Source organism: Rosa rugosa, chromosome 6, assembly GCF_958449725.1.
Source record: "Rosa rugosa chromosome 6, drRosRugo1.1, whole genome shotgun sequence".
Lineage (NCBI taxonomy): Eukaryota > Viridiplantae > Streptophyta > Magnoliopsida > Rosales > Rosaceae > Rosa > Rosa rugosa.
In genome coordinates, this window is record NC_084825.1 from 14905071 (window position 1) to 15049249 (window position 144179).

General features: G+C 37.7%; 5 protein-coding genes, 5 long non-coding RNA genes and 1 pseudogene across 17 annotated transcripts; 2 read left to right on the forward strand and 9 right to left on the reverse strand.

The window, feature by feature from the left end:
- Nucleotides 1–19603: 19603 nt before the first annotated feature.
- Nucleotides 19604–27410, forward strand: LOC133717135 (protein argonaute 4A-like). The gene is made up of 23 exons (XM_062143791.1): nt 19604–19728; nt 21322–21568; nt 21663–21868; nt 21951–22181; nt 22268–22404; nt 22482–22579; nt 22659–22756; nt 22896–23055; nt 23131–23247; nt 23332–23439; nt 23542–23604; nt 23692–23805; nt 23909–24074; nt 24167–24279; nt 24364–24501; nt 24670–24800; nt 24924–24989; nt 25891–25954; nt 26050–26164; nt 26244–26317; nt 26541–26635; nt 26765–26796; nt 27046–27410. Exons 2-23 carry the CDS (start codon nt 21332–21334, stop codon nt 27228–27230), a joined length of 2748 nt encoding a protein of 915 aa, XP_061999775.1. The 5' UTR covers nt 19604–19728; nt 21322–21331; the 3' UTR covers nt 27231–27410.
- A 661-nt stretch (nt 27411–28071) lies between these two features.
- On the reverse strand, nt 28072–31585 carry LOC133715360 (glutamate--tRNA ligase, cytoplasmic-like). The gene is given in 4 exon segments (XM_062141838.1): nt 28072–28393; nt 28541–29005; nt 29280–29401; nt 29404–31585. Coding segments are annotated over 4 exon segments (1176 nt in total). The 5' UTR covers nt 29825–31585; the 3' UTR covers nt 28072–28225.
- Nucleotides 31586–31792: 207 nt separating this feature from the next.
- Nucleotides 31793–38216, reverse strand: LOC133715361 (ABSCISIC ACID-INSENSITIVE 5-like protein 2). 2 transcript variants are annotated; one of them, XM_062141840.1, is made up of 5 exons: nt 37962–38216; nt 37002–37060; nt 36126–36923; nt 35965–36036; nt 31793–32066 (listed from the first exon to the last, which is right to left on the reverse strand). In XM_062141840.1, the coding sequence occupies exons 3-5, from the start codon at nt 36918–36920 to the stop codon at nt 31986–31988; spliced, it is 948 nt and encodes a 315-aa protein (XP_061997824.1). In that variant the 5' UTR covers nt 36921–36923; nt 37002–37060; nt 37962–38216; the 3' UTR covers nt 31793–31985. The 2 variants fall into 2 exon arrangements, with proteins under 2 accessions (XP_061997824.1, XP_061997823.1); XM_062141839.1 differs by having other exon boundaries at nt 36126–37060.
- Nucleotides 38217–61810: 23594 nt separating this feature from the next.
- Nucleotides 61811–65363, forward strand: LOC133715709 (SUN domain-containing protein 1-like). Its single transcript, XM_062142326.1, has 2 exons — nt 61811–63012; nt 64802–65363. The coding sequence occupies exons 1-2, from the start codon at nt 61969–61971 to the stop codon at nt 65111–65113; spliced, it is 1356 nt and encodes a 451-aa protein (XP_061998310.1). The 5' UTR covers nt 61811–61968; the 3' UTR covers nt 65114–65363.
- Nucleotides 65364–72820: 7457 nt separating this feature from the next.
- On the reverse strand, nt 72821–85236 carry LOC133716279 (probable methyltransferase TCM_000168; annotated as a pseudogene).
- Nucleotides 85237–94620: 9384 nt separating this feature from the next.
- On the reverse strand, nt 94621–97498 carry LOC133713802 (uncharacterized). Its single transcript, XM_062139833.1, has 3 exons — nt 97364–97498; nt 96710–97281; nt 94621–96570 (listed from the first exon to the last, which is right to left on the reverse strand). Exons 2-3 carry the CDS (start codon nt 97275–97277, stop codon nt 95558–95560), a joined length of 1581 nt encoding a protein of 526 aa, XP_061995817.1. The 5' UTR covers nt 97278–97281; nt 97364–97498; the 3' UTR covers nt 94621–95557.
- Nucleotides 97499–100642: 3144 nt separating this feature from the next.
- On the reverse strand, nt 100643–101447 carry LOC133717968 (uncharacterized). The gene is made up of 2 exons (XR_009850047.1): nt 101326–101447; nt 100643–101039 (listed from the first exon to the last, which is right to left on the reverse strand). It is a non-coding gene; the product is annotated as an uncharacterized LOC133717968 (long non-coding RNA).
- A 4791-nt stretch (nt 101448–106238) lies between these two features.
- LOC133717861 (uncharacterized) lies at nt 106239–107462 on the reverse strand. Its single transcript, XR_009849982.1, has 2 exons — nt 107098–107462; nt 106239–106511 (listed from the first exon to the last, which is right to left on the reverse strand). It is a non-coding gene; the product is annotated as an uncharacterized LOC133717861 (long non-coding RNA).
- Nucleotides 107463–108794: 1332 nt separating this feature from the next.
- LOC133717255 (uncharacterized) lies at nt 108795–114833 on the reverse strand. Of its 7 annotated transcripts, none has more exons than XR_009849487.1 (8): nt 113097–114833; nt 112719–113018; nt 111954–112006; nt 111227–111398; nt 111024–111113; nt 110242–110361; nt 109815–109980; nt 108795–108992 (listed from the first exon to the last, which is right to left on the reverse strand). It is a non-coding gene; the product is annotated as an uncharacterized LOC133717255 (long non-coding RNA). The 7 variants fall into 7 exon arrangements; XR_009849486.1 differs by lacking the exon at nt 108795–108992 and adding an exon at nt 109374–109620; XR_009849485.1 differs by lacking the exon at nt 108795–108992 and having other exon boundaries at nt 109374–109980; nt 112719–112920.
- A 6998-nt stretch (nt 114834–121831) lies between these two features.
- Nucleotides 121832–131195, reverse strand: LOC133715455 (uncharacterized). Its single transcript, XR_009849076.1, has 3 exons — nt 130223–131195; nt 122686–129451; nt 121832–121914 (listed from the first exon to the last, which is right to left on the reverse strand). It is a non-coding gene; the product is annotated as an uncharacterized LOC133715455 (long non-coding RNA).
- Nucleotides 131196–136141: 4946 nt separating this feature from the next.
- On the reverse strand, nt 136142–139250 carry LOC133713917 (uncharacterized). The gene is made up of 4 exons (XR_009848327.1): nt 139213–139250; nt 138926–138998; nt 138697–138801; nt 136142–136512 (listed from the first exon to the last, which is right to left on the reverse strand). It is a non-coding gene; the product is annotated as an uncharacterized LOC133713917 (long non-coding RNA).
- Nucleotides 139251–144179: the final 4929 nt, after the last annotated feature.

Here is a 144179-nt window from a genome sequence, read left to right on the forward strand (position 1 = left end):
ATTCTTGTAGGGGTATTTTAGTAATCGAACTAGTAAACATCAACTATAATTAGTTATATTCCTATTCCAATTCCATATGTTAAGTAAACATCTTAATGGAAATAAAATATTCTCATACCGATTCCTTCCTTCTCAATTTCAGTTATGTCTGATTCATGATTTTTTCCATTCTAAGTAAGTAAACGTACCACAATTTTCTATCATAAGTAGTGTCACACCCCGTACCCAAATTTACCGATTTACTAGTCATTTGGGCAGTAAACAACAATTATGTTCACCTTTTACCTTCGTTTTGATCATTTAGAGGACCAAGAGTTGACTTTAAGAAACTTCTTTCTAGAAAGTTGTAGAGCATGTTAAACAGAGTTCGTGGACATGTGGCATGTGAAAATTAGAGTTCGTACGTATGAAGAAGTTACGGTCTGAAAAGTCAAAGTTACTATTTTAGGAAGTTTAGATAAATAGCAAGTTTGCATTTGGAAACCTTCGATTTCAGGAAGTTTTTGTTTTGGGCTGAAACCCTAATCGCAAACTCTCTCTCACAGACTTGGTTTATAACCCGACCCGAATTCAAAAACCCGGCGGGTTCTCCGTTGTTCCGGTGATCCAGACCACGGGACCACCGCCATTTGGAGCGGCGTCTCCTCCTCTTGCCATCCCTAGAATCAAATCAAGCTTTGGAACCTGGAAAGAAGAGAAATCGAGGTCTAAATCCTTCTCAGTGCCATATTGGACAGCTCGGTTCTAACTCGCCATTCTGGCGACTTCCGGCAGAGAAACTTGTTGGGTTTTGAAGCTTGTGTTGCACTGTTCATCTTGATAACTTCTTTGCTGCCCAATTTGATCGGAGGAAAGAGGATTGAAGATTGGAAAATTTAGGAATTTTTGAGAGCTTTAAAGGTGAATTCTTGATCCCTTGTTCATTTTCTAGCTTTGTTGTAGTTATGAATGATGTTGGGAGTGTTGATGTGAATCTTTTGGCACCGGTGTTGCAGCCTAATTTGGGGGTTGGTATGGTGACGCGAGGAACTCCACTGCTTGTGGTTCTGGCCATCTTTTTTGGCTTGTTAAGTTGAATTATGTATTAGGAACACGTTGATATAATTTTTGTAGCCATTGGAGTACCTTTGGTGAGCGATTAGAAATTTCTGAAACTTCGGGAAATTCAGGTTCCCATTCGGGAAGATTTGAACATTGGATCAATCCCATTTTTTTATAGGTAGTTTTAACTATTGAGTTAACGTAATCTATGGAATTTGAGATTGTTTCGATGAAAATGACAGGACCTGCCCCGGATTGCACCCTGAAATCCGAGGTGGGCGGGGCCCACTTCAGGAATAACTCTACCGAAAAAGCGACAGAGTCACCCCTAGAAATGGACTACCCAAAACTTGTAGAAAGCACATCTACACTTCTAAACAAACCCTCCTGGAGCCACCCTGCTCCCCAAATCACAACATCTCTCATTTTAAAAGTACAAGTCTCAACTTAATAACATTAATCACATAGGTTATCAGAGCAATTTTAATCCACAAGGTAAACAAGGAAAACAGAAATAAAATAAATATGTGGAAGCTGTGTTGTTGACTATGCCTCGACTCCAGGTACGCCAGACCTCAACTAATCTGGTCTGCAAACTAGGCATTTGAAACCTAAGGGCACAGGGGAAAGTATTGGAAAACACGTTAGCGTGAGTGGACAGAAATAAATAAACAAGATAATTTGAAATGAAATAAGCTTTAATACTTTCCCACAATTTGAATTATTTACAAAACCTTGATGCATGCAATGTTTATAAAACATATTTCTTTAAACTCAAAATCTCGTAAAAACATACCAGCCCTGCTGGTTAAGAGAAATCAGACTAGCCCCGCTAGTCAAGTAATAGTAGAGTATGGGGAAGAAGGAATCACCATACGACAAAGGAGCCTCCCAGGCTCTAGGCTCGACTACCACCCACAAACACAGATTAAGTGAGGAGCAGAACTAATAAACTCGACTACAACCCACGTGAGGAGGAGAACTAATAAAGCGACCCAAATATGGTGATGAAAAACTTTGAAAACAGTAAAATCCATAAGGCTTCCCCAAGATCTCGCAATAAAGTCATGAGTATGATTCCCAACCGTACTCGGAAAATCTCATGAGAAATCAAATAAAACAACGATGTGTCCCACACAGCAAAAATATTCTCGAATTGATAACAAATAGCGAGATCGAATTATAAATCGTAAATCCAAATAATAACTATTTATCAGAGATAAATCATCGAAAGCTCAATATCAAAATAAAATAGTAACACAAATCCATTTCGGAAATCATAACCGAGATAAATCATAATCGATCTCTGAAAATCATCATTGAAAGCAAATCCACGAGATAAATCGAAATCAAATTCCAAAATCAAATCATATGCTCGAAATATAATCCAAAACAAATAATATACGAAACTAATCAATACTCGATAAAAGAAACCATAATTAAATAAATCATAAATTCGGAAGTAATGGCATGCATCATTTAAAATCAAATTCCAATCACAGTACGACTAAGGCGATCATGCGTAAGGATTTCCTCGTCGAGCAGTGGCTCGATACGCTGTTCTGTAGACAACAATACATCTTAAATAACTAAACGAAAGGTCTGAAATAAATTACTATAATTACGCTGAAAACTTGATATCGCCAATCGTCCAAAACCTAACAGCTCCAGAACTCCTCGAAATCAAACCAAACTCCACCAACAACATTGTTTCATCAAGTCAAGCATTCTAAAACATAGACAAAGGAAATCCAACAGTCGGATCTCCGGAATTCAACACCTGAAACTTTGAAACTTCGTAAATTCCCAATAGATACCAAACTTCCTCCAATTTCCACCAAACTCATACCTACAAATTCTATATGCTACAAGAAATCCAACCAACCAAAATAGGGGGCCAGAATCTATCCCCACGCGCCTCTATGCGCCACCAAAAGTGGCAGCGCATGGGCCCCACGTGTCGACGGTTTCAATCCGGAATTGGGTCACCAAATTACATCAACATGATCCTCTCAAATCCCCAACATCTTTCATAACTACAACAAAGCTCAATTTCAAGTCTATAGATCGGAATTTACCTCGGAAACCCGAAAACCCTAGATTTTCCTCTCGCCGAAAAACCAACAATTGGCCAGAAAAACCGAAAATTAGCTCGCCGAAATTCAAGCTTGCTGCACCTTCCACCGCTGTAAAGGTCGAATGCCACCACCACAGGGAGGAAGACGAAGACAAGGCAGTCCAGATGGGACCGGTTTCACTGCCGGAGGTGGCCAGAATCGTCGCCGGGGAGGCTGGAAAGCTTGGCGCCGATTTGCTCTCTCTCTCTCTCTCTCTCTGATTTCCAGAAGTGGAAATCCCTAAACAGGCAAGTTTCCCCTTCGGGAACATCCACTTATGTCTACTTGAGCTGCAAAATTACAAAATTGCCACTATGTTTTAACCCTTATAACTTCTTCGTACGAACTCCGATTTTAACGTGTCACGTGTCCACGAATTCGGTTTAACATCCTCTACAATTTTCGTGAAGGAAGTTTCCTAAAAAACTGAGCCGAACAAAAAGTCAACTTTTAGGTCCACTAAAAGTATCGAAATGAAGATAAAAGTGAAAGTAATTGTCGTTTACCGTCCAAATGACCAGTAAACGAGTAAATTAAGGTACAGGACGTAACAAAAAATTTGGGCGTTTTGCGATTACTGTTGAGAGGTTTCGAGGTCCTTTTATTTTCAAGTTTAACCTTCATACTCAAATTAATGGTTATAAATTATCGGTTTGTTCGTGACGATATGTAGACTCGCTCAAAGAGAAATTCGTCGGACGGCCTTCATAGCCGCAATTCAGTGAGTGGACATTTGTTTTTAAATTAAATATGCATGCAGTACTATAATTCTAAATATTGATTTATTGTGTTATTTTATATCAGTATAATATTTGTGTATTGCTAATTTATCGGAATTACTTGAAGTTATATTTTCGATGACTTGGTTAAAATTTAAGTATATAATTATTAATGGTCAGTATGTAATATTAACTTTACGATTCAATTAACTTTATCGGCTTTGGGTTATGAGTATTCTTAGAGCTTTTGCCGATACTCGAATTATTGAGAATTTTGTTTTCAGAAAGTTGATAATTTAAATCTTATGAGAGTTAAGGAGTTTGATTTAAGGTTGAATTATCGAGATTTCAGAAATTATGCTTTCGACGATTTATTAATGATCTACTGAGTTAATATTGAGTTTCTTTTCCGAAAGCATTTATCAATGAGATTGAATTCAGTTTATTTGAAGAGGTAAATATGAATGATGATGATTATGTTAGCGCATGCATGCATTAGCTGGTCGGCAGCACCCTCCAAGTAATAGTCTGGTTGGTAGTACCCTCCAGATAATATTCTGATCGGTAGTACCTCTAGAATATATATTCTAGTTGGCAGTAACCTTCGATCCATCATCTGGTCGGCGGTACCTTTTAGATAGCAAGAGATACTTAGTAGGCAGTACCCTCTAACTATCTATTCCGGTCAGCAGTACCCTCCGATGCGTCATCTGGTCGGCGGTGTCCTCCAGATGACATGAGATGGTTAGTCGGCAGTACCCTCTAGCCATCACCTCCTCATATTTCGGATGCGTCCCTGGTCGGCAGTATCCTCCAGGTGGCATGAGATGACTAGTCGGTAGTTTCCTCTAGTCATTGCCTCTATCATGAGAGTATTTTGAATAAGATTTCTGAGATTTCTAAAATGATTTTGAGATGAGATTTACAGTATGATTTAAGATATTAGTATATTTCCGACATTTCTGAATGATTTTGAAATATTTTATCGTATGAGTATTTTAATGAGATTTTTTAGACGGTTTTAGAGATGATTTACAGCATGAGTTGAGATTTTAGTACCAGAGAATGATTAAAAGTACTTTCACAAATGTTGCACTATTTTTGAGATGCTCGTTTCAATTAGCATATAAAAGTATATATTTTCTTCATTCCTTACTGCATGCTTGGTTCTTAAGATAATAAAATTGGGGAAGCATTAAATCTTTTTTTTTTCTTTTGATATTATTTATTTTTCGTCCACTCACTCTAACGGATTTGTCTAAATGATTTTCCCTAGACTTTTCAGTTTTACGTGCCTAGTCTGCAGATAGATTGAGGTCGAGCGTACGTAGGAGTCAAGGCATAGTGGTCGCCATTCCTGTTATTGATGTAGGTTATATGTTTAACGTACTCGCATTCTATTCAGCTAATTGTCTAGTTGCTTTGATTACCAATGTTTGTATAACTTTATATTTTGAGTAGATTCAGCTTTATTGAAATTATTGGGGAGTTGGTTATGAATTGTGAGGAGCAGGTAGGCTCCAGGAGATGAAGATGGTTATGATTATTGAGGAATGTTAGAATGTTTCTGCCAAATTTTTTGTAGAATTTCTTTTAAGGTGGGCCGTAGGACCACTTTGGATTTCAGGGTGAAATACGGGGCAGGTCTTGTTAAGTAGTGTAACTCTTATGGAGTAAATAGGAGAACATACACCATAGGTCTTTTGGAGTTAATGTCTTGCAATGTATGTAGTCTACTTCTTGTATCTCGTATGAACGTTAGCTTACTAGACGATTACCCCATTGGTGTCCTACAACAATCTTTATGTTTTTTTATTTTTTATTTATTTTTTTCTATTAATACATGTCTTATATTGAAAAAAAATGAAGAACAGGGAAGTTTTCTGGCTTTTTCAAAATTTTATTATGAATATTTTTTATTTATTTAAAATGACATTTTAGAAGGACATTTAGGCACTTGTTTAAGGACACCTAGTTTGTGTGTTTGGCCCAAATTCTGATTACTTATCTGAGTTGTAAAGGGTTAGTTTTACCGATATCTACATAGATATTTCAATCATTGTATGATTTAGTTACCTTGTAAGACACAGATTCTTTGCTTGTAATCATCTATATAAAGTGCCCCCTATTATCAATAAAAGTACAACTCATTCTCTCCCAATTTCTGATTCCCTAAAACACATTATCAGCACGAAACCCTAACTCTGAAACCCTAACTACCGAAACTTGAAACCCTAGCTACCTCCTCTGCGTACCTTGAAGCCTTGATCCCAGGAGTCCAGAACTGGTGGCAGAACCACTAGAACTAGTTGGAAACCCCTTGAACTGGCCACCGGAAGTCCAGCAGATCCCTTAACCAGTCGGTTTACCTCACTGATAGCCTCACCTGCGCATGCCCTGCACTTGCTAACCTCGCATGCGCGCACCTTCTGCCTTCTAGCCTCTAGCCTTGCCCAAGCTTACATTAGCCTCGCTACCCCCTACTATTAGCCTTGCCTACTTCTGCACGTTAGCCTCGCCTCAGCACACGTTAGCCTCGCTCCCTCTGCGCAAGATTAGCCTCGCTAGCACAACTAGCACGCACGCCAGTAAATGCACAGCAGCCCCAGCTGTAGCCTCACTACCAACAACTCTGGCCAGCACCAGCAGCCTTCTGGCCGGCTTTCTGCCACCACCATTGACCGACGACTTTTTCGGCCATCTTGGGCAGATTTTTCCAGCCACTTTTCCGACGACCCCAAATTTAAGATATTTTTTACTAAAAATTCCCCTTTTTGAGTTTTTTCAATTCCTCTTCTTTTTCCTAGGGACTTCCAACATCCCTTCTTCTACCTCCCACTTCTTATTTTGTGGAAGACTTAAGCCAAACTGCGGGGGTTCATACTCTCTACAAACTTAGATTTTGTTGAGATCTGTAAACTTAGAGTTTGTAGAGAATTTACGATCGACCACATACATCATTGTTTCGATCTAATCCAAGATCTTTTGGAACCAAATTTCTTGGGAGCAATTACCTCTGGAATTTCTTTTGTTTTTGTGGTAGCCTTTTTGCTCCGAAACTAACCCATTTTCTTGTTCTTTTTCAGGATGCGTAACCTAAACAAATGAACTTTGCTTCATTGGGTACAACTAGCTCTGGATATCACAAATGGGTTCGTGATGTCCACCAGCATCACAAGGCCGAAAGAATCCTGGAAACGATTCTTGAGCCTAGTCAGGACGTGCTAACTATTGAGCAAACTCAAGCTTTGAAAGCAAATAGAGCAGTCTCGGAGGCAAATAAGGCAAAAGCCGTCATCCTAATGACTAGTCATATGAATGATTCGCTCTAGCACGAGTATCTGAATGAAGAAGATCCAAGAAGGCTGTGGGTCTCATTGGAAGAATCTTTGGCAACGTTCGTGACTCCTGACTTAGAAGTAAGATGGTACAATCTCTGCTTCTGTGATTTCAAGTCAGTTCTTGATTACCACTCAGAAGCACTTTGCATCAAATCCTTAATGAAATTCTATGGAAAAGATATCACAGATGCGATGATGATCGAGAAGACTCTCTCTACCTTCCCCATCTCTGCATTGATGGTTGCTAAGAACCAACGTATAGATGTAATTGCAGGACGTATCACAAGGTTTTATGAGCTAATTGGAGCCATGAACGTAGCTGAGAATCATGACAATATTCTTGTGAAAAACTATAATTGGAGACCCGTAAGAACCAAGTCTATTCCGAAGTCCAATTATAGTCGCGCCCAAAGGGAGGGCGCCATGAGCGAAACCCTAAGTCTAGGGACAATTCTGGATGTTCTGGTCCATATTCTAGCTCTAATGAGGAAGGTAACCGCCAAAACAAGCGGACACAGAACTACGGTGGTCAATGTGTAAAGAGAGAGGGAGGCAATGCATCTAGCCATGGTGGTGGAGCCACCAACCAAAAGAGCCATCCAAATCGCACCCCAAAAGCGCCTCGATCAAGGGAGCCTAACAATAGAGATGTTTGTCTTCGATGTGGAGCGTCCAGACATTGGGCAAAGGCATGTAACGCATCCCAGAATGTTGCAAATGCATATAGGATGTATCGTGAAGTAAGGGAAGCAAACTACATGGAACAAGAAGATCAAGAAGGTGATCTAGAGTTAAGGGATGAAGACTTCAAATCAGGCCAAGATCAAGAGACTGGCGATTTTGAATAAGTCTTTATTTTTCCAAGAGATGTAATAAGGTAATTGCCATAGTATTAGAAGTAGATACCATTGGTTTAGTTTTTCTTCAACTAGACTCATCCAACATGAGTATAATGTGTAGGAAAGTTTAGAGATAAGTGGTACTTAAGCGAGCTTTTCTCCACCGACATCTCTCTACTTCCCTGGTCATATTTATTTTAAAGTTACCGAAAGAAGTCAAACGAGTACCTTTGTATTGTACACCGTTGGCTAGTTTCGGATTAGATTTTCTTTATGGTTGAGAAACAATGATGTACACCGTTGGCTTATGAATAAAATTTTGAGTTCTTTTCATTATGACTCCATTTTAAATTCTGAGCATATTCCTTTGTGACTACGATGGCTGGGCCATCAGGTTTAGTTCAAGGACATGGAATCGCCCAATTCCTCTTGCTTAATGGCACCTTGATTACTGTCACATAAACTCTCTACGCTCCTAATAGCCAACGGATTCCATGCGGAAACGCATATTGAGAACGGAAAAGAGTTCCTTTGCATTGCCTCTAATGATTGCAAACAAAGACGCATCTTAGAGAAACTTATGTGTCTCTCTAGTGGACTTTATGTCACCATTATTCGAGCCATTAAATCCAATAAAGTTATAAAAGAAATTCTCTTGGATTTAGACACATGTTGGCGTTGCCACGACAGGATAGGTCATCCTAGTCATGATATGATGATCTGTATATTAAAGACTTCACGAACATACATTCTATTGAGCGAAACGAAGTAAGAATCAAAGGTTGATTCCTAGATAGAGTGTGACCGCTGCCGCTGCCTCTGGTGCCACCACCGTCCCTATCCATAACACCATGGATAGAGTCCATCATGGTGATGACGCCATTGGTGATGTTATAGTCACCAAATTTGCTTCTAATAGCATTTAAGACGCTCAGGCCCAACCAAAATCCTCATTGGTTGCTTCTAAGGCCCCTCGCTCGTTCTGCAAATCATGTTCCTTATGGAAATTAGGACCGAGAATGTCCTATGCAAAGGATACGAAAATACTCATTCTGTTCTTACCTAGATTCCAAGGGGATTCTGTGGACTGATTCAACCAACTTGCGGACCGTTTAAATATTTCATGATGTTGATTGACGCCCAAACGTGCTGGTCATGTGTTGTGCCATTGTCCACTTGTAATGCTGCTTATGCTATACTCCTAGCATAGATCATATGGCGATGGGCACATTCCCCATATCATCCCATTTAGTCAATTCGACTTGACAATGCTAGAGAGTTTACATCGAAGACTTTTGATGATTATTGCATATCACTGAGACTGATGTTGGACATCATATTCCCATGTACACACTCAAATGGTCTCGCAGAAACGACTACGATGGTAGTCCAGACATTGGTAATGTGCACCAATCTCCCTATTTCCGTTTAGGGTTATGCAATATTTTATGCAGCTATGCTAATTTGTCTACGACCCACTGCCACTCAATCTATCTCTGTGTTACAGCTAGTGACTGGGTACAAGTATTTTGTGCTTATGTGTATTTGAGTGCGTCATTTATGTGCCAATTGCGCCACCATAACTCACCAAGCTGGGTCTTCATAGACGAATGAGCATATATGTTGGGTATGAGACTCCAACAATCGTCTGCCACTTAATACCCTTGCTAGGCGATCTCTTTACCACTTGATTTGCAAAATTTTCACTTTGATGGGACAGTCTTCTCGTCGTTAAGGGGAGATAAGAACACTGATGTTTAATAGGAACGATAAGAATTGTTGTGGTCTGTCCCCACTATCTCTCATCTCGATCCATGCTAAAGTGACGGGATCACACATATCTGCTACAAACATGCCGGCAATGATGGAAGTCCCTACGAGAGGATGTAGAGCCACCCTACATGGAGGTAGGCATGGCACCAACACCATAGATAGTGGTACTTTGGCGTCACAGGTCATAGCCCCAGCTATGATGCATGGGAGGCCCGTGGGCTCGAAGGATACTTGGGCACAATCTGATCTTTTGATCATCGACACTCAAAATCCGTCTTATGAGAATGTTCCAGATTATGGTTATCGTTAGAGGATGCCTCAACGTCATAACCTATTCCTGAGAATATAGAGATATCTGAAAATTACACTAGTGTACATGAGACGTGAGATAGTAACTCCATCATGATGTATTCGCGCATTTCATTGCTCATGAGTTCATTGAGTCCGATGATATCGAACCACGCTCCATTGATGAATGATGAATGATGAATGCCAACGTAGAAAAATTTGGCCTAAATGAAAAGATGTGATCCAGGTTATGTTGGATTCTCTAACGAAGAGGAAAGTTTTTCGAGCCAGTGATGCTAACACCTTCTAACATAAAATCTATGGACTAATGGGTCTTCGTTAGAAAGCGTGATAAGAAAAAGAGATTGTAGACTCGCCTTATGGCACAAGGCTTCTCACAAAACGCCCTGGAATCGACTACAAGGGGACATATTTTCCCGTAATGGATGTCATTACACTCCACTACCTTGTCAGTTTGGTAGTTTCTGAATAACTGAATGTGCAGCTTATGGGGATCTAGATACGGAATATACATGAAGGTCCCTGATGGACTTCATTTACCCAAGTCAAGTGGCTCTAGACCACAGAGCGTGTTTGCAATAAGGTTGAAACGCTTACTAAGTGACTACTTGATTGGGAAGGGATATGTTAACAATGAACTATGCCCATGCATTTTCATAAAGAAAATCTGAGTTCGCCATTGTCGTGGTTTATGTTGATGACATGAACATAATTGGAACCCTTACAAAGTTAAGGGAAACCGCTGAACACTTGAAATCCGAGTTTGAGATGAAAGATCTTGGTAGAACACGGTTCTGTCTCAGTTTGGAACTTGAGCAGTGTGCAGATGGTATCCTGATTCATCAATCAGCTTATACCGAAAAGATGTTTAATTGTTTCAATACTGATAAAGTTAAGCCTTCAAGCACCCTAATGATCGTCCGTAGTCTTGATCCTGAAAATGGTTCATTTCGTCCTAAGGATGATGATGAAGATGTGCTAGAGGCCGAGGTGGCCTACTTGAGTGCAATAGGCACATTATTATACTTAGCTCAATGCACAAGATTGGACATCTCATTTGCAGTGAACTTGTTAGCAATATATAACTCTGCTCCAACGCGACGTCATTGGATTGGTGTAAAAGATATCTTTCGATACTTGAAATGTACGATTGATATGGGCTTGTTCTATCCCTACATAGCAAGAATGCCACCAACATTAGCCTGCGTCCCCTCTCCCTATCCCAAAACGATATTAGTGTTTTGAAAGATTTTGCTGATGTTGGTTACCCCTCTGACCCACACAAAGGTCATTCCCAAATTGGTTATATGTTCACCATTAGAAAGACTGCGATATCTTAGAGGTCTACGAAACAGACCCTAGTCGCTACTTCTTCGAACCATGCAGGGATTATTGCTCTTCACGAAACAATTCGTGAATGTATATGGCTTAGATCCATAATCACACATGTTCGAAGCAATTGTGGTTTGAAGTCTACCACCGATGAGCCTACGAGCATTTATGAGGATAATGCTACTTGCATTTAACAAATGAAGCAAGGCTACATCAAATACGACCACACCAAGCATAATCAACAACAACAAACTCTTCTCAAGATCAAAGTGAACCAGATTTGATATGAGGACAATGTGGCAGAATTGTTTACTAAGTCATTGCCTAAATCTACTTTCGAGAAACATGTTGGTAGCATCAGTTTACGGAAGTTATCCGAACTTCCATGATCGTAGTCATCAGGGGCAGATGTAAACATCAGGAGGAGATGTCTACATGTATGGTCTCCAAATGTGAAGGGTGTGTTGTACTTTTTTTCTCTTTCGACCAAGGTTATTTTTGTCCCACTGGGTTTTTGTTACTTGGCAAAAATTTTGACGAGGCAACGAGAGGAGCACCACGTTTAGGCGACACAAGGGGGAGTTTTTAGGACACGTAGTTTGTGTGTCTCGCCCAAACTCTGATTACTTGTCTAAGTTGTAATAGGGTTAGTCTTATCGATATCTACAGAGATATTTCAATCATTGTATGATTCAGTTACCTTGTAAGACACAAATTCTTTGCTTGTAATCCTCTATATAAAGAGGGCCCTATCATCAATGAGAGTACAACTCATTCTCTCCCAATTTCTTATTCCCTAAAACAGCACTTTATATTTTGGTGAAACTTTATTTCTATAGAAACATGTCAACTCTTGTATTGATTGATCAATGGAATTACACATAACGATCTACCCAAATAGGGCTGTTGGAAAAGTCATTATCTAAGCAATGAAGCTTATCCAAAAACTATTCTACACTACCTATGAAAAACTCAAAGGCATAAGCAGCATGCCTACTCTTGGCGACATTTTTCAAAGCTGAGACCTTACAAACTTCTATTCCAACAAAATAAAAATAAAAAACTAGATTTGAACCTCAAGCAGTTAACTGAACCCAAGTCCAAAACTGGAAAACTCTAACCCATGAACTTGGAAAGAACCCTAGTCCATATGGCCCATCTTGCAACCAAAGCCCATATCTAAGCACCCAGACCCAACCCACAAAAATTAGAACCCAAAAAAGAGGGCCCAAATCCATCAAACTAGAAAACACCCTAGATTTTGGCAAGCCATTGCCTTCTTGACACCAACACACCAGAACAATTTTGATTTCGGTAACAAGATCATCACTAGCAAAACTAGACCCCATCTGCATCCCAAGCCGCTTACCATCACCTAGGCATCATTGACCCCTCACTACAACAACCCCCAAAGCGCTCCTCCTCACCACCCTACCACCAATCAGAATTGGTAGCTCATCAGCAGCAAAAAAACCTTTATGGTTGCGCGAGCAAGAAAGCTGTATCCAGATCAACGGCAAGTACAGCATACACAACTAGATCCATTGCACTTCTGCAAAAATCACATGCACGACCTCCATGGATAGAATCCAATGTCAGAACCTTACACGTGCTCCCAATCTTCAATCCTTGTCTCCTCTCCATGAATACCATCGTCGTCCAATACCTCTGTCCTCCTCAGCAGGCCGACTGTGCTACCCATAAAAGCAACCAAGAACGCAAAAGCTAGGCTAAAACCTAATAGTCTCTATACCAGATGGAAAATATGCTAGAAGTGACGACCAAGAAGACACGGCACTCTCACCCAAGCAAAGAACTAGGTTTTTGCAATTTTTCTATATATTATATTTGGTGAAGCTGTTTGACACCGAAATATCACGTCCGTTTATAATACTAGAGATACAATAATATGTAAAAAGTAAAAAAAGATTATTATATTTAATACCATTAGAGGGGATGGTACTGTCTCTGCAGGTGTTCTGATACCTTTTGACCACGTATCGGCCAACAATTAATAGAGACGGAGCGAAAAATTCTTCTATGCACCGGCGGTGCAAGTGTACTAGCAGATCCAATAGATCTCAACCGTTTGATATTTATAGGCAATTTTTTTTTAATAATAAAGAAATGTACTTAATGTTATCCAATCGTCCATTCTTGTTGGTGCAAGTGCATGTCAGTGCACTGAATACTCTCTTTTGTTTAGGCTATATGTCTCCAATAGCTATTAGAAATGCAATTAATAGAGTCGGATCACTATTTCGCCACTCATACTAGTAGGGTGACTTTTCATCTCTAAAACTTTTGTAGTGACAATTTCTGGGTGTTCCTATTACCAAATATCGGTGCAATGAGTTAATGTCTTAAAGCCATCTTCAATACAGAAATAAAGTCCAAAGGTCTACTGCAAAAATTTACCCACACCAAAATTCGCAGCACAATCACATTTCCAATCACATGGCTATTGCGAAGAAAACCCCCCGCTGTTATATAACCATGAGTAGACAATCTAGAGCCTTCAATAGTAAGTTTAAATATTGTTCTAACTTGGAGGAGCACACCATCTTAAAAGAACTGAATATCAAAAATTGTGTTTCAATGCCATTTTCTATAGTTAGTAAAACAAGAAACACGTATAACACGCAAAAAATACATACATGTATTATTCGATTATTTCATCAAATAGTTTGTTGAAAAGTTCGACAAAATATTTTTAATTAATTAATTAACATATTCGTTTATATTCATTTTTTTTTTCAAAAATATGTGGAAAATATGGAAAAGAAAAAAATTTAAAAGTCATTTTGTAAGTATATTGGGCTATTTCCATTCAACACATACTTTCCCATGGCAGCTAGGAGATCAGAAGTTGCAAAGGATTGGGAGAATACTTCTCCTACTTTCCCAGTGATCCAAGGAGATTAAAGAAGGTTGAAGTATCGGATTACAAAGAGAGAAAATCAAGGAGAATCAAGCTCACTGATCTTAAGATAAAGGTAGATTTCATTTTCATACAAATCGGCATGCATTGTGGATCTAAATAGTTGAGTGATTACTTGAGTTGATCTGAGAATCTTATTTGCATTAAATTGTTTTCAAAACTCATATCAGATAAAGATTGAGATTGCATATAGTTAGAAAGGATCAATTGCATATCAAAATCAGTTTTAAAACCTTCCCTTGTTTATTTTATTCGTGATCAAAAGAGATTTAATTGAGGGGGAGTCTTGCATCTCTATAAAAGGTTTCCAAACTGCATTCAGAGAGTCAGAGTTTTTGAGGTAAAAAGTGTGCGTTAGGTGTTGCATGGTCTTCACAAACAGTTTTATGAAAAACTCTCTTTGATTGTCATTTGCTGTATTTGCTCACTACATTCATCTTATACATGATACTTGAGATCAATGAGACCTTGATTCAAAAAGAAGATCCGACATTCAAGTCTTGATTACAACAACAGACTAGTTTATTCTTGTGTAGAATAGGTTGTTCAAGTTGTAAACAAGTTAGCTATATTGCTTGTAAAGTGGTTGTGTTGAATACCACGACTTATGATTTGTAAAGACTTGATTTCATAGTGAATTGCTTCTTTGTGTGGGCTACATAAACAGCCTCATAGTGATGTTTCCTCAGTGGTGAGGTTTACACTGCGTTAGCAAATTGTTTGAGTACGTGAGTTTGCTCTCCTTTTCATTAAACAAGTTCCATTTAGTATTTTCACGTTTATAGTATGTGTATAATACTTTTGACTTCAATACAGGAAATTTAACGAGTTTCTTTTAAATGTACGAAATATGAAAGTAAAAAAAAGTCAATATGTGTTTTATTCGCATATTATACAGTGTTAGGTTCATAATTACCTAGTAATTATTCCCCTAATCTTGCACTTTTTCCTAACCTTTGTGTTTATTTATATAAACTTTTTTTTCCCTTATCATGCTAGGAAATGATGGAGAAGCTTGGAAATGCCCTAAAAAGTCAACCTTAGCACCTTTTACTACTCTTGCTAGGTAAAACCGAGCTAAGCAAGGAAAGAGGAACGGCGGCCTAACTAAATGAACTCCAAATGAGTTGAAATTTTACAAAGACATTTTAGACATCTTGAGGATCATTTCTTATGAAGAGTACAAAAGCTCGTTCGGAATAGAAAGCCTTCAAAAGATCAGTACAAGTTTCTGCACTAGAAGATGAAAACTGCAAAACCGGACCTATACGGATTCCGACAGAATTTTCGGCCAAAACACGATGAACTAAGCCTTGAAATTTTACCAGGATGATCTATGCTCATAGAAAAACATTAGATATGAAGAAAGTGAAGGCCAATTCTAAAGTCTTGGTGGAGATTTAATTGAAGGGGTAAATTCGACGAAAGTGCACAAAAGGACGAAAAGGGGTCAACGCTGGATTCCGGCCAAGTTGGAGGGCCAAGAGCATCTGTGGAGGGCAAGGAAGAGCTGTTAACTAGGCTTAGAGACTTTAGGTGGGAAGATATGGTGTAGGTTGTTTTGAAATTCAAAATTTGAAAGATTACACGTTTCTTACATTTTACACATTTGTCTCCCATTTATTGCCTTATTCCCTTGCACAATAACCCTCTTACCCTTACTTTATCTCATCCACCAAAATATCTATAGGTTTTTAAGTCATTTTTATGTGGAATTAAATACTAGATCCATATTTTATGCTTACACATTTGTCCATTACATCTAACCCTTCATTTTCTTTGATCTCCACCCTCCATTCATCACTTTTGGCCTATATATAGACCCTCCCCTCACTTTGGACGTTTTTTATATCTTACTTAATCCATTTTCATCTCCTTTCTCTCTCCATTTCCCCTTCATTCTTCTTAGTTCTTCATCTTTTAGTTAGTTCTTACAGTTTTTGTGTAGAGAAAAGTGTATAGCTTCTTGGGTTTGCTCTAAAACCGAAGAATCTATACATCTTTGATCAATCACACTCTAGCTTTCATAGATTCAAGCCTTGTTCTTCATAGTTAATTTCTAAGAGTTTTGTGGATTTGTATGGTGATTTGGGGTTGTAGAAACCGAAATTACCATACTTTGAAACATTTCTCACCTTGTGTTGCATCTAGGAGGCTAGGTTGAGATTTTGTGCTTTCAGTTTTATACCGAACACCAAAGCCGTGGGTAACATTCAACTTCTCCACTCTACCTCTTATTTATTTGGATGTTTCACATGTTTTTGGCTTAGATTTGTGTAATTATGAGTTGTGAGTAGAATAAATTTGGGGCTAGGGTTTAATCCTAGCCGAATTTGTATACAAACTATGTAGTTAAATTTAATGTGGATCATGCCATGAATTTCTAATTTGCTAGTTTAATTGTTCATCATTTATGCATCTTAGATTTGTCACTTAAGGTTGGTAAATGTTGATAATTTCATGGAAGTATGCTAGGCTTGACAAACTTAGTAAACTACAGCATGTTGCAAATGTAGAAATGGTAATCTTGTGATAATCAAATGAGGTTGCTTGGGTTCCTTACAATTGGGCTTATCATATGGGTGTGGGTTAGGCTTCCGATAATCAAGGAATCTTAGCTTGCATCTACATAGGTCTACTTGTCTGATAATCAAGGAATGGGTAGAAACTAAAAGGTTAATTTGTAGGAGAGTTATTTTCGAGACTCAAGGGGTAGCTTAAATACGTTTCTAGTATAATTGTTTCTTTGTTACTCGATAATTAAGAGAACCGAGGGGGATTTCATCATGGCATGAGCATGTTTGATTTGATTACTTAGACTTAGCACAAAGGAGGTTAGGTGTGATGCCTTACAACCCTTTTCATCTCATTTGATAAAATCTCTTACACTTTGTTAGTTTAGTTTGCTTTATTTGCACTTTTGCTTTAATTTAGTTAAAATCAATTCAAAAGTCGATTCGTTACTTTCCATTGTTAATATCACCATTTGGTAGTTAGGCTTCCAAATGGCTAAAATATTGAACTTGTAAAAAAGTAAACTTTGCATGTGTTTTTTAGGTTTATTTTCGCGATAATCTAGCTTAGGATAGAGTTACTCAATCCCTTGGGTACGATACTCTTACTTTAAAAACTCGACCTCATAATCTTGAGAGTAGGTTGTGACACAAATTAAATATATTTTCATACTCGTGAAGCAACCAACATGCAGGAAATTACTAATTATGCCATTTACACATAAACCAACCGGTGGTGCCAATGTTTTCCTTCTATTTAATTGAATTACATAACTTAGAATCTAATTTCAAATTGGCCAAGATTCGGTTTTCAAAACTGTACGAGAAGAGCCCAGTACCATTTGGTCTAGTGGCATAGTCTCCCCTTCATAAGTAGGAGGTTAAGAGTTCGACTCACTAAAGACTAGTTGTAGCATTTGAGTTATTTACCTGATCAAAAAAAAAAAAAAAAAAATTGAACGAGAAGAATTATCAACTAAACATTTTTAGAAACAACTATTGCGTCCACAAAATAACTTTTTATTTCCTTTACTACTTAAAATTAAATGCATAGGATCGACGAGAAATTTGTTCTCTAAAGTAGAAAATAAAATAAGGTTGTAACAATAGAATACCTTAATAAACTTGTTCGAAAACTTTTTTTTTTTTATGGAAATAGGTCAGCCCTTTCATTAAAATTCAGCAAGCAGTACAAAAACGAAACACCCCTTTGGGGTCGACAGAAAGAATCGTTCCTTAGAACCTCATGAAACCTTATTCTAGAATAATAAAATCCCAAAAAAATCCCGAGTACACCCACCTTTTAGGAAATCCACGCACCATTATTCTAACAAAAACCTAGAAACCTCGAAGCAGACATAAAATGGTTTCAACTAAGGCCCTGGTTTTTGTGACCCAAAAAAATTAAACAGTACTATAGACCATGGAGACCCAGCCCCATAGCACAAGGGTAATCCAGCCCACTTGAAACCCTAGACATGTGAGTCCAAAGCTAATGTCCACAGACCAGTTCAAGGCCCAAGAAGCCCATCCACTCCACATGAAGGCCCAAAGAGCAGGGTAAACCAAAGCCCTAACCCATTGAGCCCACATACATCTTTCCAGCCAAAAGCCACCCGTCGCACCACTGCCGACACTAGCCGTCCGGTCAGCCGGTCCATCATCTTCGACCTCCAAGCCACGACGACAAACGAACACAGCCATGTCTGCTGCAGTTCCCAAGCCTAAGACCGAACCCGATCCAGCCCAGCCACCAGCAGAATGCGCCACGCCATCAACGCCTGTTTGATCCCAGCAAACCATCACATCCCAAGTGCCCCTGATCGAGTCTGAACCCAGATCGACTTGAGCAACCCAGCCATCAACGAATTCCTCTCTGACATCACCCAACACTAAAGAGATTAAAGGCGAGAAATCTCGCATCTTCGCAACCAAGCGGACTGTCATCAGAGGATTCAGTCCATCAAGAGGACAAACCAGAGCCAATCTTAACATCTTGGAACACCGTCGGAGCCAAATGCCGTCGCCGCCAAGTAGGGGAGAAGAAAGAGAAGCGCCGCCACCCTTCCAAGTCCAAATCACCGAGCCACTGCGTAGCCGGGAAACCTCTCTGCCGAGAGTCAAGAAATTTGCCGCACCGCCGCCGCCAATCAAGGCCGGTGGCGGCCTTAGGGTTTCTCTCAAGAGAGAAAGAGAATGCATCCTTTAGTCAAGAAGATATTCGTTGAGAAAGAGAGACAATAATTGATTGAACTTGTTCGAAAACTTGTCTACATTCATGAGTTGTAATCCATGTTTATTTTTTTATTTTTTCCTTCAATATAGATGACTAAATTAATTTCTTGATGCAAAGCCCTCTGCATTTTCTGAAAATCATCCCAACTTGATGAAAAAGACTCAATCCCTCACATATGCACAAGAAACTGATAATATAACCTATAAATATAAAAGTTAAAAAATTAAAAGAAATTCTAAAAAAAAAAAATGTAAGCATAAAATCATGTAAAAGATGAAGCCTTACGCCGGAAACGAGAATTTAGGGAGAAAAATGAGACACGTGTCAGTATAGTATTGGACATGGGCTTTGAAAAGGAAAAATTGGAGCAGCCTTCCTTGTGTTTCTGGACTGTTGGGATTCCTATTACAAGTCTTTTTTTGGGAATACTTAATATACAAGTCTGAGGGAGAGAGTTAAGAAGAAAGAGAGAGTTGGGAACCCTAGGAATCTAGGAACTGAATAGGAAGCGGAGACGCTTCGTCTCCATTCGGTTTTGGGTTTTTCATACTTCTGTATAACGCACAGGTCTCTCCATCTCCCTTGTTTCAATCTATAATACTATTTACGTGAAAAGTACGTTGAACCATTTTTCTGTCTTGTTTTGTTTTGGACCTTTTCTTTGATATATATATTTTGTGGGTTTCTTCCTTATACCATATATTGCTTTAGAGACCGGCCTGAAGAAACTTGTTTCAGAGTGCTGGGTTGGTTTGCTTTCTTTACACTTTGTTTTCGTTTATGACTCTGATTTTCGGTCTCGGGAGAGCTCAGTGTACATGTAATAACAATTTTTCTTTTACCAGAATGGTATAATAATGACTTAGAATAGTGTTTTTGCTGTATTTATAATTTTTGCTTTGTTTTTTGTGATTTCCGAGTGCTTTCTGAGTGCTGTGCTTTGTTCCTAGTTAAAGCCTCTCACCTTTTTATTTCTTGGATTTAAGTTCTTTTCCTTGATAAAACATTCTGTTTCTGTGATATTGGTTTCTTCAGAAAATCTTTTTGGAAATTTTTTTTGCCACCTTTTGGACTGGTTTTGAAACAATAATTTTTCGTCCCTGAGATTTTCAGATGCCATTTTTAATGTTAATTTTGGTCGCAAATTGAATCCCACTCCTTTTGTGTCAAAAGCTTCGATTGAGGTTAACTGGTTAGTGATCTGTTGTAAAAGCTGAATACCTGAAGCTAAATTTGAAGAAATTGCTGTTTTTTTCATTAGTCTTTAATCTATATCTTGTCATATGTCCTTACACGCTGAGAAACTAAAATGGTATAGTACGACAAGAAATAACGATTTGACATTTTTTTGTAGCATGATTTTTCATAAATCTTTTTTTTGTCTATGGTACATTAATTTATTGATATATCAAGTAAACCATGCCCGTTTGATACAAAGCTAGACCGGCTCAATGAACTAGTAGACTAGCTTAGATTCACCTCGAGCTAGTCTATTACTGTAAACTACTTATCTAAATTTGATGTACAATGTATTGTAAAACTTTCTTAGTATATTTCAGCCTTTTCTCTAAACAAACATTTTTACTTCCTTCCTCTGTTTTCCCCATAAAAAAGCTGATTTTCCTAGTATTTCTAACAGCATCGTTTATTATTCTTTCTTTTTGTTTCTTACAAATGCTGATACGACTTTTAACTTTTGCTGGAATACAGAATTCTCCGGCCTTTTTAGTTTATATGTAACATGATCTTTTCAAAAATACTCTACATGAGTAGTAAGTTATTAGGCAGATAACTTACATTCACTATGGGTGGAGTCTCTTCAATGAATTGACATGTAATTTTGTTGTTATTAGTTGCTTAGGATCATCATTTTCATACTTGCTTTGCTTGAGTGGATTGTATCAATTCTGTCTTGAAATCTATTCTATTGTGTGGAATGTCTCTTATTATCTTTGTTCTGATCACATTAGTTCTTCCATCTCGGTGGTAACAGGTGCCTGTAATGGTCTCCTAACTACAGCATAAGTTGGCAATTGTCAAAATAAGTTTTTTTGATAGAGATAGAGATAAATAATTTCAAAGTTTGTCATTACTTTATACTTCTATCATTTTGCTTGCATTTTACGAAACTGTGTTATTATTATTCTTGTTGTTGTGCAGGTTCAAGGAAATGGGTTCTTCAAATCCCGAAGGAGCCGAACTCCCCCCTCCTCCGCCCATTCCGCCAAATGTTGTCCCAATTGTAGCAGGAGAAAAACCTCTTGAACTAATTAACAAACCATCTCCTCCAAAACGTGTTCCCATGAAAAGGCCTGGCATTGGATCTAAAGGTCAAAGCATTTCACTTCTTACCAACCATTTCAAAGTGGGATTGAACAAATCTAATGTTGAGTTTTACCATTATAGTGTAATCCCCTGGACTCTGTCTCTCTTGCCCAATATTTTGCAGTATAGATGATATTTTTATAATTTATCTTGTGTTTTGTAAAATGGTGTTACAGATTGCCATGCAATATGATGATGGAACCGAAGTTGACGGGAAAGGCATTGGACGTAAGGTTCTTGACAAAGTAAAAGACACATATAGTGTGGAGCTGGAAAACAAGGATTTTGCTTATGATGGAGAGAAGAGCTTGTTTACTGTTGGGCAGCTCCCTCATAAAAAACTTGATTTCACAGTAGTACTGGATGACATATCATCAAGCAGGTACTTATATGTGGATCATGGTGTATCTCTGTTGCTTCCTATTTACTTCTGGATATTAGCTCAGTGGTTATTTTGCACACAGGTCTAGGACGAATGGGGGATCTGGAGGCAGTTACTCCCTAGAAGAGAGTCAGGGCGATAGGAAGAGAGTCAAGCAGTCATTTCAATCCAAAACAATAAAGGTACAGGTCAACTTTGCTGCTAAAATCCCAATGCAAGCAATCGCGAATGCCTTGCGAGGTCAGGACTCTGACCATTTTCAGGAAGCAGTTAGAGTTCTTGACATCATTATACGGCAGAATGCAGCAAAGCAGTAAGTAACTAAGTACCCAAGTGGTATATAAATCCTCAGTCATTCTGCTCTTATTTTTGGTGTATCATAATTTTGTTTCTCTCCAGGGGTTGTCTCCTTGTTCGGCAGTCTTTCTTCCATAACAACCCGAGGAACTTCATAGAGTTGGGAGGAGGGGTGTTAGGCTGCAGGGGTTTCCATTCAAGCTTCCGGGCCACGCAAGGCGGCCTATCTCTGAATATGGGTTAGTTTCTAAAAGACGGAAGGCTTGGCTTTCTTTGTTATTCTACTTAGCTAATCACTATCCTTGTTGGAATATAGATGTGTCCACTACAATGATTGTAAAACCTGGTCCTGTTTTGAATTTCCTCATGGAGAACCAGAATGTCAAAACTCCTTACCAGATTGATTGGAATAAGGTAACGGTGGTCTCCTTAATTGTTGAGATTTCATTCATGTGACATTTTTCATGATTTGAGTTGCTTTCTTTCATAATAGGCTAAGAGGATGCTAAAAAATCTAAAGGTTGAGACCTATGCTTCCAAGATGGAGTACAAAATCACTGGATTGAGTGATAAACCCTGCAAACAGCAGACGTAAGCTCTTTCTACCTTCATCTGTGGCATGTTATTTTAAAATAGTAGTAGCATCTCACATTTGGTTTTCGATACAGTATATACTTGTATTCCCTGCAAATTCTGCAATATATGTTTCCCCTTTTTTATTTGTTTCTAGGTTCTTTTTGAAATCAAAAGGAGGACAGGATGGAGACGGAGAAGAGATCACTGTTTATGAGTACTTTGCCCAGCATAAGCACATGCAGTTACGCGATTCAGCAGATTTTCCCTGCATCAATGTTGGAAAACCAAAGAAACCTTCTTACTTTCCTCTTGAGGTGATATATTATCTTCAAACATACTGTTAAAATGAATACCCCTAGTTAACTAATAATTCCTCCATGCCTCTGTAGCTTTGTAATTTGGTTTCCTTGCAACGCTATACCAAGGCTTTATCCAATCTCCAAAGGGCTTCACTAGTGGAGAAGTCTCGGCAAAAACCCCAAGAGCGAATGTCAACTTTGCGTGATGTGAGTTCAGCCCTCCACATGATATATAGCGTAATCTTTATGCTTATACTTGCTGAGGTATGAACTTTATATATGTTCTCTCAGGCACTGAAGAGTAGTAAATATGAGGCTGACATGATGCTTCATTCTTCTGGAATATCGATTGGTACAGAATTTATGCAGGTTGAAGGCCGTGTTTTGTCAGCCCCAAGGGTAAAGCATTCTCGATCATAGTCATTTTTGTTTCCTTTATAATTGATCTGGCTGAGTGTGTTTTGGATGCTCATTTCCTATATTTATTGATACTTGGCACAGTTGAAAGTGGGAAATGGAGAGGATTTTTCTCCTCGGAATGGGAGATGGAATTTCAACAATAAGGTGCTGTATCTTTCATGATTCTTCTGCTTCACCAGTGCCAAATTTTGAAATGTTTCGGATAAATTTAACTCAGTTACCCATGTGTAGAAATTAGTAGAACCTGTAAAACTAGAGCACTGGGCTGTTGTAAATTTCTCTGCTCGCTGTGACGTTCGCTTCCTGGTCAACACTATGATAAAGTGTGGAGGCATGAAAGGAATTGTATGTGAGATCCATTTATCTTAATCGTACCCCAAGGCTTTTCTGCTGGTATTTGGTGTTCTAATATATATATATATATGTATATATTTTTTTTTTGTTGTAGTCCATCAACCCTCCGTTTGATGTGTTTGAAGAGAGCATTCAGAATAGACGTGAGTCAGCTCTGAGTAGAGTAGAAAAGATGTTTGAATATATTAAGTCCAAACTTCCGGGACCACCTCAGTTTTTGTTGTGCATTCTTCCAGAGAGGAAGAATTCTGACATATATGGTTAGATCACAATTCTTTTCTTCTATTATTGTTCTCAACACATAGGCTTTAAGAACTTGGGATGTGTGTATTAACGATTCCCTCAACTTAAGGTCCATGGAAAAGGAAAAACCTTTCAGACGTTGGGATTGTAACACAGTGTATTGCACCAACTAAAGTGAATGATCAATACATCACAAATGTGCTCCTGAAAATTAATACAAAGGTAAGTTACAATGACATCAATTGTTTGAGTTTAATCATTTATGCAGCAATCTTGATCTTCTTTGTTTTATCTGCCCATATGCAGCTTGATGGAACCAACTCCTTGCTAATGGTGGAGCATTCTCCTTCTCTTCCCTTGGTTTCCAAGTCCCCCACTCTGATTTTAGGGATGGATGTGTCACATGGGTCACCTGGACGTTCCGATGTGCCTTCTATTGCAGCGGTAACATTTTTTCTTCAAGACTGCACATTACACACTATAGTTTTTTCTCCACTGCACATTACATTAGTTTTTCCCATAAATTTTACTAGTATTGCATATTCCACATTCTCTTAGAGATTGTTGCTGTATTATGTTACGAATTACATATTAAAAGGGGGAATTTTGTAGGTGGTCAGTTCCAGGAAATGGCCTTTGATTTCTCGTTACCGAGCTGCAGTTCGTACTCAATCACCAAAAGTAGAAATGATTGCTAATCTGTTCAAGCCTGTGTCTGATAAAGAGGACCAAGGCATAATCAAGTTGGCTCCTATCTCCCCCCTATACTCTGCCACCTTGATTGATTTTTTTGTGAATGTATAATATATATACAAACCTTTACTATTGCGGTATGAAATTGTTTACATAGATTCTGCACTTTGCAGGGAACTTTTGTTAGACTTTTATACTACTTCAAACAACAGGAAGCCAGAACAGATAATTATTTTCAGGTATACTGTTGTTTAACAATTATAATGAATTCGATCATTTTTTACTCTTATGATTTTTTTTTTGTTTGATGTGTAAAGTATATATAGACTGTGTGCTTGTTTGATATTCTTTATCAAACCAAATAGCCATATTCTACAGATCAATACCTAAAAGTGGGAATGAAAAAGGCATCAATTTTTTCAGAAGTAAATAGGAATATAGATAACCTTCACTAGATCTTCTTACCTCCTTGTATTATTGTTCATTTTCATAGTCAGTGACTTCAGTAGTTGCCCACATTCAGTGTGGGACAAATAGTATCACTCATAAAAAGTGCATTTAATCCTCTCTAAATCACGATATGCAATTTGTGGAGCATTTACACATAAACTGTACTTGCTCTTGAATTAAAGGACAAAGACTTGTGCTGTTTAGAATGTACGTCCCTTGGAAAGGTTTCAGTAATGGATTAGGATTTAGGTCTTAAACCCTAATGTATGTGAACTGTACGTCCCGTTTAACACTTTTTTTGTAAGCTCACTATCTATCTATGATCATTTCAAGTTCAAGATTTGATATAATGGAATTAGCTTAACATCCTTGTTGCAGTCTTTCACCAAGCTTATCTTCTCTGATTACCTTTTTGGATTAGAACAGGCTCAAGATCTGGATTTTCTTACTACTTACGAGTTGTATTTTCATTAAGTTTGTAGGTTCAGATAAACTCTTGTTTAGGTTTGTTACATTAACGTTGTATCAGCTTATTAAAATCCTGAGTTCAAAAAATGCCTCTGGAGCCTGGAGGAGTAATAGATTTTCAGCATAAAATATTACTTGATTCAGTAATTAACATGTTGCATCACTCAATCATCTATACTTAAATGTTCTTGATCTCTTATCCCCCAGTTTTCTCTTGTTCAGGGATGGAGTGAGTGAGTCACAGTTCAACCAAGTCTTGAATGTAGAATTGGATCAGATTATTGAGGTTTTCACATAGCCAATCTACATTTTCTTTGTACATGCTTCAGATTAGTAAGAGAAAATGTCTAACTTTTCTCTGGGATTCTTTATGACTTGCAGGCCTGCAAGTTTCTTGACGAGAGCTGGTGTCCAAAGTTCATGGTTATTATTGCACAAAAGAATCATCATACAAAATTTTTTCAGGCTGGTGGTTCTCCTGACAATGTTCCACCTGGTTAGTCACCTTACCATTGGTACAAAAATATGTCAAAATGTTTTGGAATCACGCTTATCTTTCTATCACTTGATTGCAGGGACTATTATTGACAACAAAGTCTGTCATCCAAAGAACAATGATTTCTACTTATGTTCTCATGCTGGGATGATTGTGAGTATTCTTGACCAAAACCTGTTGTTTCTGAGTTGGATGTTCTCTAAAGATTTTTATCCACTAAATTCATTGAATCCAGAAAGTGCTTTAAATCTCTCTTTGGTGTTTGTGGAAATTATAGACATAGCATGAATTATTGCTAAATGAACAAAAGCTTGGTACCTGGATGTCCTGTCTACTTAATAAAGAAACTGAGTTGACTTTGAATTTTTTTATGTAGGGAACAACTCGTCCTACTCATTATCATGTTCTATATGATGAACTTGGCTTCTCAGCGGATGACTTGCAAGAACTTGTTCATTCTTTATCATATGTGTAAGTATACTTGTGTTCATTCTTATGTTCTTTTTTTTTTTTTGTTCTTTTTTTTTTTTTTGTTCTGCTTCTTCCATAATAAGTTGAGTAAGTTGTATACCTGACTGCCTATCTTTGAATTTTGTACAGTTACCAAAGGAGCACAACGGCCATATCTGTAGGTAATATATTATCTTCTCTTTTGGATTGTTTGATACGTAATTGAAATTGAACTCTTCACATATGCTTAAGAAAGTTCAAGGAATTAAGGAAAAGAATTATAGTTTAATGCTTGTTAGTAACTGGACTTAAAATGATTGCTTGCGTGGGTTCTCTTTCCGGTAAAGATTCAAGGGGAATGATAGCAACAATTAATATAAGAGACTAAAACTTGGATTTTGAACAAGTTTGGTGTTTTCTGTTTACTGCAGTTGCTCCGGTATGCTATGCCCATCTAGCAGCAGCACAGAGGAGTCAGTTTATTAAGTTCGATGAAATATCAGAGACTGCTTCAAGCCAAGGTGGTTCTGGTGGTGTTACTGTTGCTGGAGCTGTGCCAGTGCAGGAGTTACCAAGGCTACATGAAAGTGTCGTCAACTCCATGTTCTTCTGTTGAGATTTAGGACCGGTTTCATATCCCATGGTGATGGTGCTATGCTACACTGCTAGCTTGCTGGCAGTGGGAATTTTAGGAGGGATTTCAAGATTTCAAACATCCCCATTGACTTTTAATGGTTTTACATCACACTGAATATTGACTATTTTGAGGATATCCAAAAAAGACATGTTAAACTCACATTTTGGCATCTGTTATTCGACTTATTTCTACAACTATTCTGACCTTTGTTTCTACTCTGCTCGTTTCTGAATAGATCTGATCATTGGAAAAAAGTGAGTCATTGGTTAGTATTTAGTAATATGAGTGCAGTCAGTTTGGAAAACCTGATACATTGAGTGGGAAAATGATTGTTTTGAAATCTGAGCAGAGAAACAGAGTAAAGAGAAAAGAAAAGTATGAGAAAGAGTAATACTTTGATGTGGTAAATTGATTCTATCAATTGAACCCTAATAATGAATCTTAGTGTTAAATATGACAACAGATATATTGGAGAACTAATCAGCTGAAGTATCACATCGTTAAATATAACCACTGTCTAGTGTGTTTTGATGTTCATCAGCTCGTTCTTGGAGCTTTCAAGCAGAAGTGACGAATATAAAGCTTTCAATCCAAATTTGTGTTTCATCTAAGAACGATTCTGTTTTTATTTTATTTTTTTAAGGGAGAACAATTCTGTTTTGTATTTTGGAGTTTTGATGTGTTATTGGATGTGTGAATGTCTAGGAATCATGTGAAAAGTTTATTTTGTGTTGTGTCCCATTTGTTGCTAATTTGTTATTAGCAACAAAACAAATCATATTCTAAGTAGCGTTCATAATATAAACCGATGTTTCTTGGATTGCAAGTGTTCGTCTATTACATACAAAACTCGGGACAAAAACAAACCTGCAGCATCACACAGGCCGACTTGCTAGTATACAGCTAAAGATTCAGTACAAAATAAGTGACAGAAATCTCATTCCATCCTAACATTGCCAAATATTAGAAGACTACTAGAACTGAAAGATGCTTTTAGGAACATCACATCTGAAGTATCCTTTCCTCTCAAGTTGCACTACATCTCCACGCTTCAGATTTCTCATGTTGGGATCCCCAAGGGCTGCTGTCTCCTTTTCGGTACGTGGGTTAAGCACATCAACGAAATCCTCGCCTTCCTCAAGCTGCAATTACAAATTAAAACAACCAACTCAATTACATATAGTACCATCATGGACAAGCTAGCAATAAACCATCATGCGTCCAATTACTAAACCCATAATATGATAAGCTAGGTGTAGAAAACTTCACGCTTATTTAATGGCACATACCTTCTTCTTTGTTATCAGATAATCAAACTCCATCAACGAGATCTTAACCAGTTCATCTAATTCAGGCAGCCAGGTAAGCTTCAGTGTGGTGGTTTTCACAGATCCTTCAAGATGCAAAACCCCTGTGAGCGCAAGATTTCCGTCTTGGTCTTTGTCAATCTTCTTAACAATGGCATTCCCCCAATCCATCAATGTCACTTCCTCGTCTACTGATATCGACTCTGCATCAGCTCGATCTATCCATATGCTCCTTGTGAATGTTGTTGCCTTCTCTCCAGCACCTTCATACTTCTTATGCCTAGGTATTATGAGGACAAATGGCTTCTCAGGGCCATTAGAGAGAGTCAATAACACTCGTCCCTCTTCAATGACTGCAGTATGTCTTGGGCATACAGGATCAATAATCTTCTTGTTAATTGTCCACAGTTTGTCCCATTCCATAAGATTCAGATTCTTTGAAGCCCCCTAAATCATACAAACATTAAAATTCAGTTACCAAATTCAACTTTCAAAGTTCTCCATATTATAAAACTAAACTAGTACAACTATGAAACAGAGGACATAAGAAGCATTAGGCAGGTACTATATTTCAGGACCAAATGGTGCTTTCCTTTAGGTCATTCAGCCATGCTTTTACTCATACACTTCTCATCTAGCAGTTAAGGTTTTGTAAGATGCTAAGACAGATATAAATCAAAATACTGTTGTCAATCATGGTATGACAGACTAGTGGTCTTACCTGCTCAAGAATGAACTGTATCAATGCTTCCACTTTGAGACCTCTACGCACAATGCCTTGAACAGTTGGGAATCGAGGATCATCCCATCCATTGACCTTGTCTTTTTGAACAAACCACAAAACTTGCGTTTGCTGAGGAGTGTATAGACCATGTTCAACCTACTGAACTCATACACATGCACTTTTCTCAGTCCCATATCCACTTGAATCCGATAGTACTGGGCGTTGCGATCATGATATTCACTAGATCGAAGGGCATGAATTATACCTTGAATGGAATCAACAAATGGACAAGCAAAATCATAAGTTGGGTAGACCTTGTACTTGGACCCTATCTCTTTCCTATGATGTGGCATTGGATTGCAACGATAATAAACTGGATCTCTGAGTGATTTATTAGGGTCCTGCATGTCCAGCTTCCCTCTAACGCAACACTGCAGACCCCTCTCTGAACCTGCTTTCATCTCCTTCCACAGTTCCAAATTTTCCTCTTTGCTGTGGTTTCTACACTTTGACTCAATCCCATCCATCCGTTGCTTTTTCATCTCTTCTCTAGGTGTATCGTCGACATATGCTTAACCTTGGTTAATCAGCTTCTCGGTCATATCCATCAACTCATCGAAGTGAACTGGACTTATAGGTAACCTCCTCATACTTGATACCCAAAGTCTGAATATCTTTGAGAAGATTATCCACAAACTCATTGCTTTCTTTAGCAGGATTAGTATCATCAAACCGCACAATAAGCTGACCTTGATACCGCTGAGCAAAATACTGATTCAGTAAAGCTGCTTTCGAGTGCCCAATGTGAAGATAACCACTTGGTTCCGGCGCAAACCTCAACTTCACCGCCTCTGGTAGATCTACCTCGAATGTTCCTCGGGTGGTTCCTGCTTTAGTCTTCGACTGCTGACTGGATGGGTTTAGGGTTTAGGTGAGCATTTTTTCCCGGCACGCCACGAACACACTTCTGCATGGACCTTGTCCTTCATAGACACGAGCTTGGTTGTATTTTGTTGAAAATTCTATAGCCTCTTTTTTTGCGGGTTGTTGCAAGCTGCGGAACCTTGGCAATTGAGCTAGGGTTGGGTTTTATACTTTTATACAAGTGCTTTGGTTTAGGGCTTAGGAGTATAAAAGGATATGCATAATTCCATTAATGGACAAGGATTTGCTTTAGATTTCTTTCCCATGCAGGAATTGTCGTTTCCATCTTGGACAAGAATTTTTTTTTTTTTTATCTGGAGATGAAATTAGAATTCGATGCTAAAACTATTCAGCGCAGCTAGCCCAAAAATCATCCCCATCCATTCTTAAGACATTTAGAATTTTCATTTGCAATTTCATGTTTTCTTCCCCAGCAACAAAATAAAGGGTCAATGAGAATTAATCAAAAAGCAAACCCATTTTGATCTACCCTGAAGTCTGGAACAAAATGCTTTTTCTTCTCTTCACATACCAAAATAATCGAATCAAGTCCTGGGACTTTAGCTCAATTGTGGGTCAAATTCGTTGGCCGCAAGAACCGTGCCTTTATTTCCCCAAGTTGCTCTTACAGTTCCAGATCCGCCACCAAATCTTTTTTTCATCAAAGCTCTTAGATGATGTCCCCAAAGCTCTGAAACCATTAAAGAAGACGACTTTACCAAAACCCAAAAGAGCAAACATGGAGAAGAAGCTCTCAGATGTAGCCATGGAAGGAAGCATGAAGAAGCTCAATGCAGACTTTGATTAATCCGGAAGAAACCAATACTTCCAATTTCCAAGATCCACAAAACTTTCCAATTTCCAAGATCCACAAAACTTACTCGATTTAGACAAAAAATAAAGAAGTGGATCCAAACCGGTCCTCTAATGAATGCAGAATTCTCCTAGAGTTGGAAGAGAAGAAGAGGACGACATAGTTTATCAGTTGTTAGGTCAGGCACTCATAAAATAACAAATTTCTATAGAATGGACTTGTGTCAAATGACGATAGGTATACGTATGAAGTTGGTCAGCCAAGTTTTATCCTTTCTCATCAACCCTAGGAATCAACAATGGTAATGCTCTCAGAGGTTCATGGATATGACTGCGGTCAGACGAGGCAAAACATTCTTCTATGGGCTTATATAACCCCCATGTGACGGGGATTGGCATCGATGACATGAATGATGTCCTTGATTTCCTTGACAATCCTTCAACTGTCTTGTATTATCTCCTTTTCTGAATTCTGATCCATTTGGTATCAAAGCCCTTGATTCAGGGCAGGCTAAAAACTATCCAAAAACCATGGACTACACCCAAAAACTACTCTTTTCTTTTGTTGAGGAAACTAGAATTTTGTTTTGTGTAACATTATTATTACGTTCATGAAATGAAGCCTGAACATGGCATCACATACTACCATTTAACCCCAAGAGAAACACCATTTCTTTTTTACTTTTTTTCTTTTACTATGAACAGATCATACCTTGAGAACAGGGCAAGTATAATTTAACAGCCATGCGTTGCGGCAGGCAGAAACAGACCATAAACAACATTTTTGAAAACCGGACACTAAAACTTTCTAGACATGTCTTAGAGACAATAGTGAGAGTACAAAGGTCCCATGAAAATTTCTAATGCGACTTGTCACCAAAACAAAACAAAAAACAGAGAGAGAGAAAAACCTCATGACAGAGATATATAACCAAAGCACAAGCAACAGATGCACATAGATACAAGTCAGAATGGAGCTGATGTTGTTCTGCGAAGCTGATACTTTGGCTCAGGAGGTGGTGCACTAGGCAACACCTTCTCTAGCTCCTGCAAGAAAAAGAAAAAATTATATCAGCTAAGGAATCTGTTTAACGTGGAATTTCAAAAAGCAATGAACATGCTCAATTCTTTCTCTGTTTCTAATGTTGAGAACCATAATCTAAAATTCAGAAAACTAACGGATTTTTCTTGTTGTTTTATTTCAATGGGAGAAAGGGCAGAGACAGAGGAAAGATTAGAGAACCAGGTGCTTCTCAAAGAGCTATTACTAGACAAATTATTGTGCCAAAGACTCACATCCACTCCCCAAATGAAGGAAACTTGACAACATAACCATGTAGACCTAAGACATCGCCCTCCCCGAAACCATCCAACAAGATCATCTCCACACATTAGAACTACTCTCCCGACCACTTTCCTAATCTAATCCTGAAAACCCTGTATTAATTAGCAATCATAACTGCAAGTAATAGCTACTAGTTGGAACAAATCCATTCTAGAAGCAAGAAACATTTGTAACAATCTATTCCGATCTTCCAGGTGGCACTAATAGCAAGGCATCATAGACACTGCGAACTAAACTTACAAGACTAGTTACTAACTACTAATCAAAAGTCTTTAAAGCATTTAGAATAATATAAAAGTAACATCTCTAACACTAATCACTTCATTTATAAAAGCTACTTACAAATGGTATCACCTACTCTAACAAACAGTAGTTGAGAAAATCCTCTTCATCCATAAAACCATGTCACATTGAATGCTTATTAGTTACTAACCTTAAAACACCGAGTAAGTGTGTTTGATGGTTCATCTATCTTTAAAACCTTTTCTAAATAGGCGATGGTAGATGGTATTACTGGGCCAACTACATTTGAATCCAACCCCTGTTTAAGTAGTTTCTTTGAGTGAGTGAGGCTAACTAACAGACGCATGTAAAAAACTGGTGGGTCAAAAAATGATGGTAAGAAGCCACCATGCTTGTGAATACTGTATGTATCAACTACCCAACCTGTACATAGTGGTTCTTAAAAGGAAAAGGTATGCAATTATGCATTTATTATTATTCATATGGACACCATTCTTGTCCATACAGTTTGACATAAAACTTTTTGTGGTTTACTAATTTTTCTTTATAATACAGGAAACACAAATTCATCAGAAAATAGAGAAGAGTGCACAGAACAGTGAATAAGAAACCCATTACCAAAGGGCACACAACAGTGAATAAGATATGAACACAACAAACCAACCAGAAAAAATATATATATGTTTGTGTGTTATTACTTATATAGAAAAACAACAGCACCACAGGTTGATAGACTAGCAAAAAAGACCAAGCACTGAACTTTGAAGCAATGGAATCCCACAAGGAAGCCCAGAATCGAAACCTAACCCACAGATTGACAAGCTCCACCAACCTCACATCCTCAAAATTACTTTTGTTCCTTTCCATTTGAATAACTCAAAAAATTACCCCTAGTACCAAGAAAAACTTTCAACACAATTTTAAACCCTGTCAAGCGCACAACTGTAAACCCACTAATAGGATCAAATCTGCCTTGGCCTACACTTTCAAATCCTAAGCTTTCTTTTTTAAGTATGAACGTATGTCGAGTGTTCAACCTAAAACAATGTTTCATTCATGAGTTCAGTGAGCAACAATTGTTTGGGATAACGATCAATTCTATGTACCAGAATAGGCACAAAACTGTGAGTCCAATCTTTTCTAGGAACCAGGTAACAGTCCATTAGGTTATTTCTTTCGGCCTGAAAACAGGCCCTCAGCCCTATAAAAGTTATGCACGAACAAAACATAAGAACAGATGCACACACAATTCAGACTCTGTCCTAGAGCTTTTGCAGAGCTACTTTATCATTCTCAATTTATATCTAATTAAAGTTGGATCTGTAATAACTAATTCAAGCAAATACGAGAAACTCTTTTGTCCACCCTTTCAATGACTTGAGATTTCCTCCCAAAAAAAAAAAAAACAGAGTAAAAAAAAAAATTAAAAAAAAAACTTAAGACTATTGATCTTTTTCTTAAAGCACATACAAATCTACTTGATTTATATGTGTGGTTAGTGAGGTTTACCATCAATAGAATCTAGGTTTAAGCATAGTATGAATATTTTGTAGATGAAACTCCTCAGAGACCATATCCATCTTAAAACCTCAAACATAGGGAAATCAAGGGCCTGTTTTTGTGTGTCAGTGTGCATGAAAGTGAGGATATGGTTTCCAACCGTTCTGTTTGAATTAGTGAACCACCAAAAGAATTCACAAGCCCATAACTTTCAACAGTGGCTTATTAATATAGCACCACACGGATTTAGGCATGGTAAGATATTTACTAACAGGCAGCAGAAGAACAGTTTGGATGCTTCTCAGATAACATAAGTTTGGCAGACTGACTGCAATTGAATACCCCACCAGGGATCAAGGCTTCGCTACAGTAATTTACTGACATATATAAAGCAACTAGTTTGGGCATTTTAACAAATCAGCACCAAAATAGTAGCTTAGGCTGAAAATCTTACCTCGTCATTCCATAATGCTATCGCTTCTAGGATTACTCACCCACTGACTAAATTCAGTTTAGCAACAGAAAGTATTATTGATTCTTCTGCTTATCTTTTGACATTAAGTATCATGTCAAAATGGGTCCCTTGTACATGTTTTATCAATTACCACTTCAGCTCTTGAATGTCAGATCATGGAAATTGTGTGATGCTCACATTAGAGCGTTCAGTGGTCATTAAATAGTGTAAAACTCCCAGAATGGACATAGTGGCACACAAGGAAGTTCTGAATAACTAATCCAAGATACACATACGTTCCGCAACAAAGGATAATCACAAATAAGGTCTCATTATTCATTAATCAAAGCAAGATGAAAGCACATACAAGGTCTGATGACTAGATAAAAATCTTTTTGTGAATTTAACCACCTTTTTAAGTGCTAATTTCAACGAAATTCATGTTTGTAGGACATAATCATTCAGTAACAGGGTAGAAGCAACTCCCAAATTGGCTGCTGCAATGCGATAGCAACAGCTCAAAAAAAAAAATCCTGGTATTTACCAGGTTGAAAGAAAATTGTTGAGAATACTGAAGTCTATCGGACTGGAGCATATATGTCACCTCAAAAGACAAATTAGCAATAATCAGAAGAGTTACTTGAAATGGACAAAAAATTCTAGCCAAACTTCCATGTGATTAGAATCGCTCCAATATTACTTTAAATATAGCAGACAAATTTTGGCCAAAAAAATAATTGCAAATGAGAAGGTTGGTGTTTATGCATCATATTTGGGGCTATATTTGTCCCTTTCACAGTTAATTGGGTATCACAAGAGTGTGTTAGTGGTTTACTGCTGGATGAAATGGCAACTTTGCAACAGAAGTCAAATAAGAAATCCTGCTTTCTTTATTCCTTCTGTACTGTGTGATTGTTTGGATGATGCCCCTCAGCATCCATATTCCTTACTAAACAATTTTCTCATTAACAACAAACAAATCATGCTTTCCCACATTCCATCACCCAAAACCGTGACTTTATCAACTCTAGCTAGCCACATTAACAAGTAAAACAAATATGCATTATCCTATATCGCTATTGTTCCAGAATCAGTGACCCTAATTGTCATATTAATCAGTAAAATCAAGAAAATATTAACCCAAAAGCCAAACCACAATTTCTAATGGTCATGAGATCATGTGAATGGTGTTTGTGCGTATGTGTCCCAATATCACCTGCAAAGAGCTTGTGTCTGAACTAACAGAAAGCCAACTAAAGCTATCTCTTTCTTTGAAGAAAAAAAATGTATTGATTGTAGTAGTAGTGAAGGCAACTACAATTATCCATTTAATAATCAACGTGTATTGAAGAAGCCAAATGAATGAAATACCAAAAAGATATCATATAGAAAGAAACCCTAACCTTTTGCTTCCTTAGCCTTTCATTTTCCTCCTCCAGACGTGAAACTTTGTTCTCCAGTTCATTTGTATAGGCCTGTTGCAACTCTCTCTTTTCAGATAAAAGTAACAAAAGAAAAACACAGGTGGAATCTAAGATCAACAATAGAAGAATGAAAACTAGACCTGCTTCCTTGCACGTGAACGAGCAGCAGATTCCCGGTTCTTTATCATTCTCTTCTGCCTCCTCTCAACAGTCTTCTCAACTATGTCCTCTGGGTTGCCCCTTTTCCTCCCAGGTGTCTGTGTATCTGATAATGTACCCATTAATGGTGAAGGCATTGCAAGCTGGTTATCAGGGTAAGGCACATCCATTACAGCACCAGCCCCTATGTGCATTGGAGGTGGTATAGGCTGATTTGGCATATATACCCCCATCATATTTTGCTGTGGATGCTGATATTGTGGTTGTGGGTACTGCAGCCACTGACCTTGTGGAAACTGCGATGCGACATTTGGATCAACGCCAACAAGAGGACCACCAGCATTTTTTTTGTCTGATGCTTCAGCAACAATTCCTGCTTTGACCAAGAAATCCTCCAAAGTCATCTCTCCCAAAGTAGGTTGTCGTTCTCGTGATCTCTTTTCCTCATTATCTTTACTTTGTTGAATATCTCTCCAAACCTCATCGACTGTCTTCTTGCTCAATGCACTAGTTAATGACAGGCTAGCCTGACGCTGCAGGGAAGCTTGATTGACCATTGCAGTACCTTCAATGTCCATACCCATGGTCTGGTTCGCCTCAGCACTCCATACACTTTTGAGAAGTTCATCAAGGTTCATGCTGCAGAGTGGCTTCCCCATGTCACCTAACTGATTTTGTACCTCATCAAGCGTGAGACTGTAAATCGAGTTTTGTCTTGTCAAAGGCTGGAACTGTGACTGTTTGCAATTACCATCAGCCCCACCTTGAGAACCCATTGTCTGTATCCCCATTCACCAAACTTCAATAAGAAAAGGTCATTACACAAAGCCTAAATAACCAAATATATTAACCGATACCAAAGCTCAGCTTGAAAAGCACCAGAGGCAATCTTCAAAGTCCCCCAAAACTCAGAAACCTACAAAGAAAAAATTGAAATTACACTCATGATTCTCCAGAAGTTAACAACATATGCATCGCTACGTATACCAAAAGAAAAATAATCAACACGACTTTCAAAATAATACACACAGAGTGAGGATTAGAACGATCTCAACAATTCCATGCAACAGAAGATGTAGGCATATGAAAGCTAGAGCTATAATGTGAAGTTGTGAACTAAACAAAGACGCAAATTCTTATTTAAAGATACAGCAGCTCATAATCCCCTGAATTGATCATAAAATTTCAATTTTTGTGAAAACAAAAAGAAAAATCACTAGATTACCAAGTTCCAATTTCAACTCAGCAATCACTAACCTAAACATGAACCCAAAAAATAAAATAAAATATATATAAAAAAAAGTCAAGGCTTTTTAATCAGACCCTGTAAGCTTTTGAAGCCTAAATATATAACCTGACCATGGAAGGGAGTAAAAACAACAGAAATTGTGAGAGAATAAGAGCTGGCGAAAGCTAATCGCTTGCATGCAAGTGAGTCAAGGTCATCTACACCCAATGCTTTCAAACCCTAAACCCAAAATCAAACTCTGCAACCCAAGTACTGAAAAGGCACATTTCCCTAGAACAACAAATTCCATACCAACCCACCCAAAAAAAAAAAAAAAAAAATTAAATTACATTTGGCTTCTCCAAAAATCCCAGCACTAACCCAAATCCACAGACTAAGATTTGCATGCAACAACTACCAAAAAAAAAAATCGATACTTTATCAGAAGCGAAAACCCGGAAAAAAGATCACTCCGGCAACTCCATTCTCAAATGCGACAAAAAGGGTCAATGAAATAAAGCTCCGAGATTATATTATCGAAACCAACACCAGAAAGAATGAGTGAGAGGAAATGGAAAAAAAAACTCACTTTTGGAAGCAGCCCGATCTGAATCCAAGCAACAGTTTTGGGCTATGAAATTTGAAATCATGAGTAGCACACATATACAAACACATACATAACACCACTTCAGGTGTTCATATATCCATCTATCTATTCTGTTCAATGTAACCCCAAATTTGCAGAGAGACAAAAACTTGAAAAAAAACCGCAGTTTTGAGAGAAAGAAAGAGAAAACAGAGAGAGAGAGGCTTCTGGCTTCCAAAAATTCCCCCAATTTTCCATTTTTCTATTATTATTGTTCTACCTATAGTTTTATTATTTTTTTTATTTTTCTTCTTCTTGGGAATTACTCCTCTGCGAGCGCCCTCATGTCCTCATTATGGGTTTTCCAATTTGCTTGCTCCACTTGTACTCTCTCTCCTACGTGTCAGCTTCTTTTCTTCTGTTTTTGACTTCGGATTGTAGGAGATGAGTTCAGGGTTGCTTGAACACAAATTCTTATCATGTATGGAATTCCATACCATAAAGTGAGTGCTCTCTGAAACTATTAAATGATCTTCGATCTTTTTAGCTAAAGAAAAGTGTAGGTGGTTGCTCAAAATTTAATTTTTGTTAAATGCTCTAACATATAGTTTTGTTGATTCTGAGGTGTGCGCCTTACGTGTCTTTTAAACGATGAGAACTGTGTGCACTGTAAAAGTGGTAAAAGCTACTTTACGTTTCTTTTGAGGCGAGAAAAATTATGACTTGCATTTAAATATTTAGATACACAGTTTAGTGAGATAAAGTATATTTTTGGATGCGAAAAGCTACTTACTTTGTGTTCCTCAGAGAAACAAAAATCATGACTTTACGCTACTTTTGAGTGATGAAAGATATTAGTATTAATTCAAACTAAGTATCCAATCAAATAACATGCAAAATTGTGTGCTTTATTACTCTCGTTGGAATGAAAAAGACGACTACATAAATAGAGTGGTAACTAATCTGTCCAATATCAATATTTTTCATGTAGAACAAAAAAAAAAGATAATTTCTTTTGATTTTTTTTTTTTTAAATGATTGGTGAGTTGTATATTATTGTAAGGCGATTCCTACAGAATAAGCGTGGGACGGCAGGGAGGGGAGCAGGAGTGAATGGAGTAAACCCAGATAACGAGAGTTTTGTCCAATAGTGAAAGTGGGATATATGCTATGTAGGCACAAATATTAATTTAATATTGAAATGCAACCACAAATTGGCGCGTGGCACTCCGTCCCTCCCTTAATATTGCACATTGTTAAATGCCACTTTTGTTGTTGGAGTCTTGGAGAGTACCAGAACAGCCTACTGCCTACCTCCCTCTACACAATTTTTATACATCAAAAACTTAATTTAATTTCTTTTTTTTTTGATTTTGGGGATTTAAGAAAAGCAAATAACAATAAGAAATTCAGCAATTAATATAATAAATTTCTCTGTCTGGATGCACATTGGCTCTATATCTATGTATGCAGCTGCAACACTGCTGCAGACATCATGTAATCGAAAGGCCATCAGTACTTCACAGTATGACATGTTAAACTAGACAATATGTCGATGTCTAAATACGATAATAAATTTGTCGCGGCCAAGATACGAAGGATCTCAAAGTTAGTCTATTGTTTACTAGTTTATGAGTTTAACAAGAAAAATTATTAATAATACTACTAAATCATATAATACTAGGCAACAAAAATCTATTGTTGGATAACTTTTTATAGTTATACGAATAGACAACAACTTGTTAATTTACTTGAAAAATATTTTATCAATTAAGTGAAGCAATATATTAAAAGTCACTATGCAGTGAGCGGACGGTAGAGAATTTCTAGCGCCTACTCGTTTAGGTGGGTGATTAAGTGGTTTAAGCTATCTGTTAAGTGAGAACATCCATTGGTATATAACCCCTGCAAGCAATAGTGCGATATATACAAGTTAGGATCTCCATTTTAGATCCATTGTCAAATGGTTTCGAGTTGACTTCAACTAATTTGGATAAACAATTGATCGTTGTTCATACTTTACTTTGTTCTTATAGCTTTCTACTAGTCTAATACGTATATATTAAAATGTAGAAGATTTGGTTTCTGCTTGCTGATAGAGGTTTTTTGTTTTATTTTTCTGCTTAATTGGAAATTGCTCCTAAAACTGGCTTGCAACTGGAAGTAACGTACGTTCGAATTCATATCTTACTAACTTCAAAGAAATATTTACCTTCACATCAGACCAGTTAAAAACAGTGTGTCGGAGTTGCATCATTTCGATTTTGTTTTTTTTTTCCCTCCAATATTGAATTGCAGTACAAGAATTCCTTTTATTTTTAGCAATGTAGTGTTATAGTATTAAGGAGATAATAGTATAAAACTGCCAGTATTTATAATAGAATAGGTGGGGAAAGGCAAAAATAAAAATAAGAAGAGAAATGACAAACTCAAAAGTGGCTTATGGAAAACAGAACGCTCATCTACAATACATATTCTCAAAGTGCATGTATTGCATAATTAGTAGTTATTCAATACAAAAGCTCCCCTTCAAAAAAAAAAAAAAAACTACAAGAGCTAACATATGTAATGACATGTCGAAGAGAACTTTTATATACACATCCCTGTTATAAAGTATTGACTTACTTCGTAGAGAATAAGAAATGTAAAGAGAAATGAGGGGAAAATGAAGAAGTGTATTATTCAGTTTCAGAGGCCTCCCTTATATAGAGGTAGGGTTCACATGATAAGTATTCAGACTATTGAGATATTACATGTAGGTCCCACCTAATAACGTGGACAGCCACATAAGAATTAAAATTTACAACACTCCCCCTTGGATGTCCACCAATTAATGATAGTGTTGGACGCGCTTATTGTTACCTCATTAAAAACCTTGCCAGGTAACAAAAACTCAGTGAGACAAAAATAACTCTGGTCGAATGACAAAAAGAGCGCAACGTGCATATGTCATAAGTAGCATGTTTCTTGATGCTCCCCCTGATTGAAATCCCCCCTGATCCTTGCATGCGTCTTGATAGCTTCGAGAGTCATCTCAATCTAATCCCTTCCACTAACTTCTGGAAAGTACACTTAAGTAGAGATTTGGTGAATAAATCAGCCAAGTTTTCATCAGATCGAATTTGCTTAATTGCAATTTCTTGAGTCTTTTGAAGCTCATGAGTGTGGAAGAACTTTGGTGCGATATGCTTAGTCTTGTCACTTTTGATGAATCCTTCTTTAATCTGAGCAATACAAGCAGCGTTGTCTTCATACATGACTGTTGGATTGTCTGTTACTGAAGGTAAATCACAAGTGCTTTGAATATGGCGAATCATGGATCTTGACCAAAAACATTCTCGGCCAGCTTCATATAATGCAATTATTTCTGAATGATTAAAGGAAGTTGCCACGAGTGTTTGCTTAGATGCAAAGGCGGAGGGACGAAGGGGCACAGTGGGTCCAGTGCCCCAGTTTTGATTTTTTATTTTTTAAATAATATATATGTAATCTAGTATATCTTAAAGTATATACCTGTTATATATAACCACAGAAAACGTCTGTGTTAGCCATACGCATACCTGGTGCTGACACCTATTTGTTTTGTAGTGATTTTCTTATTATTTAATTATCATTCAGCCAAACTTTTATTTTTCTATTTTACCCTCTAGTAACAAAGATGTTTAGTTCTCTTACATCATCTCCCTCTCGTCTTCTACCCATATCAAACACCGAGGACTTGCATTTGGTCCTCTCCTCTCAATACTACCGCATTTAGATTCTTTGAGCTCCATCATCACCAATTGTCACTTGATCTTTCATGTTTGACATCAATGATATAATAATATGTTTGAGCTCCATGATATAATAATTAATTATAGTTAATGATTCATATTATCTTCTTACTTATAAATATTCAAGTAACGATGACATCAACAATATGTGCGTGTGTGTATATATTAATATATACTAGTCAAGCAATGATTCTCAATCAATGATATATGGGGGTAGGAGTGAAATCCTTTGATCCCCTTTGAAATAAAATAAAAAATTCTCAATCAATTCTTTTATCAATTATAAATCTTACTTCCTTTTACAGAGATATTAAAATATTTGAAAAAAAAAAAACCAAATCCTATTACGGAGGAATCATCGTGTATATTTACCTCACTGGAGTTATTTTTTTAAAAAAATTATGTTTTGATATTATTATTTTCTTTTGTGACCCAGTAAACTTAATTTTCTGGCTCTACCACTGCTAAGACGATCGCCATGAAATTGCCGTGTCTCCACAAATAAAAACATATCTAAATTATGTCACAATTATTGCTTTGTCTTGGATGAAATGGATCTTCCATAGTGTCAAGACTTCGAACAACCATTAGGGTACTTAGTGGGTGAGCTTTGTCCATACCAAATCTCTTCAGAATTTTTTTTCAGTATAAGCATATTGAGGGACAAGAATCCCACTATCCAATGCTCAATCTACAGCCCAAGGCAATACCATGTTTTGGTCTTTCATTTCAAATTATTTCTTTAAATATTCAGCAGTTTTTCCAAGTTCTTCAGAACTTCCAATCAGATTCATGTCATCAACATAAACTACGACTATTGCAAAACCAGAATTTGATTTCTTAATGAACACGCAAGAACATATAGGATCATTGACATATTCTTCCTTAAATGGATACTCACTGAGGCGGTTGTACCACATTTGTCTAGATTGCTTCAATCCATATAAGGATCGTCTTAGTTTGATTGAGTACATATTGCGTTGTTTTGTAGTTGCTTCAGGCAATCTATGTCCTTCTAGGACTTTCATGTAAGTATCAGTATCTAACTCACCGTATAGGTATGCAGTAACAACATTCATAAGCCGCATATTAAGTTCTTCCGAAACTACTAAACTTATTAGATAGATGAATGTTATAGTATCCATTATGGGAGAATATGTTTCCTCATAATCTATCCGAGGCCTTTGTGAAAAACCTTGTGCAACAAGTCACGCTTTATATCTTGTAATCTCATTTTTCTCATTACGCTTTCCAAATACCCATTTATATCCAACCGGTTTGACATTGGGTGGTGTTTGGACAACACGTCCGAAAACATTGCTTTTTTCTAGAGAATTTAATTTAGTTTGGATTGCATCTTTCCCTTTAAGCCAATCATATCTCTATCTACATTCATTAACAGATCGAGGTTCAGTGTTATCACCTTTTATTACCTCAGTAGCTATTGCGAATGAAAATATATTGTCTATGAACATATCTCTACGATCCCACAACTCATTGGTGTACACATAGTTTACGGAAATTTCCTTATTTTTAGATACCTGAGCCTCTTCATAGGCTTGTGTCTCACCGATATCATTTTCCTCTTCTATAGTTACAGAATCATGAATTGTGGGTCGGACATTAATGTCTTGCCCAATATTCTCTTTAGGGGCGATTTCATCAATATTTCAGATATGCCTTTGATTTTCTCTTTCTAGGAACTGAATCTTTTGAACCTACAGGTCTGCCACGCTTCAGGCGTGCAGCAAATGGCTCATTAGCCTCCACATTATTTTGTCCAATTTGGACATTAATTCTTGCAGGTGCATTTATTGTTGGGATATATATGTGATCTTGTCACTTTTGCTGTGTTAGTAAATGCATCAGGCATTGTGTCAGCAATATTTTGAAGGTGCAGAATCCTTCGTACTTCAATTTCACTTTGTTTGGTATGAGGATCAAGATGAGATATAGTGTTACGTCTCGAATCTCAAGTTACCGGTTTACTAGTCTTTCGAACGGTAAACGACATATATTTTTACTTTTGACTCCGTTTCGATCTTTTAGGGGTCCTAAAAGTTGACTTTTTGTATCGTTCGTCATATGAGAAATTTTTTTTCATGAAAGTCGTAGAGGATATTAAACTGAGTCTGTACATATGTCGTACGCTTAAATCGGAGTTTGTATACGAAAGTTATGGACGAAGTAGCAAAGTTACTATTCATGGTAACTTTCTATATAAAGGGAAAGTTACTGTGGTAGGTTTCTATTTTCAGAAACCTACCCACCCCGTCATTTTCTCTCTCCTCTCTCTCTCTCTCTCCTTGACCCCATCAGCTTTGGCCGGCGGTTTCTCCTCCGTCCGGCGACGGATTTGGACGCCACCGGTGGTAGTCGAACCCTCTCTTCTCCCTCTTCACATCTCGTGTACTTTGATGCTCAATTTGGGCCGGAGGAGTCGCAGCAAGGCGGTGAACACGGTGGTGCCTATTTTGGGTTTCCGGCGATTTCCCATTTTTCGGTCATTTTCGGCCGCACCACCACCCATTTCTTAGAGTCCTCTTCATCGTGGTTCAACCCATGCCAATGGGTAGCTGCAATTTTGCCGGATTGCGACAAATCGACGATGAGAAGCATCTCACAGTTTTGAGGTAATTTCAAGTACTTAGACTTGAAATTGAGCTTTATCACAGTTATGAAAGGATGTTTAGAATGTTGAGATGATGATGTTGGTGAAATTTGGTGATCGGAACAGGAATTGGCCGGAGGCACGTGGGGCCCACGCGCCGCCAATGTTGGTGGCGCGTGGAGGCGTGTAGGGTCGGTTTTTAATTCCTGTTTTTAGCTAGACGATTCAGTTGTGAGTTGTAGAACATGTAGATGTGTTTTCGGTGGAAATCGGAGGAGTTATTGTATCGATTGTGGAATTTTTCGGAATTTGGGATTTCGGTTAACAATTTACGAGAATCTGACCATCAAATTTCTCTCGAATCTATCCTAGAATCTGTAAATGAATGGAATGATGTTAGTGGTAAAGTTTGGGTTGAATCTGAGAAGATATGGAGAAGTTGGTTTACAAGTATTTGATTTTAGAATAGTATTTAATTGAAAATAATTGTGTACAGAGCGACCTACCTAGCTACTGCTCGACGAAGAAACATGTATGCGTGGTCGCCAAAATAGTACTGTGAGTGGGCTTTTGTTTTAAATATTGATGCATGCATTTATTTCTTGAATTTATGCTTTAATAAATTATCATATTATTTTATCGAGCATTGAATTGGTTTTGGATTATAGCTTGATTTATTGATTGATTTTTCCGTTAGGAATTTCGAATTTGAATTTATGATTTATGTTGATTTTCAACAAATTATTTTTCCGAGGTGATTTCCGGAATTTATTATTATATTTATTCGTCGATATTGAGATTTCTGGAAGATTTTCGAAAATGGGATTTTCGATGGAATTATATTGATCTATTATTTCTCACCGATTTGTTTATGAATTCGATAATATCTTGGCGTATGGGACACGTCGACGAATAATTTGGTTTTCTCATGAGTTTTTTTTCGAGTACGGTTGGGAATCGTACTTGTGATTTCATTTGCGAGATTTCAGGGAAGCTTGATTTGTTTTCGGTATTCTATTGATTTTACTCCCCCATACCTGAGTCGATTTATTTAGTTCTCCTCCTCACGTGGATGTAGTCAAGCGTATTAGTACTCCTCCCTACTTACTATGTGTTTATGGGTGAATTGAGCAAAAAGCCTGGGAGGCTCCGACCCGAGCCTGAGAGGCTCCTTTGCTCGTATGGTGATTTCTTCTTCTCCATACTCTACTGTTACTTGACTAGCGAGGCTAGTCCAATTTCTCTTAACCAGCGGGGCTGGTATGTTTTCACGAGATTTCGAGTTTAAAGAAATATATTTAATAAACATTACATGCATCGAGGTTTTTGGACTACATCAAATTGTGGGAAAGTATTAAAGCTCATTTTATTTAAATGATCTTGTTTATTTATTTTTGTCCACTCACGCTAATGTGTTCTTCAATACTTTCCCCTGGGCCCTTCGATTTCATATGCCCAGTTTGCAGACTAGATTAGTTAAGGTTAGGCGTACATGGAGTCGAGGCATAGTTAACAGCACACAGCTTCTGCATATTCATCTTATTTCTGTTTTCTGGTTTACCTTTCGTATTAATATTTCTCTGATAACCTATGGGATTAGTATTGTTTAAGTTGAGACTTGTATATTATGAAATGGAAGATGTTGTGATTTTGGGGAACAGGGTGGCTCCAAAAGTTGAGGATGGCGTTTGATATTAGAAGTGTAAATGTCTTTTTACAGGTCATTTGGGTAGTCCACTTTTAGGAGAAGTTCTGCCAAATTTTTGGTAGAATTTTTCTAAGGTGGGTCCCGCATGGCCACTTCAGATTTCAGGGTGAAATCTGGGGCGGGTCCTGTCAACTTGGTATCAGAGCATTAGGTTGTTAGATTCTGTAGACTATTTTCTATCTTGTTACCTAATATGCTTGATGTTACACAATACCTCTCGAGTGATGACCCGACTGCAGCGGTTCCCCATCATTTACTCTTCGGTGCTGATGTATTCATCAAGTGTGTGAGGTACATGTCTAGTTGGTTTTCCTTCAGGTGCTATGCCTCTTGTACATGAAACTCCTAGGGATTTCACTGCTTATTAGATTGTTTACATGTCTTGCACCTTTCCCTAGTGATGGTAGAGTAAGACTACTCTACAGGTTCGAGTTGTGCTACGAAATGCGATTTGAGGGAATGTCGTGGTTATCTTTTCCTCGATGCCAATACGTTTTTTGGGGTAGGGTTTAAGGTGCAAAACCAGAGTTTGATTTCATGCTTGCGTATCTAGACGAGAGACCATAGCTTTAGCCTGTCTCTGGATGCTATAATTGTTTCGAAATCAGGATTGTTTGTGAAAATTGAACTAGTGGTAATGGTGGTTTTGATTTTGAACCGAGTTTCGGGAATTGTGTTACATGACATGATCGGTTATGTAAGCGACACTTAGGGCATTATTGACAGTCGTTGGAGATTACTTGGAAATCGATGGACTGATCATTTTTGGCCGTTGACCTGACCAAGGCTTTTGGGCGTAGTTTGTTCAGAATAAAAGGAAATGATTCTGGGTACATTGACTTATAAATTGTCTTATTAAGTTTTGGATTGTAATGTGTAGGAAGACCGACAAAGAGTGGGCTTTTAAAGTTGATATGTGGTTGAAGTTCGAGGAATCGGATGGATGCTTAAAGTTTTACAAAGAAGTTGCGACCTTGGTTGGTAAATAATTGGGAGAATTGAAATTGACTCTTCGTACGTGATATTGTGCAAGTTTGTGTCTTTGGTTTTTCGTTTTCGGTGAAGTGATTGAATTTCAGGGGTTGTCGGTTGTGACATCGTTGGGTATACATAGTGGTTTAAGTGGAATTACTTTGTGATATGGAATATGATTCGAGTTCTGAATCGTGGAGTCTTGAAGATGGAACTGTGATAGGTTATTGGAGGAGTCTTTTGGGTTATGAAAGAATTTCTTCTGTGCTTGTAGAATCCCCGTCAATATCTCTTTTTCTTGATTCGCGAGTCGATTTCCTTTTTCTGCGGTATTTAGAGTGCTTTATGCTTACAGAACCGATTTTCGGTTGATAAGGATTTTCAGTCATGATTGGAGGTAAATCTTTCTCTTGGAACGGTTGAGTTCAGCGGGGTAGTTGGGGAATCAATCAACTTAGTGACTGGCCAGGTTTTAGCTTGAGGATTATTCATTCCAAGTGTTGAATGTCTTTTCTAGTTGGCTAACTCTTGGGCCAGTTTTAGAGCTAGTTCCACGTTTTTGAGTTGACTTGCACGTCGTTTCCGTGCACCAACATTCTCACTTTTGTATGATTGGCGTGCTACCTTCTTTGAGAATGTTGTATTTCGGATTAGTGTGTGTGTTCCACCTCTACGTTGGCAGTATGAAATTTCGAGGGCGAAATTTTTATAAGGAGGGGAGAATTGTTACGTCCTAAATCTCAAGTTACCGGTTTACTAGTCTTTTGGATGGTAAACGACATATATTTTTACTTTTGACTCCGTTTCGATCTTTTAGGAGCAATTTGAGAAATTTGAGAAATTTCTAGTCTTTTGTATCGATTGTCATTTGAGAAATTTTTTTTCATGAAAGTCTTAAAGGATGTTAAACCAGGTCTGTGCATATGTGGTATGCTTAAATCGTAGTTCGTATGCGAAAGCTATGGACGAAGTAGCAAAGTTACTGTTCATGGTAACTTTCTATATAAAGGGAAAGTTAATGTGGTAGGTTTCTATATTCAGAAACCTACCCCCCCCCCCCCCCCCCCGGGTCATTTTCTCTCTCCCCTACCCCGTTGGCTTTGGCTGGTGGTCTCTCCTCCGTCCAGCGACGGATTTGGACGCCATCACTGGTAGTCGAACCCTCTCTTCTTTCTCTTCACGTCTCGTGTACTTTGGTGTCTCAATTTGGGCCCGAGGAGTCGCAGCAAGGCGGTGAACGCGGTGCTTTTTTTGGGTTTCCTGCTATTTCCCATTTTTCGGTCATTTCCGGCCGCACCACCATCGATTTATTGCAGTCCTCTTCATCGTGGTTCGACCCATGCCAGTGGGTAGCTGCAATTTTCTAGATTGCGGCAAATCAACGATGAGAAGCATTTAACGGTTTTGAGGTAATTTCGGGTACCTAGACTTGAAATTGAGCTTTGTCACAGTTATGAAAGATATTTAGAATGTTGAGATGATGATGTTGGTGAAATTGGATGACCGGAACAGGAGTTGGCCGACGTTGGTGGCACGTGGAGGCGTGTAGGGCTGGTTTTTAATTCTTGTTTTTGGCTAGATGATTCAATTGTGAGTTGTAGAACATGTAGATGTGTTTTCGGTGGAAATCAAAGGAGTTTTGTATCAATTGTGGAATTTTCCGGAATTTAGAATTTTGGTTAACAATTTACGAGAATCCGACCGTCGGATTTCTCTCGAATCTATCCAAGAATCTGTAAATTAATGGAATGATGTTAGTGGTAAAGTTTGTGTTGAATCCGAGAAGAAATGGAGAAATTGGTTTACGAGGATTTGATTTTAGAATCATATTTAATTGTGAATAATTGTGTACAGGGCGACGTACCGAGCTACTGCTCGACGAAGAAACACATGCGTGGTCGCCAAAATAGTTGTAATGACTTGGATTTTCGTATTAATTTCTCTTATTTTTCTTGAAATTAATAAATGTCCCAGTTAGTGCAAATTATGGGTTCGATGCTTTGTTCTTATGTTTAATCGAGAAATAGAAATTGGTTCGGACAATTTAAAATGGTCGATTTAGAAATTGACTTTTTATACGTAAGGATTTTGTAAAAACTTCCTTCAGGAAAGTCGTAGAGCGCGTTGATATGAGTTTGTGCATAGGCGGAACGCGAAAATCAGAGTTCGTATGAAGAAGTTATAGCGTTCGGGAAAAATTTTCATTTTTGGTCTAAGGACGAAATTTTACAAAAATTGCAGAAAAGCCCAGATTTTCAAATTTGGAAACCCGAGCTCTCTTCTCTCTCCTCCCACTGGAAATCGTATTTTTTCTCCTTCCGGCCATATCTTCCTCCTCCGACCATCTCAGGATGTGAAAACACATCCATTAGCTTCGTCTCATCCTTGCGCAGCTGTCTGTGGCAGCAACTAGGCCTATCTCCGCCGCTACACGGTGCAGAAAGCAAAGCTCGATCTTAGGGCAGGTTTAGGCCAACGCCGGCTTCTCCCTCCTTCGGCCACCATAGCTCGAGCCACCTAGCTTTCTAGAATCCCTTGAAGACGGTGATCGTGCTCCTCAAAGGTCTTGAGTTGAAGTGAAGCGTGGACGGAGAAACGAGACTCGCCGGAAAACTGGGCAAAATCCGATCTTAGTGGCTTGCGAGGTAGTTTTCGACCCTTTACGCTTTGATTTAGGCTTGATGCTAGTTGTGAAAGTTGTTGGGCATATTGTGAGGAAGAGTTTCATGTAGGTTTCACCACCTAACTAGGTGGTTGACGACGGTTGCTGTGCCGCCTGTGGCGGTGGTTTTCAACAACTTTTGGCCACCCCAGGGCCAATTTATGTCCCTCTTTTTAATCTACACATAGATACGAACTTGTTGATGTACCATACGAATTTGTTAGGAATTTTACGGTTTTGATTGTTTCGGTTTTCGATCCGTGAGGATCCGGCCGTCCGATCGACTTGTAGTTTTGATATTTGATCATATAAGTAATCTAGAGACCTCTGGTGGTCTCAGATGAAGTTTCGCCTCGATTGGCATTACTTTCAGGATTTTAGTGCAAGGGTTCGAAACTTAATCGTTTTTTATTCGTGTACTAAGTTGTGTCGTACATTCCTTAGTTGATTAACGGAGAGTAGTCGATATCTTATCTCTGCGGTAAGAGATGATGCAACGGGATTTTGAGGTGAGTAAATCTTACGTAGTTTATTTACGAACGAATTTACTAATTGTTCAGAATTAATTAATAATTGTAAATCGTTTTCGAAAATGAATATTTGTTTTAAATGATATGAACTCGATTGACTACGGGTCATAGGGTTGCGGTTCACGGGTATAGAAAATGGATTTTTAAGTATAAAAATGAGTTTCTCGAGGTTTTGGGATTATGAAATATAGATGGTATTAGTGGCATTCCTGTGTGGATGACCATATATATATATATATATATATTTATATTTATATTTACGTGAAATATATATGTTGATGGCGTGGCATTGTGATATAAGTAACTGTTACTTATTGTGTTGAATGAGTAGTCGAGTTCGGTAATGTTTTGAGTCACGTGGGACTTTAAATGTTTTTGGATCTACAGATCCGGGTCACAAGTAGTGACAGAGGCAATTATTATCGTAGGTTTGAACCTCGGCCGAGGTGACAGACTACGATTCAGTTAGAGCTCTAGTCTAACACGGGGGTTACATGAGGCATTTGAATACGCGTTTTAAAGAGAGTTCGTGTGGGTTATTTCTTTTATCGTCCATTGAGGGAATTGAGTTTCTTATTTAATATGGAGTTATTTTTGAATTGTTTTAATTACTCTTGAGTTGTGATTTGTTAAGCATGCGGAGTTGGGTTAATTTAAATTGAGCTTACTCATACAAGCTTAAAAAGCTTACCGTGTTTGTTGGTTGCAACCCAGTGCACTATTTCATGGTGTAGCGGTTATTTCTGCAGGTCAGGACCACCAGGGCTGAGTTCAAGGTGTAGTTGCAGCAGTTTTAGGTTCATAACCTATTTTGTTATCATACTGCTGGATGTAGTATGCTCCTAGCGAGTGTTTACTTTGTATTTCATTCTTTCGAGCTTTGTAAACACTTATTGATGTTATATTCGACTTTAGTAATTGAGTCTTTATTGACATTATGTTTTCAGTTATTCCGTTGTTTAGTTTAAGTGAAAAAAAATTGGTTGAGTGTTCGCGTTTCAGATTTGAGTTTCTTTATTAAAAATTCAGGGCTTGACAATAGTACTGTGAGTGGACTTTTGTTTTAAATATTGCTGAATGCATTTATTTCTTGAATTTATGCTTTAATAAATTATCATATTATTTTATCAAGCATTGAATTGGTTTTGGATTATAGCTTGATTTATTAATTGATTTTTCCGTTATGAATTTCATATTTGAATTTATGATATATGTTGATTTTCAACAAATTATTTTTCCGAGTTCCAGAATTTCTTCTTATATTTATTCGTCGATTTTGAGATTTCTAGAAGATTTTTGAAAATGGGATTTTCGAATGAATTATATTGACCTATTATTTCTCGTCACTTTTAGGAGAAGGTCCGCCAAATTTTTCATAGAATTTCTTCTAAGGTGGGCCCTGCAGGGCCACTTCGGATTTCAGGGTTGAAATCCGAGGTGGGTCCTGTCATATAGTGGATACAATCCACATTAATTCACGACGTTCATTTAAAATAGTCATATCTCCTCCTAATGTCGGGCATATTGTCTCTTCAAAATGACAATCTGCAAACCGTGCAGTGAAGGTATCACCTATCATGGGTTCTAAATACCGAATAATGGATGGTGAATCAAAACCAATATAGATTCTCAATTGACGTTGAAGGCCCATTTTTGTATGTTGTGGTGGTGCGATAGGCGCATAAACAGCACAACCAAATGTTCAAAGATGGGAGCTATTGGGCTGGCTCCCAGAAATATTGATGGTTGGCTATGGCCCTCAACCGAAATAAAGTTGCTGCATGCAAAGCAGAAACTGACATCTTTGTTTTTCATTAGCAAAGTGTGCGCTATTATTTGAAGTCGCTTAATAAAAGCTTCTGCTAAACCATTTTGTGCATGAACATGAAGAACCAAATGTTCAATTTCAACTCCCACACACATGCAGTAATCATCAAAGGTTTGAGATGTAAATTCACCAGCATTGTCTAGATGAATAGACTTGATAGTGTAGTCTGGGAATTGAGCTCGTAATTTAATTATATGAGCAAGTAGCTTGACAAATGCTACATTACAGGTAGACAAGAGGCAAACATGTGACCATCTTGTAGAGGCATCAACTAGGACCATAAAATATCGAAATGGTCTACAAGATGGGTCAATCGAACCATAAATGTCCCCTTGAATTCTTTGTAGAAAATATGGGGATTCGATATCTATCTTTGCATAAGATGGTTTAACCACCAATTTCCCTTGTGAGCAAGCTTTGCAAGGGTTGCTTGGCAAAACAATATGTTTAGTCATCAATGGATGTCCATTGGAATTTATAATGATCCTACGCATCATGGTGGATCCAGGATGACCCAAACGATCATGCCAAAGCATAAATGTATGTTGATTTTTGAACTGATGGTTCACAACATGGTATGCCTCAATTGGTTTAATGGTTGTGTAATACAACCCAGATGATAGGATAACCAATTTTTCCAATATCTGCTTTTGGCCGTTTTTATTGGACGTAATGCAAAGATATTTCACATTATTATCATTTGTGGTCTCAATGTGGTATCCATTTAAACGGATATCTCTAAAATTGAGGAGATTTCTTCTAGATCTTGAAGAGTATAAAGCCTCTTGAATGGACAATTGAGTTCCATTTAGTAGCCTAATGTAGGCTCTTCCGGAGCCTTCAATCAGGTCTGCAGGACCTGATATAGTAGTCACATTGGTTTTAGAAGGTACTAAAGTGGAGAAATAAATCTGATCGCGAAGGATTGTATGTGTAGTGGCACTGTCAGCAAGACATATATCTTCTCCATCCTTCATAACTTGGGAGCATCCGAAATCCATTTTCATGCCTTCATAAAAAAAAAAAAAAAAAATTAATCAATCTAACTAAGGCATAATATTATATTTAAATATATCATTTATAGACAAAACAATTTAGTCATTGAGTTGGGTACGAAAAGAAATATAAATTTCAAATGGAAGTTAAATAAACAAAAATAATCAAGGAAAACTAGTTATAAGTAGTTTTGGATACAACTTCTTACTAATAGATAACTATAGTCTCAAGACATTCAAAGTCAAACCATTGACATAAAGTCATTTAAATATGGGATAAAATATGTTTAGTCCCTATAGTTTGCCTTTCTTATCGTTTCAATCTCTGACATTCTAATTTAATCTAAAAACTCCCTGACCTCACAATTTCCCTCCAATAGGTCCCTTCCGGGTCAAATTAGGAGTTGGCCTTGGGTGAAATGTCCAATATACCCCTCTGTTATTTCTTTTTCCTTTTTTTCCTTTTTAATTTCTTTTTTTTTTTGCTTTTTAATTTCTTTTTTCCTTTTTTTTTCTTTTCGTTCTGCCTACTTTCTCTTTCCTCAACCCACCAATCCCATTCCGATCAAACTCCACAACCCATCTATTTCTCTCCCCAAATTGAAACCAAACCCAGCAAAGACCTAGCTTGGCAGTGTATAGATGGACATCGAGCAAAAGCAAGAGGCTAGGAGCTGATCGATCACTTCTTCACCTTCTCTGAAGCCATCTCCCTCCGTTGTCTCTTAGCGGATCCGCCCTCATTTCCATCGTCGCCAACGCCATCTCTCAAACATGAGTAGATCCCAATCAGCTCGAAAATTCGCCGCTCAACCACTCCCCTCTTGTTTTCACAGCCTACTTCTCTCTCTCCCACTCAAATTCCACTTTCTCTCTCCACATCAGGCCTCAATTTGGAAACTTTTCACTAAAAACTACCATTTTTTCAGACTCTGAGGTTTTTGGGTCTTGCTCAAAATGGTGATTTGGATTTTGGGTCCGGTTGAAATGGTGGTTTTTGATAGCCAAGTTGACCAAAACCAGAAGTGAAGAAGAAGAATAGTGATGGAAAAGAAAAATGGCCGCCGGCGTGGAGAACAATAATTGGGGTTTCGGGTCGATCTGGATTGGTTCGCCGACGTGGCGCTACTGATGCAGCAGGATATGATGGTCATTAAAAAGGAAAAAGAAAAAAGAAAAAAGGAAAAAAAGAAAAAAAGAAATTAAAAAGGAAAAAAGAAAAATAAAAAAAGGAAAAAAGAAATTAAAAGGGAAAAAAGAAATTAAAAAGGAAAAAGAAAAAAGAAAAAAAAAAGAAATTAAATAGGAAAAAAAGAAATTAAAAAGGAAAAAGGAAAAAGGAAAAAAAGGAAAAAGAAATAACAGAGGGGTATATTGGACATTTCACCCAAGACCAACTCTTAATTTGACGCGGAAGGGACCTATTAGAGGGAAATTGTGAGATCAGGGAGTTTTTAGATTAAATTAGAATGTCAGGGATTGAAACGATGAGAGAGGCAAAGTATAGGGACTAAACAGCATTTAGCCCTTTAAATATCTACTTGTGATAAACTGATAACTATGGGTGATATTCCATGCACAAAGATAAGTGCATAATTATTCCATGCACATGTTAGTTCCATTAATATTTATCTACTTGCTGCATTACTACCTCATATATTCTATTTTGAAAACATTAAAAAAAATTCAATTGTAGCTATGATGAATGCATGTGTGCATGCCCCCTGAACAAGAACTTTTGAGTTAGACCAAAATCTAGGAAATTTATAATCAAACCATAATTATATACAAGTAGGAGTAATGGTCATAAAAAAAATAGCAAATTACCAGTAGGTTCAATTTCAGCCCATATTTTTACCATTAGCAGACCTGTTTTTTTTCATATCCCCTTGCGGTACTGTAGCTTACCCATGTGCAAAGGCCAAGCCCATGCGGCAATTTTCTTTCATCTTTGAATTGATTTCTGTTAACGAGTAAATTACCAAACTGACATTTGCAGAGGTTTAAATAAATTCAAAGAGCTTTGGACAGTTAGCGTGATTTAACGCTACTGACCTTCAATATCATTTTGAATGATACTTCATTCATATCTTTGTTCTTTTCTTTGATTATATTGTTTCTCTCTAGAGTTCAATTTGTTGGCTAATAAGTAATTTTGCATCTACATATATTCAATTTGTTGAATGTGTCAATAAGCCCAGTTTTCTCTATCCCATAAATCGATCTCTTCCCACCCTTTATGAATGAAATAGAGATTGATCATCAGTAACTAAGTGTTTCCACCTTGAGCTGAGAAAAAAAATAGTAGAATTAAATTGAAAAATGGGATATACAAGCTCAAAATTTAATCATGATCAACAATTGTCAACCTATACAAGCTCAATATTCCCAAAACGGCATTTTCTTTAGCTTTCCCTATATCTTCTTTATTCCAATCGGTACATCCTCTTGGTTTATTACGGCAGCCATCCTCTTTGCCATTGCGATTAATATGTGTATTATGAGAAATGCAAATATATGAGTACTGATCCTTAGTAATTTACTGACCCTCAATTTGATTAAGAAAATATCCACATATATAGCAATACTAACAGCAATAATAAGATCAAATATCCACAGAGCCTATAGGTAGACATAACTGCAATGACCTTCCCATAAAGTAAAGCTAAGAAATCTTTCTAAAAATGCAAGCTCTACTGAACCGATAATAGATTTGAGTTGAATACCTCATGCAATTAAGCGAATGCACTCATGAAGCTAAACATATTGATCCTCGTAAATAAACATCAAATGAGGTTGCAATACATATAGGGTTACTGACCCTCAATAGCGATACACATGATTCTCTAACTTCAGTTGCACCATTCACAATCTCAAACCTCTTTGTTGATGCCCAAAAATCCAGCTACAAGGCCCAATTTATATCTCGAGCCTAATAAGCAAGTTACACCGAAAATCATCATGCCACGCATGTGGACCCCAGCCACATTCACACTTGGGGCTTGCAAGAGCGGGTGTGGTGTGGAAGGTAACGGAAATGCATGAGGCCCATTATTAGTTTTAGGCTTGTTGGTAATTTCGGACTTGGGGACCGAAATTCAAGCCCAACAACCCAATTCTGATTATGGGTAAGTGAAGAAGAAATAATCCAAAAAAACGACAACACTTCTTTTACCCAACACCAAACCATTTTACTTAAAAACCATGCATCTCAAATACTATACCACATCCTTTTACACAAATACCAATTCTCTACCTTTGACTTCCCTTTTTTCAGCAGCAAATCTTGGAACCACGATTCTTGGGATCACAGCAGCGGGAATCCTGGAGTCACAGCAGCAACAGGATTCCTGAGATTACAGCAGCAAGATTCCTGGGAACAGCAGCAGACCTAAGCCACCACCACTCTATAAATCGATGGTTATAGCTGCTGTGAAAGGGGGAGGCACAAGCTAACTACTAAACAGCCCAAGCAACTCTCCCACTAGAAGGACAGAAACCATTCCCAAACCTAGAAACTCCTTGACCTCCATGTAGATTCAAACTTATCATGCTTGATTGTATAAAGATCTTCTCGGCCATGCTTCTTCTCTCCCAAAATCCATCCTTAGTCCTCTACCATTCCAAACCCATATCCTTTATACCGAATACTTTAACCAATCTACCAATCAACGCCAGAATCTCTTCTTCAGAAACTCATGCTTTTCTAGCTCCCACGCCACGCACATCTTGCCAAGTCTTTACTAGAGTTGCACACTAATTCACTGTCGTGAACATGGAGAAGAGCTGTCGGGAGTAAGACAACAGCAAGCTTCCTAGGATTTTCTGGTCCTTCGAAGTTTACTGGGCCTAGTCTTCGCTAACTCAGATAAAGGGGACAAGATTTTGGGCTCGGCCATGGTAATTTCACTGCCGTACAACCCTGATCAAAAGTGCCTCTACACTCTTAAATCAACCATCACATACAGAAAGGCACATATGTCATCATGGCATATCAGAAACTTAAAGATGTCACTCAAAGAATGATCTTGACATGTTAATAAAGTAATCATTATGGAACATAAACTCGATACAATTCGGCACCATTATGTATCCAAACATTTTAAGACCTATCTAAGCAACACCATACTGACTTACAACAACATTCTCCAACAGAGCATGTCAATTATGAAGATCACAAAAAAATAGAATGAATCAGCCTCTCTATTCTACAAAGCTCTAGCATGTCATCATACCAATTAGAAACACTCAATTACAAAAACCAGGACCAATAGCTATTATTAGTGAAATCATGAAGCTAAGGCTATTGACCCTCGTAAACTAAAGCTCATACAATTCATTTTGTACTTTTGAGTCACAAAACTCATCATTTTCCATCAGAACAAGCAAATCTCAGAAACTAAAGCTACTGACCCTCAGAAACTAAAGTTAATGATCTTTAGAGGGTCCATATAATTATAGATTGAACATATTGCAGCATTTTAATGCTACTGACTCTCAGTAATCATAGATTGCACATATTGCAAGCATTTTTAATGGTACTGAGTCTCAATAAGCTCATATAATTCATCATCATTACATAGCATCAAGTTTCGCTGCTTAGCAACTCGTCCTAATTGATACTAACCTCGCTCTTCGGTGGATTTGCAGGTTGAGAACAAACCCAAGCTTTTTGCCATGTTCTTTGTCGGTAGATTTGCAGGCCAAGACCAAAAAATAGCTTCTCCGTCTAGCTTTGCTGCCTAGCTTCGCTGCGCTCCTTACAAGTAGATTTGCAGGCCAAGACCAAAAATAGCTTCTCTATCTAGCTTCGCCGCCTATCTTCACCGTCTTGCTTCGCCGCCTTGCTTCTAAGCCTAGCTTCACAACTTTGCTTCTTCGATCGCTTCGCCGCCTAGCTTCACTGTCTCGCTTCTCTGATTGCTTCGCCACCTTGCTTCTCCGATCGCTTCGCTGCCTATCTTCGTTGTGTCGCTTCTCTGGTTGCTTCATTGCCTAGCTTCGTCGGAGCCCTAGATTTATCGATCTAGAGAGGATTTTGATTTTGGGACGATTTTGATTTTGGGAGAAATGGCTAATACTGGTATTAATGGCATGCTGCGTAATTTATTTAAACTTCGAGTACTCTTTCTCTCATCAGGTTTACGATGGGCTAACAGCCCGGTAGTACTTTTGGCCGCACGGGCTTCCAAAATATGGAACTTGCTCTTGGTAAATATATGTGATTATTTGTAGTTATTGGTAGAAAGCTCAAATAAAATGATAATTCAAACTGTTTCGGAGTATTGAAATTCCAAACTACAAAGAAAAATACAACTAATAAAAACTTCCAATTCAAAGACCAAAAATAAAGGGACATACGACTAATGCAAGAAAAACATAATGGGAAAAGTGTCTAAGCATAGGCTGACAACTAGTTGTCGTCAAGGACTCCACCATTGGTCATATCATTAAAATTGCTTCCATTGTTCGCAAAAAAATCTGAGACATCCAATGGAGTAATGTCTAAAGGCTCAGATGAATCCCATGGGTCAGAGTGATCAATGTAATTTGGTGATAAAAATTTCTGAAAAAGATTTTGACTCACTAATGAATGCGGACTGGAGCGGGAGTTGACCAGGAAGGATCGAGAAGCTCCCTTTGAGCGTTGACTTAGAGTTGACCGTTGGCTATAAGAGGAAGGGGTACCTGCTGTAGACCCCCATACTTTTTCTTGTTTATTTTATTTTGTCGTATAACGTATGAGACTACGTATTCGTAAGGTACAAAAGTATTCGCGCTTAGGTTAAGACTTTAAGGCTATTTTAAAGGATTAAAAATTTAGAGAAAATCCAATTTGGGTCTAGGAAACTTTTCTTGAAGTACCGAGGCTTAGGACAAGCCCAGAAAATTTTCCCGGAGGGATTCGGTGAAGTGTCAGAGAAATAAGGATGTTTGAAGTTGTATTTTCGGAGTGAGCTTGAGGGAAATTAAGAGAAAAAGGAAATAGGAGCAGCCTAAGCCCACTTGGCCCAAAAGGAAGGGTAAATTAGACTTTTCACAATTAAATTTAGGGGGAGGTATTTAAAGGCTCATAACATCAAACCCTAGCCACCAAGCCTCATTTTCTCACTTCAGCTCTCTCTCTGTCTCTCTCTCTTCAGCTCTCCCTCTGTCTCATCCGACTCCCTCTCTCTTCGGACGCCGCTGTGCCACCGCCTGCCGCCGCCGCTGGAACTCCAATCCAAGCCAACATTTCCAGATTTTCTCCTCTTCATTCCCTCTACCCATTTCTCCAATCAAAATCATGAGATTTGGCCATTCAATCCTCCAAAAACCCTAGAACCCGAAACCAATTTGGGGGTTTTTGTGATTTCTTTATTCTAAGTTCAAATCAAGGTAATCTTTCTCCTAATCTAACCTCTATTCATCCGATCTATACTTATTTCATCCCAAATTTGAGTTTTTGATTTTGATTTTTGATTTTGGTGCATGAACCCGATTTTCCCTTAAAGCAAGAGGCTAGACTACGGGTTTGGCAAGGATTTGTGGTAAGAATCTATCCCATGCAACCTTGTTTCGAGTTTTTGGTTGTGATGTTGATTTTGGACGGATTTGTAGGTGAAGAAGGCTAAGGAGGAGGAAAGGCCGTGAGTTTTGGAGAAGAAAGGGTAAGGAATGGATTTTGGACAAACCCTAGAATTTTTGGAATTTGTTTTGTTGATTTTGATTTTGTTGAGCTATTTTTGTTGGTGGAAAATTGTGACTATATTCTAGTAGCTATGTTTTACTTATTAGTTTTCAAACCTAATTAAGGTTGGGTCAACCTCTATTGGGCTAGCGAGGACGAAATGCTGACCCCTACATTTCAGGTTACAACGAGGTCACTCCAGAAGATCTGGACTAGAAGTGGGTCGTTGGCCAAGTCCGTGTGTTGCTGTCCTTGTTGCTTGAAGTTCTTCCCTTTTGGTACTCTATCAATTTACTCGCTTTTCTTTCAATATTGAGCTTAGTTGAACTCGGTGAGGTCCGCCTACCTGGGAGCGCGCCTCACCCTTTGTTTCATTGTTGTTGTTGAACTCTTTTCATTTTGGTTATGATGTAAGCCCTAAGGGGTCACAGTGCACTTGCCCACTTTATTTTGAAGCATTTCCAGACTTGTTAATTTGAATATTGGGTTGTTGATTGAAAGTCCTTTCTTAAAAGTTTTCTTTGTCTCCTATTTTCTAAAAATTCGTATTTCAAAAGGCCTTGTAGTATTAAGTTGGTAGGTCTACGACGTATCGATCTCCTATTGGCTTAATATTACTGCGCTGTGGTATACCCACTCGGGTCGCCACACCTGCAGTAAACCCTCTGATAGTTAAGTCAATATGTTTCTTAGTCGAGTGAAATAGAATAAGTCGGAATCTGATGTCTTACCTAACCGACGAGTCCCCTATAAATAGATGGAGGATTACTTAGTCGGCAAGTCATCATGATTTCCGCACTTATGGTCGTCATGATTACCGCACTTATGGCTGTCATGATTAGATCACTTATGATTGTAATCATTGTACACTTATTACTGCTACTGTCTCCGCATTTAGAGCTACAATGATTGCCGCACTTATAACTGCAATGATTGTCGTATTCATAGGCATAATCAAGACCGCATTTATAGTCGCATAGATAGCTGGTTATTTGTCATAATTACATGTCGAAAATAGTTGACTACTCCCACAGTGGGTAATCACGACTACTAAATTTCTTAAACATAAAATTCGATTATTTCATATTCATCATAACCCAAAAGCATTAATCTATACCCAAAAAATGATGAAGAACGGTCATCGGCCCACAAATTAAACTCATGTTTTTCTATTTTGTTTTTATACATATATTTTAAATATCAATTTTATCCTTACATTTAACTGGAAAATTTACAGAAGTACCAAAAGGTCAAACAGAGCCTAAGTTGAGGTATCAAGTTTGTCCTCTTTTAAAGACTAGTATCAAAGTGTCTAATTGGTCATACCTCAGGTACCATAGAAAGAGCAATAGCACAACAATTGCACTTACATAAGCATTTGCCTAAGTATTATTAGCTATAATGAGCCATGCTCATACTGCCGCCAGTGACACCAGCACCATCAAGGGTGTTACTTATGGAAACACCGCCAGATGGTCTCTCGCCTGAGCTCCGGCTCAGCCTAAGATCACTGCTAACGTGCCGCCACGCGCTGGGCCAAGATCATCTCGTTGAATTATCAGAAGCTGTGAATTGATGCGCATCAATCCCACATCGAAAGCAAGGAAGAGATCAGTCTCTCCCTCACATGTAAAAGGTCCGCTCCTCTCTCCTCATTTACTACGCATTTATTACTTACCTAACGTTATTCTGTCAACTTAAATACATTGACTGATTTAGGCATCAGAGTAAAGAAGACCGCCAACTGTGGTATCCCTTCTGACGCCCTATGTATTTTACTTGACAGGTGACGTTACCGCTGCAACCCTTTCACTAGCGGTTCGAGTTAGGATCATCGTTAGTGGGATTTGGTCACCGCCAAGTCACCAGCATTAACAACAATTGCGTGCCTACGTGGTTGGGATCTCTCTAATTAGGATTAGGTTTCATCATGTGTCATCCTTGTTAACTCATTCTTCTGAATAAACAAGCTGTTTGGAATGAAAGAACTTAATTCTGACTAATTGGGTGAAAAAAAAAAAAAAATTGGGCCGTAAATTTTTATTTTTTTTTACCAATAGAATTGGGCCGTCCCTGAAAGTAATATCGACGACCCATTAAACTTGGCAAAGGTCACAGAACCGAAGCGCCCAAACAAAACCATCGCGTCGGTTTGGGCAAAATTCATCCCCTCTTTCAAAATCTCCGATTTCTTCAATCAAAATCTCATTTCGGTTGTTCGCAGTTTCCCTCGTTTTTCAAATTCCTCCCGTCAAATTAAAATGTCGGCATCGACTGTATCTATCACGGCGAACCCGACGACCCGGCGGCGACCCGTCGTGGCCGTCGAGAAGAGGTCCACCCACATCGAACTCGTCTCCGCCGAACCCCAATCGCAGAGGGCCGACGACGGCCCCCGACCCGAAACCGCCAGAGATCTGAGTCACCAGTCCATCAGAAGCGAAACCGCCGTCGACCGCTCCGCTCAGACCCGAAGAACCGGAGCCACTTCCACCGTCTCACCCCCCTCCGCTCACCGCCGCTCCCGCAAAGCCCTACCCGGAACCAAGCGACCTCGCTGGCTCAGGTTCCTTCGTATTTTCGGCAAGTGGTTCGGTCTTCTTGTTTTCGTCGGCGGTTTGGCCCAGATACTCATGCGCCTCGCTTACGGCTCCACCGCCGCCGCGCCCATGGCGTTTACCGACTTGGAGGGTCGGATTGCGGAGGTCGAAGCGTCGATGAAGGAGACCTCCAGGATGCTTCAGGTTGGGGTGGACGTGGCGAGCCGGAAGATCGATAAGGAGGTCGGAGAGTTGAGGAAGGAGGTGGAGGACAGAGGGGTGGCTTTGGCCGGTGAATTGAGGAAATTGGAGGCGAAAAGCGAAGGGCTGGAGAGGTCTGTGGAGGAATTGAAGAGCGTGGAGTGGCTGTCCAAGCAAGAGTTTGAGGGGATTTACCAGGAGTTGAAGAAGGAAGGGAAGAGTGGTGAGTTGGGTGCGAGTTTTGATGATATAATGGCGTATGCCAGGAATGTGGTGGAGAAGGAGATAGAGAAGCATGCTGCGGATGGGCTTGCGAGGGTGGATTATGCATTGGGGAGTGGAGGTGCTGCGGTTGTGAAGCATTCGGAGCCGTATGTGGTGGGGAAAGGGAATTGGTGGACGAGTATGAGGAATGGGGTTCATAGTGATGCTGATAAGATGTTGAGACCGAGTTTTGGAGAGCCCGGGCAGTGTTTTCCATTGAAAGGGAGTAGTGGGTTTGTTCAGATTAAGCTCAGGACAGCAATTATTCCCGAGGCTATCACTCTGGAGCATGTTTCAAAGGTATTGTTTTTGCTCACTATTTTGTATCTTTGTATGCATTGTTTTTATTGTGTTTAGTTTTTCATTTTGGTTGGGATGGATATGATTCATTAGGTTAAAGGTTTAGTTGGAGGTTTATAGGCTTTAAATCTATAGAATCTTAGCATGTAATAGTATCTTCGAGTCAGCTCTGTACAAGTTTAACAAGTAGTGTAAGTTCTGTTTATATAGAGATGTAGATGTAGATAGCTTTTCTGAGGGTCTGTTGGATACTGACTCACAGTAATAAGTGGACTAGGAATGTAGTGAATGCGTAGTCAGGAGCATTCATGGAAGGAGTAGGTCTACTGCAACATACTCAGGGGATAGTCACTCAGGTTGACGTGGTTAAAATTTGTGTCAGACTTGTAGATGCGCTCACATTTTTAGCAAGTATAAATGTATAATATGCTTCATTGTTATATGGCTTTATGTTGTGGCATATTTTCTTTTGGCCCAGACTGGATTCTGTTGACATGTCTATTATTTTGTTTGATGGATGAGTCATATTGGTATGTAGCAGAGCAGTTCATTTTGTTGAATGTGTTTTGTAGCTAAACTTTATTTGTCTATTTCTTATAATGAGCTTGTTTAGTGTAAATTTGGTGCTTTCTTGTTTCTCTATTTTTCAATATTCTGATCTAAATAATAAGCAAGAACCATGTTTCAACTCTGAGGTGTTTAATAGGTAAAAGTAGGATGGATATCTTATGTTGGTTTCAGTAGGTGCACAGACACTGTTTATAGGAAAGTCTTAGGAGCCAGCCTACATTTGTAATATGTAGGCAAACAGAAGGCTTACATTGTAGAGGCTGGTTGCAGGAGTTGATATGTTCTTGGGTAATGAATGAGTGGGTCTACAAAGAGATAAATTTGAACAGCATCTAACAACCATGTGAATGGTGACAGTGCTGAGAATAAAGTAGGGTAAAAGAGAAAGAAAGAATTGGGCAAACTTGCCTTTGATAATGTGAAGCAACTCAATTATCCATTTGAATTGCATACTAGCTTGAAACTTGTAGAAATCCGCTAATAATATAAAGTCCTTTTGGATGTATAAAACAATACCAATATTTTTAAGTACAAATGTATATCTTTGGAGTGATTTTTTCTTAGAGTAAAGATTTTAGCCTTGGGCTTTGCTTTTCAGTCAATTATCTGTACTGAACAGTGGTTCAAGGGCCAGTCAGATGGAATCTAAACTTGAAATAATGTTATGACTGAAACAAGGATAATTAATAGAAATTTCTAAATGAATTTATCAGAAGGTGGAGTGAAGAGAAGACTTCATTTCTCAGGGAGTTTTGAAATTTTTGCTCAGTTGTAACTTGCAAGCATATCATATGTGTATGTACTGTAATGTAGGTTGAAATTATATTTGTAAGCTAGATACTGGAGGGCATGGTATTTGGGTGGAATTATAACAGTAATGTGAAACTTCAAAGGAGCAGGAACATGTATTACATGTCAAGAGATCAAAATGGGAAAAAGGATTCTCACCAACCAGTACAGTTCACTTGGGGTCTGTGTATATTTGGTTGAGTTTTTGGTGCAAAGTAGTTGCTTTATTGATTCTGTAATTTGTTCTGCACTTAGAATTTGTATAAAAAAGAGTGTAGTATGTCGTGTTGTTTTATCAAGGCCTTCTATCCTTTTTAACATTTCTTCCTCATATTCATTTCAACACTATCATCTCTCACTCTCTAGCATTTTTTATTGTTTTTCTTAACAGTGTTTCACTAACAACTTTTTTCTTTTTTTCTTTGAACAGAGTGTTGCTTTCGACAGAACGAGTGCTCCCAAGGACTGTCGTATATCTGCATGGCTGCGAGGAGTGCATGATCAGGATTTAGAAGTCCATACAGAGAAGAGGTTTCTTTTGGCTGAGTTCACATATGACCTCGAGAAGAGCAATGCCCAGACAGTCACTGTGTTGGACTCAGCTGTGTCTAACATTGTTGACACAGTGAGGTTGGACTTCACATCCAATCATGGTAGCCCTTCACATACTTGCATATATCGTCTGCGAGTTCATGGACATGAACCCGAAGCTGTTTCTGTAATGGCCATGCACGAGTCTTAATTGTCTTTAGATGTTAGCCCTCAAAGAAGATCAGCCATTTGTTTTTGCTGTGTTGTAGTTAAACTTGGTACTTGATAGGTACAGATTTATGGTTGTGTGCTTAGAGTTGTTCGCTATGTCCACTATGATTTCTTATTCTAGTGTAATGTAGTAGTTGTGTATTTTTCTTTATGCAGCTTGTGCAGGTCCCATTTTATTGCTTTCCAAGTATATTTTAGAAACGGACTATAATTTTAGTCCTTAACTTTCAGTCGATTCCAGCTTCTGTCATTCAATTTATCATTGAATTTTGTAGTCCTGCAACTCTGATCGGTGTCCTATTCTAGTCATTTTTCTCTATTTTGTTTATAATTTTAATGGTCGGATACTGGCATCTGGGTATTAAAGTGGTGGAAGTGTCTGATTGTGATGCATTGTTTTGATTCTGATCCCCATATAAGGGCATGTCACATAGTTAAAAGCCAAAATGGGACTTGGTCTAAAAAAATGAAATCTCTAATACATCTCAAACCGGTCTTAAAATGATACTGAATTCAAGTTGGAAAGCCAAATTGATACCGTGCGGGATCCAGTCTTGTGGCTAGAAAGAAAATAACTATAAAATACCAAAATTCATTTGATTCAAAATGAATGGTCGACTTATTTAGAAAAAAAAGATTAAATACTGTTTAGTTTTTAAACTTTTACTGGAAAAACACTTCAGTCTTGTTGACACCCAAAATTCCACAAATCAATTTTATGAGCGACACATGAAGGGACGAGTCATTAAACCCGCAATCTCGTTGGGCCTTCAAACAAGCATATTGCAGTCCAAAAGAAATGCTCTAGTTAACTATAAATAATGCAAGCCCAAATGATCAAGCAATTAACATGCATCTTCAAGAATTCGTCACGCCAAATTACCATGCAATACACGTAGACCCAAGCTACATTTATATACTTGGGGCTTATACAAAGGAATGTGGTGTGGAAGGTAACGGATCCTGTGAGGCCTATCATTAAGATAAAGTTCGTCAATAATTTTGGACTTGGGAACCAAAATTCATGCTCGACGGACTACAATCTTAATATGGGCTAGTGTGAGAGGGATGAAAAGCAAGCCCAGCAAAGCCCAAAGCCCATTAAAGCCATTCTCTTATTCAAAGTCCATATGACCTCTTACCCAAAGCCCATTAAAGTCATCTTCTCATCCAAACGAGATAAACCGTCTGTCAGAATTGCTGCTGGAATTGGTGTTCCACCTTTCTCGGCAAGAGTCCAGAATTCAGGGAAAAGCCTCCTAACCCATATCCTTAGCAATCTCATCATCTCAACATTCAATAACCCTAAAAGTCTGTAATCACAAGTTTCAATACCAGAAATTGGGGGATTAGAATCTCCTAAAGATCACAGCAGCATGAAATCTGGATCCCCATCGCCGTCCCATACCCGCGCCACCAGTCTTTACCCACCTGGCCAAAGCAAGCCTTCATTCTTTTGATTTCATGGGGAAAACAAAAGCTGAAGGTTTTAGATTGATCCCATCAAAACTAAGGATGCCCTTTCTAAGCCTCTGGTTCTTGGCACAAATCCTCCCCGTCTATAAAGGGCGAGTTCGTTGCCGTAGGAAAGGAGGCCACAACAGCCCAGAAATACAAGCAAGAGATCAAGCTTTATCTCTGAACCCCGACTCTTCCCAACCAACCTTAACCCGAAATCCAGAAATCATGTCACTGATAGAATTCTCCCTCTCTGCTAAACTCTCATGCATCTAGCTCCCACACCATGCCCGCCTATAAGTCCTGTTCTTATGAAATCTAGCCTAATCGCTGCTGTTATCATCAAGCCAAATCGCTGCTGTTATCATCAAGCCAAATAGCTGCCGTTATTATCTAACCCCAATCGCTATTGTTATCTTCTAGCTCAATAGCTACTGTTACCATCCAGCTAGTCACAACAAAATTGTTCCTGGGTCACACCTTCGATCGATTTTGGGCCTGGTCTTCGCTCTATCAAGAGGGCTATCGCTGCTAGAAATCCAAAGCACAAACTTGCCCTCACAAGTCTCTTGCCTTTTAATTTCACATGTTTAATCCTTCATCTCTCAATTTTTGAACCAATAGGTCCGTTCCGTTTCTCTCCATCAAAAAGCTCCGTTAAGTTGCCGATGTGGCGTTCCTTCGGCATCAAAATATCTATTATACCGTTACTTACTTTGTTTTTTTTGTTTTTTTTTTTGTTTTTCAAGCGGAGCCCTTTTTGGCTTCGTACCTTGATGATGACGTAGCCACTGCAGCATCTTCTGTGATAGGACTCGAAGCAACTATCGCACTCTTACGTCCTTCTTTCTGTCCTGCATCATTGTATGTATGGAAAATCTGTATGTTCCTAGCAGTAGTAGAATAAAATGCAGAGGAAGAGAAGCCAATGCTTCTGCAGTAGTGGGATGAACTTGTCTGGGAAATGAGTGCCATTGCTTGTACACGGCAACAACTTTGATATTTCTCGTCAAGAAAAAATGTTGATCATCGAGGACTATATACACGCACACTGTTCCACAGTTCAACTTGTTATGCAACAACTCTCACTCTAGCCAGTGATGCTGCAAAGATGATTGGAATATAAATAAAATATATTCCCACGAGTGACATGCGAGGATTAAACCGAATAATATTAAAGCCGAAGACGAGTGTTCAAGTCAGAATTCGAAAAACTACTACACGGTTCCTCCTCTTGTCATTATTAGATGAGTAACTAGTTTTTGAGCCATTCTTTTAGAACATCGGGAAAAGTTGGTAGAGGCACTAAATAGTTTTCTGACAATATGTCAATATCTGTAGAGTTTTCCGATTTAGCTGAATTTATTTATTTATTTTTGGTCAAGAATTGAAGGTTGAAACTTTGTAATTTGATTCAACAGGGCAGTCCTTTTCTATTCATACCATCAGAACTCAGAAGAGAAGAAAGGCCGTGTAGTAACTACCATAGAAAATATTAAATCCAAAAAAAAAAAAAACTACCATAGAAAATATGATTTAGTTCAATTATCTCCCCGCTATTAAAACGTGTATCATGTAATTCAGAAACTAGCCATATCAAAACCATAGATTAATCTGTGGGGCAAACTTACGGGGTACAATACTCGTAAGCATTGATTAAAGTGGATATCAGTATGAAACTTTCTGGACAAAAGCAAGCCTTTAATTACCAGATTTTCACATGATTTTAATTTATCCCCAAACATCCTTCATACATTTTATATTATCCCATCCTTCTCTTGCATGATTTAAGTTCTTCTACTTGAGGCCTAACAGATATATATATACCTGTTTGGCTACAAAACCAGTTGGCGTGCAAACTGTCTTTTTTGAGCGTGCGCGCAGGCGTGCCAGCACCGTAGGGTGCAGTCGTCGGGGGAGTCCCTTGACCCGACTTCTTCTTCAAGCGTTGTGGACGAGGAGAGCACCAACCTCGCCACAAGGTTCTTCTCTAGCCTTCCGAGAAAGGACTTCTTGCTTTTCGGATAAGGACTTTGGATGTGATCTTTTCGCGTCACCGAATCGATGCTCAACGTTGTAGGCTGAGCAGAGCAATCACTGGGAAGTTTGGAGAAAGCACGGGTTTTGCTAAAGCGTGACTTTAGCTTCGCTGGGTTGCGAGGGCGTTACCCTTGCTTCGCTGGTCGAGAGAGTCTCGGTGGCAGTAGTACTGGCAGTCGGCTCGCGGAGAGACTGGGACTAGAAGTACGGTCGCCGGGTTGATCTGGTGATGCTGACAGTCGGCACTTGGAGAGACTAGGACTGGCGCGCGGTCACCGGGTTTCAACGAGGTTGAAGGTTTGCTCCGGGGAGGCTTTGTAATCGCTGGGATTGATTGTAACGTCCCGAACCTAAAGTTACCAGTTTACGAGTCTTTCGATGGGTAAACGACAATTACATTTAATTTTTGGCTCCGTTTTAACATTTTAGGGGGCCCTAAAAGTTGACTTTTTGTTCGGATCAAAATTTGAGAAAATGTTCTTCATGAAAGATGAAAGTTGTAGAGTACGTTAAACCGAGCGTGTGCATATGTGGTACGTAAAAATCGGAGTTCGTAACTTCGTATGCGAAAGTTATAAGCGAAATATGAAAATTACTGTTTATGGTAGATTGGTATAAATTTGAAAAGTTACTGTGGCCGGGTAACTTTTCTTTCTTTTCTCTCTCCTTCCCCGTGCTCTCTCAGTCTCTCTTCTGCAACCTCCTCTTTCACCACCTCTAGGCCACCAAATGGCGAGCTGCGAGCATCGATAGACTCGTCTCCTCCTCCTTATCACGCATGTGGGAGTTGTTTACGACGATTTGGCCGGAAATGTGGAGATCGAAGCCAACATTTTTACTGTAGCAATTTGGTCAACGCCGATTTCCGGCCACCTCCGGTCATAAACCCAGGTCCATTAGAAGTGCCTTGAGCCTCTCTTCATGCTTGCCAAGTTTCATAACCCAGATCGAAGCATGGAGGAAGAAAGCATAATTGGAAAATTTCACTGTACTTCGGAGTGCTTAATTGTTCGACTACTTCAAGGTATTTTCTGACTTTGTCACAGTTGAGAAAGTTATTGGAAATGTTGAGATGATGCTGTGGATGAAATTTGGTGGCCGGAGGAGGAATTGGCCGCCGCATGAATAGTGCGACGGGTGAATAGTGCGGTGTATGAACAGTGATTTATATTCTGTTTTTTTTTAGCTAGTGAAATTCTATAATTTTTGTAGAGGTTGAATATGTGAATTTGGTTGGAATTGGAGAAGTTTTTAATTGATTATGAATTTCTGGGAATTTAGGATTTCGATTATCGATTTACGAGAATCCGACCGTCGGATATCTCTTGGTTCTGACTTGGAACCTTTAAGATAACGAATTGGTATTAGATGTAAAATTTGGGTTGAATCAGAGAAGAAGTGGCGACATGATTTATGAGGATTTGATTTTGAGAATCGTATTTAATTGTTGAATAACAATTATAATTGTGTACAGGGCGATATACCGAACTATTGCTCGATGAAGGAACTCGTATGCGTGATCGCCTAAATAGTACTGTGAGTGGACATTTGTTTTTAAATTAATTATGCATGCAGTATTATTATTTCCTTCCAATTGAGATTTAAATTATGTTTTGAATTATTGAGTTTTATGGTTTATTGAGCGTTGATTTATCGAGATTTATTTATGAATTACGAGATTAGTATTGAAATTCCTTCCCGAGGGCTTTTAGTAGATTTTTGAGATAGTTATTCAGGAGTTATTGAGTTGGGAAATGATTTTCGGGAAGTGACTGATTAAGAAAATATTATGAGAATTATTGATTTCGAATATCAGTTGATACGATGATATACGAGTACGAAGGATTTAGCAAATATTTGAGCATAGTTGAATTATCGAGATTTATTGAGTTTTGAGCTTTTCAGCCTTGAAGTTAGATTGAGATTTCTTTCCGAAAGCATTTGTTGATATACAGAGTATTTGATTTATGTTTTCGAGGATTTATTGAGATATTGAGGTTTGAGTTAGTGGGATAATCCTGAGTTATGCTTCGGTGAATTTTTTAATGTTTTATTGAAGTAACAGCGAGTTTCTTTCCGAAAGCAAGTAATTGAAAGAGGTTGTTTCCAGTTTATTGAGGAGGCTATCAGTCAGCGCATGCATGCATTACCTAGTTGGCAGTGCCTTCTAGGTAATAGTCTGGTTGGCAGTCCCTTCCAGACTACAGTCCGGTTGGCAGTCCCTTCCGATGCGTCACCGGGTTGGCAGTCCCTCCCAGGTGACATGAGGTAGTAGTTGGCAGTCCCTTCTCACTACCTGTGGTTAGTTGGCAGTCCCTTCTCACTACCTGTGGTTAGTTGGCAGTCCCTTCTCACTACCTGTGGTTAGTTGGCAGTCCCTTCTATCCACCGCCTCCTGTTCCGGTTGGCAGTCCATTCCGATGCGTCTTCTGGGTGGCAGTCCCTCCCAGATGGCATGAGATGACTAGACAGCAGTCCTTTCTAGTCATCAAACGAACCTCTTGAAAATGATGTTTTAGAAAGGATTGAGGATGAGATTTTAAGAGATTGCAGTAAAGATGATGATTAAAAGTATTTTCCAAGATTGTTACTGCATGCGAGATTTTAGAGAATAACTTGTGAAAGCATTAAGTTTTACTTATACATTCGAAAGTACTTATTTTTCTTCCACTCACTCTAACGGTTTTTAAATGTTTTCCCCTGGGCCCTTCGGTTTTAAATGCCCAGTTTGCAGGCCAGTTTAGCTTAAGGTCGAGCGTACTTGGGGTTGAGGCATAGCTGTCATAGCTTCCGCATTATAAAAGTATTGGTCGTTTATCTTGTATTCTACCTTCTTGTACGCCTAAGAAATAGATTGCTCTGATAACTCTTGAGATTAATATTCTTAAGTTCAGAATTGATTGTGAAATGGGAGATGTTGTGATTTAGGGAGCAGGGTGGCTCCAGGAGAATAAGGATGGATGATTTAGAAGTGTAAATGTTTTTCTACAGGTTTTGGGTTGTCCATTTTTAGGAGAAGTTCTGTTAAATTTTTGGTAGAATTTCTTCTAAGGTGGGCCCCGCAGGGCCTCTTCGGATTTCAGGGTGAAATCCAGGGCGGGTCCTGTCATTGATTGATTTGAGAGAGGTCCTTCTTCTGTCCTTGAAACCTAGTATTTATAACTAGGGTTTCGACTGTTCCTTGCTATAGAAGGATTATTGATTGCAGTTTCCTATTCAATCTCTGCTACTTGACTCCAATAAGGTTTCGTTTTCCTCATGGATTATGGAATGGGTGAAGCTGTAACCCAAACCCAAGTAGGCTTATTTTTGGGCCGCAGATACCGGCCTGCTGTGCTAAATCCACTAAAGGATCTTGCCAAAATTACTTTTGGGCTCAAACAATACCATCAACCATGTGATATAACAGATAATAATTAGCTACAGAAGCAAAAACAAACATGGAAGAAAAAGAGCTATAATTAAGATTAGAAAACAACTCGAAGAATCAACTGGACTGCAGCAAACTGAACTTTTGTTCAAGTACTCGGCAGCGTATTATTTACCATAACACATACCATTTGGTTGTACAAATGACTCCCAACTCAAAAAGGTTTCAATTATCCTTAACCTTCCATGACATAACCTGGAACAATCATCTGATTATATCCAGTGTTAATTAGATGAGAAGTCTCATGATTTACATGACATAAATTATTCTTGTGGGAAGGTCTACCTCTAATCCCAAACTGAAAGCAACTAAAAATAGAAACAACTATGATTACACCTGAAAATTTGAAAGGTTTTACACACCAGGATCGAACCGGATGAAGATTTGATCAAGTTTAAGTAATATACCACATCAGAGGCATATTTACTCTTTGCTTACTTAGAACTCCATTGGTAAAAAAATCATTCTGGAATTTTCACACAGATCAAGGGAGAATCAGAAAAATTATATAAAGAAGGGGTTCCCACAACATACCATTAGGCTGTACAAATCAATTCAAGCAAGAAGCTTGAACTTATTTTAACCTTTTATTACATAACCTGGGTACTGGAAAACTGAAAGATCCTTTGCCTAAAATCCAATGCCTGAATATATCACAAAGACACAAATTGACAGTAGCTACATATAGATTACACCAGAAATTTTTCTGATGTTCACAGACGAAACAAAAGTGACCCTGCTGAAGTGCCCAACTTCAGTTCAGCATAGTAGCTCTTCAAAAACTGGGTCTATCTGTTGTTTCCACTTCCCATTATACAACTCCAATAGCTTCTGATCAGCTGGTGTTACACCTGCCATGCATATATGGACTACTCAATATGAACACCATATTTTTCCCAAAAAAGAAAAAATTAGAGAGGCATGTCATTACCTGTTCTCACAACCTCAACCGCTTCATTTAAGAACCCCGATTCCTTAATGCCTCTTCTTTCCCGGCCATCCTGTACAAGAGCAGATGAGCCGTGAGCTCCCATCGCATGCACACGCATGCATACTATTTCAGTAGTAAGAGAAATTTACCTTTGCAAACTTTACTACAGCTTCGGCAACATACTTGAGTAATCCATCACGGAATGGTGTCTTTAGACCCGTTTTAGGAACCTGCAAAAAATAAAATAAAAAATAAAAAAAATCACACTTTGATGTGCATAACTATTAAATTAATCCATCCCAAGTATTTGCAGGATATATATATGACACATTTTTGTAAACAGGTGATTATCGTGTAAAGGTATGGTATGTTAACATTTCTCATACATCAACTATTTTTATTCTTCTAAGGACTCATGTTATCATTTTGAGGACTAATATTACTATTTTCAGGACTCATATGGTAAACTAAGAAAATTTACCACTTTAAGTACTCATGTTATCACTTTGAGGACTAATATTATTATTTTGAGAACTCATGTGGTAATTAAGAAAATTTACCACTTTAAGGACTCATGTTACTACTTTGAGGACTAATATTACCATTTTGAGGACTCATTTTATCACTTTTAAGGCAATTGTATGCATGTCATAAGTTAACATATTATTGAATTTTCCCTTAATTTGATTATTAACTTAACATGCTTTCTTAATAAAATATATTGGGGAAAGGATATATAAGCAATGCCTATCACTGATTAACTATTAGATAAGGGAAATCTTTATATATGTCTTGCATCAGGGAAATATATAAAGACTATCCTAATTTTGGGGAAGTCTTTATATATGTCTTGCAATGCCTATCCTAATTTTGGAGTCCTGTTCCTAGAACGAATTGAGGCCATCACCTATCCTCATATATTACGAAAAGACAGAACTATAGTAGTAGCTTCAATGATTTCTTGGTTATCTGAACATCAGTCTTTGATTCCTAATTGAATGACTGATTGGTTAAGCCTCTAGACCTTCTAGATTTGGCACTCTAGCCTATATTTTGTACAGGTACAATGGTACATCCTGAGAGTCCAAAACTAATAAACATGTGATCATCCATGTGGTACTGTCCTTTGACATCATTAATAATGATCTAATGCATCAAGTAGGTCTTCTTGGAAAGTCAAAAGATTGGCATGAACGCATCCTGTTTTGCTTGTTTCACTTACGGTTAATAGTAACTATTGTTTTAATTTGTACGATCAGTTTATGTTCTACTATTTTCCTTTTTACATTTAACTTTCCATAAATAAGTTCCTTTGAACTGTAGTTTTCAATGCTCTATGATCTGAAATTTCATCTGATGATTATTGTTTTCTTCTCTTTACACTATTATAGTAAACATTGAACATTATTAATTATTTGCCTTAAAGATGGCAGCCAACTCTATGGTGTAGTACTTTGTAATGAAAAGGGTTTACATCATTTGTTTAATTTGCTTTTGGGTTATGGAGTATATTTGTCATGTTTGGTGTAGCCTGCATTAAAAGAATTATGATGGGCCATAGTAAAGTTTCATTTTCAACTGTCAATCTTTTGCTTGTATGTGCATGCGCTCTTCAGGTTTGAGTGCAGATATGGCAGATATATATGCGGATTTGCTGTATCTAGTAAATTTATGTTCTAACAAGAGTTTCACAAGTCATCCACATATAGAAGTTACTTTAGATATTATAATTAGTATTTTCACAAATATGTTGGAAATTACATATCATAATTAATATCTTCACAAATATCTTCGCAATCGTTGCTACTATTATATATAAGATTTGAGCACCTGTTGTGTGTATGAAATGAGTAAAAAGAACTTTGCTTTGTTATGAGATTTAGATCAATTACGTAATTGTTTACAATATATTTGAAATCATTTTTCATATAGTATTATATAGGATTAAATATTGTTTACTCCCTATACTTATAGGATTTCATCGTTTCAGTCCCTGACCTTCGAATTTCACGTAAAAAGTCCCTGAACTCTCAATTTCCTCCCAATTGGTCCCTGCCGTCAAAATTTTCTGTTAAAGTTGCCGAAAATGTCTATTATGCCCTCACTTACTTTTTTTTTATTTTTTCTCTGTTTTATTTCTTTTTTTCATTTCACCTCTTGAAGGTCTGTGGATTGGAACCATCTTGATGAGAAGATGAACAGAAGTAGGCGAAAGAGCCGGAAGAAGAAGAGGTAAAAAGAAAAAAAATAAAAAAAATAAAAAAAAGAGAGGAAGAGAAATATATATTTTTTTAAGTAAATGAGGGTATAATAGACTTTTTAAGGGAAGATAACGGAGTTTTTGACGGATGCTTGACGGCAGGGACCAATTGGGAGGAAATTAGGAGTTCAAGGACTTTTTAGGTGAAATTCAAAGGTCAGGGACTGAAACGATGAAACCCTATAAGTATAGGGAGTAAGCAGTATTTAACACTCTATTATATATGTGCAGCCTATCAGCGGTTTTGCCGTGGCTAAAGTTTTGGAATCTGGGAATGCAAAGTTTAAGCAAGGCGACTTGGTAATTGGGAATGACTGGCTGGGAAAGTATAGTTTCATCACTTCCATTCAGTATTTGTTTAAGATTCCCACCACCGAATCGGTGGCACCGATGTGCCTTTCTCTTATTATACTGGAATTGTCGGTGTGGGTCTACATATACATATACAGAGATAAGCTATGATATTTGTGAGTATCTCATACACTCATTTACAACTATTTGAACAAAAAATTACAATTATTTGAACCAAAATTACAACATTGAGAACAAAAGTTACCATATTCATTTACACTATTTACATATAGTTAAGCAAAAATTACAACATTGACAACAAATTTGTTCAAAAGCTTGTAACAATGTCGTAAGAGGTGTAATTACTATTATTAGAACTAAGATTACACAAAATAGGACTCAACATTATCACTCTGACAACAAATTTGTTATCACTTTTGTAAATGTGGGTATGAGATACCTACAAGTACACTATAATTTCCCATATATATATATATATATATATGTATGTGTGTGTGTGCGCGCGCGCGCCCTCCCCCCTCCCTGCTGACCACAAAAAACCTGCTGAAATCTACGCTCCAGTGCAGGATCCTTCAACGTGGTTGCTCCTATACATCGTAGTTCACCCCACCCCAAGCATTAGTTTCAACAAGTTCCCAGCATCCATTGCACCATCTGTAGCCCCTAACAAAAACAATCATGTTACAAGAATATAAAAAGACAATCTCACAGATTGTTAATAACTAGCTTTGCCAGAAGAAGAACACACACTGCTCCTACAACAGTATGAATATCATCAATGAACATTTGGGATTGAAAATTATTTTTCAAATGAGTGCAATTGGGTAACATCTTCAATGGCTTCTAAAGAAATCAACTGTGGAATACAAGGCAAAATGCAAATTTAGATCCAAAATAGAACATCAAGGAACTTTCTCATTTAATAGAATAAATTTTGAACAGTTCAGAATGAATTGAATCCATGGTAAAATATTTAGAACGTTAAATGTTGCCAACTTTGAACAATTAATGCAAAATTTATTTCTCACCCATACCCTTCGCTTGACATCCTGATTGACGCTCAAGATGAGTCTACATTTTTGTTAGTCGAGGTAGCTGGTGTTCCATTTGTGCCAATGTAACCTAGAAACATACCACAATTATCACTGTGAAAATTCTGGAAATATATTGGTCTTAGTAATGAACAACTTAACCCAGAGTGCGTTGCAGTCTGGTTGGTTCTCTGATAACCTGATTGTTCATTTTGATTCTTTATGGTTTATTCAAGGGTGTGCAAAACTTGGTGGTGGTGGACAGAATCAGTGCATTGCCAGATGAGCTTATAGTTAGTATAGTATCTCTGTTGCCCCTAAAGGAAGCAGCAGCTACTAGCACCCTATCTCCTTGATGGCGCCAGTTCTGGACCTTCATTACCACCCTCGATTTTCACCATGATATTTTTCTCAACTGCGTTCAATGTTCATACACGAGTAAGAAGAGAGTCGGAGATCGATAGATACTTGAATTGGGTGAACAGTGTAGTGAACCAACATGAGAGGCACATCTATCCAACTGCATAGGGTTTATGCATGCCGATATAAATGATCCCAAGGGTGCAAGTTCCATTTACACATGGGTCCAATTCGCCTTGGAAAACAGAGTCCAAAACTCTGATTTGCTCATCTCGAAAAACCGAGTTTTCCCCAGAAGAGGAAACGAGATTAAGGCGGTCTTTAGTACTTATTTCAAAGTTCAAGAGTAGCTGCACCCGTCCTTATTTCAAAAAAAAAAAAAAAAAAAAAAAAAAAAAAAAGGTGGTTCTAGATTGAATGACAGTTTGAAAAGATCGAGTATAAGAAAAGGAGAGCAAATTAAAGATGAATCTGAAGAACAAACTTAAGACAAACTTTGTTTATTTATGTAATATACTAATATTCGAAACACTGTAATGTGACGCAGTTTAAGACTACGTAGTACGTACGAGGCCATGGCTACTAACCAAAGGTAGACACATTTATCCTTAACCACAACAGTGCATGTTCTTTGATTATTCAAGTAACTCGATACTCCTTTGTCAACGATACAACCATATCTATAGACTGGCACTTCTCCTTTTCCATTCTTTTTCATACCTGCGAAACAAATCTTCCATGACTCATCCCTCTCCAAAGTGACTGACCAAAAGAGGCTCCACCGCAGACCTAATGTGAGTGGAGAGTATACCCGCCCTTGATTTCTTATCGACACCACTATCAGCTTCCTTTATAAAATAGTCCCAATCATGTTTAAAAACTTGAAGGTCCTACAACCTAAAGGATCCTTCGGTCTCGATCAGCTCCATCAGTTCCTCCATTGTAGGTTCATAATATGGAATATTGAAGTAGTCTAAGTTTTTCTTTTCAATCAAACCCTGAGATTCATGAAAGTAGCAAATAAGAGAATAATAACTAAAACCAAAAACTAAAAGGTCAAATAAAAGATAAAAATGTCGTTACAGACTTACATAGAAGTGTTTATGTATTCCTATGGACTTTTTGTATGGAACGGTGAAAATAATAAAAGGGTGTTTCTTCGATCAGATCAGAGTTGGAGGAGGGGTGTTAACGTACATGATTACTTGTAGATGGTTAATTAGGGTTAATTAGTGTTAATTCTGTTAAGTGCATGATTAATTAGTTAGTGACCTACAGCTGTATTACACGTGTTGCTTTTCTGTGCTAGCTCATTCATCTACATATATAGCTGCTACTGTACTCGTTTTAGTGGTTGTAACAGAAACACAAGAATATATAGAATTCTCTCATTTCTTCTCTCTCATTATTCTTCTTTCTTCAAGCTCTAAACCCTAGCTTTCATGGTATCAGTTGCGCAGGTCACGACCTCGGGTTTGCTCATGCTTGCTTCTGCTTCTCAAGTCTACTAATCTTGCTTACGTCTGTGCTCGGTTTCGTCTCCTAGCCTGCACATTTCAGATAAGTCTTCGAGTTCTTGAAGAAGGAAAATCTAGGTCTACAATTTTTCAGAGTGATTTCTTGACTGTGAAGCTTCGATTTTTGTATATTCAGAGTTTGATTGTGAATCTATGCCAGTTCCTAGCTACTTGATTGAATAGTTGTGAGAAATTTCATACTTCCTGAGGTTCGATACCCTAGTCCTTGAAATATTGTTAGTTTGAACTCATCTGCAAGCCATAATTGTGAAATTGAAGTCATAATTGTGCAAGTTGCTAAAGTTGTTATAATTTGATATAATCCTATGCAGTTTCAAAACCCTAGACTTTCCTAAAAGAATTGTGAAGATTGTTGATTCTTTGATACTTTGTGAGGTTTCAAAGTCTGAGATATACTAGTATTGCACAGATATACACTCGATTTTAGTCTCTACTTCTTCTCTTACCAAGATGACTGCTTCTACAACTCAAGCCTCTACTGTTACTACTCAGACTACTGTGTATCTTCCAAATATCTTACTTGATGAGTCCAACTACCCTACATGGCTGTTTCGTATAGAATCCTTCCTTAAAGGTCAAAATCTATATGGATATGTTGATGGCTCCAATCCATGCCCCACTCAGTTTGTGTCTGCATCTGATGGCTCTGGAAATGTGGTATCAGCTGAGTATACTAACTGGAAAATACAAGATCAAAGCATTGTTAATATGATTGGTCAAACTCTTAGTCCTGTGGCCATGTCATGTGTTGTTGGAAGCAAGTCTGCACAAGACATGTGGAATAGGCTGAAACTCAAGTTTGCAGCACCTAATAGACAAAATATTCTGCAGCTCAAGTCTAATCTGCAGAATCTAAAGAAAGGAAGTGATGATATTGAAACTTACATGGACAAGATTAAGGCTGCTAGAGATGCACTTGAAACTGTTGGAGTGTTTGTTGATGATGAAGATATTGTTGTTACAGTGTTGAGAGGACTACCCTCTGAGTATGCTGCCATTAAGACTGTAATCAGGGCTCAGTTTGTTGCTTGTTCTGTTGGTGAGCTCAAGACTTTACTTAAAGCTGCAGAGATTGATATTGAGAGTGAGACTCAAGCCTCATCAACCTCAATCCTTACTGCCATGATGGCCAAAAATACCATTTCTTCTGGTTCTGTCTCTAGCAACACACTTGGTGCTTCTACCTCAAGTGCACAATCTCAAGTTCCTCCTGGATTTCCTCCTGGCTTTGGTCCATTACTCACTACACCAGCCAACAATAACATCCACCTGTCTTCACAAGCTCCTTATGCCTCCATTCCTGCAATGCCATATGGAAATGTTACTCAACTGAATCCATTCACTATAACTGATCCAAGTCCATCCATGACTGGTTTCTATGTTGCAAGACCAAATGGACAGTTTGGAAACCACAGTGCTAGACTCAACAATAACACTGGAGGCTAAAGAGGAAACAACAACTTTAACAATGGCATGAGTAGAGGAAATGGTATACCCTTCAATAATCAGTTCAATGGAGGAAATGCAGGATTCAACAACTTCAGACAAAATGGAGGAGGCTCTAACTTCACATGTCAGCTTTGTGGAAAAACAGGTCATGGAGCCAAAACATGTAGGACATTGCCTAGCTTTCAGAATTTACAAGGCAACTTAAGCACTACTGGTTGTCAATATTGTGGCAAACCGAATCATACTGCAGATAGATGCTATTACATCTTTGGTTTTCCTAGCCAGGACCAACAGTCAACACCACAACTTCAAGCTACTCCAAACATGCAGTCCCAGCCAGCTCAGCTTTTTCAGAATAATCAGGCATCTCAGCAATTTCAAAATACTCCGCAGAACACTCAACAGCAGGGACTGGCAATGTTTGCTTCCTCCAGCAACACACCTCAATATTGGTTGGCTGATTCTGGTGCCACCAATCACATGACTAGTGAAGTGCAGCTGCTCAACAGTCTTACTCCATATACTGCCACAGATTCAGTGCAAGTTGGTGATGGTAAATTCTTAAATATCACTCACATTGGTAACACAAAACTAGGAAGACTGAAACTCAAGAATGTTTTTCTTATACCTGAACTTGCTGCTCATTTACTTTCTATCTATCAATTGTGCAAACAGAACAATTGTTCTGTTTGGTTTGATGAGTTTATGTGTGTAATACAGGACAAGGTGCTGGGAAAGGTGCTATACAAGGGATTGAGTAATCAAGGGCTCTATCCAATACCATTTGATCTGCCACTGCATCTTCAGAAATCTCATGGTTCAAGTAGTAAATCAACTAGTCCTCAGAATAATTCAGCTTATGTTGGAAGAGTGACTAAGCATTTCTTGTGGCATAAAAGGCTAGGACATCCATCAAGTGAAATAGTTACTCATATGTTGAATAAATGTAACATCTCAAGTGTGTCAAAGGAGAATTATGCAGTTTGTGAAGCTTGCTTACTTGGAAAGTTTCATAAGCTGCCTTTTCCAACCTCTCAATCCAGGAGTCAAGTTCCATTTGAGATTGTTCATTCAGATGTGTGGGGTCCTTCTCCTCATCTCTCTTTAGATGGTTTCAAATTCTTTGTATTGTTCATAGATGATTGTACTAGATATACTTGGATTTTTCCAATGAAGAATAAATCTGAAGTACTTAGCTATTTTCAAGCTTTGTGTGCATTTGTTGCGACTCAATTCTCTACTCATGTTAAGTGTCTTCGTAGTGATGGAGGAGGAGAATATACAGGAAATAAATTTAAAGAATTCCTATGTAAACAAGGCATCTCACATCAGGTTTCATGTCCCTACACACCACAACAGAATGACATTTCAGAAAGGAAGAATAGGCACATTAGAGAGACAGCTGTTACTCTCTTACAAGATTCTCATCTTCCAGCAATCTTCTGGTACCATGCTTGTGCTATTTCTGTATATTTGATTAACAGAATGCCTACAACTACACTGGATATGAAGTCACCATTTGAGAAACTTTACTGTAAAGTTCCATCACTAGAGCTAGTCAGAGTATTTGGTTGTGCTTGTTTTCCACTTATGACTCCATACAACAGCAATAAATTGCAACCAAAAACTGCAAAGTGTGTATTCGTTGGGTTTGCAGCAGGATACAAAGGTTACATATGCTATAATTTGACAAGTAAAAGGTGCATTATCTCCAGACATGTGTTTTTTGAGGAAGATCAGTTTCCCTTTGCCAATTTGAACAATACGTACTTCTACTGCATCCTCAACACACAGTCCCTATTCAACAATTACTCAGTCTCAGTCCTCATAGCACCTTGCAGCACCTGTTCTTGTCAATACCAATATTCATCAGGTACCAATCTCTCCCACAATACATAATCAATTTCATAGTACTTCACTGTTTCAGGATACTGATATTCAGGTTCCTAGTCCTTTATTTGCCTCTAATCACACTGAAATTGTTGTTCCTCCTGTGTTTTCTGATGAGCACAATTCTTCATCTATTCCCTCTGATCATCATATGCTTCCTGCATTTCATTCTGATTCCAACACTACCATCAATTTTGGAGAGGATACTGGTACAGTTACTATTGATACTCAGCCAGGGAATGGCTCTATTTCAGTTGTTTTAGATCGTGCTCCTCCTAGTTCTCTTTCACAACTCTCTAGTTCCAATATTTTACATCCAGTTCAAGGTCTTTCTGAGCCCACAGTGAATAATCATACTATGCTTACCAGAAGTAAGAGAGGGATATTGAAAAAGAAATGCTTCTTGTCCATACTGAATAACACATCTTGTGATGATACTTCTGCGTCTGAACCTCAGAATTACAAACTTGCTATGCAATGTCCAGTTTGGAAAAATGCAATGCAGGAAGAGTATGGTGCCCTTGTTAAGCAGCAGACTTGGTCTCTTGTTCCATTACCTCCAGATAAGAATCTTGTTTCATGCAAATGGATCTTCAAAATAAAGAAAAATGTTGATGGTTCAATAGCAAGACACAAAGCTCGATTGTTTGCCAGAGGTTTTAGTCAGGAGTATGGAGTGGACTATGATGAAACTTTCTCTCCTGTAGTGAGGCATACTACTGTTAGGTTGCTTTTGAGCTTAGCAGCACAATCTGGTTGGACTCTGCATCAAATGGATGTCAAAAATGCCTTTCTTCATGGCATTCTTAATGAGGAGGTTTATATGACTCAACCTGGAGGTTTTGAAGACGCTTCTCAACCTCATCTTGTGTGCAAACTACATAAATCCTTATATGGATTAAAGCAGGCACCTAGGGCCTGGAATGAAAGGTTCACCAATTTCCTCCCAAGTTTAGGCTTTAAGTGTTCTTATGCTGATCCATCTTTATTTGTTAAAACATCTGGCAGTTCCACAGCTTATCTGCTTCTCTATGTGGATGATATTATTCTTACTGGTAATAGTGAAGCTCTTATTTCAGAACTCAAGTTAGCATTGCAGACTGAGTTTGACATGAAAGACTTGGGGAAGCTACATTTTTTCCTTGGTCTTGAAATCTCATATACTCCTGATGGTCTCTTTTTATCCCAACATAAGTATGCTACTGAGTTAATTCATAAGGCCGGTTTGGATGATTGTCATACACATCTGACTCCTTGTCAGTCTGGGATCAAGTTGTATAAGGATGGTAGTTCTCCTTTGTCCTCTCATGATATTCCCTATTTCAGAAGCAGTTGGCTGTTTGCAATATCTTACTTTCACTAGACCTGATATTGCCTACAGTGTGAATTCTGTTTGTCAATTCCTTCATTCCCCAACAGAAGCTCATCTCTTGGCTACTAAAAGGATTCTTCGTTATGTTAAGGGAACTCTTCATCATGGCATCTATTTCAGGAGGGGTTCTTTGCATTCACCGCAGTACACACTTCAAGCTTATTGTGATGCAGACTGGGCGGGTGATCCCAATGATAGGAAATCCACCACAGGGTTTGTTATTCTACTCAATGGCTCACCAATCTCTTGGTGTAGTAAGAAGCAAACAGCTGTGTCTCGTTCTTCTACTGAAGCTAAGTACCGAAGTATGGCTGATACAACCTCTGAGCTTCAATGGCTGCAGCACTTGCTGCATGATTTACACATTCCTCTTGCTAGCATTCCAACTCTTCACTGTGACAATATCTCAGCTCTTGCCCTTGCTACTAATCCTGTATATCATTCCAAGCTCAAGCATATTGAGGTTGATGTTCATTTCACCAGGGACAAAGTCAAGGCTGGCTCTATCCGCTTACAATTTGTGTCCTCTCATGAACAACTAGCTGATATGTTTACAAAAGGCCTTTGTTCACCTCAACATCTCTACCTATGCTCCAGCTTGATGTCTGCCCCCCATCATCAAGCTGAGGAGGGGTGTTAACGTACATGATTACTTGTAGATGGTTAATTAGGGTTAATTAGTGTTAATTCTGTTAAGTGCATGATTAATTAGTTAGTGACCTACAGCTGTATTACACGTGTTGCTTTTCTGTGCTAGCTCATTCATCTACATATATAGCTGCTACTGTACTCGTTTTAGTGGTTGTAACAGAAACACAAGAATATATAGAATTCTCTCATTTCTTCTCTCATTCTTCTTCTTTCTTCAAGCTCTAAACCCTAGCTTTCAAGAATGTGTGTGTGTGTGTGTGTTGTGTAGACTATTCCAAATCAAAAGGTATATTGTAAAAGTTGGAGGAGAATATGCAGTACGTACACATGATGTGTGTGTATGTGTGTGTGTGTGTGTATATATATATTAATATGCATGCCAAAGATGGTTTAAGAGTAATCATCTGCAAAATACACGTACTAACATACCTCTAAAACCATATCATTGATTTTCAATCCAAGAAATTCTAATATAGAGAGGGGTTCATGACTGTTTATGCTCCCCCTGATTGTGAGGACCATTCTTCCCTGAGGGACCAACTCTTCTGCACGAGACCATAGAAACACTGTGAAGTCGTTTTTAAATTGCTCAAATTACTCATTAAACACAGATGGTGGGCTTGTCTTGGCTGTGCATATGTTTCCCTCGTTGAATCCTCCTTTTGTTACCAAACCTTTTGGAAGCTGCAGGCATTCCACCAATATGATCAAAGCTGGGATTTTCATCGATCTGATGGTTGTGATCAGCAAAACATATGGATAAGATCATAAGAGACAAGTTAATAAAAGAAAATAAACATTATATATAAACCTTAGAGATCCAGTGCAGAGAGTAAGAAGAGCGAAAAAAGTTGATAGACTTCTTAGGAAAGAGCTTGCCATAGGAAGAACCGGGCATTCCTGCAATGAAGCATGGCTCCGGCCACTTCCTTTCTTCAAGTTTTTTTGTAGAAGCTTGGCAATGATTTGAAAACTGTGTTAAAGTCGTTTTGGGGAAGATCGTTCAAAAATACTTGGAGCGATGGAGGTTGACAGTTCAATTTTTGACATGTATTCTGGATCATGTCTGTGACATTTGATACGACTAAAAGGGTGCATGTTTGGTCCTGAAGAACATTCCAAGTCCGCTATCCTCAAACACTCTGCTGGGAGGTTGGCGCAACACAGCATCTCTATGCTTGCATCTAAAATGGGCTTCACCCATGAAATCATTGCTCTCGGAAAGGAACACGTATTTACCATATTAATTATTTCTCCTAAGAAATTTTAAGAAACAAGTGGGGGTGGGTGGAGAGAGAGTAACTTGAAGAAGCGAGTTGTTTGAATAGCTTGTTCTCCCATATCATCCGCCATTCATTTGAAGGACTTGCTCCACCTCCATTGGGTGTTTGCTTTCAAATGCTCTTCCTCTTTAAACACGAATTCAGCTGCTAATTAAGAAGACTCCGACCCATATATATACTAGTTAATGTGGCATGGGAAATAACAAATAATAGAAATAAGAAAATGAAAGAAAAGTAAGAAAATATTATAATATATATACACATATATTTTTATAGAGCAAAACTTATTGAGTCGAGGTGTACAAGCGCACTGTCTTAAGATAGAGAAGATTTGTCCCCTACTGCATATGATTGAATAACGAACTTCCCCCAAAATACAACAACTCTTTGAGCTCCATCGTGCAGCTAAGAAGCTCCATTAATTGAACCTTAATCACCCGTGCACTCAAAACGGTGTTTACTTAAAATAGATACATGCATAATATATAAGAGGACTTTAGGTGGATAGAGTGATGTGCTAGAGTGCACGTTGCACTATGGTGGATTATCACTTATAACTTATCTCACACATGTTCGTCTGACTACATCGATATGTATCCAACCTCACCTCACCTTCTAACCATATATCTTCCAACTACATGTGCCTTCTAACTTATAATTACCCAATGATCATAATTAGTCTCATAAACCATATAACGGTCAAATACATATTAATATAGAAAACTATTAAAGTCATAAATAAGATAATAAACATAGTATTTTAGTTTTATATAAACATTGGGCATGAAAAACATGTGCAATGAATGTCCGAATGCAATTATGCATGCTATATATTACAACCAATAATTGGAGTGACATCAATGTAGCTGATCGAATTAATATTTTCTATGTTTTTAGTACATTTTTCTCTACATTTTACTTAGTTATTCTCTTAACAATATCATTTCTAACTTAGTTTTGTGTTTTTAGGTAGAAATGAGCTTCAAACGCAGGAAATGAGCTAAGAAGAGCTGGAAATGATGAAAATGAAGGCAATGAGGAAATGAGGCGCAAAAATGACAAAGAAATGGAGAAATGAAGCTTTCTTAATTCTATCAGGAGAAGGAATCCCAGTTAAAGTAGGAATCCTAATGCAACTAGGAGTGAGCTCGGAAAAATATGCGTGGAAATGAGAAATGACAGAGTCCTAGTTGGAGTGGGAAACCTGATACTACTAAGAGTCCTGGTGGTGCTAGGAGATGCTGTGTCTTGAAGATGACTCAAAATAGTTCAAGAATGTTCTAGAATAAAGAAGGAATTTCGGCAATATGAAGAATACTTTCGAATTGGCCCATTTTGGGAGAGTTTGCCTGAAGTTTGAAGCATGTGACTTGCACATGATGCTCTAGATCCTTCTTGACGTTTTGGAGGAGTCATAGGCCCATTCTACATGCCTTTGCCGTGATATTTACAAAGAATTACTAGAAGATTTCGGCAATATCTTTTATGGGATATTATTGGATTTTCTTGAGATTTTATGAGAGAAAATAGAGGAATAAGAATTGATTTATGACTCTACATACAAGGAGGCCGAAAATATGGACTAGATACATGGTGAATTTGGCAAGAAACTAAGGTGACTTGTTCTCTACTTCTCAAGGAATTTTCTCATTGGTTGAATGATGTCACAAGGAGATTTCGACCTAGATTCTCTAGCCTATGCCGTTCACTATATAAAGGGAGTTAGTGAAGACATTCAAAACACCACAAAATTCAGAATCAAAATACACAAACACTCCCCTTTCTCTTCCAAGGTTTCGGCAATTTCAAGAAGTTCAAAGTTCAAGGCCGTGAACATCCAACCTCTCCATTCAACCATCCTTGCCGTAGCTCTCATCCATTCTACCACCTTTTGAAGCTTCTTACATTCTTGAAGATCAAAAAGTGTAACTATGGAACCCTATTTTTTGTTTTCGGTTTTGAACTAAGTAAAACGATTTCGGTTTCTTATGAATTTCGATTTCGATTTTCTATTTTGGTTTCTTGTTATGCGATTTCTATGGTGGATGAAAGATTGATTTTAGTTATGTGATTTTCGAATACTATGAAGCATGTTTTAGGTTTTAGGTTTTCAAAAAGATAAATTGCGATTTTGAAAGTGTTCTTGCATGATTGTTAATTTCGAACTTCAATCCCATCTTTTGTGTATTAATTGATCTTTGGATGCATACTTAGGTTGATGAACGTATAATTGAATCCATATTAAGGTGCTAGCGTTCTAGGCTTTAATAATTTTGGTGGAAAACCTATAATTACTTAGGTAAATTAACAATGAGTCTTGCATGCTTGATTAGCGTTCTAACTTGTGTTCTTGACTTCAGTTGATCAAACTTCTATGATTCTTAATATGTTATGAGTGTTTTTGTTAGTGATTAGCTACCACTAGTGATTGCATGATTAATAGGATTAACTATGGTGCGTTCATCTAGTTAATTTAATTAAGGGAAGTAAAAAGAACTTTGTATGCGTTCATCTTTGTTCTTGATTGATTCTATGCTTGGATATATTTTGATTCGTGATTTGATGTTTGAAACCTTGCCAACGTGTTAGTAGTAGTTAATTTCATATTATTTTCGTTCCATTCATAATTCTACTTGATTCTTTGTTTTGATGTGTCATATGTGCATATTACTTAGTTGTTAGATAAAATAAATCCTAAATCCCCTTATTTATAATTTTCATAAATAATGTGTATATATATATATATTTTAGTTTGTTTTACTAACGTTTCATTTTTCAGGAATTAATTAGGCCCTAATCCCCGGTTGAGAACGATCCCTACTTATTCTTACTACACTGATAGGGTTTTAAATTGATACACTAATTTGTGTACGTCAGTAGCGCCGATAACAGCTGATGAAAGATAGTCTGATACATAATATAGAGGGGAAAAGATAAGAAACCAGTATAACATACAAGAAAGTTCTTTCAACTTGTAAGATGGTTAACCTTAAGCAGTCGAGGTTCCATGCCATTCTTTGACTTTTGGGTCACTTTCTCAATATAATCACACAAATTCAAATCGATGTTCTCGAGGACAATGTAGATACCATTAGCATTATAGACAGTGTCCAACAACCTGTCAAAAATAAATCCAATTTTAATTGATCGCCATCATGTGCATTATCACGAAGTACAACACAATTTCATTACCTAATGATATTTGGGTGCCTCAACTGTTTGAGCACGTTCAGTTCAGACTCACGTTGTCCAACAAATTTGATAGCCACTATTGTCCCATTTTCTGGATTACGGCAACAATAAACAGCACCGTGTAAGCCCGTAGCAATATGTCTTTGAATGACATATTTCCCTATTCTAGGGACTTCTATTTCTGCAATCAGTGGGAGTAAATGTCAATATTTCAAAATAGAATTTCACTCTTGGACTCATTTAAATTTGCTTACGAACCAGCAAAGTTCATCTGCAACTGATTTAGGGATGATGACATTGCCGGCAGTGTAGAGCAGTAGATGGTCACAGGCTGCACAGGTGTTAAACATGGAATTAAATTTAAAAACATGTTAAGGAGTTGCCAGTAATGTTAGATTATGATTAGCATGTTTCCAAGTTTTGGCAACACAAAAGAAATCCAAACTTCAAGGCTGTGAAGCATCCATTCATCCATTCAAGCATCCTTGCCGTAGCTCTCATCCATTCCACCACCTTTTGAAGCTTCTTGCATCCTTGAAGATCAAAAAGTGTAACCATGGAACCCTATTTTCTGTTTTCGGTTTTGAACTATGTAAACCTATTTCGGGTTTTTATAAATTTTGATTTTGGTTTTCTATCTTGGATTGATGTTTTGCGATTTCTATGGTGGATGAAAGATTGATTTTAGTTATGTGATTTTCGAATACTATGAAGCATATTTTAGGTTTTAGGTTTTTAAATTGAAAATTGTGATTTCTATATGTTCTTGCATGATTGTTAATTTTGAGCTTCAATCCCAATGTTTCTTTGTTAATTGATCTTTGGATGCATACTTAGGTTGATGAACATGTAATTGAATCCATATTAAGGTGCAAGCATTCTAGGCTTTAATAATTTCGGTGGAAAACCTATAAATACTTAGGTAAATTAACAATGAGTCTTGCATGCTTGATTAGCGTTCTAGCTTGTGTTCTTGACTTAAATTGATCAAACTTCCATGATTCTTAATGCGTTAAAAGTGTTTTTGTTAGTGATTAGCTACCACTAGTAATTGCATGATTAATAGGGTTAACTATGGTGCGTTCATCTAGTTAATTTAATTAAGGAAAGTAAAAAGAACTTTGTATGTGGTCATCTTTGTTCTTGATTAATTCTATGCTTGGATATATTTTGATTCGTGATTTGATGTTTGAAACATTGCCAACGAGTTAGTAGTAGTTAATTACATCTAAATTCGTTCTATTCATTTAATTCTAATTGATTCTTTGTTTTGATGTGTCACACATGTATATATTTACTTAGTTGTTAAATTAGATTAAATCCTAAATCCCCTTTTGGTATTTTCGTAAATAATATGTAAATATATTCTTTCATTTGTTTTACTAACCTTTTTATTTTTCAGGAATTAATGAGCACTAATTTGGCCTCATTAAATCTCCGGTTGAGAACGATCCCTACTTATTCTTACTACATTGATAAGGTTTTAAATTGAGCACTAATTTTTTGTAGGTCAATTGTTGAAGCAGAGAAGAAGATTGTTAGGATTATCTTCCAATTCTGTAATAGATTCTCAATCAAATATGGTTGATCCCTCTTACTAGGTATTTATTAAATTTCTTTGTAATGAAATACTTGGTTTTGAATCACATTACAGCAGACACCTCCATACATCTCAAAACAACTAATTGGGTATAGTTCAGTCATCCTTCAGTAGAAAGTAAAAAGACGAGGTTACCGAGGTTTCTAAGGCCACTGTTATGGAAATCCGGCACATTCATATTTCCCGTCTTCTACAGTATTGCTACCATTTCTAAGAAAAGAGCAGCATTAAAGAATGCGGTCTTGTATTGGAGATCAAATTTTAAGACAAGAGGGTATTCATCTTTGTCACTCTGACTATTGCACTTCCCAGTATGCACAAGAGTAGTTAAACATGTGATTAACTCGAAATGAGTTCTCAAAATTAACCTTGTTGACAACTGTTAGTATATAGCAAGTAGAGATCGTTCTATCCGGGGATTGAGGGTGCTCATGTCATTTAAACGTCAAAGAAAAGAATATTAATCACAAGTATACAATATTTAAGAAAATCACAAAGAATTAAGGGGGGTTTCGAAATTTGTTTTATTTACTAACCTAATTAACTAATTACATTGACCAATCAAATAAGAATCAAAGATATAGTGGACGGATGAGATGCATTGATGAAGTTAACAACCTTTAACACAAATTCAAGACTACAAATCATAATTTGTGAATCAAAATATCAACTTGAACGAAATCAATCAAGAACAAATCATGAACGCATGCATAAGTTCTTATTACTCTCCTTAGTTAAATTAACTAGATGAACGCACCATAGTTAACCCTATTAATCATGCAAAGCTAGTGAGTGATCAATCCAATAACAATACATAATTAACGCAAGAAGTACTTTGAAAGTTTGATTGATTTAAGAAAAACACACAAGTTAGAGCGCTAATCAAGCATGCAATTCTCTTTGTTGATTTACCTAAGTAATTTTAGGTTTTCCACTTTAATTAACAAGACCTTGAATGCTAGCTTCTTATTATGGATTCAATCATGCAATTTGAAACCTAAAGTGGCCACTAAAGAAATCGAAAACATGATAGGTGGGATTGAAGAACAAAACCAACAAACATTCAAGAACATATAAGGATTTCGAAAACTATAAATCTGAAAATCTAAAACGAATTCATGCTTCAAGGCTATTAGAAACTAAACATCAAAACATATACTTTAGTCTCACATGAAATCGCAACATCCAAGAAAACCAAAAACAAAGAACGCTAAAGAATTTGATTTTTAAGTTACAAAATAAAGAAAACTGAAAACAAAGATTAAGGTTCATGGTTACACTTTTGAAAGAGACTTCAAGAATGCAAGAAGATCTTCAAAGGTGGTGGAGGATGATGAGGCTCACGGCAAGGATGGATGAATGGAGGATGAACTTGCTTCACAGCTTCAAAATCTTGAACACTGGGAGAGGCCGAAACTTTGAGAGTAAAGGGGGAGGAATTTGCGATTTTGATTCAGGGTTCATGATGATTTTACACGGCAAACATCCCTCATTTATATAGTGCATGTCCTAGGGTAGAGTTTCCTAGGAATTCTCCCTTTGTGACATTATTCAACCAATAAGAAAATACCGTTTGAATTAGAGAACAAGTCACCTTAGTCTTGGCTGAATTCTCCATGTATTTAGACCGTATTTCTTCAATGCTTATTCCTCTATTTTCTCTCCAAAAATTTCAAAGAAATCCGAAAATAATCCCATAATATATTTGCTGAAATCTTCTTGATATTCCTTGTATTTCTCACGGCAAAAAGCAATTAGCATGAGCCATGGAATCCTCAAAACGTCATGGAAAGATCTAGAGACTCATGTGCAAGTCACATGCTTCAATCTTTGGGCCAGGCTTCTCAATTGGACAATTTCAAAGCCCATTCCTTTGTTGCCGAAATTTCTTGTGCATTCTAGAACATTCTTGAACAATCTTGAGTCATCTTGAAGCCACAGCATCTCCTAGCACCACCATGACTCCTAGTGTCATCAAGTTTCCTAGTCCAACTGGGACTCTGTCATTTCTCATTTTCGAACACCATTTTTCCAAGCTCACTCCTAGTTGCATTAGGATTCCTACTTCAATTGGGATTCCTTCTCTTTGTAGGATTAGGAAAGCTTCATTTCTCCATTTCTTGATCATTTCTGTGCCACATTTCCTCCTTGCCTTCATTTCTTTCATTTCCAGCACTTTTGAGCTCATTTCCTGCATTTGGAGCTCAAATGTACCTAATTACAACAAAGTAAGTTAGAAATGATATTGTTAAGAGAATAACTAAGTAAAATGTAGGAGAAATGACACTAAAAACATAGGAAATATTGGTTTGATCAACATGGAATCAAATTTTTTTTTTTTTTTTTAAATGATAAGCAGTTGCCAACTAAAATCATGCCTATACGTCCACCATGCAATTCCACATAACACAATTACATCAAGACTCAATCCAGGAACATATATAAAGGCCTTAACAACAAGGCTACTGATATTATGAATAAGAAACAACCTAGTACCTGTTTTTGGAACACAAGTCGGTGATCCACCACATGGAAGACAACTTCAGTTTTTAACACCTTGGCACCAGTTGTTGACAGTTATCCATAAAATTCTTGCAAGTATCTGAGAGCATGTATTCTGAAAAATATCTAAATGAAACTCAACCAGGTACCTGTAGACCCATACTTCTCTAACTCAGTAATAGCATTATAAAATTCCTCCGAAGACTAGCCAATGCTCTTTGGATACTTAGAGTGCAAGAATATTGAGTCCATCTCAACACGAATCACTGGCAGCGTTGACGAGTGAACAGCTACATCATCTGAATAGACATATGAACAATTGAATCATAAAAAATGCAGTAATAGAGAAACTGATCAAAAAACCTAAAATTCAATTTTGTATAAAATGCAGTAACAGAGACATTGATCAATAAACCTAAAATTCAATTTCGTAAAAAATGCAGTAACAGAGAAACTGATCGAGAAACCTAAAATTCAATTTTGAATTTCCATAGAAAATGCAGTAATAGAGAAACTGATCAATTTCATTTTGAATTTCCTCACCGGTTTGATGCTTTTTCATGACACACGGTTTCATTTGCTCCGGCTCATTGCGAATCACATCGTCCGGGAGCTTCGTGTCAGTAGAAGCCACTTGAGCTTTAGCCGTCAATGCTTTCTTAAAAACGACATCTTCCGGAAGATCTAGCTTTAACTCAAACCAGTCCGCCATTGTCGAAAGGTCAAGCTTGGGCAAATTGTTGGAGGGAAAATGGAGGGGGAGAGTTTCTATTTTTCATTTCTTTGTATTTATACTGTTGCCATTTATCTTTGAGTTCCCCAAATAGCCCCAGAAGTTTTGCTATTTACACTTTTGGCCCAAAAAGTAAACAACAAAATGGAAGTAAAGATTACTTAATTTAGGGCTGGGTGTGGCCGTGCAGGTTGGTCCGGGCCCAATTTTTTCTAAACCTGATTTATCGGCCTATGTTAGGGCTAGCATTTTTCATATCACAAACTTGAGTGTAACCCGAATTAACTGCATTCAATTCGGGTATTTGGATTTTCGGCTTTTTGATCCTAAAACTCAATTACAGACCTCAATTTTAGTTTTTAGCTTATGCCTTTTTGAAATTCAACTTTCCAGTTTTCTGACAGCTATTTCTCATAAAGTGACTTTGTAACACATTTGAATACAAAAAATTACAAATATTGAAACAAGCAACTAAATCAAGCAAATTACCTAATGTTACATTGTTACAAACTTGCAACATTACAATTGAACTCAGTTCAAGACTATGTAACTGAACTAAGAATGTGAATTGCAACATTCTAAAATCACAAGTCACAAGCCACAATCTTAACTCACAAAGTCGCAATGCAAATTATCTTATCACTACCTGTACATGGACCGGATTTGAAGAGGATTGACCTAAATCCAAATCCGTTTAGTAACCAAAAAAAAAAAAATCAACCCAAATCCGTATCCTGCGGATTAGCGGATACCCAGTCCATTAGTCCGATCCGATTTTTTAGAGGTATTTAACAAATATATTAACAGCATAAAATGTAAGTCCTTCACTAAGGAATAAGATTGGTTCAGTTGGCACACTACATTTCTTTTTCTTACATTACTCCTAGCCTAGCTAGGTTCGAATCTTTTTAATTGTTATGATTTTTTTTTTTGGGCAAAGGTGTAGGTCCATTTTAATTTTTTCACCTCAGGTCCGGCATTCAGCCTCTTCCGTGTAGTCAATATCATGTACTAGAATTCTAAACCTCACTGTAAATCCGACGCCCTACACTATCATTCCATATAAGATAACAATTTGACGAGAAAAATTTAGGTGGGTCGGACCTCAAATTATAAAAGTGAAATTTTGAGAAAATAGTGAATTCGACGTGGCATGGCACAAGTAAGGATTAAAATATCATTTTATACATATCTATCGAAATTTTGAAAAAATAAAAAAACAAAGATATCGGATGAATTGGAAATATCCGAAATATATATATATATATATATATATATATATATATATATTTTTTTTTTTTTTAAAATAATCAATTTATTGGAACTACATATAAATACATCTGAATGTCAACTTCATCTACATCTAAAACGAGACTCTAGGTGGTTGAAAAGTCGCATACTGGTCTACAAACAGACTACGTAGACCACAGAGTCAATTAGATACTACAAACTACATAGTACCAAATTATTCATATAATTGCATCACATTTTTTCACTCTTGTGCAGATGATAACACAATAGTCTATTCACTTTGTCTAAAAGTTTAACACAATTAAGGATAATCCCATATAATTGAGAAAGATGAAGTGGATGAGTTACTTTATGAATCATAATTTGTGTTTGGAATCCCCCAAAATAAAATCTATCAGCAAGTCCACATTTTTCCTGAAAACAAGCGTAAAAGATTATATACCAACAAGCAAGAAACCGGAAAAGGTACATGTGTCCAAGAATGAAGCTTACTTGATTCTTGAAGACCACACACCCACATCAAATCTGTCAAAGCAGAACTGTATAAAATCATCGCAAAATGGCCTCTTAAAAACTGTGAAAAGAAGAGAGAGGAGGCTCCATACCACTTTAAGAGAATACATCTCTATAGATATTTAAATACATTATCACCTGCTTTCCATGATATAACTTTGTCTGGTTTAAAACTACTGCGGTTAGAATCTTCCATCTGAACAATATCAGCAAGTAGCCCATTAATATCAAGAATGAGAAGCTTTTTCTGAGAACACTTAAGAATAGATTTTTCAGGTGAAGATTGGGCCATCTGCAAAAGACTGCCCTCTCTACTGATAGCAACTACTTCAGTATCAGCTTTTGGAGCCAAATGTGACGAGGAAGGAACTTCATCAAACTTGGTATCTTTCCACTCTGTACTAGTATCAAGTGGATGTGTCACCTCTACCTCTTGTTCAGAGAATATTGCAAGAAGAGGCTGACGAGATAGATCTGCTTCTGGCGTCATTATTTCCACTAATAGCTCTATATTTTCACAAGAATTGCGCTTTCTCTTTGGATTTTTTTTTCCTCGTCTCTTGTGAGCAGCTAATATCTACATTGGGCTTGGGACTACTTTCCAAGTTTATTGTTGTGCTCATTCCCTCTAGTACTTGTTCAGAGAAATTGTAAGAGAAGGCTGAAGAGATGATTCTGCTTCTTGCATCATTGGTTCCATTAATATTTCTCTCTTTGGCTTTTTCTTCTTTGTTTCTTGTGAGCAGTTAAAATCTGCATTCAACCTGGGCTTTTCTGGGTTTAATGTTCTGCTCATTCCCTCCACAAGTGGTCCTGCATCAACATTAAGTGGTTGTGACATCTCTAATTCTTGTTCAGAGAACATTGCAAAAGAAGGCTGAAAAGATGGATCTGCTTCTGGCATCATTGTTTCCACTGGTAGCTCTTTATTCTCATTGGTTTTGTGGCTTCTCTTCTGCTTCTTTTTCCTTGTTTCTTGTAAGCAGCCAAAATCTGCATTAGGTTTGGGGCTTTTTGAGTTTGTTGTTGTACTCATTCCCTCCACAAGTGGCTGCACAACAAGCTGCTCCATAGAAGGCTGTATATATGGAACAACTGCTGGCATATTGCTTTCCAGAACAGAAGTACCAACAGAAACGTCGCACACTTCAGTACTACAGTCAAGGAGTTTACAGCTTTTCTTGTTTTTCGCTGAGAAACTCAAATCCTGAGGCATTTCTACCTCTTGATCTGTCACCTGTACAAGTTGAGGCTGTATAGAGGGACTTTCACAACTTTTAATATTTGTCTCGGGGGTTTTACACCTTTTCTTCTTCTTCTTCTTCTTACTACTTTGTGAAAGACTCAGCTCCACATGTGACTGGCAACATATTTCTGTTGTTGTAGTAATTTTCTCTCTAAGTGGTTGCGGTGCTTGTTGATCTGAGAGTCTTACAAGTTGAGGCTGTAGGGAGGGAATTTCACTACTTGTATCATTCGTCTCAGAGGTTGTACACCCTTTCTTCTTCTTCTTCTTCTTCTTCTTCTTCTTCATCTTCTTATTTTGTGAAAGACTCAGCTCCTCATGTGATTGAGGACACTTTGAATTTGTTATTTCAATTAAGAGACCACGATCGGCACTGAAAATTCTTATAAGAGGATCTTATAAGAGACCAAGAATGTGGTGATCAGAAATTATAATCTCACAAATGACAACCTTCCCTAGCATATACACCAAATTTGACAGACTTATAGATAACAGGGAAAAAAAATGGAAAATAAAGCATACTAAGTTACTAACCTTCAATCTCCATGTCAGAAGCATTTAGAGGCCTCATTTCAGTCAACAGAAGTTTATTAGACCTATGATCAATGTGGGGATGACTAGGAAAACTGAAAGCATCAAGCTTTGGCAATGAAGTTGAAGGTGAAGGAGCGGTGGGCAATGGCGCAAAGGGTGATTGAGGATTTGCTGCTGGTAGGAGAGCCAAGGAAGCCATTTGAGAAGCGCCGGCTGTTAAATGTCCAGAAGTTCCAAATGAAGTGGGATTGACAATAATAGAGGCGGGAGGGGGTGGTGGATTATGCTGAAGACCAGCCTGTGGTTGTGCTGGATACAAAGCTCTACACCATGTTGGTCCTTGTGCAGCATAACCAGAAGTAGTATTATTTGAAGGGGGTAATGCTCCATGTGGTACTGCAGCCTTTGACATGTATGGGTAGGGAGGAGCATGCGGAGTCACAAGTGCTGGTGGATGAATCCGTTGGAAATTCCAGTTTCCTGCTGTTGAAGAATGTTGCATGTTATGCCATGTGCTTCCATGGACTGGTGGAGTGGGGTGTCCATAAGATTGCCCTGTATTTGGCATCCCACTGAACGGAACAGATGAACTTTGGTGAGTAGGGAGAGATGGGGCAACAAAACCGTGCTGATATAAAAAACGACCCTGCTGACCTATCGGAGGTGGGACTGCATATATAGCCTGCTGAACTACATTTGGTGGTACTGGTGCTGCCGGAGAGCCCTGTTGGAAATGGAAATGAAGGGGAGGTGGTGGACGTTGTTGGTTTGCAGGTGGCATAGGTGTCTGATATAAATAAGGACCCTGCTGACCTATAGCCTGCTGAACTACATTTGGCGGTGCCGGTGGTGCCAGAGAGCCCTGTTGGAAATGGAAATGAAGGGGAGGTGGTGGACGCTGTTGGTTTGCAGGTGGCATGGGTGTCTGACCTTGCCCAAATAATAGGATTGATGTACTGCAGAGTGCAGACAAATACAAATGTTACAATTCCTCAAAGATCAAAAGGATATAGAACAGCAAACTCAATACATATATCACAAACCCTAAGACAGCTTCCATAAAAGCTCAAAGTTTATATTTTCATTATCAAACTTTGCCAGCTCAAAGTTTATATTGTCATACATCTCAAGTATCTAGACAATCAAATACATCACTTTTTGAATTCAATCAATAATACTACTACATACGAGAGAGAATTTCGTTTTAAAATGAAAAAACCATAATCAAAAACTTATTACAGCAAACCTAACCAAATACATCTGGTAAGTTTATAAATATGCTCATAGTCAATAGTTTTAAATAGTCTGCATATTGCTGTCACTACATTCAGTTTTGAATTGGCAGTAATAAAAGACTAAGATTCTCAGTTCTGAATATTAGTAAGTAAAAGTTATATGTACTTTCCGTTAAAGAACACATATTGTTATATTGAAAAAACCAAAGAAAACAATATGTTGGGGGTTGTTTAATGATCATAAACTAACAAATATATCAAAATTTTAAATATATTGATCCATTTAGTCGTATTTGATCAAAATTCAGAAGACTTAATTGTCTACAATTAAGATACAAAAATAGTCAATCTAAATTTATCATAAGGCTGGTTTCTTAATTGGCCTTTATTAAGTAACACCCCAATTAAAGCAATCCCAAACCAATTCCTCCAATAAACGTTTATGGCAAATCAAAAGTTGCAGCTCAAGGAATACCAGCAAAATGACTCACTGCATTATCTCAAACCAATTAAAAGGAAGCAGAAGTGATTAGACATGTTATCTCAAACCAATTTGAAGGAAGCAGAAGTGAATAGACATGCTAACTCGAACCAAAATATATATAGGGACCTGCCATTAAGAATCTTAAATCTATCAAGTCACACATATATACACAATTTGACAAATCAATTACTGAGAAGCGCTCAAACTTCGCAATTTTGAGAAGCAGTATTGTCATCTTAAGAATCTATACAATCAAATACATCACTTTTTGAATTCAATCGATAATACTACATAAAAGAGAGAATTTCGTTTTAAAAAGAAAAATGAAGCACCATAATCAAAAACTCATTACGGCAAACCTAACCAAATACAGGAAATAAGAGAAACTCAAAGAACCTAGTAAGGAGTAAGGACATGAAATCAAAGTTTGCACCTTCAAAGAAAACAGTTGACAATAAAAGCCATAGTTTCTGGTAAAGCAATAATAAACGATTAGGATCTGCATCTTCACATTGAAATTTAAACACAAAAGGAAGTTTGGTATTTGAAAGGTGTAAATTGTAAGTAAAGGAGGCAATATATTTGACTCTGGTATAATTAATGAAACTGAAAATGAAGGGCTTAGGGTTTGAAGGGTTTGAGTCATTTGCTATCTGATGGTCCATAGCCTGGAAGACAACCACCAGCATCCAAAAGCAGGGTGTAAATAAACAAAATCATGATAGTAAGAGATACACGTGATATACAAAACCACCATTCACCACATCTACTTGGAAACAGTAATCAGAACAGGAATCACAATAACACATTAAACCGGTCTCATACTAAGACTAACTAATTTATTTTTTTAGCAAAGTACCTAAATCAAACGAATCCCCCAGCAAAACAAAACGAAAACCTAAAACCTTTATAGCTAAGTTCAATTCCCCTATATAGTTACTCATAAACTTAAGGTAATCAATGCAACAAAAGTATCTTCCACAAAACAAAATAATGCGCTCAACAATCCGGAAACAATAAAGTTAACTCCTTTATACACTTTGCATATGCAGGTGCTTTTTTAATAGAACAGAACCATTTCAGCAAACACATGATGGGCAATTCCAAGCAATTACAGACCATGGAACACCAAAATTTCAATAACCAATTTCATAGACCAACAACAACTTGCTTAACATGAATAAACAGAAGCCGCCTCAAAATTTCACAAAAATGGGAGATAGTTTCAGGTAACATAGAATTAAAAATTCCAAAATAATCAAAACCCAGAAGTACAAATGATCGAAGTTGATAAGCGAGCTCAATCCTCCAAGTTGATCATGGAAAAGGAGCAAACTTGGTTTGGGTAGCCAACACTTTCATTCCTCTACTACATATCATTGGAATTAAGTCAAAACCCATAATCAAGAGTTCCTTCATTTAGCCACTAAACCAAACAGAGCTCCACACACAATCAAATCCCTCAAAACAGATTGAAGATAAAGCCGCAGCAAATGAAAACAATCCGATAATAATGAAAGCGATAATGATTTGAATCAAAATAAGCGATCGATGGTAGGGTTTTCGGAAGGCTACCTTGTTACCTATACACTAAAGCTCCTATACCGTTCTTAAGCAGTGTTCATACCAACAGTAAAGCGACGCTTTTGTCCAAGAGGTCATCTATGGGCAGTCGTGGTTTGAGAGAGAGAGAGAAGAAAAAGGAAAATCTGACTTTCAGGGTATATTAGAAAGTGTAAAATTGAGTGAGATGAAATATTATTAAAAAATAATAGGGTGTGTGGTTTGCAAAATTGGGTGTGCAAATTTCACACCCCTTTTTTTAAAGGAGAATAATTTTTTCTTTGTATTTGTAAATTTCTACAAATCATGAAAAAAGTTTATTTGTTGTTGTATCTTATTTGTTGCTAATCTATTATTAACAACAAAACAAATTATATTCTGAGTAGTGCCTATATTTTTTAGATTGCAAGTATTCATTTATTACATATGAAAATTGAAGGAAAAAACAAAAAAACCAAACATGCAGCATCGCGCGGGTCAATTTACTAGTTATCAAACTAAAGAAGAAGACTTTGCCAAAAAGAAAAAGGAAAAGTCAAAAAACCAAAGAAGAAGAGTAACGATACGTTACTTTCAATAAAAAAAAACCGTTGGTATTTTAGTGAAAATTAAGCACTTTTAATTTGAATTAGTGACTCTTTAGTGTAAAGGGCCAAGGATATGAACACTTTTAATGCATAATATTGCAAATCTATCATGCCAAAAAATTGATAATGCTCAGATTGGGATGTGCATATGGAAACTAAATATCTAATCGAACTATGGTCCATAAATAACAAGTTACAAGATAAACAAGGAGCTCTCGATCAGCTAGCAATAATCTTTGCTCATTAGCCTATTTAAGTGTACTAATGGGGTGAACTTGCTGAGACAAAGAGGAAGAGTGAAAGAAGAGGCAAATAGCGGAAATGTCATCCATTGCACAACCCCACCTCTTCTTCCTCCATGCTGCAGCTGCACATTCCACCAGTCGCTTGGCACACTTTTCCCTCTCTGCTGTTGAACCCACAATTTCCACTGCTTCTTCGTTCGAAATCACATCCCATACCTACAAACAACGAACGTACTTGAATCAATAACAACTACTAAGATTAATGTACAAGCACTTTTTAATGCTTTATAGAGAAGTATGTGACAGGTGCTTTCCTAGTTTCCCAGATAGTGTTTTCAAGTGAATTTCCCAGAAGTAGTTTTGACAAACTTGTGAGTTGTAACCAATGCGCTTTGCGCAAAAGTGTTACTGAACAATGCCAAAGGGAACTCGATCACAATTCACAAGTAGCTAGCTGCCTTTTTCAAATTGCAAAGTATTATTAGTTCTGTTTTGTTCATACCCCATCAGTTGCTAGCACAACAAATTGATCTCTGCTTGTTATGTTTCTGTGAGTAACTTCAGGCTCGGAAATAAGTCCAAAATCCTTGACGCACTAGTCTCCGAATGCCCTAGCAAATCTAGCGAGAAAGGGAAAGGTCGAGAGTCTTCCGGAAGGCAAAAAAAAAAAAGAAGGAGAAAGAAGCACTTTCTGACACACATATACATCCCTAATTTTGATCTCGGAGCTTTAGATGAAGTAACAGCAGTTCTCAGGAGAGTCAATAGGCAATAGCAATATGATTTGCTTGATTCCGATTGGTATCAAGAGAATTTCAGAGAAGAAGCTTGCTAAAATTCATATTCTTCGTTACTTTAGTTTTGACTTTTGAATTTAATTCTTCTTTGTCCTTGTGTGGAAAGACATCGTCTTAGTTTAACACCTCTGTTGTTTGTATGATCTCTTTGTTGATGAAGCAACTTTCCAAATTAAGAAGTATATTCATATGGGTGCATTCATGTGATCCAGCAGAGACCTAACAAAAGGAAATTTAGATGCCACCAATACAATTATAGAGAAGCTGTGCAGAAGTAAAAGATGCACAGGGAGTTAAACTAGCCTCCATACTTGATTTTGGAAGGTTTTCTGTATTTCCCTTATGTGTATTTATTTGTTTATATAGAAGTGTATTATTCTTTTCTGCTATGTATTTTTTTTTTTGAATAAAGGGCGGTGCGGCAGCCCTCAAGCCTTGATAACATTGATTAAAGAAACTGTCGAATACAAGGGGGGGACATTGAGCCTAAACCCTTGATTACAAAAAGTAGCTAGAGAACATCCTGAAATACTTTCATGAGTCTCTACTAAAAACTCGTACTCAACAACGCACCAACTAGCAAAGAGCGCTCTACTGGCGACTCTATTTGCTTTAACTGCTCGAAAGCAGCGGTGACACGACGGAAAGATAACTTGATCTGCAACCCGATTACAGCAAAGCATAATTACCAAACGCACAGCTTTCCTATCATGATGCCACTGGAAAACACATCCAATGACACTTAGTTTCCTCCTGCTACTAGGAGACGGCGACCATTTGACCAAGCAAGGAACTCGCCACCTACCTAGAGCAGACAAGTTACTGCCACTAAGAGGTTGCGACCATTTGCAAATTCAAGGAACTCGCCGCCTACCTAGAGCAGACAAGGCACAAAGATTGCACCACCAGGCACTAAGCCCAACTAGCCCTACACCACTCCTGTAGGAACTTATTTTCAACAAAACAACAACCGTGAAATAACAACAAACATAAATTAAACAACTAAAAACAGCACCCACCAGCTAGGGCACGAAGGTAGATTCCCAGCCCAAGAAACCAAGCTAGCAAGCGGGTCGATTCCAATCCTCCCGGCCCAGAGCATCTGCTGCTTCGTCACGCCCCCAATCCTACAATCCCTCCACTGGCGTCGGGCTACAGCCGCCTCACCTTTGTCGTCCAGCCACCGGAGGTCCGCGGCACCTCGATCCTCACCTGGTATCAAGCAAAAACCGTAAGTGCCGCATCCAGCCTCAAGCATCGCCGTTAAACAGCCCGCCAAACCGCCGAGTTGAACCAGCTTTCGATCTCCTCCAGCCAGCCAACCCACCCAGCTTTCCGACCACCGATACCCGCCAAAAGCCGCTCCGACCCATTCCAGTGCAGATCCCGCTCCGATCACAGCACTCCACCACGAATCAGCCACGCCCTTCGACCAACAACGAATGAAAATGCCCCCTCCTGAACCTTGCTCCCTAGATCGAGATCTACCCATAAAAAAGAACACCCGTCCGGCCGCACCCATGGAGCGCCGGCAAGGCCAGAGGCCATCACCAGCGTCAGTGTGCAGCCGGACAGGGATAGCGGCGAACGGTGGCGTTCTCTAGATTTCCAGCGCGTGGAGCGCGTTCTGAGACTATGGCATGCGTTCCAATTTCTTTTCTGCTATGTATTTGTATATGTAATTATACATATATCCCGTCAACGAAGCCTGGGAAGGATGCAATAATCTCCGCTCCACCGGAAATTCCCTCTGGCACTACCGTACTCCAGTTTGGTAGTTTCCACCGCCTGTCCAGGGTTCAGCCCTGGGATTTGACGGGGGACTTAAAAAGCCACCTACAGACACTTTACGCCCAATCATTCCAGATAACGCTTGCATCCTCTGTATTACCGCGGCTATTGGTATAGAGTTAGCCGATGCTTATTCCCCAGATACCGTCATTGCTTCTTCTCCGGGAAAAGAAGTTCATGACCCGTAGGCATTCTACCTCCATGCGGCATTGCTCCGTCAGGCTTTCGCCCATTGCAGAAAATTCCCCACTACTGCCTCCAGTAGGAGTCTGGGCCATGTCTCAGTCCCAGTGTGGCTGATCATACTCTCGGACCAGCTACTGATCATCGCCTTGGTAAGCTATTGCCTCACCAACTAGCTAATCAGACGCGAGCCCCTCCTCGGGCGGACAAATGCCCCAATGCCACGTCCTTTTGCTATGACTTCCCCTTCTTCTTTTTTTCAATTTATTTCATGTCTTCCAACAAATATTCAACGCATTTATCATATTACTCGATTGATTAACAGTTTGAGATCATTTCTATTTCTAAATATCTAAATAAATATAAATAACTAAAATATGATATAAATATGATATTAAGTCGTAATCAGAAATATATTTATTACCAATGGTTTTCTTTCTAAACGGAGCCTGGATACTTCATTTGATTGGTCTAACCAAGCCAACCATAAATTATTCTAACTGATAATATTAGTCCTTATACCCTCCCTAATATTTATAGTTAATATTGGAATTGAATAAACCAAACACTAGAAAGAGAATATTCATTGGGTTGGGGGGGGGGGGGGGGAGAATATTTTTACAACTCAAAAATATCGTAACCTTTTTTACAATTATTCTAGATCGTCTATATCTTTATTTATACCTTAATTGTATATTTATCTTCCCTAAGTGGATTGCCGGTCCAACATACATACATTATTGGACCTTTTGAATAACAGTCAAGAAGATCTTATAAAAATGAAACATTTGCGCATAGAAGATGTAAAACATATATTGAATATTCTAGAAATAAAAAAGCATTTAGCTAGAATAAATTTAAATGTGTTTTTTTTTTCTAAGATTTTGTCTAAAAAGATAAAAATTTGTTTTAAATCTTTAGCACAATCCATATATTCGGAATAGGTCAAAAATTAAATTGAATAGATGTATCAAGGGAAATTTCACTTTGAAGCCACTTTAATATAATAGAAATATAATAGAAGTCTTTTACTATTTTTAATATAATTATATGTTATATGAGACCAAAAAGAAGCGAGCTACGTATGAGTTAAACTTGGAGGTGGAAGTCTTCTTTCGTTTCTTGACGGTGAAGTAAGACTAAGCCCATTAGCTATTCAAAAAATGGTTGCCAAGTGATTAATAATTCAGGAATGTAAGTAATTATAAAACATGACCCACCCTTTCAAGCTACGTTAGAATTGAACCATACAACGCTATCCTAAAGCAACCTAAATGTAGCTACCCTAGGCTGAAGCTATATATCATTTATATCCCAAGCTATATATAGGAACCGTGTAAGGCTATCCAAAAACAACCTAAATGTAGCTGCCCTAGGATGAAGCTATATATATTGTGTTATAAGGCCCTTCTCGTGAGGGATCTTTTTTTTTTTTTTTACTATTTTAAGTGATCGCTTATTAGACTCACTTTTCAATCACTTATTCACATCTTGACCGTTCAGGTTTTAGGTCTATTTGAGTAGATCACATCTTGACCGTTCAGGTTTTAGGTCTATTTGAGTAGATCACCTCTGCAAATTTTCAGCCAAATTGATAATGGTTAAGACATTAATAACTGCGATTTACAATTATAAACATAAACGGTTCAGATTTTACAGATTTAGTTCGTCCATTTATTTAATCTATTTAGATACCTTAACGATCATCAATTTGGTTGAAAATTTGCAGAAGTGACCTATACATTAGGACCTAAAAACTACGGTCGAGATGTCAAAATGTGATCGAAAAGTGACTTTCACAAGAGATCCCTTAAAATGACCCAAAAAAAAAAATTTCCTTTAATGGAAGAGCCCTCTATCACTACATATCATTTATATCCCAAGCTATATTATATAGGCACGGCTGAGCCGAGCTGAAATGTCGGTAAGCCAATAAGTTGTCCCAATACGGTACGGGCCAGTTCAAAAATCAGTTGATTTAGCCCATTCGGCCCAAAATGCTAGCGTTGAAAATTTGTATGTACCGGTACTGCCACATTTTAGGTTCCAATGTAAATTGTTCAATTTTCCTCACTTTCTGTTAAATATCCACCTAGGCTCAACTTTCTGCCATTTTCAATCCCTTCAGGAATTTCCGGACAGAAGAAAACTCTCCTGGGCAATCTCATAACAAACAAAACAAATACATAATCTCCAACTCATGTGATTCATCAATTACACAAATTATGGTTATCAACGCAGTTCGGGCCGTCATCAAAAACAAAACAAAAAACGCAGTTCGAGAAATAGCACTAGAATGATGGATAGACCATTGCATCCTGCTAATGAGGCCAAGAACAACGAAACAGATCACAACATCTCAGGTCTAGATCAGATGGCCAACTAAAATATTAAAGGGCTAAATACTGTTTAGTCCCTGAACTTTGGCCGAAAAAACGCTTCAGTCCCTTGCCTTTTAATTTGACACGTTTACTCCTTGTTTTTTCAGTTTTACACCCAATAGGTCCATTGACAGAACCCGACCCAAGTTTCACCCCGAAACCCGGCCTCGAGCCTGCGGGGTCCACGTTAGGTGAAATCCTATCGAAAAATCGGCAGAACCTCCCCTAAAATGGACTACCCAAGAGTTTACAAAACCTGGACATGCTTTAAACTAACTCACACTCATAGATACATTCCAATATTTACATTCCAAGCGTATATATTACATTCAGGAAGTACGAATTCCACGTTAACCTCCATAAGATAACATATTCTCAAGCATTAACACTCTCTAAATTTAAAAGGGTTATCAGAGCAATTCTACATAACTAAGCCGATATCATACAAGGTAGGTTAAGTAATAACCTACGAACAAAACGGAAGCGCTGATTTCCAAGCCTCTAGTTCCTGGACGCGATCTCGGCCAATCTGAAATCTGGGCATTTGAAAACGAAGGGCCCAGGGGAAAACATTTAAAACCGTTAGAGTGAGTGGACAAAACTGAAACAAGTTATGAAACAATTAATTGAATGCTTCCCCATTTCTCTTGTTAACAAAACCAACATGCAGCGAGATTTCACAATGTTTCCAACCCATTTCTTTTCAAGAAAAACTCATTCGATGACTAGAAAGGACTGCTGTCTAGTCATCTCATGCCATCTGAGAGGGACTGCCACCCAGATGACGCATCGGTAGGGACTGCCAACCGGAATAGGAGGCGGTGGATAGAAGGGACTGCCAACTAACCATCTCATGCCATCTGGTAGGGACTGCCACCCAGATGACGCATCGGAAGGGACTGCCAACCGGAATATAGTCTGGAAGGGACTGCCAACCAGACTATTACCTAGAAGGGACTGCCAACTAGGTAATATAAGCATGCGCCAAAGATAAGCTCCTTGTCAACTGTTTTCTTTAAATTCTCCTCTTTTCACAAAGATCACAATTACTCAAATAGTATACAAATAAAAACTTAATACCATGCTGCATGCATTATTTAAATAAAATAAAAGTCCACTCACGGTGAGTCTCACAGCTAACCCTGCTGCCTGCCCGTGTCCTCCTCGCTCGAGGGATCAGTACGTCCTGCAACAACAACCAAATTCAAGTAGAAATGTCTGGAAAAAAAATCAAACAAGAACCCAAGAATTCGACAGTTACTGTTCACGGTACTATTCACAGTCTCAAACACCTTCAAATCTTCCTCCACCGATCAAAACGAGATAACTAGGTAGAGAAGGAGGAGAGGATCACGCCATGCCAAGCGGTTCGTCCTGGGGTGGCCGGACGGCGACGAAATCGCCGGAAAACCAGAAATGACGCAAAGGAGAAGAAAGGAGGAGGGGAAGGTCGGGTCTGTCCTTCCGTGGGCTGCTTTGACTTCTCTCTCCTCTATCCCAAAATAAAAAACTTATTTAAAAACCTTTACCAAGAATAGTAGTTTCCATTTTGGTAATAACTTTCCCGTAGAAAATCCGATTTAAACAAACTACGTGTCCACGAACTCGATTTTTCGTATACTACGGCATTCTCAAGGAAATTTCCTAATTTACCGGACTAAAGAAAAAGTCACTCTTCGATCAATAATGGTAAAATGTAACTAGTAAAAATTCCAAGGTACGGGGCATTACATCCATTCCGTTAAATTGTGCCATTAACTTCCTATTTTAAGGATAAAATTACTATCATAGCCCTGACTTTCTATTTCTTTAATTTTTTTAATTTTTTTTATTCTTCTCTTTTATTTTTTTAATTATTTTTATTCTTCTCTTTTATTTTTTAATTATTTTTATTCTTCCTTTTTTTTTTTTTCCTTTTGATTCATACCAATAAAATTACTATTATTTTAATTATTTTTATTCTTCTCTTTAATTTTTGTAATTATTGTTATCATTCACTTTAATTTGACACGTTTACTCCTTGTTTTTTCTATTATGAGTAATTTTATGGGGTGTTTGGGTGAACCGCAGAAGAAATTAATTTGCTGCTTGAGGCCAATAAAATTAGTCATAACTTTTAATATGACTTTTATTAATTTTTTTAATTATTTTTATTCTTCCCTTTAATTTTTTCTTTTGATTGGCACCAATAAAAGAGAAGAATTAAAATAACTAAAAAATATTAGTAATTTTATTGATGCGAATCAGAAGAAAAAATAAAAGAGAAGAATAAAAATAATTTAAAAAATTAATATAAGCCGTATTAAAAGTAATGACTAATTTTATTGGCATCAAGCAACAAATTAATCACTTCTCCGGCTCACCCAAACACCCAATAAAATTAGTCATAACAGAAGAAAAAAGGGAGGGACTCTAATAGTAATTTTTATCCTTAAAAGAGAAGAAAAATAATAGAGAAGAATAAAAATAATTTTAAAAAAATTAGTAATTTTATTAGTATGAATCAGAAGAAAAAAATAAAAGAGAAGAATAAAACAATTAAAAAATTAAAGAAAGAAAAAATTAAAGAGAATAATAAAAATAATTAAAAAAATTAAAGAGAATAATAAAAACAATTAAAAAAATTAAAGAAAGAGAAAGTCAGGGCTATGATAGTAATTTTATCCTTAAAATAGGAAGTTAACGGCACAATTTAACGGAGTGTAACGGAATGGACCTATTAGGTGTAAAACTGAAAAAATAAGGAGTAAACGTGTCAAATTAAAAGGCGAGGGACTGAAGTGTTTTTTCAACAAAAGTTCATAGATTAAACAGTATTTAGCCCAATATTAAAAAACCACCTTACTGTGATTTTATACTGTATTACATGATCTCATACAGACCAAAGAAAAACAGTAGAATTCAGTATGCCAACGATACACTCATCCACAACTCCATCTTTGCCACCAGGGGCACAAAGTGCAACTCTCAACAGTACACGACTTGATTCACTTACAAAAGTTCTGAGGCCATGTAACCTACAACAAACTCAAGCAAATGAATGTTATATTGTGATAATAAAACATTTAGTTCAGAACTAAACACTACAAAAAAGAATTCGATTGGCCACGGCGCAAAGCTGTCCCCAAAAGCCAAATTGCCGTCGCAAAAGACCAACGGTGACGGCTGCGACGGCAAAATTGCCGATGTCGTTGGTGGCGTCGCCATTGCTATTTGCGACGACAATTACGCCGTCGCATGAATTTTGGCCACGGTATTTACGCCGTCGCAAGGAAATTTTGCCGTAGCGAAAGGTCATTCGCGACGGGAACATTGCCGTCGCAAGGTGTGAATTATTAATAAAAAAAAATCTGGCATGCAAATTGCATGCAATAATATTTTAAATTTTTATTTGGGCAAAAAAGAAATAAATACATTAGATTAATTTTCAATATCAATTTAATACATATTCACCAATATTCAAATACATGAAATTCACAAAGTTAAAATACATGTAGTGTTAAGACCAATTCCTCACCAACCTAATCTCTTCTGCAAATCCATTACCAGCAACCCAAAGAGCCTTGCAACGATTATGTATCTCAGCCGAATTCAGCTAGATGCCAATCTGTTGTGTTCCTAAGTACCAAATGAGTTCACCTTCCTCTTAAAAGAAATGAAGGTCAGGCTAGAAGCATAATTAAGACATAAAGGTATGCCTAACTATTACAGCCTAGAAGTCATAATCTGTCATTGGACTATGACTGCTATTGAAGCTGTAAATGTGATTACATGTACAAGATCACCACTTTTGTGAAAAAATGTTCACTATGCACAAAGGGTTCAGCTCACAAACTCACCTTTCTACTTTAGAAAGAATGGAGTCATATGGCCTGAAACCCGCATTCGCCAGGTGATCCTACACCTCATGCCTACTTTGGAAGTATCTACATATAACTTTGTTTTGTCGATCTCCACAATCAGATGTGCATACATAACAGGTGAATGTGGAATGTCACTTCCTCTCTGCAAAACAAACGACACATGTTCAAAAGATAAGTGAAGCACCCATTTTAAGAGAGTAATAACAGAACCTATTCAATTTACAAGACATAAGTAATCAGTCACCTTGTGCTTCATGTAACTGATTAGAATTGAAGAGGTAATTGAAATCCATATACAAAAGTAACCAATTCAAGAAGCCAATAAAAACAGTACAACTAAATGATGCAAACATGTAAAAAAGATAAGTGAAGCACCCATTTTAAGAGAAGAAGTATTGCTCACAGGGTCAATGCCAACTCTCCCACCAGGGGCCAAAACATCATTCAGCCATTCAATAGTTGTAGGTACTCCGAGACTACTAGCTCGCATGAGAATCCAACTAGAGCTCAGCTACTTTTCAGCCTATATGATAAAGAGACAACAATAAGAAAAGGAAAGGAAATTCAGAAAAGCTTCATATTTTCATTCATATCCGATACTGAAGGGAAATACAGCATATAAGGTAGCTACTATTAGGGACCATTTCATTACAGCTGTACTCAACACGCGTCTAGGAGACTTGGGAAAATATCTAATTAACTATTCTACTGGGCTGCTAAGCCAAAAGGAAGGGCAACTGAGATGTTGAATATGTTAAGGTCTGATGAATGGTGCTAACATTATACTTCTGCATATTTCCATGAATATCAAAATAGAAAGTAATATATGTACTTAATGAAATTGTATTGATAGCCCGCATTGAAGAAATAGAGAGCTTAAAACCAAACATGAAAATGACAAATAAAAAGAGCAATGAACAAATACCAGAAAGAACATATAATAATCCAATATTCAAGAAAAAGAGAAGGAGAACGTACCAGGTATTATCTCTTATGTGAAACATCAAAAATTCAATGTTCAAAACTACATATAGCTACATATAAGCCAAACAATTCTTTTTTGTAGTGATAGCTTAACATAAAAATTGAAGAGTAATATGCTCCTTGATACAGAAAAAGTAAACAGAGCTGAACAAAAGTATGATTAAAATGAATGTTATATATTCAATTAATTAAAAAATTTACCTTCTGTAATCATATGTGCATTTTCATTTGGAGCTGCAATGATATCTTGGCTGTTACTCTCTGATGCTTCAGCAGTTTCTGGATGAGATACTATAACCAGAAATCAAACAACATCAATTAATTGATTTGTCCAAACAAACATCATTCTTTTATTAAAACTACTTATATAGATCAACATTTTGAAAAGCATAAAATAGACCTACCTCTTTTCCATCTACATGATATAATCTGATCAACACGATTACATGTAGTTCTTCTTGTAACAAAATCTTCACCATACGAAATTTGTTGAATTTTTTGTTCATTGTCACGATTTCCATCATCACTCTTCTAACAATCTTTTTGCTCCTCTCATTATAGTTTTTGGTGCCATCACTGCATTCAAATATATAATGTAGTTTAAATTTTAGATATTTATCCTTGGTAATAATAATCATAATCTGCAACTATCATCAACAAACACCAAACTTTCCCAGTTCACAACAATTATAATTATATATATACTTATGCTAGTGCTACGCCTGAAACAAAGTAGACAAAGAATTTTAGTAACTAATCATCAAGGGCTTGCAGGTACTCTTTCATTATTATGCCACTGCTATGCCTAAACTGAAATGGTTATCAAACATTATACATATATCTTCAAATTCAAAACACTATATATATATATATATATATATCTTGCTTTCTTAAGTAACCTAAACTGATAACCCAGCATTGTTCACTCTTAACAACTCAAGTTCTTCCAAAGAACACCATATTTCTACAACGGATATCAATTTCCAACAGATTCTGCAATTATTCATTAAGAATGACAAAAATAAGATAGAGAACTAAACTGGAAGAATACAAAATATAAACAATCAATTGAAAAGCCATAGTAGAAATTAATGAATCACTACAGGATAGTACCAATTGCACAAATTTCACCTTGTTCAACGAAGTTCTTCAATCTGTCGTCTTCTTTCTCTTAACTCAATGATCTACCATCAAAATCAGAAACCTTACATCAAATCCAAAGGAAAGGGAACTACTATATTACAGGCCTAGCACCTTTCACCTAGAGGATGGGTTGCAAAAGCATATACGTGAGTGTACATATGAGATTTTGTAGGTAACTAATTAAAGACCAAGTAAATAAAGCACACCTCTGCTACTCTTAGCATTCTTAAGCAATTCCAGCCAGAATAAACAGAAAGCAAATCTGATATTGAAATGTTGTACATATAGGATCCTTCTAGTTAGGTAATTCCAAAAGAATAAACATAGCTGCAATACAAAGAATTCATAACATATACTAGGCTACTTTATGTATATGGGTAAAGTACAAAAATTACAAATGCACATATTTCATGAAACAATTGAAACCAGACCTACCAGGATCAAGAACACCTACAAAATCTCGATAATACATCAAGTTATCTTATTCATTACACACGGTTCTATCAACTAAGACAATAAGGTATAGTTATCTCACTCATAATACACAGTTTTATCAACTAAACCCATAAGTTATCCTCACCCTGAAACATAACTGAACAAAACAGTTTACTCTCGATCCCCTAACTTGTCATTATAATACTACAAATCAATGAATCACAGAATACACTTTTCTTACTGTTACTGAACGAATGGGTTCCAAGTTGCAACAAACATCGATCCAAAGTAACAAAAGATGAGATTACAATGCCATACCTCATCAGTGTCGTCAAGGACAAAATGAAATGCCTTTAAAGGAGGGAATCGGTCCACCAGCCTTTGAAGTAGCTAAAGCCTACAGAAGAAGAGAAGCAGAAGCAGATATAAACCACAAATACCTTGTTATAATATCATGAATACCTTGGTTTATATAAACCATAGATATACGCGGTCCAGTCAGAGATTCCGGCCTTCCCGCCTCGGTGATTCGTCGTCGCCGCGTCGATATTCACAGTGACCCAAACAAATCAGAAGTAAATCGGTTGATGAAGAGCAACTAGCTATGTCTAGTTTGAGCTACAAATCCTAGCAATTTGTTAACGCAAATTGTAAACAAAATGTCATATATTAGAGCTAGAAGCATGAAGATGATACCTTGAAGAGATAGGTGAACTCGGGATCGTTGCAGCCGATTGGGGCTGCAGGTGGGTGAGGTGAAATGTATTAGATTAGGTTTTTGACATTGAGAGGAACGATTGGTTGGTAGATCTCCTGATAAACTCGATGGAGTTGACCTAAATCGGCTTATTTAGTTGTCGGTTGTATTCTGCTGGATTTGGTAAGATCTGGAGAGGAAAATAGCTCAAGGAGGTGATGGAAAGAGGAGGAGACGAGGAGGAGATCTGGGTAATCATCGAGGTATCAGATCGAGATGGAGTTATGGGCTCAAAGAACTGAAAGACGAAAGAGGGCGGAGTAGAGTTAATTAGGATAACGCGACGGCAAGTCTTTTGCAGTCGCTAATTGTTATTAGCTTGCGACGGCAAATTCTTGCCGAAGTAAACCATAGAGGCTGGCGACCACAACTAGCGACGGGAAATAATACGGTTGCATAACTTTTATACAATTGCGATGGTCAAGTTTTGCCATAGCAAAAGAGTAGGCTTTAGCGACAGCAATTGCACGCCGATGCAAATTGGTGAAGCGAATTGAATTCTTTTTTGTAGTGAAATGAGCAGCAAAGGATCAAACATTGATACAAGGAAAAGACTCAAGACTGACATTATTAGACACTACAAATGCAACAGATAGTGACACGACCACGAACATTTCTATTGAACAAAAGTTGATTTGGATGTTTGAATGGGAACTCATAATATTTGAAATAGTTTGCTGATATGATGCACGTAGTGCTATGAATTTGCATGTGATCCCTCAAAATATTATATAAAATCAAAAGCCTTCCAACAAACAGTGAATGTTAAGATTGACAGAGGATAGTACAACACACCATAGAATCAGTCACAACATCATTGTACTTTGTCATTCTCATACCTTCTCCTCAAAATTGATCTGGAATCCCGTCTATCTCTCTCAATCTCCTTATTTCCCCGTTGTTCCTCCAGTTTTCCATGTCATCTGTTTCTACGCTCCCCTTCATATCTTCTCCATGCCTTCTAGACTTACGCTCCTCTTCATTATGTTAGTTTCATGCCTTCTCCTCTCACTTGCTCTAGACTCCATCATATTTTGCTCTTCTGTAATCGATATGTCTATCCCTCTCAATATCCTCATTTGCCCCTTCTTCCTCTCTAGTACCACGCTTTCTATTTCCAAGTTCCTATTCCAGACCTTCCCTGGGCCTTCTATAATCATGATCCTCTTCATCTCTTTCATTTTTCCTTCCTTTTTGCAGTTCACTCTTGTTGTGCCTTCCACGTCCTCCACCCTCTTCAACCCTTGCAGGTCTCCTCCCAATATTAGTATCATCATCATTAGTATCATTCCTACCACTCCTTCTACTTTTTTCTGTTATTGCACCTCTACTTTTTCTGGATCTTTCATAGTCAGAAATAGAATCACTATCATACGATTTTATGCTTTTTCCACTTCTAACATTGTTGGCTTTCTCCACATCAAAATAATCTCGATCTACCCTGCGGCTGACCTTTGATTCCTTTGCTGCTCAACTTGGCTACTTCTTCTTTCCATTCCTTCTCCTTTCCGTTCTGCTGTCAAAGTCAGACTCATCCCCAGAGTCATGCCTTCTGTTTGGTTTCACATGTTGTTTGCCCTTTTCAGTTATGCTCTTTGGCAATTCTTCAGGATAACCAGAGACACCATCTGATTCATGCCTCCTACGAGGTTGTTTGGATTCTAGACTTCCTTTGTGGATCTTGTAATACCCCGAAAATTCAAGTTAATTTCCGATGACATTTTGGAAATGATTTTGTGGTCATGGGAGAAAATACGAAGCTCGGAGGAGTGGTGGAATTAGTTCAAACAAGTTTTATTCGAAAACGAACATAAGTTAGGGGCTCGTGAAAAGTTGACTTTTTATGCTTACGGAATTTGGGAAAATTTCCTTCATGAAAGTCGTAGAGCTCGTCGATACGAACTCGTGCATATGGAGAACGCGAAAATCGGAGTTCGTGTGAATTAGTTATGGATTTTTGAAGATATTTCCATTTTGGTATAAATACATTTCTATTTCCGGAAATTGCAAACAAGGACAGAATTTCCAGAATTCCAGAAATCCCTCCCCAGTTCTCTCCCGAGCCCAGCCGCGCCTCCTCCTTTCGCCTCCATCGTTCTCCCAACTCCGGCCACCTTTGGCCGAGTTCTTGGAGGGCTTTTGCTCGCCTTGGTCTATACATGAAGTCTGGGCAACCAATCGAACTTGAAACGAGCTGGAGAAGAAGAATCGAGACCGAGAAGTGGGACTGCCAACGACAAAATCGCTCTTCCCCCACCGTTTTCTGGGCTCTCCTTTGTCCGGCCATATCTCCCTCCACAGACCTCTAATCGACTTGCTTCCAAAAGCAAATTCGTTCGCCCTGAAGTCCTTTAAAACTTTCAAGAAGACATCGATGGGAAATAACCATCGTGGTGGTCTCTGCAAGTCGAAGAACATGGTGCAGCCGAGTTGGAAATCGCCTCACTTCGCCACTATTGTTCTCCCTCCTCCGGTCACCTTTTGCCATTTTTCTTGAAGGGATTCTGCACTCCTGAGGATGTAGATCATTTATCCTAAGGTGGGTTGCATCAAATCGAGCTGTGGTGATCGAATTCGCACGATTTGGAAACTAGGGTTCATCCGATCTGAAAATGTTGTGAGGTGATTGACGGTCTTCCTTGGGTGAGCGGTTTTGGTGTGTATTGTGTTGAATTGAAGACGCAGCGGGAATATCGAGGTGAGTAAATCGCACATGGTTCATTCACGAACCGAAATTCGGTGATTTTATTTAATTGGGAAATTGTGGAAATTGTTTTATGAAAATAAATATTTGTTTTAAATTATATGGACTTGTTCGACTACGGTCCATAGGTAAGTAAAATGAATTTATTTATAAAATGAATTTTTGTTTTATTTCATGTGAACTATGGTGGTGTTAGTAATCATTCCTGAGGGAATGGTTTCATATATAAATATTTATGTGGAATAAATATTGGATGGTGTGATATTGGATGAAGTATTGATATGGTTAAATGAGTTATTATTCGAGCATTACTCTCTAGAAGATATAATTTATCTTATAGGTTGAGTTGAGTGTGATAAAGAGTAATTGAGTAAAGTGCAATAGTTGAGTCGTTGAGATGAGTTAAATGAGGAGTCGAGTGATTTGAGGCAAATATTTTCGTAAGGGTGAACCTTGGCCAAGGTGACACTCTACGATTCAGTTAGAGCTCTAGTCTGTCTGCCATCATACTGAATGGGGTGATTAATATATTTAATCATAAGCCTGTAAGTATGATATACGTACTGAATGGGGTGATTAATATATTTAATCATAAGCCTGTAAGTATGATATACTGAATGGGGTGATTAATATAATTAATCATAAGCCTGTAAGTATAATATACTGCATGGGATGATTTATATAAATAAATCATAAGCCTGTGAGTATATATTGAGTAAACAGTTGTTTGTTTTTGCGTAGTCATGTTGAGACGTGAGTATAATATACGGTATGGGATGATTAATATATTTAATCATAAGCCTGTGAGTATATATTGAGTAAACAGTTGTTTGTTTTTGAGTAGTCATGATGAGACGTGTGTTGATTGATGCTTGAAGTGACGTTGTGCACTTCAATTATTATGCTAAGAGATACTGAAATTGAATTGTTACTTTAAAATCGTGCAATTCCTTGTTTACTCATACGGGCTGTCAAAAGCTTACCGGGTTTGTGTTGTTGCAATCCCGGTACACTATTCAAATTGTGTAGCGGGTAATCCTACAGGTCAGGAGAATCAGGACGGTGATCGTGCGGGTTAGAGAATTTGTTTTAGTTTTACAGCAATTGTAATTGTGAGGTGAGTTATGCTCATTTGAGCCTTACAATATAATTTGGTGAGAGTGTGCTGTAATAAACAAATTTGAGATTTGGTTTATGTAATATCGAGCGATGTGAGGTGTGGTTGTTTTGAGAAAAAAATTCAGGTTGTATTTATGTGAGTTGTATTAATTCATGTTTCGGATTTGAATTTGTTATTCAAAATTCGGGGCGTGACAGTTTGGTATCAGAGCGTAAGGTACATATTTAGTGATAATCAGTACTCCCCGAGTGATGGCCCGTCTGCAGCGGATCCCCATCATATACTCTTCGGTACTGGTATAATCATTGGGTATGTCTTAGTATGGGGTCTAGACAGCGTGTATGTCTGTAGGACGGTAGAGTTGTCTTCTAAGTTCGTATTAGAATAAGTTTAGTTTCCGCAGGTTGTAATCTTCGAGGAATAGAGACCTCTAGATTTAACTCTGATGAGTCGGTGAGATTTGTTTTATGGAAGTGAGGTCCTTTTGGATGTTGAAGTGTTTGGTTGAAGGCATGATGTTGACCTATGCACGTACCTAGTGTGGATACGAGTATGAATTGTTATAAATTTTGTCTTCTTAAGTTGGACGTACAGATGTTTGGATGGGATGTACGTATCAAGGATTAAATATCTTGTTTTGTAATGAGATGTCCTTGTGGAGTTTGTTAGTAGGGTTGAGGTTAGGGAAGAAATTATTGTGGTTACTTCTTCCTTGTGCTTGTAAGTTGTTAAGCAGGGTTTAAGGTGCGAGACAAGAATTTTATTTTGTGCTCGATGGTTAGAGATGAGAGACCATTGTTTTGAGTTGTCGTTGAGTACTATAATTCCTTCAGAATCAGGATTGTTGGTAGAATTGGAATTAGTAGTAGTTTTGGTGATTCGGAATTTGAATTGAGTTCGCGAGATGTGTCTTATATACGTGGTTGATGTTGCTTGCATCATTTTGGAACGATACGTTACGATTCACAAGGAAAACTGGATTTGAAATTTATTCATTTGAACACCATGGGTTGATGACCTGACCGTGACTTGTGAATATAGTTTTGTTCAAGTGAATGAAATTGAATTTTGTGGCCTTTGTGTGGTGAACTAGTTTTCTTAAGTTTTGGATCGTAGTATGGAGATGGACTGCAGTGAATTTGAAGTTGTTGTGTGTTTTAAGTTTAAGTAGGCGGGACACTTAAAGTTTTGCAATGGAGTTGATTTTGGTGTAATTAATTGGGAGAGTTAGAATCAGTTCTTGTGAATGATGTTGGGTGAGAGTGTGTGCCTTTGGTGATTGATTTTAGGTGATATAGTTAAACGCAATTTCGGATATTGATTTTAGTGACTTTGTTAGGTATCCATAGTGGTTCAAGTGAATTACTATGTGATATGGAGTTTGATTCGATTTCTGAATCGCTAAATGTTAGGGATTGAATTGTGGTGAGTTTTTGTTGAAGCAATTGATAGATGGAATTATCGAGATTCTATAAGAGTTGTAAGAGTAACTCTAAAGACGTGGGTTTTTCCTAGCTAACTCAGGATGTGTTTAGCTTTATAAATCTCTAATCCTATCGATGAAATTGTTTGTGTTTGGTTTGACTCAGAGGATACTAGCTAGACCTCGATGCGACTTAATTGATTGTTGGATTCTTTTTGAGTGATTGTTTTTATTGCATCATTATGAAAGATGTGTGCAGTAGAGTTGTTTATGGTTTTGAAAATAGTATTGGGTGACCAAGGTTCGATCCTTGGTGTTGTTGTTGGTTAAACAAAAAGAAAAGAAAACATGCACACCATCTTATTGATTTAATATTACAAAAAGGAAATTGGAACTACGCTATACTAAGCCTAATCAGTAGCTCCGGATGGGTTGAGGCTGAGCTCAAGAGAAACTGGAGATCCACGGTTGTAACCGCCTGAGCCACCGAAATAGTAATCATATGCGCTACCTTCCTCGGAAGTAGTCTTCGGGTTACCATAGACGTCCTCGCCGTGCACGGGGAACAGAGGAAGAGTTTCAAACTCCTGGCGAACTCCTCCTCGTTGTTCCATGGAAGATTGTCCTCCTGTTGTGCCAAAAGAGTTGTACTGGTATTAGTATTGAAGGGTGAGGAAGATTATGAAACAAAATTTAAGTAAATAAATCCTTCATTACCAGTAGAAGCAGTGGAACCAAAATTGAGATCAATGGATCCACCAGCACCAGTAGAACTAGTGGACCCAAAATTGATGTCAATGGATCCACCAGCTGGCCCAAAATTGATGTCGATGGATCCACCAGCACCAGTAGAACCAGTGGACCCAAAATTGAGATCAATGGATCCACCAGTACCAGGAGAACTAGTTCCCATGGGCACTCGAGCAGCCTGATTGCACCTCTTCATCTGCTTCTCTCGAGCCCTGACGTTCTGGAACCAAAAGTAAATGTTCTTGCCCTCAACCTGTCCATACTGGTTCAGCTGGAGACAGATCTCGTGAATGTGCTCTGTAGTTGGGCACTTAACTCCCTTGTCGTAGTAAAGATCCTTGAGGATTCTTATTTGATCTGGAGTAGGAATCCACCTGGTACGGCTTCGCCAGAAGTCCGTGTTGGCACTACTCCCGGCTGCTTGGTTGTTTCCTCCATCCTCGATTTGTCGCTGGGTTTGTAGCTCCATTAGTTGCAGAGTTCGTGGTTCCATGGTGATGAGTTGAGAGGAAGTGTAAATTGAAGAACGAAGTTGTTGAGTGTTTGTGGGAGATTGACCTTAGAAGGATTAAGGTCGATGAAGGGGTGTTGGAGATCTGAAAGTTCAGAGGAAAGAAGAGATCGAATCTTCAAATGGAAGAAAAGATCTGAGAAAGAAGGATTGAAGATTTGGAGGAAAAGATTGAAGATCTGAGAGTGAAAAACTGGGGATTTGAGAAGAGAAAGGCTGAAGAGTTGAGAGAGAAAGGCTTGAGCTCGGAAGAAAATTTCTTTTCCTTTGGAGTGAACAGTCGCGTCTCCAGAATGCACCTATTTATAGAACAAGGTGAGCAGATCTCCACCGTTGGATGAACGATCTCAGAATTTGAATCCACGCGTTGGATTAAAGTCGCCCCGAAACCCGGAAAAGCTGTTGGCGCGTGTTGAGCGTGTAAGGGGACATGCCGAATCTCGAGGCGCTGTGGCAGACAGCTTTAGCCGAAAGTGATTCTGATTGCCTTAAATCACGGAAGGGATAAGCCGTGGCAGGTGGGCCGTACGTGGGCTTGTCTCGGATCAAGGCCCTCACTGTAGTTGTGGGTGGAGGCCCAATGAGCTGAACTTCTGAAATAGTTTTGGGTGAAATCCTTGGGCAAAATTTCTGAATAGTTTTGGGATGAAATTCATGGGCCGGATTTCTGCAACAGTTTTGGGTGTTTTGGGCCGGATTGTTGAAACAATTTGAAACAGCTTGGTTTAAATAAAAGGAATGGTATAGTTATCATCGAGAGCAGCTTGTGCTCGAGTGGTTGAGAGCGAGATTCATGTGCAAGAGGTCTGAGGTTCGAACCTCGCCTCTTGTTTATTTTTATTATGTTCGTTTATGACATAATAAGTATAACATTTGTGCACATTATATTAAGCACAGCTTGTGCTCCAGTGGTTGGGGGGCAAAGCCTTTGTGCAGCAGGTTAAGGTTTCAAACCTTGCCACCCCTTTTATTTTATTTATGTCGCTTATGACATAATAAATATAACACGTGAGCATATATTATTGGAAGCAGCTCTTGCTTCAGTGGTTGGGAGCAAAACTTTTGTGTTCGAGGTCGGGAGTTCGACCCTTGCCTCTTACATTTATTTTTGGATCTTGTATACGCTCAGTATACTGACGTATTTTTATACGTAGAACCGTAGCTTTGTATATTTCTACGGTATGTTATCTGTAGATTTCTACAGTATTGGTAAAGTTGGAGATAGTATAGTCAAGCGTGGTAGTTGAAGTAAGAATTGTGGTGATCAAGTTGATGCTTGGTTAGTGTTCTGAAAACTTTAATCGGGAGAAATGGACTCACGATTAAATTTCGGGACGAAATTTCTTTAAGGAGGGTAGATTGTAATACCCCGAAAATTCAAGTTAATTTCCGATGACATTTTGGAAATGATTTTGTGGTCATGGGAGAAAATACGAAGCTCGGAGGAGTGGTGGAATTAGTTCAAACAAGTTTTATTCGAAAACGAACATAAGTTAGGGGCTCGTGAAAAGTTGACTTTTTATGCTTACGGAATTTGGGAAAATTTCCTTCATGAAAGTCGTAGAGCTCGTCGATACGAACTCGTGCATATGTAGAACGCGAAAATCGGAGTTCGTGTGAATTAGTTATGGATTTTTGAAGATATTTCCATTTTGATATAAATACATTTCTATTTCCGGAAATTGCAAACAAGGACAGAATTTCCAGAATTCCAGAAATCCCTCCCCAGTTCTCTCCCGAGCCCAGCCGCGCCTCCTCCTTTCGCCTCCATCGTTCTCCCAACTCCGGCCACCTTTGGCCGAGTTCTTGGAGGGCTTTTGCTCGCCTTGGTCTATACATGAAGTCTGGGCAACCAATCGAACTTGAAACGAGCTGGAGAAGAAGAATCGAGACCGAGAAGTGGGACTGCCAACGACAAAATCGCTCTTCCCCCACCGTTTTCTGGGCTCTCCTTTGTCCGGCCATATCTCCCTCCACAGACCTCTAATCGACTTGCTTCCAAAAGCAAATTCGTTCGCCCTGAAGTCCTTTAAAACTTTCAAGAAGACATCGATGGGAAATAACCATCGTGGTGGTCTCTGCAAGTCGAAGAACATGGTGCAGCCGAGTTGGAAATCGCCTCACTTCGCCACTATTGTTCTCCCTCCTCCGGTTGATACGCTCAAAGCAAGCGCATAATTTAACCCTGAAAACATCGTTAGTAGTATAAGCAAATAGGGATCGTTCTATTCCGGGGATTGAGGGTACACCTGTCATTGTCAAAAAAAACAAATAAAGAATTAAAATAATAAAGTAAAAAGTATTATGTACAAAAATAAAATAAAGAATAAAAATATATACAAGTTAATATAAAAAGGGGGGTTTTGAGATTATAGAATTGGAATTAAAATTAAATGAAATAAAGAAAGTGTAAAAACACATATACAAGGGTGGAACACAAGAAACAAAGATCAAAACTACAATCATATGAATGAAATCCAATTACAATTCCTATAGTTGATTATCTATGTCATGAGAAATAAGTTGACCATGTGAAACATTCGAAGCAAATGATTTCCCATATTTTACTTTCCTTGAATATTTAATCTAAGTGAAAGCACCTAAATTAAACCTATTGAACATGCAATCATAGTCTAGAAAACTAGCTAATCAAGAACACATTCAATGCATGAAGAACAAAGAAAGGATGTCAACCAAAGTGCACAACCTAGTATGAAAAAGTCCATCTATTTGCAATCCTCCTTAATTGATTTCGACTTTTGTCCAAAGCCTTTACTACTTAAATCTAGCACCAATTACATGCATATATCCTAAGTTGGCCATCAAAGAACACATACATATAAAAGTTTTCCATAATCCAAAATCAATTAAGCAATCTCACATAAGCAACATAAAAATCAACATAAAGAAATCACAATTTTTATTCAAACATAGAAATTGGGCTTAAACTTTGCCCTTAATGTTATTGTTAACTAGAAACAAATTCCTACGAAATTAAATAAGGAAAAAGAATGAATTACACCGTGAGTTGGAGATGGAGATGGAGTGCTTGAAACGTTGAAATCTTGAATCTTGGAAGCAAGCCTTCAAGGTGGACGATGGAGGATATGATATTCCCGGCTCCTTCTTCTTCTTCTTCTTCTTACTTGAAAACGCAGAATTTTGCAACTAGAGAATGGAGAGAAAAATGGAATGGAAATGGAGAGACAAAGAAGATGAAATGGATGAAGGAATTTTTTTAGAGTGAGAGGAGAAGGTGTTTATATAGGGAAGAAAAAGAAGAGTGAAATGATAAATGGAAGAAAAATAATGAAAGTGGTTTGTAAAATATGGAAAAGATGGAGTAATGATGAAATGAAAGCAAGGCATGAATGTGCAGAAGTATGGAAGTGATGATGATCTATTGGAGCAGAAAAATATATCCAAGGAAAAAGAGAAAAGCATCTAGCTTTCTTCATGTGGGTAGGAAACATGAACATGTGATGTTGAGCTGTTTTTTAGATCAGTTTCTGCCCCTTTATTCCTTCAATTATTTCTCCAACAAGCATTCCCAATTTCACTATGACCTCTTCATAAAAAATGTTCCATTATGAGTGTAGATCACCCTGGTAAAATTTCAGATTTTTATTCCATGTGGTTGGGCCGAAAATGCTGCTGGACCTCTTACAGGTCCAGTTTTCCAGTTTTGCTTCTGTAGAAAATTGGGCTGATTGTTTGAAGGCCTTCCACTCAACAAAAGTTCTTGCACTCTTCATAAGAAATGATCCTTGGGCTGTCTAGAATGGATCTGGAAAGTTTCAGCTCATTTGAAGTTCATTTGGTCCGGCGGCCGCTCCTTCTTCCTTGCTTGGCTTGGTTTCTCCTAGCCGGAGTAGGAAAATGTGTAAAATTGACATTTTAGTACATTTCCATTTTTCTCCACCATTTATAGGTAAGTGTGGACCTAATGCTCATTTCACCATCATTTACTCCAATGTACCTAAGAAAATAGAAATTGAGTTAAAAATCGATTCGTTAAGGAATTAACTAAGCAAAATGTGAGGAATTAACTATTAAAATACCACATTAAAATGCTCCTATCAAATTCCCCCACACTTAGCTTTTGCTAGTCCCTTAGCAAAATCAAAAACTAACAAACCAAAAAGACTATGACACAAAACAAAGAAACCAACGAAAAAAATGACTAAGTATGGAAACAAAAACACAAAGACTCAAAGAAACCAAAAACGTAAAACACAAAGCAAAACACAAAGAAAAAAAAAAAAAAAAAAAAAAAAAAAAAAAAAAAAAAAAAAAAAAAAAAAAAACGTCACACATAAAAGAGTAAATTCAAAGACAAAGACCAAGATGTTGACATCACAAAGACCTCTATTGCCCTTTAACATATTGTCTCAGAAATCTCTTACTTTCACAACACCAAGATTAGCACTCAACCAAGAATCAATGTTAAGCATTCGAGAGTTAATTAAAACATATGATCCACACATACACAAGTAGGACTTGGTTGTAATAATGGTGATTGGGGTTTAGCTTAGCATGCTTCAGACAAGTATGATTCATATCCTCACAAGGTATATCCACTTTTTCTTCTCTCAGATCAAGGCAATGCTTAAAAGCTTATAATCACTCATTTATATGTGAGAGAACATATTTTAAGGCAGTCAAATAGCTCACATATATAAGAAACGAAAAGCACTTTGTGAATATAATTTTTTTTCAAAAGATCTCATGAAGGATATCAACTACTTGCACGAATGGACCCAAGCCATAGGTTCAACTCTTGTAACTCATCTCCACATCAAAGGCTGTCCCATCTTAAGGATCAAGAAGGTCCTCTCAAAGGTTGTAATGGGGCTAAGGCTCAAGGTTTAAAGAAATGAAAGGTAAGGATTATCAAAGTGTCCTAAAAACCTAGTAGAGCTCATATGAATGTAGAGATCTCGAAATATTTCACCAAGGCATTGCAAAAACGTCACTTCTCCATAGAGGTAATATAAGAGGGCCAAATGTCTTCATGTTGGGCCCAATCTTCAATATAAACTTCCCTTGAACTCTAGTGAAATGGACAAAGGCCAAATTTTTCTGTAGTGGGCCTTCAATTCAAAGCAAACTCCAAAATCACTAAGTATGGGGGATGAAAGTCCATAAACATATATATATATTTTTTTTTTTTCTTTTTAGCCGTACACAATTTTTCTCTTTTCTTTTCATTTTTCACGGCTTCAACATATCTTTTTCTTTATGGACAAGTCTATCCCCACACTTGAACTTTCACCTCTTCTCAATCTTCATCCTTAGCACCAAACCCATGTAGTATGTCTCAAAAGATAGCTCCACTAAGTCCTTAGAACAAAGGGTAGGGTTGTAACTATACTAAGCTTCATGGTTAAGGATTTTAAGGGTGATGAACGAAAATGCTTAATGTAGGCTCAAAGGGGCTTATCTAGGGGGGTCCCACGACGGGCACAAATGGGGACACAAGTTTATTTGGCAATGGTGGTAATTCCTAGAGAACCTCTATCCCTTCCAGAATCAGGGCCATGTATTGATATCACGTCTCAACAAGCACAAGAGCGAATTCTAGCATTCTCTAGTCAATTAAACTTAATCTATGGCAAGCAGTCAATCAAGATGAAAGAATAATGAGATCATCAAAACATCGCCAAGAAATTAAGAATATATTTTTCATTTCACTCCAATAAAAAGGGACATGGTTCAATTATCTCACATGGGCTTTATGAATCACAACTCATCTTAACATGCTCATATTCTGTACCAAGGTCATGCAATCCATATCCACTACAAGGCACACATTTTTCATATATCTCAATTAACCAAAGAATACCATGTTTAAAATCATCTCAATGTTGTGATCCTCTTTTAGTCATGATTTCAGAGATATAGAATCATCCCAGACAGTTGAAAGGCATCCTAAGACTCAAAACAAAAACAAAAGCAACGAAATTTTTTATTTTTCTGACATTTTTCGATTTTTTTTTTTTTTGTTTTGTTTTCTTTTTATGACAAAAACTAACTACAAGCATTAATCCTTCCCCCCACACTTAAATCATACATTGTCCTCAATGTTAAACAAGTTAGAGCATGCAATGAACAATTATCATGTGAATGGAATGATTAACTCAAGAAAACCTAAAAACAAAAACTAAAAACGCAAATAACAAAGATACAATCAGAAAATAGTAATAGAGGAGATAGAGTTTAAGAGAGCAAATCTGCGTTGATGGCTCCTCCACAGCTACGGTTGAAATGGGTTGCCTCCCATGCAGCGCTTAATGTTTAAAGTCTTTCAGCCTAGACTTGTACCTCCATTTACTCCTTTGGAGGAGCGGTATGCGGGCGAGTGGCAGCCTTCTTGCTGGTTTCAGCCTTCGGAGGAGGGTTCTGATGGAGTGACATAAATAAAAAAAAAAAAAAAAAAAAAAAAAAAAAAAAAAACGGGGGAGGCAAGGTTCGAAACCTTAACCTGCTACACGAAACCTTTGTCCCCAACCACTGGAGCACAAGCTGTGCTTAATATAATGTGTACAAATTTTATACTTATTATGTCATAAACGAACATAATAAAAATAAACGAGAGGCGAGGTTCGAACCTCAGACCTCTTGTACACGAACTTTACACTCAACCACTCGAGCACGGCTGCTCACGTTATTATCCATACCAATCCTTTTATTTAAACCAACTGTTTCAACTGTTTCAACAATTCGGCACAAAACATCCAAGACTGTTGCAGAAACCCAGCCCAACTCATCCAAAACTGTTTCAGAAACTCGGCCCATCATGTCCAAAACTGTTTCTGAAACTCAGCCCATCAGGTCCAAAACTGTTTCTGAAACTCGGCCCATCAGGCCTCCACCCACAGCTACAGTGATGCCTTGATCCGAGACAGGCCCAAGTACGGCCCACTTGTGTCACGGCTTATCCCTTCCGTGATTTACGGCAGTCAAATCTGCTTTCGGCTACAGCTGTCTGCCACAGCGCCTCGAGATTCCCTCGGTCCCCTTACACGCTCTCCACGCGCCAACAACTTTTCCGGGTTTCAGGGCGACTTTAATCCAACGCGTAGAATGAATCACAGGAATCGTCCATCCAACGGTGGAGATCTGCTCACCTCGCTCTATAAATAGGTGCATTCTGAGGGCGCAACTGTTCACTCCAAAGGAACGAAAATCTCTCCTGAGTTCCAGCCCCTCTCTCCCAACTCTTCAGCTTTTCCTCTTCTTTCAAAACTCAAAATATTTCTTCTTCGATTCAATCCTTCTCTTCTGATCTTCTCTCCCATCTAGTTGATTCAATCCCATCTTTCCTCTGAACTTTCAGATCTCCAACACACCATCATCATCCTTAATCCCTTTAACAACAACTCCTTCAAACACTTGACAACTTTACTCTTCGATCTTCACATCCCCTCAACCCATCACCATGGAACCACGAACTCTGCAACTGATGGAGCTACAAACCCAGCAACAAATCGAGGATGGAGGAAACAACCAAGTAGCCGGGAGTAGTGCCAACACAGATTTCTGGCGAAGCCGTGCCAGGTGGGTTCCTACTCCAGATCAAATAAGGATCCTCAAGGATCTTTACTACGACAAGGGAGTTAAGCGCCCAACTACAGAGCATATTCACGAGATCTGTCTCCAGCTGAACCAGTATGGACATGTTGAGGGCAAGAACATTTATTTTTGGTTCCAGAATGTCAGGGCTCGAGAGAAGCAGATGAAGAGGTGCAATCAGGCTGCTCAAGTGCCCATGGGAACTAGTTCTCCTGGTACTGGTGGATCCATTGATCTCAATTTTGGGTCCACTGGTTCTACTGGTGCTGGTGGATCCATCGACATCAATTTTGGGCCAGCTGGTGGATCCATTGACATCAATTTTGGGTCCACTAGTTCTACTGATGATGGTAGATCCATTAATCTCAACTTTGGTTCCACCGATTCTACTGGTAATGAATGATTTCTTGATTTAAATTTTGTTTCATATTCTTCCTCACACTTCAACACTAATACCAGTACAACTCTTTTGGCACAACAGGAGGACAAACATCCCAGCAACAACGAGGAGGAGATCACCAGGAGATTGAAACCCTTCCATTGTTCCCCATGCATGGTGAGGACATCTTGGGCATCATGAAGACTACTTCCGAGGGAGGTAGCGGTTATGGCGGTGGCTCTCACATTTCCCTTGAGCTCAGCCTCAACTCCTACAGAGATGCAGACATGGCTTAGTATAGAGTATTATTATTATTATTATTATTTTTTTTTTTTTTATTATTATTATTATTATTATTATTATTTCTTTTTTTTTTTTTTTTTTTTTTGTAAATAGCTGAAATTAATAAGACTGAATGAATGCATTTTTTTTTTTTTTTTTTTTATTATTTTTTTTTTTTTAATTTTTTTTATTATTATTATTATTTTTTTTTTTTTGTAAAAAGCTGAATTTAATAAGACTGAATGAATGCATTTTATTTTATTTTTATTTTTATTTTATTTTTATTTATTTTTATTTTTTTTTATTATTATTAAAAATATAGGACTCAAAAATATTTATAGGACACAAAATGAAAGACAAAAATATTTATAGGATTCAAAATGAAAGACAAAAATATAAATCCCTTCCCCCACACTTAAATATTGCATTATCCTCAATGTAATCAATTAAAAGCATGCAATGAAATAAGTAAGCATATAGTGATGGAATTTACGAAAATAACTACTAAAACAAAAAGAAAATGGAGGAGTAAAAGGGGAAGAGAAAGCAAATCTGATTATATTCTGAATTGGGTTGCCTCCCAAGCAGCGCTTGTATTTTACGTCTTGCAGCCAGACGGTACCTACATTAAATAAAGTTAGTAACTTAATATTAACAAAGAAATACAAAAAAAAAAATAAACAAGTAACTATGAATTACAAACTACAAGTATAATTAACAAGTATTTTGTACATATGACACAAGTTAAGTACACAAGTGAGTATAAAACGTAAAAAGTATTTTTACAAGTATAAAGTGTGAAACAACAAAATAATTTACACGTAAAGAGTATGCACAAGTATTTCTTTTGTTATAAACATTATTGATATCAAATATAATTCCAAGCGGTAAATCAAGTGGACGTGCGGCCCAAGTATAGTCGTCTAGACACAAAGTCCCTCCTACATCCGTTGGGCAACCTTACTGAAATGGCCAGGTAGGGGAGGGTGAACACGAGAGGAAAAATCCATTTTGGCATGAGCTAAGCCCATTTATAAGCACTTCTGGATTCAAAAACCCGTCATGAACGTTATCCCCTTCCTAGACACCATCTCACATAGGATATTCTTACTAGGATGTAAAAGGTCCTAAGTGTGTTAGACAGTTCAATGAATGTTAATAAAGGCCGCCCTCAACCTTAAGGGACCTGAACTAGGTACCAATAAGGGGTTTAGGCCAATATTAATAAACACGACTTCACCTATTCCTTCTTTAATTTACAACTCACAATTAAACTCGTATTCAACAATAAAAAAAAAACAACCTAGTTAATTTAAACTAAGTATCAAACAGTTTATATACAACAATTATAAACAAAAACAAGTGATTTTTCAATTCCCCGGCAACGGCGCCAAAAATTGATATCCCCGGCAACGGCGCCAAAAATTGATATCCCCGGCAACGGCGCCAAAAATTGATACGCTCAAAGCAAGCGCATAATTTAACCCTGAAAACATCGTTAGTAGTATAAGCAAATAGGGATCGTTCTATTCCGGGGATTGAGGGTACACCTGTCATTGTCAAAAAAAACAAATAAAGAATTAAAATAATAAAGTAAAAAGTATTATGTACAAAAATAAAATAAAGAATAAAAATATATACAAGTTAATATAAAAAGGGGGGTTTTGAGATTATAGAATTGGAATTAAAATTAAATGAAATAAAGAAAGTGTAAAAACACATATACAAGGGTGGAACACAAGAAACAAAGATCAAAACTACAATCATATGAATGAAATCCAATTACAATTCCTATAGTTGATTATCTATGTCATGAGAAATAAGTTGACCATGTGAAACATTCGAAGCAAATGATTTCCCATATTTTACTTTCCTTGAATATTTAATCTAAGTGAAAGCACCTAAATTAAACCTATTGAACATGCAATCATAGTCTAGAAAACTAGCTAATCAAGAACACATTCAATGCATGAAGAACAAAGAAAGGATGTCAACCAAAGTGCACAACCTAGTATGAAAAAGTCCATCTATTTGCAATCCTCCTTAATTGATTTCGACTTTTGTCCAAAGCCTTTACTACTTAAATCTAGCACCAATTACATGCATATATCCTAAGTTGGCCATCAAAGAACACATACATATAAAAGTTTTCCATAATCCAAAATCAATTAAGCAATCTCACATAAGCAACATAAAAATCAACATAAAGAAATCACAATTTTTATTCAAACATAGAAATTGGGCTTAAACTTTGCCCTTAATGTTATTGTTAACTAGAAACAAATTCCTACGAAATTAAATAAGGAAAAAGAATGAATTACACCGTGAGTTGGAGATGGAGATGGAGTGCTTGAAACGTTGAAATCTTGAATCTTGGAAGCAAGCCTTCAAGGTGGACGATGGAGGATATGATATTCCCGGCTCCTTCTTCTTCTTCTTCTTCTTACTTGAAAACGCAGAATTTTGCAACTAGAGAATGGAGAGAAAAATGGAATGGAAATGGAGAGACAAAGAAGATGAAATGGATGAAGGAATTTTTTTAGAGTGAGAGGAGAAGGTGTTTATATAGGGAAGAAAAAGAAGAGTGAAATGATAAATGGAAGAAAAATAATGAAAGTGGTTTGTAAAATATGGAAAAGATGGAGTAATGATGAAATGAAAGCAAGGCATGAATGTGCAGAAGTATGGAAGTGATGATGATCTATTGGAGCAGAAAAATATATCCAAGGAAAAAGAGAAAAGCATCTAGCTTTCTTCATGTGGGTAGGAAACATGAACATGTGATGTTGAGCTGTTTTTTAGATCAGTTTCTGCCCCTTTATTCCTTCAATTATTTCTCCAACAAGCATTCCCAATTTCACTATGACCTCTTCATAAAAAATGTTCCATTATGAGTGTAGATCACCCTGGTAAAATTTCAGATTTTTATTCCATGTGGTTGGGCCGAAAATGCTGCTGGACCTCTTACAGGTCCAGTTTTCCAGTTTTGCTTCTGTAGAAAATTGGGCTGATTGTTTGAAGGCCTTCCACTCAACAAAAGTTCTTGCACTCTTCATAAGAAATGATCCTTGGGCTGTCTAGAATGGATCTGGAAAGTTTCAGCTCATTTGAAGTTCATTTGGTCCGGCGGCCGCTCCTTCTTCCTTGCTTGGCTTGGTTTCTCCTAGCCGGAGTAGGAAAATGTGTAAAATTGACATTTTAGTACATTTCCATTTTTCTCCACCATTTATAGGTAAGTGTGGACCTAATGCTCATTTCACCATCATTTACTCCAATGTACCTAAGAAAATAGAAATTGAGTTAAAAATCGATTCGTTAAGGAATTAACTAAGCAAAATGTGAGGAATTAACTATTAAAATACCACATTAAAATGCTCCTATCACCGGTCACCTTTTGCCATTTTTCTTGAAGGGATTCTGCACTCCTGAGGATGTAGATCATTTATCCTAAGGTGGGTTGCATCAAATCGAGCTGTGGTGATCGAATTCGCACGATTTGGAAACTAGGGTTCATCCGATCTGAAAATGTTGTGAGGTGATTGACGGTCTTCCTTGGGTGAGCGGTTTTGGTGTGTATTGTGTTGAATTGAAGACGCAGCGGGAATATCGAGGTGAGTAAATCGCACATGGTTCATTCACGAACCGAAATTCGGTGATTTTATTTAATTGGGAAATTGTGGAAATTGTTTTATGAAAATAAATATTTGTTTTAAATTATATGGACTTGTTCGACTACGGTCCATAGGTAAGTAAAATGAATTTATTTATAAAATGAATTTTTGTTTTATTTCATGTGAACTATGGTGGTGTTAGTAATCATTCCTGAGGGAATGGTTTCATATATAAATATTTATGTGGAATAAATATTGGATGGTGTGATATTGGATGAAGTATTGATATGGTTAAATGAGTTATTATTCGAGCATTACTCTCTAGAAGATATAATTTATCTTATAGGTTGAGTTGAGTGTGATAAAGAGTAATTGAGTAAAGTGCAATAGTTGAGTCGTTGAGATGAGTTAAATGAGGAGTCGAGTGATTTGAGGCAAATATTTTCGTAAGGGTGAACCTTGGCCAAGGTGACACTCTACGATTCAGTTAGAGCTCTAGTCTGTCTGCCATCATACTGAATGGGGTGATTAATATATTTAATCATAAGCCTGTAAGTATGATATACGTACTGAATGGGGTGATTAATATATTTAATCATAAGCCTGTAAGTATGATATACTGAATGGGGTGATTAATATAATTAATCATAAGCCTGTAAGTATAATATACTGCATGGGATGATTTATATAAATAAATCATAAGCCTGTGAGTATATATTGAGTAAACAGTTGTTTGTTTTTGCGTAGTCATGTTGAGACGTGAGTATAATATACGGTATGAGATGATTAATATATTTAATCATAAGCCTGTAAGTATGATATACGTACTGAATGGGGTGATTAATATATTTAATCATAAGCCTGTAAGTATGATATACTGAATGGGGTGATTAATATAATTAATCATAAGCCTGTAAGTATAATATACTGCATGGGATGATTTATATAAATAAATCATAAGCCTGTGAGTATATATTGAGTAAACAGTTGTTTGTTTTTGCGTAGTCATGTTGAGACGTGAGTATAATATACGGTATGGAATGATTAATATATTTAATCATAAGCCTGTGAGTATATATTGAGTAAACAGTTGTTTGTTTTTGAGTAGTCATGATGAGACGTGTGTTGATTGATGCTTGAAGTGACGTTGTGCACTTCAATTATTATGCTAAGAGATACTGAAATTGAATTGTTACTTTAAAATCGTGCAATTCCTTGTTTACTCATACGGGCTGTCAAAAGCTTACCGGGTTTGTGTTGTTGCAATCCCGGTACACTATTCAAATTGTGTAGCGGGTAATCCTACAGGTCAGGAGAATCAGGACGGTGATCGTGCGGGTTAGAGAATTTGTTTTAGTTTTACAGCAATTGTAATTGTGAGGTGAGTTATGCTCATTTGAGCCTTACAATATAATTTGGTGAGAGTGTGCTGTAATAAACAAATTTGAGATTTGGTTTATGTAATATCGAGCGATGTGAGGTGTGGTTGTTTTGAGAAAAAAATTCAGGTTGTATTTATGTGAGTTGTATTAATTCATGTTTCGGATTTGAATTTGTTATTCAAAATTCGGGGCGTGACAGATCTATCCTCGACATCTTCACTGGCAGCAGAATCATCATCAGTATCATCGTTTCTAGTCTTATTATGCTTCATTACAACCTTCCTCTTCTTGTCAACATCATCTTCATCTGAATCATGCCTCCTACAAAGTCGTTTAGATTTCTTAATTTCGTTTCTGGATCTGGCCTCCACATCACCACTGGTAACAGAATCATCAGCTCTATTGTTTCGGCTTTTACTATGCTTCTTTTCAACCTTCTGCTTCTTGTCAACATCAACTTCAGAATCATCTTCTTCTGAATCATACCTCTGCTGCCCTTTTTTTTGTATTTCTCAACTTTGTTTTTCGATGTATTAACTTCATAATCATCTTTGTCACTACTGCTGCTGCTTCTACTCCGACGCCTTTTCTTTTTATCAGGTTTTGGAGGGCTACCACTGCTATCTGTATCAGAAGAATCATCTTTATTCGTTATCTTCCTACTTTCTTTCTTTTTGTTCCTCCTAGATTTTCCTATATATCTTTCTCAACCTTCTGCTTATCCTCCACCCAGATTCTCTATCCAAAAACGAATGTTCTTTCCTCTCATAATGCCTGCTATCATCATTCTTCAGACTAATGATTAGTCCATCCTCTATCTCCTCGGTATTTGTTCTGTGGCTTCAGGTTTTAGTTTCAAAGCATCTCTTAAGTTGTCCATCTTCTTCTTCTTCCTAGTAGCAATTTGGGGGGGTCTATGTATCTAAAACCCTGGTTGAAGTAAAAACAAAGATAAATGAGGAGAGTGAGAAATTACTTGTTATCTCCAAGAACAAAGGTCCTTGGAGGCGGCGGCGGCGGCTTCGAGAGTCCTCCTGGCCTGGTTGACCTTGTCAGCAATCTCAACGTTGGTGAAGCCCTGATCGGTGAAATTGTCCTCGAGAACAACAAGATGGAGCTCAATCTGGCGCTTGAGAAGGATGTCTTTGTTGGGCTTCTTGGCCATGCCCTGGTCGCCCTCGAAGCCTCTGGAGTTCTCGGCGGCAACCTTGTCGGTCTTGGATTTGATGAAGAACTTGTTTGTCTGGATATAGCCATTCTCGGTGTCTGTGACCCTATTCTGTTGTACATATTATAATCACCAAATCGCGATCCAAATCTCAAATACCAGAACAAAGTATATGAATCAATTCACCACCGAAACCCTAGATCAAAAATTACCAGACCTAACTCGAGAACGCGAGGAAGGAAAAAACGAGAGGGATTTGGCTACCTTTGGATTGCCTTCTCTCTCTCTCTCTCTCTTAGTACGAGAGGCGGGAAGAGACAAAGATCTAAAACCCTTAAAGAGATTGATTTGCTTTTGTCGCACTTCCAAAGTCCCAATGGCCTCTACATAACATTAGCAATGGTACTCGCCCTTTGCCGCGGGGGATTTGTTGTGGGTAATGAAAGATATAATTTAAAATGACTATTATTGATCAAATTGATAAAATACATTATATTACATTCATCGAAATAGTGTTTTTCTGAAAGATGCAAATTGTTCCCGATTGAAACATTAATCGGAATAGTGTTTTTCCATCACCACAAGCTATTCTGTGATACAATATGCGTCCCTCTGGACACTGTTCTTTTTTATTTATTTATTATTATTATTATTATTTTATTATTACCAGAATTCATTATTTCATTGAAATACATTAGATAAAAATTACAGCTAACTAATATGGATGAAAACAATCATGAGAGGTTCAATAAGTGGAGCACATTTAAAAAATCATGCTTCATCAATGATGAAATATGATTTTAAAATCTGGAAAAAAAACGTCGACCTTTTTGCTCTGCTAGGGTTTCTTTGCCCTAGCTGTCCAAATTGGTCAAGACTGTGTGATGACGATGGAGGAGATGATGGCTCCTCCTGTAATTTCTGAGGAGGCCGTTGTGAGCCTTGCTGGAGGAGAGGATGTGATCCACGACTCATTTTTCTACTTATATGGTCGGCTCTTGTCCAAGAAGACGGTGGTGATTCCGTCATTCTCGGCTGCGATCTCCAACGTTTGGGAATTAAGAGAGTTATGATTCGGCAAGAGGAGGAGGACATCTTCGTCTTCCAATTCAAAGATAGGGAGGTGCAGAATCGGGTTCTTTTAGGAGGTCCCACTATGCCAAAAAAGCTATCAGACGACAGAGGAGATCTGTCGTCTGATTAAAACAATTTCTGTTGTCTAGTACGGTGCCGTCTCTTGGGGCATCAGACGACAGATTTCCTCTGTCGTCTTATTTATCAGACGACAGAAATTTGTTAGGTCTTCTGTTGTCTGATGAAATCGAGACATGAGGCTAGTGAATTCAAACGACAGATAAATGTCGTGTGATCTAGAAACAAATAACAGTTCCTTAGAATTTCTGTGGTCTGAATGGACTTATAATAACAGTTAAGTGTTGTTTTATTCCAGTTCAATAACAGTTAACTGTCATTCTTATTCAGTTTAGAATACAATTATCTATCGTCTTTAGTCGCCTACGATAACATTTATATGTTGTTTTATATGCATTATAGTCACAGATAAGTGTACATTGAACTTAGTTAATACTACATTTATTTACCGTTTGAGTTTAGTCACATATGACAGTTAAATGACGTTTAAAGGGAATATAAATAACAGTTGTCTGTGGTTTTTATTAACTTATAGTAATAGTTATCTATTGTGGCATATAACTTGGAATTACAATTAAGTGTGGTTTAAAAGTTGTTAAGGTTACATTTATCTATTGTTGTGGTTTATACTCTACAACAGTTAACTGAAGGTTGAAGAGCACAGACAGGACAAGTATTTGTTGCTTGAAGCTACTTTGAGCGACAGTTAAATGTTGTTTCATTTTCGACTCTGTCTTTGTTTTGACATGAAGACGACAATTATCTGTTGTTTGAATATCCAAATATGAACACATTTTTTCTTGTTTCTGTTGTTCTTTGACGCGTCCAACAACATCATTTTGTTGTTGCTTTCTATTCCAGATGTCATACTCGTATCCTTGTTGTGCCATAATCATGTAAATCTGGGAACAACACAATGCATTCATCAAATATGAAATCCATTCACAAAAATACCAATATTTGATCAATCTGTTCCTGCAGCTATACATACATCCATCATGGAGCTAAACTTAATAAACATCAGTTCAATAACCCATAGCAGTTGGCATGATCAACAAATGTAACCCAAAAAACACTGATATCTCATACTACTGATCATAAACTGTACTTGCAGGCCTAAAATAGATACTTAGACCAACTGCATAACTAGTTAATATGGGTTATAGATGATGCATGTCAAAAATTAGAATCTTCTCGACGCACTAGCTTTGTTTAAATTGGCTGACATACTTTGCCCACTCGGCCCGGACCTGATCAATGTCTTTTTGTGTGTAGAAGTGATTTGCTTTCCTTTCCCACTGCAAGTATTAAAAAAAATACAAGTTAATGTGAATGGCTATGTTTCACAACATTAATCAGAATTGGAAGGAGTTGATATATATATATATATATACATACATACATACATATATACATACTAGAAATACTACCCGCGCTTTGCTGCGGAATTTGTTCTTGTGAGTAAATTAGAAAAATAACATACAAAAGGAAAATCATCACATTTCATTCAAATAGTGAACAGTTTTCATACATCTTAGATTTTAGCTGCAGTCTATTCGAAAGGAGATGATGCAAACATGCTAGCTGCATAAAAAGGCTAACTATTCTAGTTGCAGCTTTACAAAAAGGATATAAGAGATGGGTTAATCTATCAAAAGGAGCTGCTGGAATGTATTTAAGGAGACAAAGTACTCCAGTTGGTTGTTTCAGTTGCAGCTTTGTAAAATGCTGGTGTTGGTTGAAAAAAGTGACGGCTCCGATTGGAGTTGTAGTTGCAGCTGCACGAAATTGATTAGTCTAGCAAAAGCTATAACATAGCTATTTCAATTCAATTATTTTTGTGTTTAGCAGCTGACAATGGTGCTGATGATAATTAGAATTCAAAATCTAATTAAAGACCAAGTTACTGAAGAAAGTAACGTATTTTCACTCTGTTAAGCATATAGACACATTATTATACTTGCATAGCTGCTACTGAAACCAGCAATGCTTCACATTCATCAAGCATGGCTTTCTCCTACACTGCTACAACAAGTTCTGAAACCAAACAATTCACTCCCTCCATCTGCTCATATAAATATAAAGTTTCAAACTATTAGGTACATTCTTTTGTGAAACTTAAATCTAACACAAACTTTACCCTGCAAACAATGAATGAGTCACTTGTAGATAGGGAAGCAGGGGTCATTATCCACAGAAGATGGAATAACAACTAACCTAATAAACACAAAGCAGATTAACTATGACTCTGACCAGAAACCAAAACAAAAATAAAAACCTAACCTAAACTACTCCGATTTCAATGAAATTTCATAGACACTAAGCGAATACACTAAACTAGAGACTGGTAAATTTTTAGGGATTTTGGAGATCATTTGCTGTGCTAATTAATTAAAAGAAATAACAGCTGAAACCTGCGAAAACAGAAACTAAAGAAATAAACAAGAAAATGATTTTAGGGTTTTTGGTTTTGAGAAAACAATCAAAATAAACAAGTTAAAGACAACCTATCCACTCCAAAAACAATCAAACAACAAAGCTTCACAAATTAGTGAACTTAACATATACACACATTGAAATAGATATGTAAATATGTTATAATGGGCATTCTAGTGTCAAATTACCGTTGGAGCTCGTCATGTGAGCTGCAGCAGACTACCATTGACAATTATATACTCACTGACTGTGTCACCCAAAATCAAGAAATTCTAAACCATTTGACGCTTCTGTTGCCAACATTTCTTTAACATTTTATGCAAATTCACTACACCCTCGCCCCTCATGGGCAGCTACAATCCACTACTCTAAAGGCTCAACATCCTTGTGGAAGCAATTTCTTGGTTCCTAATTTTTAAAGATCGGAAATTCTATTTCCAATGCTTTAACAATCTTGAGGACTTTTGCAGAGTTCTTCAGGTAAAGAGTTCTTTCTATACTTTTAAGATGAGGTCAACTTTATTTTATAAAAGATAGTAAAGTAATACGTAGTATTTGTTTTGTTATACTTAGTGTGTTAAGTTTTTATTAATTATACCATATGATATCATGCTCTTTGAACATGATATGTTTTGATCAAAATGTAGACAATAACATAAAGGCAATTTAGCATAAAAGTACGAGGAAAAGAGTATAGGCAAGAGTACAACTAAGGGGACATAGTACCCCAGTGGAATGGAAAAGCAACCAAAATGCATGATATCAATCAACAAGCAACATAGTAATACAGTGAAAGCTAAGAAAATGAACCAAATATTAATAATGGATAATTGTTTCTGTAACATCTGAGTTCCAGCTAGGAAACAGGAAAGTTTAATCATATAATCAAAGTGTGATACAGAGGGTTTGGAGCATTACTGTCCTCTCTTTTTCTTATATTCACAGTTTCAGAGTATTAAAATCAATATCAATGCCTTGTGTACTGTAGCCACTATTTACTCAACTGGGAAGAGAGATGGATGATGAGCATGGAAAATAGCACATACCTTTATTTCTAATCTTTTTGCACTTGTCTCAAATTCAGACAGATCAGCATGTACCCGATTTTGCCCGAATCAGCAACTGTTGCAAGTGAAAGTTTATAGTTCCCACTACAAACAGAAGCACCAATCAAAATGTATAACATTAATCACCAGAAACATTATTACTAGATAACATTAATCAAAATTTTCAAATATTAATACCAGATCATATCAACCAATTTGTATGAACTACCTTGATTTGCAGAGCCTAGCTGACTGCCACCAATGCTCTCCTACAACAGTGGGATCAACTGATAATCAACAATCTTATAAAAAAAATGATTATCAACAATGAAGATATTGGAAAAGTTGAGGATACGTACTTGAGATCTCAATATATAGGTCTTTAGATTGAGGATAGTTCAATACTTCCAAATGTTTTTTAAAATTCCAGAGGAACCTAGAAAATGGGCTATTCGTCCAGTGTTCTGTTCTTGATTAAGCCGGTTCCTGATTGTAGAATTATGATCAAGTACAAACCTTAATACGTATGCACTATTATTCGAAACTGCATAGTTTTAATACTTCCTCTAAGTTACAAAAAAATGAAAAAGGAAAGGTATTTATTCTAAGAGGATTAATTACACATATAAACTTATTCGTTGATCAGTTTTAGTGAATAGAAATACTAGCTGTTTGCCTCTTTCCCATCGAAAGTTTACTTGCAACTATAATTTTTCTTTTCTAATGTTTTACATTCTTACGTTTTTTTAAAAACATAGCATAGGCAAATCTACATTTTGAAGCAAAAGCTATCATCTCTCTAGCAAATCAACTTGCAGCAAACAATGGCATTTCTTATTGCAAGTCATAAATCGTTTGCTCTTTTGAAGCACGAATCAAAACAACCTTCATATAAAGATCACATCTTTATAAGCAGTGCAAGACATCCACATCTAAAAGTGAATCATAAACTGACACATTTTCTGGGATAAAAAAAAAAGACCTCATAGGTGGTATTTCAGTATCTGACCTGCAGCTCTCCTGCTCTCCTCAACACAAATCCAAAAATCGCCTTCCTTCTCCTTCTTAAAGACAAACCCAATATGAAAATCGTAAACCCCTGCATCACCAAAACCCCAAATTAGTCATATGTAAAGAACAAAATTGAATTTGAGGAACCCTAAATCGAAAGAAAAATCAACAAATGAACCCTAAATCGAAGGAAAACTCATACAATCACAACATGCAGAACCTATTATTACCAACTCTCCCCCTCTCTTACATTCTCTGCCAATGATAAAACCCAACCCATATAGATTGAGACACAAATTGAAGACGAAGAGCAAAAAAAAATCCAAGCATAAAACCAATTACCTACAAATCAACTGCACCGGAGGAGCTGATGTTGCCAAGAGTCCTCAGATGCGGGTAAAACAGAGGTTGTCCAATTCTGAGCCAGCGGGTAATCAGAGGAACACAGCTTTGTTCACCTCTCTTGAAGCGAAAAAATAGAATCGGAGTTGTAGATGCTAACAAACAACACCACTTTTTTTGCTCTCTCTCTCTCCACCTCTCTCCACCTCTCTGTAGAGTGTTTCAAATAGGCATGCTTACGAGTTTGTGGAATGAAAACCAAACAAGCATAAATTAAACCATATACTAAACATGAATCTAAGGCAAGAGATTAGCCCCAGATTCAGCTAGTAGAGCAACAATATGAAACCCCAAAATGTAGAAAGAGGGAGAATATGTAGTACCTGAGAGAGTGCAGAAGTGAAATTAGTATACAAAACCTGCAATTTCAGGAGAAATTGAACTTTTCAAATCGAAACCCATCCCTCTTCTTTGTTTCTCACCCTTGCTGTATATGCAGAGCTGATGTGCCTTCCAATTTCAAATCCGAACCCATCTTCTTTGTTTCTCACTCTCCAAAACGAAGTTCTATCCATCAAATATAGCTAAGATAGAGCGGAGAATCTGGAGAAGAAAGAAATACCAGATTTGTGATGGATTATATTGATATGATGATATCTAGGTTATAATTGATCTTATCCAGAGACAGGATGCATGTATTTGAGACTTTGGTACTCTGAATACCCAAACACCACACTAGCTTCTCATAGATCTGAAACGGAAGAGAAGTAGGTTGAGAGCCGAAGAGAGGCCGACCCAAAGAGAAATTTACAAGGAAATTTTATCAAACCCCAAATCAATTTTCAGAAAAATCATATATCGAACATTGAAGTTGAACCCAATCGAAACCGTAAACTAAATGAAGCAAAATGCTTACCAATAACCCAATCGAAAACAGAATAGTGAAGCTTCCTCTCTCTTGAGTGGTTGCTGGACAGCTCCATTAAGATGCAAATGCAAACAACAAGGATTTTTTAGGGTTGAAGGCGAGACTAAGAAGGGTGGCTTAGGTTTTGGTAAGGATTCTCATATCTGAGAGATGGTCGAGTTTTAGGTTTATATCAACCTCTCAAATCGGCCGAGTTTTCTTACTGGAGCTTCGAGTTTTTGGTTGCTAAGAGATTGACTGGATGGAGTTTTAGACAGAGCTAATGTTTGGGAAATACACGAAGTGTTTCGCGTGTTTTCTGTAGTTATTCCAAAAAAGACTTAAGGAAAAGTCATCTCATTCAGACAACACAATTTCTTAACAATGTTGTCTGAATACACCCTCATTGACTTCTCAGCTAGGGTTTGAGACTTTTAAGAGGGAAATGACTTGAGGTAGTTGGAGGGAATTCCAAAATTTCTGCTAGGGTTAGATATGAAATATTTCCATCTTTTCAGACGACACATAAATGTCGTCTGAATCTGACCATATCTTCAAAATGAAACAAGCATGGTTTCTCATTGTATTCAGACAACACATTTAATTTATGTGTCGTCTGAGTTTAGTCTGAAACACTCAGACGACAGAAAATGACCATTCTGTCGTCTGAACTCTGTTGTCTGATAGCTTTTTTGGCATAGTGTCCATGGTTCTACAACAATTCCATGTTGCTACTGGCTGAGTATGACAAAAATTCGGCTCTCGATCCGACACCACTGCACTTTCTTGAGGTTTGGGTGGCCGTGAAGGGTCTGCGCATAGCTATGCGCAATATGAATGCATTGACGCGAATTGGCTGTGCTCTAGGGTCTTTCGTTTGAGTTGAGAAGGGGCCAATGTAGAGGAAAGACACGGTTCAGAGGATTCATGTGATCTAAGATGTTCGCCGGCGGATATGGGCTCGGCGGACGTTTGAATTTTCGCCTAGTGTTTAGGTATAAGTGGAGCTCCATTACGAGAAATGCCATGCCTTTGTATGTCATGTGGATGATTCGGGCATGGAGGTGGGATCTGTGATCGGAGACTGGAGGGGGAGGCGTGGCCGCTGGTGGTGTCGGGTCGAGAAAGTCTGGAGATGGACCGTAGGGTTGTGCCAAAATCGCTAGCTTCTGTGGCGGCAGCTGGTGGGCCAGGGTTGACTCGTATGGCGTCTGTAGGGATGTGGGAGCAGGAAGGTTCGCCTGTGGAGTTGGTAGTAGGAGCGGCGGCTATAGCTGCAAGTGGAGTTGTGGTCGTTCTGGAAAATTCGGCGGGGAAACCCTAATTTTGAATTAGGGTTGACCGCTGAGTTGACCGCGGCAGGTCAACATGGACTTGGGCAGGGTCTGCATGGGATTGAGCTGGGGCTACATGGTCTTGGACCATCTGATGGTGGGGCCAATATGGAGGGCCTTGTTTCTACTGGGATAAATGCAAAAAAGCCCTTGGGTGTAAAAAAGAAGATTTTTAAGCCTAGGTTGGCTTTCATTCCTCCGAAATTTTAGCTTGTGAGTTGGTGGAGGTTCCGATTTCACTGGGGACAGCTCCAAAGAAGAAAGGCCGTCCTGTTGGACGAAGGAATAAGCGTAGTTTGAGCAATGAGAAAGTTGAAGGTAATAATGCTGGTGCAAATATCAGCTCCAACTCGCAAGGGAAGGAGCTGGCTATTGTTTAGATGCTTTGCTTGGGGTCTTAAGCCTGTTTGAGTGTGATTAAGTTTCTATGACGTTTCTAGTTTCTTGCTTGTACCACAATTGCGTGCCTAACAAGTGAAGGCTAGTTGAATGGTTTCTTTCTATAGGAGGCGAAACTTTCTTGCTTGGGCAGGCTTGCTTTTAATTAGTTTGCTTTAGCTTGTATAGGTTTTACTAGATTTTCTTACTAGATTGCTTATGTAAGCTTTGTAAGCTATGGTCAATTGGCTGTTGATTTATTGAATAACAATCAACTTCTATTCCAAAAAAAAAAAAGAATGCAAAAGTTATCGAGTATGCCGAGTATACATATGCTTTTGCATTTCAAAAATCAAAGGCCAGCTTTAACTCACATGATACAGATATGATGATAGAATATGACATGAATTGCAAAGTAAAAAAGGCTTTCATAACATTCTTTCCAAGCTTGAACTCTAGTAATCATGCAACTAAGAGAGAGGTTTTGCCAAGGTTAGCCTCATGTATCTGTACTTCCTCGATACTGTTCTATCATTCTATGTAAAGCTCTAGCCTCTAGGATTTTTGACATGAATCAGACATTAATCTTAATATCAATCAGAAAGAGCGAAGAGATAAAAATCAAGTTTAAAAATATACCCAGAGATTGGAAATTTTGAAGCACTCTGCATTTAAAAAACTATGTGTACTGCTAGACCATAATAATTAACTGATGTCTGATAAATGTAAAACAATCTATGCAGAATGGTCCATAGAATCATAATGAAAAAAAGAAAAGAAAAATGATGGAAATGGAACTCAACCAACACTAAGCAATAACCTTCTTGGCAAAAGAGAAAAGAGGACAACGTGCATAGATTTCGTTGTTTTATGTGGTAAGCACTTATCAGTACTCAAATCCTACACAATATTTGGTTTAAAAAAAAAAAAACCAGCAAAATACTAATATAACGTAAGAGTCAAAATAGTGTTTTGTTTCCACTCCCACAGTCAACAGAACCCAATAAATTCCAAATCTTCAGCTCACGAACTGAGAAATTATAAGCATACGTGACGTCCTCTCGACACTCGGCACTGAGCTCTCTCGACCTTAAACTTAGAAACCCATCTCTTACAAACCCGACCACATCTCGATCTTAGGCAGTACTACCTTTCGAATGGCTTCGATTTCATAGGAGCCTCTTCCTTCAGCTTCCTCACCTTCACCCTCTTCTCTCTCGTTGTCACTGCCCTCAACATCCTCTCACCATCCTCTCTCTCTCTCCCCGACAAAAGGTCTGTTTACAGAAATTGAAATGGGATATAGGTTTGTCATTGCGAGTAATTGTGATTAGATTTAGGGTTCTGCATCTGCTTAGATAGGGGATTTGTTCTGCACTTCTGTGATTGGGGCTTTCTCTCGACTTGAGATTTAGGGTTTGTTCTACATCCCCAATTACCGCTCCAAATACTCAGCTAGGAACAAGACTCCGGCATCCCTCTACGGCGCCCATCGTTGACCTCAATATTTA

Coding starts and splice junctions, on each gene's coding strand:
- LOC133717135 (XM_062143791.1), top strand. CDS start 21,332: ATGGGTTCTTCAAATCCCGAAGGAGCCGAACTCCCCCCTCCTCCGCCC. Junction 23,056..23,130: donor CTTCTTACTTTCCTCTTGAG/GTGATATATTAT, acceptor ATGCCTCTGTAG/CTTTGTAATTTGGTTTCCTT. Junction 26,318..26,540: donor GTTCTCATGCTGGGATGATT/GTGAGTATTCTT, acceptor TTTTTTATGTAG/GGAACAACTCGTCCTACTCA.
- LOC133713802 (XM_062139833.1), bottom strand. CDS start 97,277: ATGCCAAATACAGGGCAATCTTATGGACACCCCACTCCACCAGTCCAT. Junction 96,571..96,709: donor TTCTGACATGGAGATTGAAG/GTTAGTAACTTA, acceptor GTCTCTTATAAG/ATCCTCTTATAAGAATTTTC.
- LOC133715361 (XM_062141839.1), bottom strand. CDS start 36,935: ATGGGGATACAGACAATGGGTTCTCAAGGTGGGGCTGATGGTAATTGC. Junction 36,037..36,125: donor GTTCACGTGCAAGGAAGCAG/GTCTAGTTTTCA, acceptor GAGTTGCAACAG/GCCTATACAAATGAACTGGA. Junction 32,067..35,964: donor AAAGGCTAAGGAAGCAAAAG/GTTAGGGTTTCT, acceptor TTTTTCTTGCAG/GAGCTAGAGAAGGTGTTGCC.
- LOC133715709 (XM_062142326.1), top strand. CDS start 61,969: ATGTCGGCATCGACTGTATCTATCACGGCGAACCCGACGACCCGGCGG. Junction 63,013..64,801: donor CTCTGGAGCATGTTTCAAAG/GTATTGTTTTTG, acceptor TTCTTTGAACAG/AGTGTTGCTTTCGACAGAAC.